The sequence below is a fragment of the Peromyscus leucopus genome, chromosome 8a, assembly GCF_004664715.2.
Source record: "Peromyscus leucopus breed LL Stock chromosome 8a, UCI_PerLeu_2.1, whole genome shotgun sequence".
Classification (NCBI taxonomy): Eukaryota; Metazoa; Chordata; class Mammalia; order Rodentia; family Cricetidae; genus Peromyscus; species Peromyscus leucopus.
In genome coordinates this window covers 33,199,601-33,320,589 of record NC_051085.1, presented here as the reverse complement: position 1 = coordinate 33,320,589, position 120,989 = coordinate 33,199,601, and the positions used below count along the sequence as shown (strand labels likewise).

General features: G+C 38.8%; 2 protein-coding genes across 6 annotated transcripts in view; both read right to left on the bottom strand.

Moving 5' to 3' along the window:
* The window catches only part of Fbxo30 (F-box protein 30), a 19,057-nt gene extending 16,875 nt beyond the window's left edge, over positions 1 to 2,182 (bottom strand). The window contains exon 1 of one of the 3 annotated variants that reach the window (XM_028861180.2): positions 1,965 to 2,182. The gene's annotated coding sequence lies outside the window, so the exon portion shown is untranslated. Of the gene's footprint in view, positions 1 to 1,208; positions 1,360 to 1,474; positions 1,649 to 1,964 lie in introns of those variants that run through there. The other 2 variants (XM_028861171.2, XM_037200513.1) reach the window with 2 other exon arrangements.
* Positions 2,183 to 44,650: 42,468 nt separating this feature from the next.
* Shprh (SNF2 histone linker PHD RING helicase) lies at positions 44,651 to 115,782 on the bottom strand. Of its 3 annotated transcripts, none has more exons than XM_028861153.2 (30): positions 115,696 to 115,782; positions 113,040 to 113,689; positions 110,554 to 110,683; positions 107,864 to 108,082; positions 103,722 to 103,800; positions 102,607 to 102,757; positions 101,168 to 101,276; positions 100,356 to 100,612; positions 96,666 to 97,322; positions 94,790 to 95,041; positions 93,711 to 93,789; positions 91,324 to 91,487; positions 90,959 to 91,215; positions 89,304 to 89,425; positions 82,173 to 82,261; positions 80,081 to 80,173; positions 77,540 to 77,647; positions 76,146 to 76,288; positions 75,025 to 75,198; positions 74,662 to 74,724; positions 73,413 to 73,638; positions 71,569 to 71,712; positions 70,240 to 70,341; positions 68,458 to 68,529; positions 66,118 to 66,306; positions 54,900 to 54,992; positions 54,165 to 54,251; positions 52,883 to 53,061; positions 47,566 to 47,646; positions 44,651 to 46,529 (listed from the first exon to the last, which is right to left on the bottom strand). In XM_028861153.2, exons 2-30 carry the CDS (start codon positions 113,655 to 113,657, stop codon positions 46,433 to 46,435), a joined length of 5,034 nt encoding a protein of 1,677 aa, XP_028716986.1. In that variant the 5' UTR covers positions 113,658 to 113,689; positions 115,696 to 115,782; the 3' UTR covers positions 44,651 to 46,432. The 3 variants fall into 3 exon arrangements, 2 of the variants coding, with proteins under 2 accessions (XP_028716986.1, XP_028716985.1); XM_028861152.2 differs by lacking the exon at positions 115,696 to 115,782 and adding an exon at positions 115,575 to 115,689; XR_005090238.1 differs by lacking the exons at positions 44,651 to 46,529; positions 47,566 to 47,646; positions 52,883 to 53,061; ... (1 more) ...; positions 54,900 to 54,992; positions 115,696 to 115,782 and adding exons at positions 67,117 to 67,190; positions 115,575 to 115,689 and having other exon boundaries at positions 66,231 to 66,306.
* Between the last annotated feature and the right edge of the window lie 5,207 nt (positions 115,783 to 120,989).

The following is a 120,989-nucleotide window of genomic DNA, read 5'->3' as shown; positions in this document are numbered from 1 at the left end:
AGAATAATTCCTTTTATAAAAGTAAACACAGTCTTAGGAACTTATTTAAAAGATTATCTAACAGTCACACTTTAGAAACATGCTATATCAAATAATAAACACATTAACTAAAGCCGGTTTGAGTGACCTTAAAGTACCTTTCCAACCATACACGAAGGGTCAACAATTCTTTTATGCAGTATTACTTTTTAAAGCATATTTCATTTATATTTTAAAACAAAAAATATACAAAAAAAAAAAACCCCACCCCAAACCTGAATCAAAACATTCAAAAACACTGGACTGAAATTAAACAGATACTACATAGGCAAACTTCAGTTTCTTATACCATTCATAAAACACCTACTATTTCTAGAATCACATACACACAAAAGCTTATGTCACTATATTAAGTATCAGGTACAAACTGGCAATCTAAGAAGTTAGCAAAACACCATGTTGTCCCCAACTAAACTCCTACAGCAAAAAAACAGTGACTAAGCATAAAGAAGTGTGATTCAACGAAACCGTACTGGGAGCGGGTACGCTTTAGAAAAACCCAACGGGAACACTTCATGCTATTCTTTTCTCTTTGCCAGCCAACATGGGATTGTTCTGGAAAACTTTGATACAAAAACGTGCAAAGCGTGCTAATGTAACTTACTGTGTCTGAAATTTAGCAACCAGCAAATGAAAACTCGGAGCCTTCGGAGTAAGAATTTTAACCCTCATTGCTACCAGAATGTCCCTAAAATAACTTCATCTTGGATCAGAGTCAACAAAGCAATCATGGGAGAAAAGGTCAACTCCTTCCCAAGCATCTTTTATCCGGGATTTACCGCAGGAGAACCACAGTAAACACCGGCCGCCATCGAGGTAAAAAAAAAAAAAAAAGTATTCCCGGGTGACTCTGCATCCACCGTGCGTTCCATGTCCTGCTTCCCATCTGGGACTCCATGAGCAGAACCCAGTAACTTGGAGGGGGAGGCGGGGGATCCCTAAGTTTCCCTTTAACAAGGGCCAAGGCTAAGTAAGCCTCGGCGCCTCTCACTTCCATGAATGGAAAAGTTACCAACTTCGCTCATCCCGTGGAGACAGTTTGGAGATGCCTCTCAGTCCTTTTAACCCGTGGGTGCCCAAACCACCCAAAGTTCACTTCCTACGAGCCCGAGAGGGGGCGAGCCTGGCTTCCCGGGGACCTCCGCGCACCCAGTGAAGGGGGACCTCACCCGGGTCTGCGTCCCCGGGGGTCGGGGCGCCATTGGCCGGACGCCTCAAGGGAGGGCCACACACACACACACACACACCCAGGCGGCCCCGGGCGCGCCGGTCCCGCGTCCCCGGCCGAGCACCACAGGCCCAGGGCGGTGCCGACTCCAACCGGGCCCGCCGCCCCCTCGAGCCCGCGCCGCCCGGGGCCGCTGACCCGGCGGCGCTAGCCCCGTTCGCCCGCGCCCCCGCGGGCCAGCCTCCCGCGGGCCCTCGCTACACTCACCGGCCCGCGCGCCCGCAGCGCCGCTCAGGCCCCGGCTGCCCTGGCCGTCGCGCCCGGCGGCTCCACGCACCGTCTCCGAACGGAACCGAACCGAGGACAGAGATCCGCCCGTCCGATCCCTCCGCTCCGCGCCGCCGCCGCCGGGGCCGGACCGCCGCCTTTTCTCCTCGGCCTCCAACCGCCACCGCCCTCCTCGCGCGCCCCGCCCCGCCCCCACGGAGCCCCGCCCCTCCACGGAGCCCCGCCCACCCCGGCCGGGCCGCGGGCGGGCAGGCAGGCAGGCGGGCGGGCCCGCGCACGCACGGCCTGCGGGGGCGCGCGCGCACGCTGCCCTCTGCTGGGGACCGCGCGCGACCCGGGGGTGCGGGGGGAGGGCGGACCCGGGGCACTCGCTTTCTGCAGCGTCGTTGTCAGGCGCGTCCCCCGCCTCTCCCGGCGGGGCTCCCGCACGGCTCCCACTGTGCTCCCAGCCCGGGTCGGCTTTTCGGACCTTGCTTTTCTGGAAGGGGATCCCAGAGGACCGGTGGCCCTGTGCAGAGCGCAGGCTCCCGAGGAGCGCGACCCGTCCGTCCTCCTCCTTCCTCCTCCTCCTCCACGCTCGCCCCGCGCGGCTCGGGGCCCTCGGCAGGAAATAAATAGGTCAGCTCCCGGCTGTCTAGGGTAACGGCCACCACCTCACGTGCCCGAGCCCTGTGACTCGGTGACCGCTCGGCGCTGTGACCCGTTTCCCCTTGGAGGGGAGGGCTGTGTTTGTCCCGTCGGCCCCGCGGAGGACGGCTTCCGTGGGCGACCCACGCGGCGTCTGGGAAATACCTCGGGGACGAAAAGCGCGGTCACCCTGGGCTACCCCACCCCCCGGCGTCTGTAGGCGTCCCCGTTACTACCGCCAGGCCCCCCGGGTGGGAGGCGGAGGGACAAGTGATGTCACGCACGCCCACCCCGTCTGCAGGCCTCTGGCCCACTCGCGTCTCAAAACCGTCTGGAAGGAAATGGGGGCAGGGCAGAGGGGAGAAAAGCCTGTTGTGTGGTCCTGGAAAGGATGGCTCACACGTTTCACCAACCTGACTCTCAGACCTTTCCACACTCAATAACCACAGCAACACAAAACTCTGGGGGAACTTGGACTAATCACACTTTTTTTTTTTTTAAATGAAATTTAGAGTTTATGGAACGTCCAGTGCGTTTGTGTGGGGTGCATAAGGAATTGTGTATTGCTCTTTTCCCCCTTTTTGTTTTTCTTTCTTTTTTTTTTTTTGTATGGTTTGGCTATAGGCAGGCTCTTGTCCTCAGCCCCAAGTGTGAGAACCAAAGGGGCCAGGGTAAGAAAAGTGAAGCAGGCAGGTGAAATGGAGCAAGTCTTGCTTCTACTCTGCCCATGGTCACAACTGAGTCACACACTCTTCCATTACATCCCCTTCTATAAACTAAGGGGGCTGCAGCAGGTAATTCCAAAGGTTCTCTGCAGCTTGAACATCCCAGAATTAAATGGCTGTATTAATTGTACTGAGGCTTTCTGCGTTCCTAAATCACCTAGTTGACACTCGGTCACCGCCTTCCCGCCTCAAGCTGTGTGGGAGTCAGTGCAAGCCAGGAACCTCTCTGCCCTTCCGTAAGTGGTAACCAGAGACTCAAATTTCCTCCAAAAAAACCACATTTCTTCAAATCTGCCCTCTGTCGTAGTATACATGGAATTTGGTCTAGACTTGTCAAGCAAAGCTACCATTTATGTGGCTTAGCCACCCAGGGAAGCAACAGGTACTTTAAAATTTAAAGCAATAAAAACAATAAATAAGCAGTAGCAGGTCTGACCTGTCTACTCTCTATAAGAGAGGAGCCTTTCCCTGTTCTTCAATTACACTCCCATCAACTTAAGAAAAGTACATATCCTATTTTTCTAGAGGTCATTCTCGTTCGATAAAAATGATGACAACTAGGGACCGGGAAGGAAACTCCGTAAAGTTTTTGCTGAGCAAGCAGGAGAACCTGCGTTTCATTCCCAGCACCCATGTAACAAGTCAGGTCTAGTGGTATGAGTATTTAATTCCAGCACTGGGTAGGCAGCTCACTAGCAGTGAGAGGCCCACTCAAAAAATAAGGTAGATGGTTCCTGAGGAATGGCACCCAAGGTTGACCCTTGGCTCCACACACCTACACAAAAACTAGCTATAATAACACCACAGTCATAAAGCCTGCACCCAAGGCTAGATTGAAAGAGAAGTTTTCAGAGAAAATTGAGTTGGCCAAACAAATCCTGACAAATAGTTCAGTGTCAAGGCTAATAGCACCGAAATTTAAACAGGTTTCCTTGCCCCGTTAGACCACCAGCCCGGATTTGGGTAGCCCACGGCCAAAGCAATTCAAAAGTCAAGACTAAAGTTTAGGTCATGTGCTAATTAAGGAAAGCGTCATTGGCCAGAGACAAGTGTGAGTGGGTAGGGGCAGATTTGCAGCTGTGAAGTCATGAGACAATCGGAATTACCAACTGGGACTGTGGTAGGAAATGCCATTCTTCACAAGCCGGTTTGAATCACCTAATACCAGTATCTAAAATTTAACAGCTGTAATTATATTTCCAATACAGATTCATCTGAAATATGAAAAATAGGATAGCATCGAATTGTATGATAATTTAAAAGAAACCTCCCAAGGACAAACATTATAGCTCCAAGCTTTAAATAAGTAATCAAAGGAATTTAAATCCACCTGAAATGTTGGCAAATAGAAGACTCAGGTTTTAATCCATATGTACCTCAGATCTCTTAAACCATAGTGTAAAAATAAACGTGTATCTCAGTGCTCAATGTTTTGAGTTAATAAGATTTATACTTATTAATACAGTGTCTAGTCTACAGACTATATATTTATTCAATAAATGAATTGCTCTGCCCTCTCCCCAAAGCTGAGCCTGCAAAGGGTTGCAGGTCAGGTGGCTAGCATTTGGTGGTACTCAGTGACTGGGGTGGGGGAGGATGAGGATATAAACAGGCAGACTCAAATGGAAATGATAAAGTCATTCTTTTTCGCATCCATCTAAAATATCCGTGTAACTTTACACTATCAGTGCTTGGTAGGGAAGTAGTATTTAATTTCTGAGTATACATTTTTCACTTAGAAAAAATGATATGCATTAAATAGCTAGGAGAAGCCAATTTTAACAGCCCATAAGTGAACTCGATTCAATTTTCAGCCCTCCTGCCCTCCGTTGGAGCGGTAGCAAAGACAGATGCCACCAGCTAGTGCCGTGGTGTAACAAGTGAACTCAAAGAGCTGTTGGTGGCAGATAAGCCCTGTTACCAAGTTGTCCTAGTCCGCCTCCATTGCGCATGACAGGAGAGGAAAGAGTAGCTCCTTGTCTTCTGATCCTGAAAATCCAGCTAACTCCAAGAAAGCCATATGATGCTTTTGAATTTTCAAAAACCCCATGTGTGCTTGGCTGGGGGTGGGAGGGAATCAGTCACCACAACAAATGTCTTTTTAGTGAGCCATACAAAAGATAATAAAGTAGAAGTTTGTACTTATTTCTAGGAATAGCCTGGTTCTTAAACCACTGGAGTGTCGCTTTCCTCTAAAATGGATTTCCTGTGCTGAATGGCTGACTTGTTAATTAGCTCTCAGTCCCTTGGGAAATTCCCTGCTGTATGACAAACTCTAAGACTGCTGTGACCCGTGCCTCCTAGTAGTTACTCATTTGTCTAACCTCACCTTGATACCTCTAGGCCCTGTAATGTGCACATTGTAATCTTACCAATAGGATATGTCAAACGTCAGTACCCCCTTGATTCAGAAGATAGATTCTCCCTCACCCCTTTATCATTTTTATGAAGCAAGTTGTCATTCTGGGAAGCCCACATAATACGTATGTTTTGTGCAATCGGAAGGACACCAGTGTTGACGGTGGGGACAAATAGATCCTGTTAGACCCCAAAATCTAGGGTCTCAAGTGGGCGCCCCAAGAACCCAGACTCCAGTCCAGTTGATGCAACAGCAAGAGGTGTTTATTAATGCGGCTGTACAGTCAGGCAAACTCAGCTCCAGAGAGCAAGAGTCGCATCTTACTGTAGCCACATGGGTGCTTTTAAAGAAAAAAACCCACAAAAGCCATAAGATTACAATTCCTTTACAATTTCGTTTCACAAGATCATGGGCTGATCACAGAGTGAGTACAGTCACGTCCACATGTACATTCTTCCCGAAACCTCAAGGGGGTATCAGGGTGGGAGTGGAGTTTACACAAAGGTCACAGTGGTCCTTCCTGGAACACTTGCAACTATCCCAGTCACAGTTGAGCACATCTCCTAACACAAATCTTTTTACATTGTTACATTGTTACAGGGGTGGTTGAATAATGATTGAGTCAGCTTGCCCTTGGAACTAGATTTTTAGTTTCTCATTTCCTGGGGCTTAGGGGTGTAAGCCTGAAGGGTTAGGGTCTTTCAATCCTAGATGAGGAGACAGAAACCAAGACACTGTCTTCCCATTTACAGCGGTGCTGACTGGTAGACTAGAAAGACAGTTTTAAATGTTACAGACAGTTACCTCTGAAAGTCATCTGTGGGTCCAGAGAGAGAGTTCAGCCCTTAAGAGCTCTTCCTGCGCTTTCAGAAGACCGAGTGCCCACATAAGGCAGCTCTTTTTTAAATTTTATATAAGAGATTTTCTAGTCATTTTATAGATCAACCACAAATTCCCCTGTCCTCCCTCCTCCCACCCCCAGCCTTCCTCCCCAATCCACCCCGCCCCTCCAATTCCCACCTTCTCCAAGGCAAGGTCTCCCTTAGGGAGTCAGCCCAGCCTGGTAGATTCAGTTGAGGCAGGTCCAGTCCCCTCCTCCCTGCACCAAGGCTGCACAAAGTGACTCAGCATAGGTCCAAACACCCAAACTGTCATCTTAAGGCAGCTCTTAGCCCCAACTCCAGGGGATTCAAGATCCTCTCCTGGCCTTCTCTGTCACTTCATTGACATGCATGATCCCCACCCCACCCAGCAGAACACACCTACACACATCATTAAGAGTAATCTTTTTAAGAGTTACTTGTATTCTGATAGTATTTTGCTGAATTTGCGACTTAGGGGATGAAGACCTTATTTGTGCCATTCGATACACAAGTTCATTTAAGTAACAAATCATGCTACAACAGAGTTCTAACAAACCTAACAAATAAACATATTGTTTCCCACCACAGAAAGTCCTTGAGAATATTAAATATTAAAATCCCATTTAAGCTTTAAAACATTTTCCTTGTTTACTACAAGAATCCATACAGTATATGATTTTTACAGATAATGTGCTCTAATTTTCCCTAATGAATATTCATTAGCACTTCATTAATATTAAATACTCGCCATAATGACCTGCTGATGAGACAAAAAGCTGTGGATTGTACTGTAATGCAGAAGCACTGGGGAATGAACGCGCAATGCAGTTGGAGTCAGCCACTGGAATACAAGCAGTTTGAGAACACACTGTCACAGGGGATCACACAGTCTTGTGCTGACTGTAGACACCACACATTTCTCTGACCTCCCCCAACCTGTTTGCCTCTGGCTGTGTGACCTATGTTCTTGGCCCAGCTCCTTTGGGCATGGTTCTGCTGGCTGCCTCCTGCACTGGTCTGAGCCAGGCTGGCCCTGGTCCGCTTCATTAGTTGTGAGCCTCTGTCTCACAGGCCTGCTCTCACTCGCCCAGCCTCTTGTCCTTCCTGACTGTCAGTGAGGAAGAGAGGCATGCTGAAAGGCTCTGAAGGCCTGCTGGCTGCATATGGTGGTTCTCATGCCTGTAATTCTAATACTCCAAAAGCAGGGGAACTGTTGGGTCATTAAAGCTAGTCTACTTACAAAGTAATTTCTAGGCCAGCCCAGAAATTGGGTTACAGGATGAAGCCCTGTCTCAAAACAAACAAGCAAAATAATAATTAAAAGGAACCCATTTGGAGAATTAAAAAAAAATAATAGGAGCATAAGATTATTAAGTCCTCTAAAGGAAAGATCTTACATAGATATATACAAGTTTCCAATTTGGATACAATTGTATTTTCCAAAATTTGAAGCAAGAGTGCATGAAATAAAATTCACGTACTGGAAACCGGAGAGATGGATCAGCACTTAAGAACACTTGCTGCTGTCCTACACGACAACTATAAATTCAGTTTCAGGGAATCTAATGCCCTCTTCTGACCTCCATAGGCACCTGGCACACACACTGGGCACATAAATAAATCCAGGCAAAATACACACAAAATGTTTAATGAAAAATTCATATGCTAGACATTAATTTCAAACATAAGGGGAAAGAAATGAAAGATATATCAAAGTTTTTAGCAAACTCCATTTCTAAAGTTATCATTGGATTCTTTAGTGAACTCAAGCTAATAGTATGACTCAGTTCTCAGGACACCATACTACCAGGTGAGAAGTAACTGAGTGGTCAGTGTCTGGAGTGTGAGGTTGAATTCCCAGCCAAGGTGCCCACAGACTGGCCCTAAATTCTCCTGCAACTTGACAAACTCCTCAGGTGCCATGAATTTCCATGTTTGCCCTGCCTCTTTTGGAATTGTTTTTTTCTTTATATATTTTCTCATAGACGGAAGGAAGTATCCAAGGACATGATTTTTGGATTACATGGCAAGTGTGTGTTCAGCATTATCAGAAGCAACTAAAGTATGATTCTACAATGTAGTATTTTGTCTTCTCACAGAAACATGAAAATGTCAGTAATTCTCCACTGCCAGGATTAGACACTGTTAGATGTTTCTTTTTTCTTTTTTTTGACATTAAACATCATAATATGGGGGTAATGCTATCTCAATTTGATTTTAATTCAAATTATTTTAATAAGTAACAATGAATTATTGCATGTTCTTATTTGGTGTTCATATCTTTTTTTGGTGAAGTCATTTCATTTTAGCTTCCTCATTTTTTGTGGGTCAGTTTTGAGATTCATATATTCTGGATGAAAGGCATTCATTAGATGTGTTTTGAAATTTTACTTCTAGTCTATAGTTAGTTTTTCATTTTCTTAATAATGATTTATGAGAAGCTAAAGTTTTTAGTTTTGATGAAGTTCAATTTAATCTCTAGGTTTTCTTTTTTAAAAGAATTCCTTAAAATACGTTTATTGAAGAAACCAAATTGCATAAGCACACATTGCAGTTTGTTGATGTGTCTCTAAGTTTCTACAAATCTCTAGATTCCTCTTCTCCCTTTCTTCTTTTTAAACACTTTAAAAAATTTTATTAAAGTAATCCAACTGTGCTAACGTGACTGCCGGCTCAGTAAAGATCTTGCAGCCATACGGTGTGCACACACTGTATGCACACACATATAAATGAACATATAACTAGGTTGTTAGTCTAACAGAGTCTCCCTTAATAGAGAGATTGCTGGTTGCCTATCTCTCATCCCCACATTTCCCCAAAGTGCTCTTGAGTAGAAGCAGCAGGAGTTAGAAGGACAGAGGAGAGAGAAAAAGATAGAAAATGCAGGATAGCCTCAAGAAGGCCTGGGTCCTAATCTGAGGTGGGTAGCCATTCCAGCTTGCATCTGGAAGTTCCAACCCCCATTGAGACTCTGGCAACTGTCACGCCTATGAGGCGGGGCCAGGGGTGTCGTCTGGAGACCTGAGACCTGGATGGGCCAGCGCTCTCTCAGTGCACTCTCTCTTCACCGGGACCCTGAACGGTGGAGGTGGACTGTGCAGAGCTCCGGAGAACACCGCTAGACTGCATTACACCTTCCCCAGACCCTGCGACCTACCTATTACTTAATTTCTGAGTTACGCCATTAAATAAATATCCTTTTAACTACGTGGAGTGGCCAAAATAATTTCACCAATACTAATTCATCGGGCTCTGTCTCTGCCCTAGGGTATTTAAAGGAATGCCACGGGGTGGCGCAAAAGAGGAGGTCTGCACAGGCAAGTGAAGACCATCTCAGACACCTGCACTCAGGCCCGTGGTCCAGTCATCCTCTTTATGCGGATCTGCTGCGTAAGGCCACTAGGAAACCTAAAAATGGCCTCCAATACCTATCATGCGTGTATTTGCTGAAAATTGAGAATTAGTCCTAGAGACTTAATGAAAATTACTTATTAGCAAAAATATTCCATAGGTTTCCTCAGCTAGAGGCCATAATGTCTGATAATCAGACTTTGGGGAATATTAGCAGCCACTGAGGATGATGGCTATTGATATTTTTATTTAAGCAACAAATTCTATAATGAAATATTTCTCGTTCTTGAAATTTTAATTTATCATATTTTAAATGACATTCTAGACAACTTATTGGACAGACTGGTCATCTCTATTTTTCTGTTTTTCTCATGAGGTCACTGCAGTTTTGAGACAGGGAATGACTTATCTAAAATCATATGCAATCAAGAAGTATTCCTTTATCTTTCCGAAGTGTCAACATTTTTTTCTGATGCTAGTTTACAAAAAATAGAATTACTTGAGACACTGGCATTTATTTATTTATTGCTTTTTCAAGACAGAGTTTATCCGTGTAGTTTTGGTGTCTGTCCTGTATCTCGCTCCGTAGACTAGGCTGGTCTCGAACTCACAGAGATCTGCCTGGCTCTGCCTCCAGAGTGTTGGGATGAAAGGCGTGCGCCACCTCTGCCCGGCTTGTTTTTATTTTTATGGATACCATGAATTACGTTTACCCATATTCCGTTGTCCTGCACAGAGTAAAACTTTAACTCAAGTTGTGATGTGATCTTGCAGTTTTCATTGAGCTCATTTCTGTGCTAGTTTTTACCACGAGCTTTGTTTCTCTGCTCTGACGTAATCTGTAGTGAACGATCTGTTGGCACTTTTTTGATAGCTTGTTGGTGTGCTTTATAAATCCTTTTAATTATCTGAAGGGTCTTTCCCCATCAGATGTAATAAATACAGATTTTTATTAGTCAATTAGCAAAATGTTAACTCCATTGTGTATAAACTTTAACTGTTGTCATTTCTGGCTTTGAAAGACACCGAGGAAAAAATAGCATTGTGGAGAATAGTTACTGTTTGTTCTCCAACTACTTCTTCCTTTATTCTGAGGAAGGAAACCTGTTTCCCTGGAAACTGTTCCTCTATCCATGTATTCTCTATCTGTGGGAAATACGGAGTACTCCAGGATTAACAGGCAAGTTGTTCTGATCGTTGTCCCTGGAGGTGCTGCTTGGGCTGTTCATTGATTTGAGAAGGGTGTAGTAAAGGGGCAGTCTTCTCGGATGAAATTGAGATGTGAATCTTAACAACTGTCTGTGATCACATTCCTGCCACATGGAAAGATCCTGGCTTAGTTTGAGAAAAAGTTGGTCCTAAACAGAGACAGCAAGTAAAGGGAAAAAATGAGAAAGAGATCTGGCATACTCAAGGAACTGGTATTATTGGTTCTTGAGAACCAACACTGATGTTGCCTTTCTGATGCTTTAGAGCAGTGGTTCTCAACCTTCCTAATGCTGCGACCCTTTAATACAGTTCCTCATGTTGTGGTGACCCCTAACCATAAAATTATGCTATTGTTACATAAATCATAATGTAAAAATATCTGATAAGTAGGATATCTGCTATGGGCCCCCAGAGGGGTCTGGACCCACAGGTTGAGAACCACTGTTTTAGATGTTTATCCTCTTCTTCAGATGTAAGATAAATTCGCTTCCTTTTTTTATGTGGGTGCAGCTTGGATGTCTGTACTTTCAGGTCCTTCCTGAGATATGCTGATTTTAAGCTTTGTTGTGTAGAACCTCAAGTGTAACATGACTTCCTTCACAGAGCTTTGGCCCCAGACCTCATCAGCTCCTAGATTGTAAAGATGAGAATTAATCTTCCTCTTGGGAAGACTATACCGGCCTTCAATTTTTATTTAAAGGAAATCACTGTTGCCTGTTACAGGCCTCTCATATTAACAATTTGAGCATTATTTTGAATGCCAGTTTTATAGACATTTGTCAGGAACATCAAATTCAAATTTTTGTTCTCTTTCTTGGGTGAGTCAAATGTTGGACTCAGGCAATGGAACTAGAGATTGAGAAACTCGGTAGTTAGCATTGTCCACATTGTTTTGATCTCTCTGTCTATACTAATTACTTTTCTATTGCTGTGATAAAGCACCATGACTGAAGTATCCTATAGAAGAAGGGCTCCATGGATTTATGGTTCCGGAGGGTGAGCGCCCATGATGGCAGAGCAAAGGCATGGTGGCAGGGGGAGAAGCTGAAAGCTCGCTTCTTGACCACAAGCAAGAAGTTGAGAGAATTGAGAGATTGGTGTTTGGCTTTTGAAACCTCAAAGCCTGTCTGTCCCCAGAAATAAACTTCCTCCAGCAAAGCCACACCTCCTCAGCTCCCCAAACAGCCAACAACTGGAGACCAAATATTCAAATGCCTGACACGGGGGACATCATGCAGATCACCACGAGGTCTATATCAAATAAGCAGAAAGCCCCTTCCTGAGTAGGTGCAGTGAAAAGAACATAGTTTGAGGTCAAACAGCTTGAGATCTTCTTGGTTTATAAGTAGACCAAGTTCCTCCATCTCTCCCTGTGCCATCCTAGGTATCTTGTAAAAACAATAGCATCCACCTCACCATGCTGTTGCAGAAAGTAAGTGTAAAGCCCGGAGACAGTGGCATCATGTACATAGAGTAGGTTGAGAGTCTCTAACCTCAAACACAAAAATGCTCTAAATTTGGAAACTTTTGAGTGTGACATGAGGCCATAAGTGGAATTCCTCACCTTATTTCATGTGATTGAGCAGAATCAAAGCACAGGCAGGCTAAAAGTCTTGCATAAAGTTATCCTCAGACTGTGCTTGCTAGCACACACCATAATCCCAGCACTTGGGATTCAGAGGCAGGAGTGATAAGAAATGAAAGCAAGCCTGGTTCCAACCAGGGCTGCATAACAAGATGCTGTCTCAGAAACCAGAATACCTCAGGTTATTTATATAAGGTATAGATGAAACACATCATGTTTAAACTTTGGTTCCATCCCCAAGATACCTTACTATATATGTGCAAATATTCCAAAATCTGAAAAACAATAATAAATGCAAACATCTGTCATCCTAAATAAGAGAAAACCAACCTATAATAAGTAGGAGCCATTGTCATTATGTATCTCCCTATGGAAAGACCTTTCCAAAATCAGAAATTTTCTTTTAGCTTTCATTCAGAATCCATATCCCCCTTAAATATACAAACACGTAAGCTCTATCTGCATCCTTTGTATAACCATCAATTATCCCATCACCCTTAATGATGTGAGGAAATATCCTTACAATATATTCTTTGGGATTTGCCCAAAAGGAAGAAAAAAAATTTCTGAATTTGTTTTTTCAACCTGACATGAACTCATCTTATTCCTCTGTCCTTCCGTTCCTCACTCCTGTTTTCTTCCTTCTCTTCCTTCCTTCCCTTCTTTATCTTTAAGACTTTGATCAGTAGTGGAAATCGAACTAAAAAACTCAATGCTCACTTGCATACAACCAGGTCAATTATCTACCCACTGCCTACGTATTCTTTCAATGATTATGTTGTAAATATACAATTAAGAAATTATTCCCAAATTATTTCTAACTGTGCAATAGGGTGTGAATAATAACTACAATTAAAAAATAGATGACACTATTTCATAAACTGTCAAATGGAGAATGGTTGATCCAGAAGCATGGGGTGGCACATCCTTTGTCTGTCACTTTTTGGGCAATCTGCTGCAGCTCTGTAGAATCAAGCCCGTTTAAAAGGGGAAACTAACTCTTCCCACCAATGAGGGTAGAGTCCTCATGACTCAGTCACTACCTAATGAACTCTTAAAAATGTGTTAATGTTGAGATTACGTTTCCACATGAGTTTGAGGGTAGAAAAAAAAATAGGACTATCCTCTTCTCTTCCTGGGACAGGAAGTCCTTGAGTTAGAAGTTCTGTCTTCCTCCTCTTCAACTGTGCAGTATATCCTACAAAGTGGTACATAGTTTTCAGAATATTGAAGAAATAAAAACGTCACTGTTCTTTATTTAGAGAACATTTTTCAGGATAGCAAGATGAAACAACTATTAAATAATTACACCATGTATTTTACTGATGTAGAGCTTAAGAGACAAAATGTATAGAGGTAATTATTTGTCCCCAGGAATGAAGTATAAGTAGAAACAATGTATCACAATGGCATTTTGTTCTCATTCTGGAAACCAGATTTATTCCTTTTGTAAAGAATATTCAGTCTTGCCGGGTGGTGGTGGTGGCGGCGGCGGCGGCGGCGGCGGCGGCGGCGGCGGCGGCGCACGCCTTTAATTCCAGCACTTGGGAGGCAGAGGCAGGCGGATCTCTGTGAGTTCAAGGCCAGCTTGGGCTACCAAGTGAGTTCCAGGAAAGGCGCAAGCTACATAGAGAAACCCTGTCTCAAAAAACCAAAAAAAAAAAAAAAAAAAAAAAAAAAAGAATATTCAGTCTAGTGCAGAGTATTGCAACGAGAAGGGTACAGAATGTATATAAGATTTTTTTAAAACATTGTAAATGTCCTGACACACCTGGACATGCCTTTGGTGGAGAAATAAAATCTGGGAAGGTTTTCTAGGAAATCAGATTTTAATTTGCTACACAAAATATTCTGTTACCTGTCAAACTATATGCCAGAGCAAGAGTTTCTATCTAGGGTTCCAATATGCCAAGGCCTAGACGCTCCTTGGACAGTTGCTGTCCGGTGTCCATCCGACTCCCAGGCCACCTTCTGAGGTGCATCACTGATCACTCTCGTACAAAAATAGAAAGTTGATTCTAGAGGGGAAACATATTCCCCATTCATTCAAGTACAATTTTTAAAGAAGTTACATTTTCAAATTCCAATGGCTATTTTCTGAAAGAAACGAACCACATATTTTCTTATTTAAGTCAGGATCAGCAAGTTTGAGTTAGTTTGTGGAATCTCTGCCTACATTACATATCTCCACCTCATCGTTTTAGGGCTTCCTTTCAAGGAAGGAGTGGGTATGAAGTGATATCCTTGATAGCATAGACCAGGGAACCTGGGGAAATTAATTTACAGCAATTAATTACTTTCTAGTATTTTAGGACAGAACCCTACTGTGCCCTACAAGTTTCAGTTAACACTTCACAGGTGTTTTGCTTTGATTTACGTTATAAATGTATTTTTCCTAACGTCAAGTATTTCCTGGCCTCTCAGTATTGTTAATTGAGTTTCAAAGGTAGAAACAAGACTAATGTAACCTTGTACTGTTAACATCGACTGTGATGATTAATTTTATGCAAAGCCACGCCACTCAGATACTTGGTCAAATGTCATTCTAGATGTTTCTGTGGAAGTGTTGTTTTAGTTGAGAGTAAGAGTGAAATAGGTGAGCTTTGAGTGAAGCAGATTACCTACCACCGTGGGGATGAGAATCATTCAGTCAGCTGACGGCCTTTAATAAGAGAATGACTGACCTCCACAGAGGGAATTCTGGCAGCTCATGGCCTTAACACTCAGACTGCAATATGAGCACTTTTTTGGGTCTACAGTTGCCAGGCCTCCTGCAGCTTTCCGACCTCCCACCTTCTAATCATATACTATAAATCTGTCTCTGTCGCTCCGAATACATATATACAAACAAACTTATAGTTGGTTCTATCCCACTGTGTCTGAACACAGTCCAAGAACGAAGCCATGTGAGGAGAATTCTGAGTGCTTGTGAGAAAACTCCAAGAAAACCACCTCAGTTTCTTCAAAACACGGTATTGTTCTTGGACTGTGTTTTCGTGTTCCTCGCAGGTGTAGCAGAAAGGTGTTTACTCATATTGCTCATTACTGCTTGCTGATGTTATTCAATTAATGTTTAAACTATCCTTTATGTGCCTCTATGGAACAACATCAAGACGCTGCAGATTTGTTGTCCAGTAAGAGGTGCTCAGTACTTCAAGATGCTACCCCTGTTGTGTCCTCAACATGGAAGAAGGGAGAGGAAAGGAGACAAATATTGTCATTACATGATATAAGAGCTGGAAAGGCCGGGCATTGGTGGTGCATGCCTTTAATCCCAGTACTCGGGAGGCAGAGCCAGGCGGATCTCTGTGAGTTCAAGGCCAGCCTGGTCTCCAAAGCGAGTTCCAGGAAAGGCGCAAAGCTACACAGACAAACCCTGTCTCGAAAAACCAAAAAAAAAAAAAAAAAAGCTGGAAAGAAAAGAAACATTAAAGTGCCCTTTTGTAGGAGCAACAATCAGGTTCTGAGGGCAGAGACCTGCTGCTCTAATCACCTTCCCAAGCCTCCAACCCTTAACACTATCACATTGAGGGTTAAGTTTCAGTGTGAATTTTACAGGTAGAACATATCCAAACCATTGCATATAGGAATCATGTTCATTTATTACTAAAGTAAGGCATCTCTTGTGTCCCAGGAACTTTGTCTGCACCCCTGCCCTGAAGTTACTGGTCTACCCCAGGAAGAGCAGAAGTAGAAGGGAAACTGATTTTGGTGTGACGTCATTGGCATAATGTCAGGTAGTTTTTTACCTCTTAGATGGCATGAAACGGTTCAAATGCTTCAACTTCCCCTCCCACTGGCAGTAGAGTCAAGACAGCTTCTGGTTCTCTTTTACCTCTTCTCATCCATCACTATTTACATTTACCAAAACCTGAGTTCCTTCCTAGGAGCTGATATTTTTCCAGGTCCACTGGTTGGTATAAATCGTTGCCAAAAACACAATGGATTATCAATTCATCAATTATTTTATAGTTTTCAGACTTTCAATAAGTTGCCATTATGTTGATCTTTTCTTTTGTGTGTATGCAATGGTATCTGTAGAAACACAGGTTATTTATAGAGTGCTCAGAAATTTCATCATCTACACTAGTACTACAAGTGAAAAGAAACACACTTAATAATTACCACAGCAACTGTAATATACAGATACCTGCTTATGAGGCACTTCTTCCTCTACTGTTAGCCTAATTTCTCATAAGCGGCTCTCTGAGTAAAAGGGTCCTGTGCTGTTCTACATCTAAGTATCTATCTTTTGTTTGTAAGACAAAGACAAAAATGCACCATCAAAGCCTACCTATGCAGCATACCTCAGGAGGAAGTAGTGGCATGCACAGGCCAGGCTGGATTTCTGATCCAGGAGGAAGTCTTTAGTGAAATAAATTCAAATAGAGGAAGCAACATTTCAACACAGTTATGTCTACACAGGGGAGGGTGGTAGGGAAATCCACCATGAAGGAGTTAGCTTCTCTCCAAGCACCTGTCCAATGTCCAGCCCCAGGAAATTCCTTTGTGTAAGGAGAGAGCCCCCTGCAGAAAATTCAGTCAACATCAAGGTGTGTTTTAAACAATTTCCTCAGAAGTCAATGGTATATCATCCATCCAGAAGTAATGGGGCCAGAGGAAGAGAGGCTACTGGGAGGTGTTGGGGATCTTTGTTACCAGTGGAGAAACAAGGGCAACCGAGAGGGATTGTCTCCTTTTTCAGTCTTTCCTCTCTTTCATTAGGACTAGGGGAGTGTTTAACTTGCAAGCTGCCTTTTATATAATCTGCTTGGGAAATCGTTTTGTTTATAGCCTGATACTGTGCCAGCTTCCATGAATTCCTTTCCTTTTTTTTTGAAAGTCCTGACATGAAATACTGGCTGTTCCTATCTCAATAGCCTTTGTTCCCTCCTCCATCTCCTGCTTTTTCCTGGCTTGTACTCTCACAGTCAGCTACAAGAACAACAGATCAAACATCTGTTTATTTAATGATAATGAGATAGCTCTATCATCCTCTGTGTTGGATATAAGGACATGTTTTTCAGCCCTTTGTTAAAAATATCTGTTAAGCAGAAAGTTTTGAAAGAGTCTAGGAATTTTCAGCAATAAACCCAAGAGTTTGGGGTCATACAATTTTTATTAAAGAACAGGAATCTGCTTTTGAATTGAGTTAGTTCTCAATGTTAGTCTGTCTCTTGCTGATTAATATTGGCTTTGGGAGCTGTGTTAGTCAGCTAAGCTGAGTAAGCGCTTCTGTTCCTACAGCCCCTATGTTAACCCATAGTCCCTTGTGTTTAGAGTAAACTCACTAGAAATGAGTACTTTACTACTTACAGTTGCAGAGAAAATCTTGTATGATTTTAAAATAATCTCTCTCTCTCTTTTTTTGGTAGAAAAGAGACAAATAAGCCATTTCCTTCTAATAGCAATATAATGCATTCCTCAAATGTGTGAAAGTATTGAAATTATTTTTTAGCATGTAAAAATTATTTTGAGAATTTCATAAGTGATTTTACTGCATTTATATAATTTCTGTTCTTTTCTTTCCAACTACTCTCATTGATGACCTCTTTTGGCATAATTATTATTGTTACACACATATTCACACACATACACACACAAAACTTATTGAGTCTATTTACTGTTGCTAGTATATACATGATTTTAGAACTGAATACTAGGGATTGAAAAAGTGTTCTCTGTGTGTGCACGTGTGTGTGTGTATGTATGCATGCACACATGCTTTTTCCTTGCTTTCATGCTCATGCTTACATGCGTGACTGTGTATATAGAGGTCAGAGGTTAGCAATGAGTGTCTTCCTTTATTGCTCTCCACCTTATTTCATCACATTGTCTTTTAAATTTAGTTTTAGTGTTTTTAACTGGAATAGAATCCCATCATTTCTCACTCTCCCTTTCCTCCTTCCAGCTGCTCCCAGCTACTCCCCATCAAACCCCTCCCATACTTCCCCACTCTCAAGTGGATAGCCTCTTGGAAAAAAATGTTTTAAAGACTGTCAAAAAAGACTTGCTTTAATTTTTTTATTTTCCTATGAAGATATCACTAATTATGTATGTATGTATGTATGTATGTATATATGTATCCATCTATCTATCTATCTATCTATCTATCTAAACTCATGCTTACTAAGCACATGTCCCACCCCTGTGGCCCAGGGTAGCCAGAAGATACCCAAGTGCCCACCCCAGCCCCATGGCCCGGGATGGCAGGTGCCACTATGATGAACAAATATGTGGTGGAGAGATGGGAAAGAAAGAGAAGGTGCTTGCTCTTACTGAAATCTGCAACTATAAGGCAATGGTGCCTAGAGAAAAATATCATGAAGAGCAGGCAAGGACCAGCAGGCCAGGACATAGAGACAAGGGCTTAATGACAGTGCATGTTGTCTTCCCACACACTGGGTATTTAGGGTGATACACTCCCTCATTTATATATGTGTTTGCTTAAGTTGATTTAAGAGATTTTGAGAAAGTTCTAAAATGCCTATTCCCATTACACTGAAATGTACTACCACACAGTCTTCTTTGTTCTAATGTAGAATATAATTCTATTTCCTTCTGCACCTCAACCTCAACTTTATGCCTAGATGGGAAGCTTATCAGTTTGGCAGTAGCAGAACAGTGATACGTTTGAACCACACCATGGTGTTTTGATCACTACAGGAGATCGACACGGCTGAGTGTCTGCTTTGTTTTGTAGATTTGTCTCCTCCCTCATTATTTTCAGAAGCAGGTATGTTTCCCAGCACAAAGGTGGCAAGAAGGAATTTATCATTGACTTTATCTGATCAAAACTTGGGTAGGCTCCCAAGGTCAACACATACAGGGTCCAAAGCACACTTTTATATATCTGTAACAAGGCTCCTTTGACAAAGCATTAAAGTACAACATTGATTCATGTTACTTAAAAGCTTCTTAAATTTAGAGTTAACTTAGCACATGCCATACTGCATGCCCAGTCTCCTTTGTGGAGAGGCTGGATAGCTCACTAACCTTACTGAACTGTTACATACACTTTGCTCCTAACCTGGCCAAGCTTTGTGCAATTTATTCCAGAGAAACTGTGGTTTGGCATTCTTACTTCGTTAACGTACCCAGAAGTTTGTCATTAATAACTTAAATTCTCTGGATCTAATATCTTTAAAAATAGAAGCAAAAATCCCAGGATCCTAATTCTGTCAAATGAGTCACTTCTTATTTTTGCCAGCGACCCCTGGGGAACAAGGCGAAGGCTTAAATCCTATAAGAGCCACAGATGAATTTCCTAATGGGTTATGCAGAAGGGCGTGGAAATCTGTGGTTTAGGAGCAGCTTGTGAGTTGTCTTGCTGCCCATTGCTTGCCAACCACCAGAGCACTTTAGCCCTAAGGGGACAGTCTTAAGAAATAGAGACAGAGCACAATTAAGAAATACTAGCAAATCCCTTTATCATAAGCCTCTGTTTCATTTTCACAAGAATGACAATATGCCTCTAACATTTTTTTATAACTCACTAAATTTGTTCTTTGATGGTGTCATACCAGTATACAATCCATTGTGATTACTCTCACCTCCCCATCCTCTCTCACACCTCACACCTTTGCCTCCTCCCCACAAGGCCTTATACACTCAGGTGTTTTGGTTTTGTGACCCACTGAGTTTAACCATGGCCATCTATGTAAACATGGGTTTGGAACTATTCCTCAGAGCCTGGTGAGCTCATACAACAGAAAGCAACAATTGCCCTACTTCCAGAACCTAACAAAAGCCATTAGTTCAGGTGAGGGATAGTGCCCTGCCTGTGATGCCCTCCATTTTCTGTGATTGACTTCTCAGGTCATCTTGTGCAGGCCCAAGGCAGATAACCACGCTGCTGTGAGATCATTATTGCAACGACTGTATCATGCCCAGAAAATGGTATTTTGCAGCTCCTTTTTCTATCTCTTCACTCCTTTTCCCTCAGTTCCTTGATACTAACATTCTGTTTAGGACTGAATACTTAACTGTCATTTATTCTCAGCACCTTAAACAACTGTGAATCTCTGCATTCACCACAGTTCATTGCAAAGAAGAGCTTCTCTAATTAAAGCTGAGATTATCAGTTGCCTATGGGCACACATCTGTCTTAGTTAGGATTACTATACTATGACCAAAAGCAAGTTGGGGAAGAAAGCATTTATTTGGCCTAGGCTTCCATATTACTTTTCATCATTGAAGTAAGTCAAGACAGGAACTCAAAACAGGGCAGGAACTAGGAAGCAGGAGCTGATGCCAAGGCCATGGGAGGAGTGCTGCTTACTAACTTGCTCAGCCTGCTTTCTTTTAGAACCCAGGGCCACTCGCCAAAGGATGTCCCCACCCACAATGAGCTGCTCCTCCATCAATCACTTTAATAAAATGCCCTACAGGTTTGTCGACAGCCTGACCCTTTGGAAGCATTTTCTCAATTGAACCTCCCTCCTTTCTGGTGACTCTAGCGTGTGTCAAGGTGACATATAACTAGACGGGATATTATCTGTGGAGATAAAAATGAAGATTTGGAATATATGTGGAAAGTGTTTGGAAATTAAGGTTCAATGGATGTGTCTTTACCTCATGATATGGTTCCATTCACCTATCAAATTATGCCTTTCTCAATTATTTGTTCTCATTCACCCCAAACTTTATACTTAACCTTACATACTATTTGATCTTTCTTGCCTCTGGGAGCTTTTTGGAAGGTTCTTCCCTCGGACTTAGTGTCCCTTGTCCCCTGACATCTAATTCTGGCTCCTTGTTAGGGTTCCAGATCATATTCTGCTATCTTAATCACATGCACCTAGATGTGACACTTCCTCTGTCACAGAATTTCACATGCTATGTTGCCTTACTGTCCTTACCACCTCCCACTCACTGGCGTGGCTTCACACAGCACATTAAACCTGGCATCACGAGAGAGATGACGCAACACTTGTCAGATTGGGTTATTCTAGGCATCACATGGGACTACAAGGGAAAATTTGTCTTGGTTCTCTCAAAAGAAATAACATTCTATATCCTCAGAACTTTATATCTTCACCTTCTTCATATGTTATGACTTGAATACAGATTTATCTTGAAGATCAGGAACATACCTGAGCAGATGCCGTATCAATCATAAAAGTAACATGTTTTCCAGATTAAAAAGAGTACACTAGATTATATGACTTTAGGATTTGAAATTTTCTATCTTATGTGTTTAAAATAATAATTCCAAAAACAAAAGTTCTGACAAGTCACATACATTAAATGTATTTGGCCAACATGTATAAAAGCATAATGGATAAAATTAAGAATCTTCTTAGTAAAAGCTATTATAACTTTCAAGTCTTTGATGACCCTTTGGTGGAAACCCTAAAGCCAGTATATTAAGGGTCAAATTAAAGGGCACAAATCCCGTGTTTGTTCAGCTTCTCTCTACCATGGACCGTAGTATGTAGCAACAATGCAAGTTCCATGCCTCATCCATGTGGTTTCTCTTTATGCTGCCACTTTGCACCGTTGAAGGATTTATCACCATCTCTGGCTCTAACAACACAGGGAAGTAGCTTTGTTAGTTCGGGAAAGGGTTGTGGACACCCTCAAGGCTTTTCCTCTCACAGTAGGCATAGACAAAATGAGGTCCACAGACACAAGGAACTCCTCCAAGGTAGCAGAGGTGGGTTGAGCACCCAGGTTCTTGGTGCCTTTCCCCAGTCCCCCTTTTATTGCTTTTGATCTTTCATCTTTTGATTTTGGTCACTTGTGATGCAGTATGTGTTCCCTGTCTATCTCTGGGTTACATTTGCCTAGTTCACCATCAACAAGGCTTACAACTGGATAGTACTTACCCATAACTTTTCAGTGGTTAGAAGGATAACCATGATTAATGCCTGTTCTTAGAGCAGGCATTTTACTTCTATAAATGGAGTAATTTGGAGTTAACTGGTGCAGAATTTGGGTAGTGGGTTTTTTCTCTCAATTAATTCCTTAGTAGGAATAGGTTTAAAACAATGAAATCAGTATTGATAGTGGGTTAATAACGCTCTCTAAATATACAAAAGAGAAGGTCTAACATGTTGTAGAATATTATTTTAAGGTGTGTTGTAGCCGGAGGTTTCTCTGGTCCTGCCCAGCCCCACAGTCTGGAGGAATCTCTCCTATGTGCAGTCCCATAGCCACTTATAAAATAATCATTCAGAGGCTTAATATTAATTACAAACTCTATGGCTTGTGGCTCAAGCTTCTTGTTAGCTAACTTATAACTTTACTCAACCCATTTTCATTAATCTATGTATCACCATGTGTTCCGTGGCTTTATCTGTTGTGGTGGTATTCTAATTGTACTGAAATGTGATTTTGATTGTATGTTAATAAATAAAGTTGTCTGGGGGTCAGAGCTATTAGAGCTATAGCAAGAGTGTGGCGGTGGTGGCACACACCTTTAATCCCAGCACTTGGTAGAAGAGCTAGGTAGATCTCTGTGTGTTCAGGGATACAGTCAGCATTGGAGACATAAACCTTTAAGACCTGGGGGGCTGTACATACAGGCAGTGACGAGGCAGTCACTTGTTTGGGTTTACAACCAATGAGAAGGCAGAACAAAAAGACTATAAAAAGACATACACACAGGAAGTAGCTCTCTTTTGGGGAGCTAGGAGCACCGCAGGGGGAAGGGTAAGATTTTAACTCTGAGCTCTGACCTCTTGGCTTTCTCTTTTACATTGGTTCTGTGTTTCTTATTTAATAAGACGGTTGGTTACATCTACAATCTGTGTCCTTGCTGCTCCTTGGATGGCGGGCTGGCATCTCCCCCCACTCTGCCCTTCTTCTCTCTTTATCTCTGCTTGGATTTCCTGCCTGCCTCTAATCTACCTTGCCATAGACCAAAGCTGCTTTATTTATTAGCCAGTGAGAGCAATACATATATTCACAGCGTACAGAATGACATTCCACATCAGTGTGTTATTTTTGTTTATGTTGCATTTGTTTAACTTTGTGAGGCTGTGTTACTTTGCCTGTCTAAAACACCGTCTAATAAAGAGCTGAACGGCCAATAGCAAGGCAGGAGAGAGAGATAGGTGGGGCTGGCAGGCAGAGTAAATAAATAGAAGGAAAAATCTGGGAGGGAAAAAGGAGTAGCCAGAGAAGGAGGAGGACCCAGGGGTCAGCTACCCAGCTATAAAGCAAGCCACGGAGTAAGAAACAAAGAAAGGTACATAGGAATAGAAAAGGAAAAGCCCAGAGGCAAAGATAGATGAGATTATTTGAAATTAAGAAAAGCTGGATAGAAATAAGCCAAGCTAAGGCTGGGCATTTATAAGTAAGAATAAGCCTCCATATGTGATTTATTTGGGAGCTGGGTGGTGGGCCCCCCCTAAAGAGTAGAAAGTAACCAACAACAGTAACAAGGCAGACAAATTTCTTTTTTTAAAAAAAACTTTGAAAAGATTTTAACTTTAACTTTCATATATATGTATGTATATTAACTTTTTAATACTAAACATGAAAAGCTGTCCTTTGAGTTCTTGGTGAGGGCTATCCAAGGGGCTCCCCAAACATTCAGCCTATTGCTGTTGCACTTGGCTGCTGCCATCCAGAGGTAGAAGGTAAATTCCTATTGCTGAAGATGCCATGCACTTCAGAAACAGGGCCCAGAGACCCCTGAGCTGTACCGAATGCCTACTCCCTGAGTTGTTGTTTTCATGGTACTAGAAGGCACTATGTAAACTTCCAAGGGAGGGAGACATTCAACCGTCTTACCCAGCTATGATGCCTATGAGCCGCATCAATGCCCAGCATGGCATATTAACCCTAAGGGAGCAGTAATGGCATGCATCCCTTGTTGGTAATTGCTCTAATTGAACTTGAAACCCATTCAACAAGAGGGAAACAATGCTTGGCACTGGAAACTTAATTCTCCAGTGCTAGTGCAGTCTTACTTATTTTAACATATGGAAAGAATCTCATTTAGCCTTATACAGCTTATAATGCCTTCAGAGTGTTATGGTTTAATGCTTATTTTACTCAAGTTCAGCTTCCATGGATTGATTAGATCTAACTGAAGTCAAACTTTAAATACCAGAATTCTTGTGTTGTGCCTATAACTAGCAAAATAATTTTAGAGAAAATTGCATTGGATGATTGTAGCTAGAGTTTTCCTGCCTGGCCCACAGTCAGGACAAATCTCTCTCACCCGCCAGTCCCACAGCTGCTCAGACCCAACCAAGTAAACACAGAGACTTATATTGCTTATAAACTGTATGGCCGTGGCAGGCTTCTTGTTAACTGTTCTTATATCTTAAATTAATCCATTTCTATAAATCTATACCTTGCCACATGGCATGTGGCTTACCAGCATCTTCACATGCTGTTTGTCATGGCGGCGGCTGGCAGTGTCTCCTTCCGCCTTCCTGTTCTTTCTTTTCTCCTCTGTTAGTCCCGCCTATACTTCCTGCTTAACCACTGGCCAATCAGTGTTTTATTTATTGACCAATCAGAGTAATTTGACATACAGACCATCCCACAGTAGAAGATGAAATTAGATTTATTCTTAAGTTGAACCCAAGCATAAATAATTCAGATAGCTTCTTCTTTTTTTTTTTTTTTGATTAAAAATCCTTTTTATTGTAGACAGTTTCACATCAATACACAGAGAGATGCTATGGCAAGAACCCATGGACTCATTATCTCTCATAAGTGTAGACTTAGTGATGGGTTTCATCCTATACCCTGTGTGCTACCCGTCTGCCGGGTCATATCTGGCAAATCTTCCACTCCATCCTCGGGTGTTTCAATACGCACAATGGTCAACTGGCAGTCAACCTGATTGGACTGAGAGGGCTGAAGTTAGTAGAGTGTGTCTATGAGGGTATTTCAAGAGACAATTTAACTGAAGGAGGTACCCGCCCTGGGTGTGGGTGACACCAATCAATAAGCTGGGGACCTGAGTGGAACCTATACTAGCCTGCTGGCATAGGTGTCTCAGTTACTGCTCTATTCAGATAGATTCTTCTTAAAGACCAATTCCAGAATAGTTTTCCTTATCCAAATCAGTGTTTCATTAAGTGAAAGCATATATTACAAGACAGAATCACAAATATTTCTCATATTTATGTGGGTTTTCCTTTATTCTTCCCATTTTTGCAAAACAAAAGCCCTGGTTGTGCTCATTAGCATGGAACTAGACAGTCATACTTTGCTTGTTATCATAACGGAGCATAACTTAGCATGTATCTTACTTTTTGGTGTTAGTGGGGTCAGAGAGAATAGTTGGCAGTAACTGAGTTTACCTCTGTTTCCAGAAAATAGTTCCATGTAAAACAAATGTTTTTACTAAAAATAAATGGAAAATAGTAGACAAAATACATTTATATTTAGTATATTGTTTCTGTCTAATGGTGAATGGAGACAGAGTGGAGATAAGTCCTATGCTTACATGGGCCTGATTCCTGCTTCTAAATTTGTATGTAATTTCCTCAGTTCAGGTACTCCAAGGAAAAGGCACCACAATAGAGTAAGTATATTGGGACTAATGTCAGTGAAAGAAAAGAAAAACAAAACAAAACAGAACCAAAAAATGTAATGGAAGGGAATGAGAATAAGGAGAAAGGTGCAGACCATGATTCAGGTCTCTCCCTGTGAAAGTAGACCAGACAAGGGAGAAGGATTAAGTAGGAACAGCCTCAGAGACTCCAAGTAGAGAAATACTGGCCTAACCAGGAGAATCTGGCACAAAGACTGACCAGAGAGCAGGTCTGCTGAGGAAGAGATAACCATTAGGAGGCCATGCCTAGGCTTCAGATGGGAGTCATCAGGGCTTCTGAAGGCCTTGGAGCTTGTGGGAGCCCACAAAGGTTTCCTAGTGAGATCTGAGCTTGCCTTACCCAGCAGAGCTGCATTAGAGGTTGCTTGTGTGGTTACCAGGTGATTGGAAAGGGTCTGCACTTGGCTGAGCTAGGGGGAGGTCTTTTGCTCCACCCCTTGGCATTCCTATAAATAGCCCTTTAGAAGAGACAAACAGGGCCTGGGATAAGGATCTGGGCCCCCCCAAGGTTATCCCGTATTGCTATCTGTTTCTCTCTCTTTTATCCTTCTATCTAAATCTCTTATTCCTCACTCCTCAGGAGCACCTTGGGGTAAAATGTGGGAGCCGGTCTCCCAGCTGGCCTCCCACAGGAGCTAGTGGTTATCAGCTCAGCTAAGTAGCTTTTTGTGTAACTAATGTTAATCTTTAAACAATAACCATCCTTTTATAAATGAAATTTAAATTCTGTGTGACTATAGCTCTCTATTCTTCTGATATTACCTCTGAAACAGGAATTTATGATTAGCATATTAAAGGTATACTTCCCAACATTAACATTATACTTGGTAGTAAAAACATGAAAAGGGTGAGGATACCCACATGTACCACTTCTATTCAACATGGTAGGAGAAGTCTTACCTGGAGTGATTAGGAAAGAAACACAACTAAGTGACATCCAAATTGAAAACAATTAAGTAAACCCATCTCTCCTTACATGACCCTAACATCTCAGAGTTAGGTGCATTTCTATACACTAGCAATGACCTATCTCAAAAGGAAGTTAAGAAACTTTGAACTATTTTGTTTCTTGTTTTGTTTTGTTTTGAAGCAGGGTCTTGCTGTGTAACCCTCACTGTCCTCAGACTCAGAGATCCCTTGCATCTATCTCCTAAGTGCTGAGATTAAAGGTGTGCACTACCATGTCTGGCTTGAAAATTCCACTTATCAGAGTATCAAAAAGACTAAAGTACTTAAAAATAAAGTGCTGATGAAAGAAATTTTAGAAGATGAAAGTAAATGAAAGGACTTTCCATGTTCATGTGTTAAAAGAATTAATATTATTCAAATATTCAAACTTCCCAATGTGACTTACAGATTCAATGTAACACCTATCAAAATCCCAATGACATTTTTCAAATATAGAAAAAAAATCTAAAATTTGGAGGGAACTCGCAAAATATTCTAAATTCCAATGCAATTATGAGCAAAGAGAAATGATTGAGAGGGTAAACTTCATGACTTCAAGACAGTAATCAAAACAATTCAATACTGTCATAATACTGATATAGACCAATGATATAGGATAGAAAGTCTAAAAATAAATCCATATATACATGGTCAATTTATCTTCAGCAAGAGTGCCCAGAGCACACCATGAGGGGAAAAATCATCTATTCAATAAATAATGCTAGGAACATGGAATATCCACATGCAAAAGAATGAAACCAGGTCACTATTTTATACTGTGTACAAAAATCAATTCAAAACCCAGTAGAGACTTAAGTATGGGCAACTGTTAAATGGCTAGAGGAAAATATGGCAGAAGGGCTCCATAACATTGGTCTGGGCCGTAATTTCTTAGCTATGACATCGAAAGTATGGACCACCCCTCCCCTCACTGCAAAATGAAAGGAATCCAGAATATAGGACCAGGGAGATGGCTGGGTGGGTCAAGTGCTTGTCAGGCAAGCGAGAAGACTCGATCCCCAGAACCCATGTAAATGCTTGATAGGCATGGCAGCTCAACTGCACTTCCAGCCTGAGGAGAGACTGAGATTCCTGGAGCAAGCTGGCTAGAAAGATGAACCGTATTGGCGAGCTCTGGGTTTGATGGGAAGAACTTACTTTAAAAAATAGGGTGGATGAGCCATTGAGGAAGATTCCTGAAAGCAATCTCAGGCCTACACACACACACACACACACACACACACACATGCACACACACACATGTGCATGCACACACATACACAAAAGTGCATACAACTACATACATACAAATATACATCCCTTTCTTCCACATAAACATTAAAAAGAAAAAAATCAAGACAATAGATGGGTGGTATTCTGTACAATTTAAATTTGCTGCATATAAATTGTAACAAAATGAAAAGATAGCCCATAAAATGGTTGGTATTGAGGAATTAATATAAAAAATAAGGATAGATATAATTAAGTAGCAAAACTTTAAAACAAATAGCCTGATTAAAAATAGACACATGACAGGGATAGGTATTTCTCCAAAGACTTAACAGTAGTTAACACATTACTAGTTATTAGGGAAAGACAAATCAAAATTATAATGTATTGGTGAAATTATTAAGGCCACGCCACATAGTTAAAAGGAGAATTATTTAATGGCGTAACTTACAAATGAAGGAATAGGTAGGTTGAGGGTTCTGGGAAAGACGCAGCAGTAGTCCGGCAATGTACTCTGGAGAACTCTCCTCCGTCCACCTCTAGCATCCGGGCTCCCAGCAGCAAGAGAGCGCAGCACATCCCGATCTCGGGTCTTCAGGACCTCCCTTGGCCCCGCCTTATGGGCGTGATAGTTACCAAAACCTCAATGGGGGTTGGAACTTCCAGACCAAAGCTGGAATGGCTACCTACTACAATAATGAGTTATTGCCTCATTCCAATTAGGATGAATACTATAAAAATGACCAGGGACACTAAAAAAACCTGAGTTTTAGTGAGGATATACTCCAATGGTGGGAATATGAATTGGTGAAGCCACTAGGGCAAACGATGCGAAGTTTCCTCAAAAAATTAAAGGTAAAATTACTTTTGGCCCAACAGTTCTACCTCTGGGTATAAAGCCAGAGGGACTCAAGTGTATTAAAGAGAGATCTGTACTCCTTGGTTCATTGTAGATATGAAAATAATTTAAGTGTCTCTTGGATGAGTGAAGGAACTTGTTTATATAATAGAATATTATACAAGTATATGAATGCAATAAATCTTACCATTTGTAATAATATGGAAGAATCTGGAGGCTACTAAGCCAACACTCTATCTTTATCACACTCTATCTCAGGGTTCATTGAGGAAGAGGGGGCAGAAAGACCTGAAGAGCCAGAGATGGTGGGTGACTATAATGAAACAGTGTTTTCTGGACACAGCAGGGCAGTTGCACATATAAACTCGCAACAGTTGTGACAGCATGCAGAAGACCCATGCAAACTCAGGCTAGAAAAACAATTTCATCATGGAGAGGGCTGGTGGGCACAAAGTCCCACTCCTAGTTGAGGGGCTATTGGCTAATGAGAGCTGCTGGGAGAGGGAGTCAGTCTTCCATTAAGAGTGTCACCCCTGATACATTGACCAAGTGTCAGTGGATGACCACACAACCCAGAATATATGAGAAATACAAATTGGACTTGATTGGCTTAAAAATAAATAGAGAAGGCATAATGTTGGGTGGGTAGGGTAAGGTGTGGGAACAATTGGGTAAGGAAAAGTGAATATGATCAAAGTGCATTGTCCTTAAACAAGGATGACATCAGTAGACATGCTAACCTGAAAGGGGAAAAGCTTACAAAGCTGTAACTATAGCCAACTACAGGCAACTAGAAGTGCTGAGTGGGAGGGATAGTCTTCCCCGGGGAAGAGCACACCAGTGGCTATCCAATATTAAATGGTCATCCCTGCAAAGACAGGCATACAAAATATTATACAGACTAAGCAGGTTGTATTTATAGATTTAGGAATATATATATACATACATATATATATATACACATATCTGTTTGCGTGTATGTATGTATATGCAATTAAAGAAATAGAGGTCATAAATTTGAATAAGAATAGTGGAAGGTACATGGGAGAATTTGGAGGGAAGAAAGGGAAGGGAGAAATGATGTGATTATAATTTCAAAGAATAAAAATATATTTAAAACCTACATTGCATGAAATTCTCAATGACTAATAAAAATGAGAGGAATTAAAAAAACTAAAAAAGACAGGAACTTTGGAGGAATTAATTGAATAGTTTTATGATGTGATGATGGTTTAGTGGGTATACAACATACACACACACACACACACACACACACACACACACACACACACACACTAAAAAATATGTATACTTGCCAGGTGGTGGTGGTGGTACACACCTTTAATCCTAGGACTTGGCAGGCTGAGGCAGGCAGATCTCTGAGTTTGAGACTAGCCTGGTGTACAAAGGGAGTTCTAGGACAGCCAAAGCTACATAGAGACCCTGTCTCAAACAACCAAAGCCACAAAGAAACAACAAAAATTATGTGTGCTTATTTGTAGGTATTTTGCCAGTTACTTGGTAGTATTGACCATTTACTTTTGTGTTTCAGTTATCAAACTGTGCTCCAAACATATGAGCTGCTTTCTTCTCTAACAGTGTTTTTTTTTTTTTTTTTTAATGAGAAGTGACATTATCTGTATAAGACTGAAAAATTAAGTTATAAGATTGTTCCCTTTTCCTAAATCTCATCAGTAAGCAGACACTGTGCTGTTTTGGTGTCTACTTTCCTGAAGTCTGGCATACAGTAGTTGCTTACATAATGTTAGATAAGAGAATAATTGGATGAATAACAGCAAGCTCTCACGTAATGTAGAGTTTCATTGAATTGCAGTTTAGATATTGACAACAACAATGTATGATGCTTTATGTTAGTGCTGAGCTATTAAGATGCAAATCTTTATCCAGCTTGAAAGAGTTTAACCTTTATTAAGTGCTGTAACCAAAGGATAAATGATTGTAAGAAAACAGGTAGAGAGACAAGGTGGTATTTATGTTGAGACTTATTTCTGTGTCTTTATGTGCATGAGTCATTCTTTCATTTTGTTGACAAATTAGGTCATTTCTGTGATGTTTAGTGTTAACTGTAAACAGGATCTACAATCACCAGAGAGATAGGTTGCTGGGCATGCCTGTGGAGAATTCTCTTGTTACTCGCTGTGGGAAGATGCATCTTAATTACAAGTGGGTCCCATTTCCCTGGGCAGGTGGTCTTGAACTGTATAAAAGGAGAAAGGAAACTAAGCAGTTTACATGCACCTGCATTTTGGCTGAGTACAGTGTGGCCAGCTTCTTGCCTTCATTTCCTGATCATGGTAGGATGTGCCTTAAACCGTGAGCTAAGACATAGCCTTTCTCCTGGTAGTTGCTTCTGTCAGAGTATTTTGTACTCTGGGACGAACTTTTTTCACCTTCCTGTGTACTACAACTCTAGATAAGCCCTTTCGGATTATCATCAGTGGTCTTACCCCATTTTTTTCCTTTATTTGCTTTAGGCCTTAATTTTGGGATCTTCACATTTATACTTTAGGGACATTTTTATCTAATAAGTCCCAGTTATATTTGGGTCAAGCCCATTGATAAAAGATTCTGAATAAAAAGTGTACTTCACTTCTTGGTGACTAGTGCAAAGAAGAGAGTAGTTTTGTAAGTCACTCAGCTTAAGAATAAGATACAGCTCATTAGCAGGATTTGAAAATGTTTTGAGAATAATGTCAAGATTCCCCCCATATTATTCTTTTCAAGTAAAAAGCCTAAGAGGCTCAAGACTGGATGATGACCTAGATTTTTGGGACAGCCTACACTGAAACAATTATTTCTTTTGAGCGGTCACATTTGTAGGCCACTAGCCGTAGACAAATTTTTTAATGTTACCATACTATTAATGTCCTTTATTCAGCCAGTAAATCTAACCTATAAAATAAAACTTAAAACATGGACCCTGTGAGACTAGTACCTTTCTTTATTTCTAGTGCAGAACATTCAGGATCACAAACTGTCACAAGTTTATAAACTGCTATAGTTTACAACATTACTTTTCTGGCTTAATTATTTTCTTCTCCAAAGCTGTGGCCATCTCAGGCTCTGGGTGTTCTCGCTTGATTGGGTTCATATATTGGTGGTGCTGTGGAATGAGTTATGGGCCCTTACAACTCACACATTGAAGCCTTTCATTCATGGTGTCAAGGTCTTTGAAGACAGGGTTCTTTGGGTGGCTGGTTTTGAACAGGTGGTGAAGGCAGAGCCTTCTGACAGGTTCAGTGCCTCAGAAGAGATATAAAGTACTTTCATTTTCTCCTTCCCATGGGGGGCAGGTAACATGAGAAGGTGAAACAGTGTGGGTATTCTCTAGAACTCAACTCTGCTAGACCCTGATCTTGAACTTCCAGCCTCTAGAACTAGGACAAATACATTCCTATAAATAAAGCCTTCCAGTCTGTGGTACATGCTGTGACAGGTGGAGCTAAGTGCCATTGTGATTAGCTACCTGCTAATGTGAGCCCTGTAAAATCAGAGGTTTTCCCTAATCCAAACTGCTATTCCAAAAGCAGCAAGAAGCCAGGTGCATCCGAACAAGGTCTGAGGCTAGGTCATTTCAGGAGTTGGGCCTCAGGGTGAGTATAGGTCTGAGGAGTGACTTCAGAGCTGGGCTCAGCTTAAACATTTTCTGTTAGCCTCAGTGATCATTTCAAGACAAGGCAAAAAGAACTTTCTGTGGGTAGCTGCACACTTCTGCTTTCTGTTTATGATTTTTTCTTTTTTTTTTTAACTCTATTTGATATAATCAAGGAGATAAGAAAACTTTTCTCAGAAGCTGTGTCATTGAATATGATGGAGTTGGACAATTGGGTGCCAGATTGTGTTGTGTTGTTTGTTTTTGCTCTTTTGGCCTTTTTGGGGGGCCCACCACCCAGCTCCCAAATAAATCTACACATGGAGGCTTATTATTACTTATGAATGCCCAGCCTTAGCTTGACTTAGTTTCTTGCCAGCTTTTCTTAAATTATCTCGTCTATCTTGTCTCTGGGTTTTTCCCATTCTCTACTTCTGTAAATCTTACTCTTACTCCATGGCTTGTTGTGTAACTGGGTGGCTGGCAACTGAAGTCCTTCTTCCTCTCTGGCTACTTTTTTTTTTTTTTTTTTTGATTTTCGAGACAGGGTTTCTCTGTGTAGCTTTGCGCCTTTCCTGGAACTCACTTGGTAGCCCAGGCTGGCCTCGAACTCACAGAGATCTGCCTGACTCTGCCTTCCAAGTACTGGGATTAAAGGTGTGTGCCACCACCGCCCGGCTTCTGGCTACTTCTTTCTTCACTCCTCCATCTCTTTTCTTTTCTTTCTATATCTTCTCTCTGTCTGCTAGCCCCGCCTATTTTTTCTCCTGCCTCTTTATTGGCCGTTCAGTTCTTTATTAAACCATCAGGTGTTTCAGACAGGCACAGTAACACAGCTTCACAGAGTTAAACAAATGCAACATAAACAAAAGTAATACACCTTAAAATAACATTCTACTACAATGTTGTTTATACATCCTTCCTCAGGTTATCTGATTGCCCGGCAGCTGTATTACACTGACTTGCACTGACTTGTATCCACTGATGAGGATTGATTGTGTCTTCTCTGCTGTCGACTCTCTGACTTCTAAGCTGTAGGGAACGACTTCCACTTCCCATTAACATCAACATTCCTTTACACCATATATTTGAGCATCTATACTTCTTCTTTGACATGTTTCCCTTGAAACAAAATCTTTGTCATGTGTTCATTTTTAATGCCATGTTTTTACACTTTTTCTGAATATTATCTTTTAACACTTAACTTCCTCAATCAGACATGGGGATAACAACAATTCCCCCATCTTATTTCCTCCCTATACTTTAAAGATTACATGAGCCATAGTCAATAGGGCTCATACTTAAGGACTGTCTTATTTACTTTTGTGTTCTTAATACATTGAATTATGTATCATGGTGCTTTTATTATTAAATACTAGACTACTCGGAGTTATTCTAATTACTATCAAACCTTACTGATAACACAGGAACCACAACCTCTGACCTCACTTCAAAATGGCTAAAGGGTTCACTTTAGGTAGCATTTTTGAAGAGCCAAAGGTACAGAAGTCACATGCTGGGCAAATGGGGACATGAACACTGGGCCCTGGTTTTTGATTCCAGGGAGGAGGCCTCTTGTAGAAGAGAAAGGCTAAAGGAGACTCCAGAAGTTGCCTCTTTCTTTGCAGGCCCTGTGCCACCAGGGATTTAGAGATCAAAGGAGCTTTCTCCACACAAACATTAGCTTGTCTAACACACAATCAACTTGCCACTTGGGCTTAGCCTTTGTGCTGGCTAAGGCAAGAAGATAGAAAGGCAGGTAGAGAGTAGCATTTCGAGGATGTAAAATCTTACAGAGAATATCACCATTTGTTAAAGCACTTCAACTACCTACTCTGATTAACCAAACCTGTATTCTACTTTTTAGCGTCAAAACACTTATTTCAGTTCCCAAATATAAAACCCAACTTTAAAAAACAGGAAGCTAAAATTCCAAATTGAGGTCATTGTACAATACTCTGTGGTGGCTTTTCGCGCCACACGCTTGGCTTTACTTTTCTACTCTCTGTCTTTCCCTACTGTTAAAATGAACATGTATATTAAACATAAAACATTGCTAAATCAAAGTGTTTCAGCAACCATATCTGAAATCATTCACCCATCACAGTGTAGTGGGATGTATAACCCCAGAGATATCAGGCTGTGTTATAACTTGAATATAAAATGTAATCCCTCAGGCCCAAGTGTATGAGTACTTGTCTCCAGATTGGGGGCAGGGATACAATTCTAGGTGGTAGCAGAAACTTTGGGGTTGAAGGTATGGCTAGCCTTGAGGTATGCTACTGGAGAAAGGCCTTTGAGGGTTTCAAGCTGGCCCTGCTTTGGCCCTGGCTCTCTGTTCTTATTTGGTACCATATCAAAGCTGCTGCTATGAACCCTTCTGTCCTGGGCTCACCCACTCCAGCAGCCATGCCTTCTCTGCCATAGTGGAATGTTCTCTCTGGACAGAGAGCCAAATTAAATGTGTCTTCTCATAAATTGCTTCTCTCAGTTTTTTTTTTCCATAGTGACAAAAAAAGTAATACAACTAGATTTCCATAATTCTAACAAATATTTGAGATAAATCAACCTATAAGGGGGAAAGGTTTATTTAGTTCACAGATTTGGAGCCTTCAGTCCATGGCTGGCCTGTTATTTTGGGGCCTGTGGCAAAGAGTTAGATCATGGTAGGGCCATGGTAGAGCAAAATGTACAACTCATGGGTGTCAGGCAGTGTATGGGAAGAGGAGGAACTATATTCTACTAGCTCCTTCAAGTGCAAAATCCTAGGGACCCAAGACCCCCTACTAGGTCAAAGGCTTTATTACCTTCCAAATGAACCAAGCCCAAAATTTAGCCCTTAACACAAGGCAGACATAAACTATTATAAGGTTTTAGTCTTGGAACCTTTAATTGTTATATATAAAGAGGGTCATATAAAAGAGATTAAGTGAAAGATGGAGATGAAAAGGTATCTTGGGATGAATTTGGGAGGCCCTGACCTGAATGCACGCACAAATGCCACTGGTACAGGGCAATGGAGGGAGCTCAGACATAAACAGGAAAAGGCACTGTGAGAACAGACACTGGTTGGTGTGATAAGGCTCAAAGCTAAGAATTCCAGTAGCACAAGACTCTGGGGGAGACAAAGGAAGAGACTTTCCTACAGAGCTTATAGGAGAACTGGAGGCCTGCTAGCACCTTGTTTTGACCCAAGTGAAACATCAGAATTCTGGCTTTGAGAACATGATACAGTCAACTGCTATTCCTTCCATGATCACTTGTTACAGCAGACACAACAATCAAATATAGGTCATTCCACAGAAAAGCTGCTTCTGCTTTCTAAAAATAAAAGGATAACTTTGCTAAATGTGTAAGATTACTTGTGCCTCCATTATGGTGTGTTGAGAACTGTGTGGTTAAGCCACAGAATTGACTTAACATATCAGAGGCAAGTAGCTCTAGATCAAGGTCAGCCACATTGGTTTTGTTTATGGTTTCTTTCTAGTTTGTAGATGGCTATCCTCTCTGAGCCTTCCCATGGTCTTCCCTCTGTACCTGTCTGTGCCCTGACCTCTTTTTTAAGCACAGCCATCCTGTTGGTTCAGGGTCTGTCCATGGGAGGTTATACCTAAATTGCTTCTTTTAACTATTTTTAAAACACTGGGCTGTGAGGGAATTTGAATTAAGCTCTGTAAGTGGACTAACCCAGATTTCTCAGGGAAACTTTGCTTGACTTGAAAGCGTGTTTGCCTTTGTTGTTGATCTTACTGTCTGTCCTCTATTATGCCCTGTTTGAAGCTGAGTACTTGCACACTTTGAAGTTGTATTTATTTTGATGGCAATGAAAGATGAATGAATGTACTGATCCTTTAAAATGCTTGGCAAGCAAATGTAACTTTTGTGTTTATTTCAACGTCACATAACCTCGCTGAGTACTACAATGTGGACATATCACATTTCTGCCCTACCTCGGGCACTTACAACTAGGAGTAAACAAACCATTATAGAGTTTTATTTACAGAAAAGGAATTCTTAGTGTGTCCTCTGAGGGCTGGGATGTTTCAGTTAGTAAAAGTACTTTTTGTCACACAACCATGATGACCTGAGGTCAGAGCCCCAGAACTCAAGAAATAGCCAGGCAAAATGGTACATATCAGAGATTGAGTTCTGTGGAGCTAGAGACAGGAGGATCCCTGTGGCTTGCTAAGTTGATGAGCTCCAGGTTCAATAAAAGTCCTTGTCCAAAAACTAAGTCTGAGAGTGATAGAGGAAGACATCAAACTTTGGCCTCAGTCTCTGGCCTCCACTTGCAAAGACACAAACACCAGACAGGTACACATACACACATGCACGAATGTTCTCTGGACTAGCAGCATCAGTAACACCTGTACAACTATTAGAAATGACTAACTCAGCTCAGCCCAATTTTTTAGGTACTAGTGTTGGGCCAAGACGTCTACAGTCTGACATCAGCTTGTATATTTTTGTCATATTTATGCATAGCACCATTTTAGAAAAACGTTTTCAGATAACAATTAACTCAGCCCCATGAGCTTGACACGTTTATATTGAAGCTCTTTACAAAGTAAATATGGTTTCATTCAGAAGATTAGTTATAAGCTTTCTTTAATTTTAGACAAAAAGAGAGGAAATGTGTGGTATTGTGTTCCCCAAAATATTGTGTACCTTAATAAACTTAATAAAGTAAATATGATAACACAGAAGTCATTTGGGTCTTGTAAAGTACAAATGATATCTCTCACAAGGATGAGTTTTATGGCCTAGAAGTAATGCTCGAAGTTTTAGGGGGAAAAAGGTCTACAATACATAAAACATAAATTCTGGAGGATATGGGCAGAGCCTGGCTCATCAGATGGCAAAATATCACGAGGTTGTAAACTATATCCATTCCCAGCATTCCAGGAGGAGGAGCGGTTAAAAACCTCTTTCCTTTGAAGGACGCCTATGAGTTTAATTTTCCTGGCTTCTCCGGTGCTTATTTATGTGCACAAGCATTATTTTTTTTTACCTTCTACATAATGACATTCTATTACTTACATAATCAGACACCTAAGACTTAAAAAGCCAGAATTAAATTAGTAAAGATTTAAGACTCATAATAAATAATTACTGAACTACATGGAATTATTTGCTATGTCAAAACTCAGGGCTTCTGCTTGGGGTAGTAAAAATAATGATCTGCTAAAAAGCTATGTATATGCAGTTTTAATGTGCAGCACCATAAAATGTCAAAAGTAAACTAACAATAAGAACACCGTCCCTGCCCCCCAATACATGGAAAAGCAAATGGAGTAGCTATTGGTTATGCCCAAGGTTGGGGGAGAAATGACAGGGTCCTCTGACCTTCCCTTTCATCCACAACTCAGACTTTTTATGAAACTCATTATTTCTCATCCTTACATGAATTCTAATTGTATCCGTAAGTGTCTGCTGAAAAATTGCTATTTAAATTCAAATCTTCCCTCTTTCTCACATTAGCTTCCTCAGTTCTTCTGAAGGTCTGTTGAGAGTACGGAAAAGGCTTTGGTTGAGCATAGTTCTTGTCTCATTTGAACTCTTTCCCTCAATGATTGAAGCATGATAATAGTTTGTTGAGTTGCTCATGTAACCTAACTCTTATTTTACGTATGAGGAGGTCAAGTGACACAAGTGACTTGTTCAACAAGACCCAGATTGCTAATAAAGTCAGAGCTTAGGTGTTCTTAATGTAAACAGGTGTTGCTGGATATATTCAAAAGCATTAGAAATTAAGGTCTAAGTTTGGGGCAGGAAAAATAAGAGGTAGATGACAATGAGCTGCACTGTAAGTCATTAACAGAAACTGAAGTTTTGATTATACACAAAGCCTTAATTAGAAACTTGTGTAAGTAATTTGACTTAATAAGTGCATAAAACATAGAAAAATGAGGTATTATGTTTTAATATAAAGGATATTTGAGCAGTAAGTATCTATGGAAAGTCTTTGGGACATTAGTAATCCTCCCTCCAACCATAATAATATTGCCCAACATTTATCTGTGGAGCCTCTACTGTGCACCCTGTGATGCACTATAGCAGAGGCCAAGATTCTAGCTTTCAGAATTTCTGTAAGAAATGGGAAGGATTTATAAAAAGAGGATATCAGACTGCAGTAGAGTTAGAACCAACCACTAAGAGGCTTTCGGGTGACAGTCGGAGGATCACGGGTGCAGGTTTGTGCACTATGACTGAAATGGCCTTACTAAGCTGATGATGTACAGAGACCTGAAGGAAGCTGGGCAACAGGCACAGCATGTGCTGGGGAGAGTTACAGGCAGAGGGGACATCCAGGTAAAAGGCCCCGAGGAAGTACACTGGGCATGTGTGTGACACAATAACATACATTCCGAGGATGGAACATACAAGGGGATATGTGTGAGAAGACAAGTAGAATCAGGCAATGGAGGGACGGAGCATGTAGGGCCTTGTAGCTCTTACAAGAGTTTAGGGTTCTCTTTAGTGAGTGGGAGAATTCTGTACAGAGGTATGACATTATCTGATTATCTGTCATGTGTCTTAAAAGGATCACTGATGACTGACTGTTCTGGGAAGACTGTAGGAGGCTATCACAACCCAGTGAACAATTATGGTGTCAAGGACAATGGTAGTTGGGAAGATGATGACAATTATTTGGGGTACAGTTGTAGTTTGAAGGCTAACTTGACTGATAGACGGATGTGAAGGATGAGAGAAGAAAAAGTTATCAGGACAATTCCAGAGTTATGGGCTTGGGTAAGGGGAGAATGTGGTGACATTTACTAAGATACATAATATAGCCAGGTGTTTTATTCTAATACTAGTAACTAATACAACTGATAAACAAGTTCATTTTATTTACTAAAAGCTCAGAGGGAAAACTTTATTGCTTATGATTTTATACCACTTTAATGGCATCTGTAGTGAATAATGTAGACATGAACTCCAGAGAGATTGCTTGGTAAAGCTTTTTGTTCCTCATTCTAGGAGAGGGAAGCATGCCATGCTCCCTGGCAGCATGTTGTGAATGGTATGTGTGTGGGAGATGTCAGCTTTACTGTCTCAATGCTTGTTAAAGGATGAAGGAGGAAAGGAGAGGAAGGGAAAGAAAGAAAAAGTTTACAACCACTTAACGCTAGCCTTAGAAGGCAGAGATGTAAGGACTACTTGGTCCTCTTGATGAAGATGGAGACCTTCCAGTGCTATAATATTAACTCTGTAAAGGCATATTTTAGTGTTACTACATGTCCTATTGTGCTTGTGGATGTCATCTCCAGTTTCAGAATGCACTAAATTCACATGTAGAGCCCTTGAAGTACACAGGGACAGAACATTGACATTTTTATTCTTAGGAGGATTTGGCTGACAGGCTAAAGAATAGGATTTTGTTATGCTGGCTGGTGTCTTTAATCTGAAGGTCACTGAATTGAACTTTAAAACTGTTAGTGTACAGTACCATGGATGTGTAGTCCCAGCTACTTGTGCAGCTGCTGAGGCATAAAAACTGAACATAAACATTTGTGACCAGTCTGGGCAATAGTTAAAGATTCCCTAGCTAACTCTATCAATGGAAAGCAAATCTCTCTGTCTCTGTCTCTCTCTCTCACACACACACACCCCTACCTGACAAATGATATCTAAAAAGTTCAGGGTAATGGTTTGATATACATAAATACACATTATGAAATAATTTCCACAATCAAACTAATCAACACATCCACCACTTCATAGCTTGTTTTAGCAAATCTTTTGCACAGGCAAAACTAGTTCTAAAGTCATGCTTTCATCCTTTCAAAGTTTTTCATTTACAAGTGAACAGTGCAAGTTTGAAATAGAACACAAACCATTGTGTCTACAGCTCCAAGCTGCAATTTCAGCTTGGGTACAAACTTTAAAGCCAAACTTAAAATCTTCCAAATGGTCATTGTACTAGTTCCTTTCCTTGTTGCTATGACCAAATACCAGATGCTCAGTTCAGAGTGAACAGTCCATCATGGCCAGAAGCAGATACCACTTTCAAAAGCCTGCCCTCAGTGGTCCATTTGTGATACTGGGCCATGGCTCTAATGGTTTACAATGTCCCAAATTATTGTTACCATCTGAGAACCAACTATTCAAACACATGAGCCTGGGAGTTGGGGGCAGTTATATTCAAGCCATAAGTCACTTTAAACTTGTTATGATCAACTAAACTGCTTTTACATAGTATTCTGAATATTTCATTATCAGTGATGAAAAATCTGACTCTCAATCTGCCTGCCTCTACCCTAGAGATATCAGGGAACATTTTATTTGGTGTGAACTGGGTAATTACAAGTGAAATCTAGTGGAAAGAGACCCTGGGTACTGCTCAACATTTTATAATAATGCACAACAGTGCACAGGAATTATCTAACGCAATGCACATTCCACAATATATTCTTCACTGGAACCTTACAATTTGCCCGTCAACTCAATATTGGCACGCTGAAGGAAGATCAGCACTGTAGGGTTGTATTTCTGGGATAAGACAAAGTCCCTCTGAGGATGTACGCCTTGTTGTTCACCACTCTTGGAGTTGGAAGGCTGTTCAATTCTTTCTTTAGAAACTGACAAGTGCCAGACGTCTAGAGAGTTAATGAGAGTGCTTAAAAGGTAATTGTCTGATTTATCTCATGTCTAAGAATTTCATTTGAGCACTGCCTGGTCATTTTAGCTATATGACATGCTATTTAATCGAATTGACTGTGACCATTAGCAATTCTAGACATAGCAGCATTAGTAACCATGGCTGCCAGTTATCAACTCAGAGTCCTCAGGTACAATATTCTCTAAAACAGGTGCCTCAAATTCTGATGACCATCTGTCTTATTTTCATCTCCAACAAGTTGTGCCAAAATGTTTACATGCCTAATTGTTTTTGTAAAAAGCAAACAAGCAAGCAAACAAACCTATGCAATATTAAAATATTTCAAAAAAATTATTGAGTTATAATTGACACATAAGAAAATAGCTATTTAAAGTGTAATAATTAAAGATTTTTGGTATATTCAGAGATGTATAACTACTAGTGCAACTTGAGTTTGGAACATCTTCCTCACTCCATAATGAAACCCTGTTATCTATCAGCAGTTATGCTGTCCCTCTTGTAGACTCAGGCGACTAGCAACAGTGACATACTACTATTGCTAAATATTTGCCTAGTCATTTCATGTAAATAGAAGTACAGTCACTTGTGAAATTTCACTGAGCATGTTTTCAAGGTTTTTCATTTTGCAGTATTAGTTCTTAATGTTCAAATATTCTACTGGAAGTATGTATTTCTTTTTCTTGAGTACTATTGTAACTGAAATGTATTTTACCAATTCTCTGAACATGTGTTGAGTTTGTAATTCCCAATTTAGAAACAGCTTTTTATTTAGAGAGACCTTGTTTTGAGACAGTGTCATATATGCCAGGCTGGTTTCTAACTCACTACATGGCTGAGGATGACCTTGAACTTCTGATCCTTCTGCCTCCACCTCCTGAGTGCTTGGGTTATAAACACGGGTAACCATGGCAGATTTAAGTGTTGGGGATTAACCCAGGGCTTTGCGCATCTGGGCAAGCACTTTACCAATTGAGCTATATTCCAGACCTAGAGAGAAGGTGTTAAATGATTAAGTTAAAAAGAGGATAACCTATAACCTAAGGGGCCCCTATACAACATGACTGGTCCATATAAAAGAACGCCAGAGGCGAGTAAGCACAGAGATCTTGAGAGGACACACTGAGGAGGCAGTTGTCTTCTTCATAGAATTAGCTTAACAGAAAGGGAGAGCACAAAACTGAGTTTCTAAAAATTCAATATTTATTGTCAGATTCCCTCCCCTTGTGTTATAAGAGTCATCTTGAGAAGCCTATTAGAAAAACTATAAGGGAATAAATCATCCATAATTAGGAATAAATTAGTTACTTCAAACACTTTTGGAATGAACTTATCATCTAATAATACAGGGAAGAAATATTTTATTCAGCACAACTTGTCTACATTTTTTTTTGTATAACTTTGATCCAAGAGAGCAAATGGTAAGATTATAATAGAAAAAAAAACCTGAACAATTCCAACTAGAGTTAACACCCCAACTTAGATGGGGGAAATTTCATGGGGTTTCACCCTTAGATGAAGAGCTACAAGTGATGAAGAACTGCTGAGAGGAAGAATTAATCTTCCTGAGAGACAAGCCCCTAAATGGTTATCCCAAACCATGCAGTCAGCCCTAGAAACATGCACAGGAGGGAAACATGAATGCACTCAGCAGGTTATATTCATGTTTATTCATTATGGATGTATTTGTATCAACAATGGTTAAAGAAGAGGAGGCCATCAATCTGGGAGATTTGAACATGGAGGGGTAGGATGGAGGTGAGGATTCCCCTAAGTGAATTAAAAAGGCTAATGATCACAGGTTCACAGCTGGGACATCAACAATTACTTTCCTTATTTGGTAGCATGCACTACACCTTCCATCACAGTAGGGTGAAGCTTCCAGGTCAGTGGCAGCTTGATGAACCACGCTTTCTGACTCAAGCATGCAGTGTCTTCAGCAATAGTGTCTCACTGTCAAGTTCTACAGGGTAACCAGGAGCACTGGCAATGGCCTGTAATGTTAGGGTGTATATGAAGGCTCTTCTAATGGCCAAAATTCCGAGAGAGATAACCAATTCCTGGTATTGGGCTTTTTGTTAGTCTGTGGTATCTCACAGAACTGTCACCTAGGAAAGAACCTACTACTACTATTCTACTACATGAACATAATATTAAACCAACACCTAATGACTTAACCTTTATATTCATCGATTAATGCATCTCAACTCTCATCAGAGAACCTTCTTTGTACAGTAGGTGATGATTAACACAAAGACTCACAACTGGTCAAGGTCCAGAGAACAAGAGACTGCAGAATGCTCAGCCCTAAATAGGACATTTTTCACTGCCCGCCCTCCAGTGTTCAGGGATCCAGGAAGTGGGGGTAAAAAGAGTGTAAGAGTCAGAGGCAGTAGATTACTATAAGAAAACTGCCCAGACACAGCACAGTAATTACAAATACAAAATGGCATATTATTGTGGGATTTTGTTTGACTAAATTCTACACAAACTGAAAATGTCTTCTATTAAGTAGCATTTTGGTCATGTTAACACAGGTAGTTTCTGCATTTCCAAGAAGTTATCCTATGTTAATAAACACAGATGACTCAATCATACTAATTTTGGGAGGGTTAGCAACTGAGAGCAGAAGAGTTGAAAGGCATTTTGGCTTGTGTCCCCTTGAAGAGGTGTTAAGCCAACGATAAGTCAAGTCCTGTTAAATATTTTGATAAGGAGTTGTTGTTATACACTAATATTGCTTATTAAATGTTAGTAGTTCCATGTTGAATCATTGTTAAGATTTTTAATGTTATTAATGATGTGAAAGGGATTTTTTTTGGGGGAGTATCTCAAAATGCAGAGATTTGTGCATTTTCAACATATAACATGACTGAGTTATACTCCCCCAAAAGGAGCAATTTCTAAAAATAAATACATAGTTCATTACCTTAAGATTACATACAAAGAGAAAGTTGATGTTGCAATAAACACAGTAAAGCTACTTGGGTTTGAAGCCAAGTCTGTGGAATTAGGTAACATATTTATAATTTACATAGATAAATCTTCAGTCCTAGTAAATTTATCTGGAATTACTTGAAAAACAATTCCCTAGGTATAAATGCATTTAAAATGTAAGGATTGGACAATTCCACTTTTTCTCAGCAGTTTGCTAGTATAGTGCCCATACTGGAAAAAGTAAAAGTATTTCAGAAAACAAAAAATGACTGAAAAGGGAAATTAAACTTTCTTTGGTTTGCAGCCAATATATGGGGATTATATGGGTACTGGTGAGTTCTGAACCACTTAGAGGATTACCACAACAGTTTTTAATAAAAAAACAAATGAAATATGGAATACTGTATAATTGGCAATTTGATATTTGTTAAGTCACTAAAAACCAAAGTTCATATGATCTATAGCTTAGAAATGAAACAATCACCAGGCGGTGGTGGTGCATGCCTTTAATCCCAGCACTTGGGAGGCAGAGCCAGGCAGATTTCTGTGAGTTCGAGGCCAGCCTGGTCTACAGAGCGAGTTCCAGGACAGGCACCAAAACTACACAGAGAAACTGCCTCAAAAAGCCAAAAAAAAAAAAAAAAAAAAAAAAAAAAAAACAGAAAAAGAAAAAGAAAGAAACAATCTACAATTTCATTTTCCACTAAAATATTTATTTGAGGTATCTTACTGAAATAAATAAGAGTAGTTTTCCTCTAATACTGGTAAGTATAGTTATCAATATATCATTTTTTAATTGAAACACATCAAATTGTTTTTCCTAGAATATGAAGTAATACTGGAAACAAAAATAAGTACTTAACCAATCTCACTATTAAGTTATAGCCACACGTCTCCTGAATCTCAGCATGGCATAGGATTTGGTGGAAGAACAGCAGATGTGAAGCCAGAGGGCCTGGGCCCCATTGTCTAATTGCTCCATGTCATAGGCAAGTTTCTTAGTATTCCTAAGCATTAGTTCTTTACCTTCAAAACAGGGATGATATTAGTTATAGCTACTTCACAGGACTGTTGGGAATATTAACTACATGAATACACATAAAAGCTCTTCATGATATGTAAAAGAGCTGTAAAAATAGTTTCATTTCATATAAAAGAATCAATGCATATCTCCCTTCAACTGAAGACTGAGCACCCACAATGTCTTCTTCAGTTGAACTATCACTGTAAACCTGGAGTAGGAATGCACCTTAGCCAAGCACCAAGGCTCACTGATGAAGGAGACCCAGGGACAGGTTTCTGGGCAGTTAGGTAGGAGCTAATGAATCCTGAGGGTCACTCAAAATTCCAAAAGCTTAAAAGAAAGAAAACAAGAACATTTATAGTCCATCACAGGGCTGGGAAAGAAGCTCCTTCTTATTTTGTGATTTCAAGGTCACCTATTAATTCTTCACAGAAGAAGGGACAGTTTCATCACTTACAGTTATATGCATGTGTGAACACAGCACTCTCCTGCAGTAAGGTCAAACACTAGTCACTAAGGGCAGAGTAACTGAAATGAATAAACTCTATTGTAAATTTAGATACTAGTAGCTAAAATGACTAGTTATAGGAACATAGGAAGGGAATACCATCTAAGACATCAGTACAATGATGATTTTTAAAAAAAAAAGCCATGTTCCTATGCTATAGTAAGACCCCAAATCATAAAATTTCAGTATTTACAGATGCATCCATCTTCAAACACATTTAAAAAAACTTACTAAGAGGATTAAACAGATCATTGTAAATATTAGTAACACATAAAACCACACTAACAATGATACCACTTTAACACATAATAGAAAAATGAATTTTTCTGTATTTTAACTTTTAGTAGCAAAACATAAAAAGCAAAATAACTGCCTAATGATTTAGCATTAGGAGTTGTACTACTTACTTTTAAGTTCCAATGACAGTGCTATAGTTTAAACTCATGCAAGTAACTAGTTATTACAGTTCAGTACTTTCTTAAAATATTACTGAGAAGATAATGGTGAATCATATGCTAAAGATGATGAAGGCCCTTTCAAAAACGTGATCTACATTGATTGGATATATCAACTCATACAAAACTAGACTAGTTTACTTTCTCTCTTATATATTCTGACTTGTTATTACAAATATCTATCCATTACAAGAAAAGTCTTCAATACCTTTCTTAATTCCCCTGCCTTATTAGTTACAGATATTCATTGAAGCAAAAAGTGTTTCAGTAGGAATGTAAAATTAAAATTCATTGTACATGTTTTGAAATTAGTATATGGAAAAGGAACCAAATGCCAATTATTACTAGGCTAGTGTGTAACAAAAAAAAATTCATCCAATTTGAAATAGTATTTACTAATATTTACCGATCTTTTGTTTTTAATTAATAGTTTTTTGCTTTACAACTATGAAAGTTAAGTCCTATATTAAAGTCTGTGGGATGATTTCACAACACTTCATTCAAGCTCTTCAGTTTCTTTGGTAAACAGGTCTGCTAAGTCAGCCACAGTCAAAACAGAGGCTTCAGAGTGCTTCCCGGGTGAGCTTGTATGACTGCAAGATTTCAAGAAACACAGTGAGAAAGGAAGGCCAGGAGCTAGTGACTGCATGCACAACACACGGAGAACACAAATCTGCTCCTATACTGTTGTAACTGAGCCATGGGGATCTCCTTGGAAGTAGATAATGAATGTTACATCTCATGAAAATCAGTGAAAATGCTGAAATACTTCTGAGGCTTTGTCAGAAAATGTTTTCTATGAACAATTAATAAAAATTCAAAACAAACAAAAACCAGCAAAAGACATCTGACAATTGTTGCCAAGAACGTTCTAAATTCACCATTTATTTTTTTCCACTTACTGAGAGGTTCAGTGGCTCTTTTAGTATTTTAAGTAACTGAAAATAAGAATCACTGAAGCCTGAAGATGTAAAGCCTGTGGGACGGCTGGCTTTTTTCCTTGTACATCAGCAAAGTATGGGAATCTCGGATTTGAAAAGGTTTCTGTGTTACTCCAAGTACCCCTGGAGATGCAACCCCTTCTAAAAAGCTATTATCTCTTCCATGAGCAACTTCCAACACATGCCATCTCACAGGGAGGTCAAGAGGTACTAGTTTATTTTAAGATGACCTTAAAAGGAAAATTACTGTGCATATATTAGGAAGTTTGATGACTGCAAGGCCACGTTTAAAAGGTCAGACTGTTTTGCTCCTCTGATGCTTGTGAATTTGACACAATTCACCAGCCAAGACTGCAAATTCAGACATTCCTATCAATCTGTGATGGGCAAGGGTCAACTATGAACAGCAGTGCATGTTTAGTTTCACACACACTGGACAAAGGCCTAGGTAAGATAGAGCAACACATTTAAAAATAAGTGTCATGTGGCAAAGAAAAGTCAGCTAATTTTGCATATTACAACCTAGTAAATTACCTTAAATCAAATATAGACTGTACAAAGCATTAGTTGGGAACTGCTTTGGATAAAATGCTATTCTCTGCTTTATAAAAAGTATTAGTGTTTATATCATTTGCTACAATCCAAGTGAAGGTGATCTAAAACTCAAATGATAGGGAATGTTACCTACCTCCTCTCAGCAGTTTTCAGCATTGCCTGCATTCGCTCTTCTATTGTTGCTTTAATTAAGAATCTATGTACAATAGTAGGTCTAGAAGATAAATCAGAATTGTAAGCTTAAAAATCATCTTAAGACAAATGAGTAGAACCTGACTTTACATACACATGCTGCATTTGTTAGTCCATGGGTGCCCACCTGTGGCTGGTACATAAGAATGCTGAGGGACAGGCCAGAAGTGAATACTGCCAATGTGATCTTCATGAACTAATTAATACTCTCATGAGGGAGAAAGATAGTATACACATGAAAAATCAGGCCTATGTACAGATAATGCCATAAGGAGTTGAAATGAGAGATGGGAACTAGTTACTAAGCACAGAAGCAGCGGGAAGAGCAGGCAACAGAAGACAAAGCATGTTCATGAACATTACTGGGATGAGCACACAAGGGAAAAGCTAGAAATGTTTCAGGGGTCAACAAAATAACCTAAGTGTGTTGTAGCGAAACAGATGAACACAAGGTTAGAGGTGGGCAGGGTTCAGACCATACATTGTGGTTTTGCAGGGCCCGATCAGGAACTGGGTTCTGTGGTTATTATAAAGGAATATGTTCCAGTGGTTATGTATAATTGGATTCACACTGTACTTTGGAAATGCCTCTGGCTATTGTGGAGGCAGAGATGAAATTCGTAGTCCTCTCAGCAAGAGGAGGTGGATTGTGCTTTGTGTCAGTGGGTAAGAAGTAGTCAGAAGATGAGGAATATCTTTGAGATACAGAAGTCAAGACTGAAATAATTTGAATATAAGACATTAAAAAGAGATATACAGGAGAATCCTAGATTTGTCTGAGCAAGTATAGATGATAAGAGTCACATTAAAATATGAGGAAAGCTTGGGCTAGCTGAGAGTAGTCAGAATGCAATTTGTTTTACCTAGTCTATATCCTGGGAGAGCTGTGAAGTTCCTAGATACGTGTTCAGATATTGACTAAATCTATAAAGCTGGTAATTTCTGGGTTGAGGGATATACATGTGAAACTCACCCACCTATACATTCTACTTAATACTATGGCACTGGGTGAACTAGAGAGAGTAGATAAAAAGGGCCATTGGACCACTGGCAAGAAGTAGACCATCAATTACACGCTAAGCCTCATTTTAGTAGTATTATTCACGGGGCAGCTAGCAAAATAGGAAGGCTAACAGAATGGGAGATCAAGGAGGTAGAGGCGGACTGTAAAGGAGTGTCAGTTTAAAAATGATGACATTCAGACATGTTTATGTGATGTATTACAAGAGGAAGGCTCCTGAGAATAGGAGAAGAGGTAGGATTTAAGACAAATGGGGTGGAAAAAAAAGGACACATCTTCCACTTTAATAAAGGGGGGACAAACACTATACCTTCCTGACCATTACCTGAGCCATACTCTTGCCTGAAACCAATCAGTATTAGATCCTATACCATCTTGCCCAATCATGGAAAATGTCCAGTGTTCTATCCATCTTGTTTTCCTCTTTCTTTCTTCCTTCCTTCCTTCCTTCCTTCCTTCCTTCCTTCCTTCCTTCCTTCCTTCCTTCCTTCCTTTCTCTTTCTTTCTTTCTTTCTTTCTTTCTTTCTTTCTTTCTTTCTTTCTTTCTTTCTTTCTTTCTTTCTTTCTTTCTTTCTTTCTTTCTTTCTTTCTTTCTTTCTTTCCTTCTCTTTCTTTCCTTCTCTTTCTTTCTTTCTTTCTTTCTTTCTTTTAAAGATTTATGTATTTATTATGTGCACCGTGCTCTGCCTGCATGTATGCCTGCATGCCAGAAGAGAGCACCAGATCTCATTACAGATGGTTGTGAGCCACCATGTGGTTGCTGGGAACTGAACTCAGGACCTCTGGAAGAACAGCCAGTGCTTTTAACCAGTGAGCCATCTCTCCAGCCCTTGTTTTCCTATTTCTAATGAATCATTCTGTACTTCATTTTTCATTGAAAGGAAAAGGACATAATTTTTAATTCTATTCTCTTCTTTTACTCTGCACAAAATCTCTCAAACCCCTCCTCCTCCTATGAGCTGCACAGTAACAGAATGAGCCGTGGTTAAAGCCTGGGCCAGGGAGGCAGCAGGTGCACCTGCACTGTTCTCCTTGCTGTGTCACCACACAAGCTACGCAATCCTTCTGTTTGGGATGGCTGGGCTAGAGCTGAACAAGAAAATCTTACAGGCAGTTGCTTACACTGCTCCATTTAAACTGCTTTTGAACATGCTGCTAAGTAAAACTAATGGTCACAACTCCAATAGTAAGATTCCTTTCCTGACATTTTGCAGCAAATGACAGTTAACCATGTAGGTGTCCTATCCTTTCCCAGAGCCTTTTAATTTAGGTGTGCCAGAGTTTAGTTTGTGGCCCATCACTTATCTTTCTCTGCTTTAATAATTCTATTCATGCTCATGGTTTATAAAACACATCACATGCTACTGATATCTAAGTTTGTGCTTCTAGGTCTGGCTTCTCTCCCAGTCTCTGAACTTACATATCTTCGATAGCTAATAAAATCTCAAACATATCTAAAGTAGATTTTTGTTCTTCCTACTCAATCTGTTCTAATAGTCTTCCTCTACTCAGCTAAAGATTTTTTATCCTCCTAGCTGTCTAGGATAAAGCTGATGGCCCAGACCCAATCTCCATTATGCCTACAGATACTGTTAGTTCTACTTCCAGAACAATCCAGAACCTGACCACTACTAGCAGGTGAACGACCACCAGTCAAGCTACCTTCCACTGTCATCAAGACCACATGGCCTCCTATGCTCCCCTTACTCCCAGGACTGAACACAGTTCTCAGAATGACTGTTTCAAAGCTGAAGTTAGACTGAGTCCTTCCTCTGCTTGCAGCTTCCCAATTAGGGTCTAATATGATCCTCAGGATGATCCCTGACTTCATTTCCTACCTGTTTCAGTCGAGAAACTGTAGTTCCTTGCTATTTTTTTAATTTTTATTTTTTTGCAAAACCAGGAACACTCTTGACTTACAGATGTCACACTGACTTTATTGTCTGCTTAATCATTCTTTCTTAAGATATTAGCATGACTAACTACCCAGTCTCTTTCAAGCTTTGCCCAGATGTTACCTCTCAGTAAGGTTGGATTCCAAGTCATTTGTGTTCTTTTATCTTCCCCATCCTATTCGACATTTCCAGGTCCTAACATGACATATCCTTTACCTACATCTGTTGCATAATAACTGTTGCTAGACCAACCTGCTTACAAGTTGCATGAGGACATCTCAAATGCTAAAATTATGCATGGCACATAGAAAGTGCTCAACAGAAGTCTACTGAAAGAAGTGTGTGGAGAGTGATGAACACCAACTGCTTATGTAGATAACAGAAAGAAAGATAAAAACTTCAAACTCTATGAGGCACAACTGTCACTGGGAAGGAGGATACAAAGGTTCAGGTAGTCTTTTAAAGGAGAAAAATCTATTTAATGGGAAGCAATGGCCTTAATGGACTTAGGCTTTTAAATCAGAGACAAGTCCTATCTATGTTTTAGAAAAATGCTGGTATAACAAGAAGTCAGTGTTTAGGGCTGGCAAAATGGCTTTAACTTAGTAAAAGTACTTGGTAAGCCGAAGAACCTGAGTTTGATCCCTAGAACTCCTTTTCTTAAAAAAGTTAGATGCTGTGTGCATAGGCCAGTTAGCCTAGAAAGTATGCCAACCAGCAGAAAAGCAAGTAAGATTGCCTCAACAAAATGGAAATGGAAGGCAAGAATTGACTTCTGGAAGTTGTCCTTTGACCTCCAAATTCACAACATGGTATGTGGACACCGGTACTTACACATACACTAAATTTAACTGTACTCTAAATGGCATTTGGAAGTACTTTAGAACAATTGTGCATTATGGTTCTACTACTTTGCTATATATATATATATATATATATATATATATATATATATATATATATATATATATATATATATATATATATATTTTAAAGAGTACAAAGGCTTATCTTGATCATCCATTTGATGAGATTTAGAATTACCATGGAAACACAACTCTCGGTGCATCTGTATGGGTACTTCCAAAAAGGCTTAAGACTTATGTGAAGAAAAGAGACCCACCATGAATAAGGGCAGTAGCATACCATGGGATCAAGACTGAATGAGGACAAAGTAAGCTAAGAATCAGCACTCATCTGCCAGTGTTCCCTAATTGTGGTTGCAGTATGACCAGCCATGTCCTTTTTCTGCTACTTTGAATTTCCCATTCTACTAATAAAACTGTGAGCCCAAACAAATCCTTCCTTACCTTGGCTGCTTTTGTTTAGTGTTTGACACAGCAATGAGAAAAGCAATTAAAAACAGAGCCTATTTCTTTCCCACTTAAAATTAAAGGTATCAAAGCTCTTTATGCAACAATCTGTATTTCTGATTCTCACATGCCAAGTTCATTTACTACTCCTTTTCTCATGCTTTACGACAGCAGTTCCAAACACCTCACAATCCTCAGAAATGTCAGTTTATCTCCTACTTATTTCTACATATGCAACTCTCCATGACTGCTTTCTAGTCCAACTTTAATCAGTCCTTCAGCCTACTGTCTTCCTTTATTCTTAGGGCACAAAGCATACCATTTTTGTTCATATAACTTTAAATCATCTTTTTCTTGTGCTACATAGTAGCTTTCTGTGTATGTTGCTAGATGGGAATGGATTATGTCTTACATGATTAGAATCTTCAGTGTGTAGCATAATGCCTGACATACTTTAGGTGTTCAGTAATACTTACTAAATGAGTAATTAGTGTGTGCTTAGTAAGTGTATGTGTATGTCATCAAACACTCAAGGTCTCTAACATCCATGAGGTAATAGAACTAGGAAGTTGTGTTACAGATACCCATATAATCTATCATTTGAATAAAGGAAGTACTTATCACATAATAATCACTATTACTTTAGTACTACACTAAATCTAATTATCTTTTATTTACACTGACTTACTGGTTCATTCACTGTATGTGTGCACGTGCATTCAAGTGCCAGGGAGCCCATGCAGGTATGTGACAAAGTGGAAATTTCACATCTGACTTCATGTGAGGGGTTAGACTATGCATAAAGTGAAACATAAATCAATTTCACAGTTAGACTAAGACTTTTTCCTCAAGGTATCTCATTAAAGATATGTATATACTCTAGAATCTGAAGGCAAAACAAAACAAACTCTAAATCATTTCAGGTGAGGGAGATAGAACCTGTACTTAAAAACATAAAAATATTTATGATGAACATAAATAATTTAAGTGCTGAGTTAGTAAGTAGTTGATGCTAATTTTAGTCCTTACTTTGTCTGTCCGATCCGGTGCACCCTCCCAATGGCCTGAAGCTCATGGGCAGGGTTCAGTATAGGCTCCACCAAGAGGACATGAGTGGCTTCGATGATAGTTAGTCCATTAGAGCCTGTGTGCAGGGGCAGCAGCAAAATATTGACTTGAGGATCATGTTTAAAAGCTGAAAGGTTCTCCTAAAAAAGAAAGATACATTTTAATATTAGCTGGACTGATTAAAATAAGAGCAGTTTGTTACAGTTCAAGTTGAATATGGTAGTGAAAATTAAATGCTAATCCACCAATTTTAGAAACTTGATTTTGAAGAAGAGAATCATACAAACACTTTTGCTTTTATAGCATATAGTAAAAATCATATCATAGATATGGGATACATGAAAACTGAACTATATGAATGTAGAGGAAAATGAGAGGAAGGAAAAATATGTCAGAGTTAATGTGAGGTAAGACAGGAATCTACTACATTTAGTTGTTCTCATGTGCAGTGTGTCTCAGATTACGAGGGTGTGACTGTAGGTGGAAGTTTCTCTCCTACCTGCCTGTTCCCAAATCCCTGGCAGCCACTTCTTACATAATTGACTCTGAGGCTTAATATTACTTGTAAGTGCTCAGCCGGTGGCTCAGGCTTATTATCAACTAGCTCTTACACTTAAATTAACCCATAATTCTTATTTATGTTTAGCCATGTGGCTTGGTACCTTTTCTCAACACGGCTTTCTCATTTTGCTTCCTCTGGGTCTGGCTGGTGACTCCTGACTCCACCTCCCTTTCCAGCATTCTCAGTTTGGCTTTGCCAACTAACTTCCTGTCCAGCTACTGGCCAATCAGTGTTTTATTAAACCAATTCAAGTGACAAACCTTTACAGTATACAAGAGGATTATTCCACAGTACTGAATGTGATATAAAGGAAAATTTAACCATATGTACCTTTTCCTGATTATATGTGTGTGTGTGTGTGTGTGTATGTGTGTAGAATACAATCCCAGGATACAGGGACTCCTTCAAAAGAGATACTGCAAGGCTATTTTTTCTAGATAAGGAAAAGGATCTCAAGTCAAAAACATTTTTTTTTTTTAAAGACTCTCTTTTTAGGTATAATTGAATAGATCAAAAATACCTGCAGTTTTTCTACTTTGCTTTAAAATGTTAATTTCATAGATAATCAAGAACTCAAACCCTCCTTCAGGGTATAGGACGGAAGATAAACCAAGTCAGCTAGTGAACAGCAGTTTCAGTTAGCAACTGATCTGTTAAAAACATAAGGAAAACTTGACACACCTGGAATGTCTTAAAGCGACTGATTTGTGTAAATTCCATGTTGTTGTCGGTGAGAGCTTTTGAAATAATATCTAATACATCTTGCCACTAGAAGATAAAAGTGAGAAAAATAGTGTTTACACACAGCTTTTGACCAAAGAGGATTTGAGAAGGGAAGAAATAATAACTAAACCACACTAACAGTTAAATGAACAAAATCAAATCCAAACTCTCAGATAGAGTACCTACAACACTAGTTAGCTCTGTTGGGAAATACCATTTTCCCCTATCAAATACTGGCTGAAAGGTAGCATAATAAAATATAAGCATCACTGAAAATAATTAAAATCCATAATGCAAAACAATGGCATATTTAATAGATATAGTTTCTTATCTTTCTAAATGGAAAACTAGGGTTTTTACTATATTTACATTATAAATAATACTTTGTAGTTCATTAACTTTTCCCTTAATAGTCAAATTCATTTGTGAATGAGTCTTTCAAGGTTATAGACTCCAATTTTTAAAGTACTGAAATAAAAATCTCTTACTGAAATCAATATAAAATGTTACAGGAACTGCCTTTATAAAGTATCATCACATTCCTCTAAACAGAAGGACATAGAAAAAAAAAAAAAAGCTGAAAGCATCCTGAATCTTAACTATACTTCAGCAAGCATTTAAAAATAGTTCTCAGATAAATACTAAGTAGAGGCAGAAAACCAGCTGGACTGAAGCATAAAGTCTTGATTATACCGTTGAGAAGACGAGTGCTTTGGCCCCTGGATCTCTAAGCTGTATTTTCATCAGAGTTCTGACCACAGCTTCCACTTTTGTAGAATGGCTACCCTTTGAACACAAAGGGGAAAATGCATTAATATCAAATAAAACCTGGTTAAGAAAGGAAAGAAATCGGTATAAAACACTACATTCAAATATATATAACAGAGACACTTAACAAGTATCTATGTGCTTAGTCTTTTTGTTTTGTGTTTGCTGAGAATTTTCTTTAGTCTCTAATTGCACAACTGAATGAGTTTATGTCCAAGATGTGTAAGAGACAGCTCAGTGGGTAAGCATCTTTGGTATGAGCCTGATGATCTGAATTTGATTCCCAGAGCTCACATGGTAGAGAAAGCCAACATTTGCATGTCCTCTGACTGCACACAATGTGCCATGTCATTCACATGCTCCCTGTCCTCCAAATGTAAGAAAAAGCATTTCTTAAAAGAATTTACAGATAGTTAATTGAACAGAAAGGCATACTAGAAAGTCATAAGGTAATGATACTAAACACATTTTACTTGGATTTTTTAGTTATTAAATTTTGTTACAGCAAAGAAGCAGAATATGTATTCAATAACCTTCCTCATTACTCTCATTTCTTTCATATAGAAATGCAAGAATACAAAGAGCCAAAACTCAAGGCACTTTGCAAAATGATGTATTCAACCAATGAATAAAACTTCTTGTAATGGCATGGCCATGGACAACGAAAGGCACTAAATGATGTCATCTAACACACAGGTAGACTCACTTTACAAGAGTGTTTTTTTTTTTTTAATCTTTCAGAACTATTCTATCAAAGGAATATGGAAATGGAAAAGTGGTTTAAAACCTGAAGAATAAACAAATGATGAACCTGTAATCAGTGTGGTAAATAAACAATCAGTAACTGGTTTTTCAGACCTTAAATATGAACATCATAATGCCCTAAATTAACGTGTGGGGAAGGGGCCTGACAAACCAAAATGCAACAGTATTTCCACAGCAGCATTAGTCCTCTACCCTTGATGCTCTCAGTTCATTTATTTGCACATGAAAGGATAGAAAGGGAACCAAATAAACAAAGAAGTTATCCTAATTTAATGTCAAGACAAGATTATGAAAAAAAGTTTAAAAATCTTCCCACTAAAATAAAGAACTTATATTTCCTTCTTTAGATATACAGACTCTCAATTATACATACAAGGTTAAAAAAGAGAACCATCCTATCTCAGTCTACTGATTTAAAATAACAAAGAGAATTAAAAACAGGAAATAAACATAAAGTGATAATTTGGGCCTTTAGATAGAACCACTCCCATCCCCTGCAATGTGCTACTTTTGAAACCATTTCACTTGCTATGGTTCAGTACCTGTTGCCAAGCCCGATGACCTGAGTTCTATCCTTCGAGCCTCCATGGTAGACGGAGAGAAGCAAACCCTGCAAATGTCCTCTTAACCTCCACATGCACATTCATGTCAACACACACAAGAAATATATTCCCTTCAATCTACTGAGCTGTTTCTTACTAAAAGTTCAAGAGAAAACAGAATTCTTTAAGTAACATTCCAAATAGGGTGCTAACTCCAGAAGGAAAGATCAGCACATTTTCCTGGTATCAAATTTTGGTGGCTCTCAAAACAAAACATAGGGCTCACTTATAAATTATCATGGTACTCTAATGGGTACATGCTTTCCATTGTCTTAGTCACACAACTAGGACTGGAATCTTTGGCTCTAGAGCAACTGCTGTTTTCACAGTACTGCTGGGGACTGAACCAAGGGCATGTGCTTGCTAACCACACTCTACTTATAAGCCACACGGCTAAGCCCTTTGCCTCACACTGTAAGATGCTATGTTAAAAATTCATTGCCTCTGTGAACCTATCTTGATAAAAAGCCATCATTTGTTAAGTGAAAAGAAAATGCTCTAGACAACAAAGGATTTCTGAAGTGAAAAAGTAGGAACACATGATCTCTGCAAGTGTGTATGCAAGTCTCAGTCAGACTCGGGCTCACTGATAAAGCTAGTGTTGCCAGCCAGCTTGCTCAGGGGATTCCTTTCTCCACCTTCTAAAGCTGGAATTAGAGACAAGCTGCCATGCCCACCTGACATACATGTATGTTCTGGCGTTCTAGCCATGGTCCTTATGTGTGATATGTACTGAACCCCTGAGTCATGTCCCCAGGACTGCACACCATATTTTCTTAATCCAGTTGTGAGTTTGTGCATACTTGGGTTAATTCTATTTCTTGAGTACTGTGAATGAATAATGCTTCAAGGAACTGGGACAAGAGATAAAAATTTTGGGCTGGAGAGATGGCTCAGAGGTTAACAACACTGGCTACTCTTCCAGAGGTCCTGAGTTCAATTCTCAGCAACCACATGTTGGCTCAAAACTATCTGTAATGAGATCTGGCGCCCTCTTCTGGCCTGCAGGCATACATGCAGGCAGAACATTGTATGCATAATAAATAAATAAATCTTTAAAAAAAAAGAGATAAAAATTTTAACACTGTTCATATAGCTATTGTTTCTACTGTTTTCCCACCCAAGAGATGAAGTCAGCAGGCAATTACTAAAATAGTTAGTAAAGAAATGAACTCAAACCCTTCTCTTGAGTACAATATAGAACAAACTAGAGTTTTGGAAGTCAACACTTTAAAAAATAGTAGAAATATATCAGCAACAAGGCCAACAAAGGGTATTTCTTATGAAATTTGGCCTAGATGTCATGCAGTAGCATAAGGCAAAATCAGAAATGCCAGGTGGATTCTCACTCTAATAGGTGTGACTAATTTATTTTAATCAGATTAAAACAGAGTGGTGATGTGCTCTTGCTGCAAAAATTATAAAATTTAAATTCTGAGTTAAACATTTTCATTTGTGTTGAAAGGATGGAAAGAATAGTCTCTTGCCATATGTTTAGTGGACTAAAAGAATTATTATAATAAAGCAAACATGTAGTATCTGACTTAGAAATTTGGCTATCCTTGCCCATCTAGAATAAAACTGCTATATTAATGCAATTCTGGGATAATGTGGTCTGTGGAGAAGAGAGTGCAAGGATAGTACAAATCTTTATGCAGGAGACAGACAGACACATCACAGTTGGCTTAACTATTTCCTTCACATCTGTTCCTATCTGCTGAGATCCTTTATTGAAATAGAGAGACAGGAAGTAGGAGATATATAAGATCTCCCTGCTGCAGTAGCAATGGACTACTTGACTTGATTTGAATAAGTAAAATTACCAGAAAAATACCATTGCCTTGTATTTTTAATAACTTCTAATAAAAGTAAATAATGTGGGGGGTCATAGATGGAAGCAAGGTATACCAATCCATTATGCTAAACATTGCCTATTATGTCCCTTGGTACCCAGCCTATTTCTGTTCACAACATCAGTAGACAGAGAGTCAGGGAGAGTGTGTGTGTATTCTATTCAGTCTTTTTCCTGGGGATTCCAATGGTTCCACTTGCAGAATTATAGGTTAAAGTCCTATAGCACACCAGAGAAAGCCAACCTGGTCTAATTGCTAACAAACAGAAGAAAGGACATTTATGTTTAGACTACCTACATAAATAAATAAGCCATATTTTCAGAGATTTTATATCTATTATACATTAATGTATATTTTATGCATGTGAAAGAAATTAACAGTGTAGTATACATGAAACATATCCAATCAAGTTCGAAAGTAGGGGAAATACTACTCATCACTCAAGAGTAAATACAAAATGAACTCATGGTAAGAAGCACTGGGAACTCTAAACTGGTCATTCATATTTTTCAGCAAAATTTCTTGAAGCTGTCTAACACAGAGAATGAAGGATCTTAATAAAGATTTTAGGGATAGATAAATACCAAGTTGCTTTAGAAAAAAAGGAAGATGATTAGGAAAAAAATTGCTTTGGGTACTTAGAAAATTCATTGCAAGGGGATGAATAGGAGTAAGACAAGAGGGAACTGGGGTTGATAGTGATCAAAATGCGTTATATATTCCTATAAAAAATGTTGTAATGAATCCCATTATACACTTAATACATCTTAATAAAATTTAACCAAACTGGCTGAACGGTGGTGGCACACGCCTTTAATTCCAGTACTCAGGAGGCAGAGGCAGGCGGATCTCTGTGAGTTCAAGGTCAGCCTGGTCTACAGAGGGAGTTCCAGAACCACTAGGCCTACACTGAGAAACCCTGTCTCAAAAAACCAAAAAACAAAACAAAATAAACCAAAACCAAAACCAATTAATCAAACAAACAAATAGCTGAAAGAACTTATCTGAAGCGCAAAGCCCAGTGACAGACGATTAGGAAGATACTCTTTGCTGTATAACTTTAATTATTCTACTTGATTCTATGGTTAAAAAAATTACATTGTAATACTACACATGCTAGGGCTTTTTTTCCCCTGGATACAGCTGTGTATATAATTGCAAAATAAAGTATGGTTACCATATATATTATGATGTAGTCATACAATAAAAATCAAACACACTACAGAGGAAGGAGGGAGGAGGTATAGCTGCACTAATTTCTTCATATTTTACAAAGAATGGCCAGGGGATTCTGACCACTGCTAGTACTAAAGAAAAATTTATATGTATTGGAAATCATACAGGTTATCCATAGAACTAAAATCTGAAACCATTCACAGTAGTAGAGTAAAAAGAGAATGGAGGTAAACACCAGTTTTCACTGTGTGATATTTTGAAATTATGTATTTTTCCTTTATTTTATTAATTATTTCTACTAAATATTATAAGAACCATTTTCTATTTCCTATTTTTATCACCTCTAAACTGAGTCTTAAGGGAAGAAGTGGGAGGTCTATAATTCTAGGACTTCTCATGCATTACCCCAGTGATATAATCAGGTATTTGTTTACCAAATGAGCTGCCTCTGAATCATATCACCATCCCCTGCTCCAGGCTACTGTACCTACTGCCCATGGATGCCCAACCTGCACCTGCCACTAAGTCCATCTACGCCAGATGTGGGACAGACACATCTGAAACAGCACAGTAATACTTTATTCTTGCAGTCATTACTTGGAGTAACTTTTTAAAACTTGTACACATACTATGAGAATTGAATGTCATAAGACTGCGACTTTCTTTTAGAAAATTTCCTCTGAGAAATGTAATTTCAAAGATGACATAGTCACTCAGCTTAGTTTACTCTGCTTCTAATAAAGAAAGGGGTGTTCTCTAGTGAGCAGTATGAACAACTGGAATGGTACTGGGTGGTAACAGACTTTTCTACAGGTTTCCTTAGAGGTCTGTAATTATATAAGAACGTTCAAAGGCTCCTGCGATTGTCCAGTAGAAAGTCAGTTACTATTTTGGTATTTTCTGACTTTCACGCTGTCCTTTTCCTTTTGGAATAAGGCTAGCTCTTCCAAGCGGCCGTGTTGTTTCCATTCGCACCCGTTCACCAGGGTGGAACCCCATGCTGCTGCGACACGCACAGCACAGTCCAGTTTTGAAGCTCGTCTGACTGACCTCACGAAGCAGGAATGCTTCTCAAGCATATGCCAGGAATGAGTGCTGGGCTCTTCACTATTCATGTGTTACTGTACAAAGCACAACAGAAACTTTCTCTAGACTGTGGGCAATCTTATATGCATTAGGCCTCAAAATTATTCTCCATTTTTTAAGATAATTTGCAGAATTATTCCAGACCCAAATTACTAGCTGTAAAAAAGTTAAAAATCATGTATGGATCAAAGGGATATTTTACAACAATCTATCTAGACATTTATTGAGTGCCTATTGCATGCCAGGTATCATGCTAGATGATTAGGATACAGTAGAGAATCACATGTCTCAACTCATTCTAATGGAGTTAATGAAAAACAGCCAAAAAGGACTGTTTTTCAGAGATAAAGATAATTTACACTTTATATCTTCAAAGTCTCTGTTGTGTGTTCAATTTATCATATGGCATGGCTTACTTTCAGCATGATTAACAATTCAGAACTATAATTGTTAATGGAGCCACTGAATAGAAACTTTCTTTTCTCTTTTGTCAATCAGAATTATATCTATTTAAGCTCATTTTTAACAAAAACATCAATATTTTCATTTTATCAGTTAACACTGATGTATAACATATCTGATAGCTCATATATGGATTTTGAGACATATACATAAATACAGTTATGTGTAGGTTTTATTTACCAAGTTATTGTATGCTTATTTTAAACTTACTCAGAATTATAAAATTAGCCTTTCTACCCAGATATTTAATTACATTTTAGAAAGTATGGCCAAGCCAAACTTTTGATAACTGGAAAAGCAAAACAAAACAAACACCAGAATTCATATACATCTTATTGCTTATTAATAAATACATCTTATTACTGTACTGACTATCTTGGAATTAGAATGTATATGCAGTCTTTTCTCTATAAAGTTCCATAAGACACCTCTAAGGTTAGTAGATGTACTTGTTAAAACCAAAGATCCTGGATCATATCCTTTCTGTAGTAAATAAAAACTCATTGAGATAGAGCCTGAACAGCCTATTACTAAAGGCACACTGGCTGAACTAAGATGATGAAATAATAGTGTGTAGTTGGGATGGATGTTGTTTTACTGTGGTTATATCTTTGCATAATGTTTTGCAGTGAATAGAAACTTAGAAACTAAGAATCCTAATCAGTATAGAGGCTCGTTTTATACCAGCAAAAGTGCTTTGTATGAAACCTAGCCAAACACAGGACATGGGGAACAAGTCACATGGGGTTATGTTCTGCCAGGAGGCCTACTTCATCACATCCAAAATGCCTTGCAGTTGTCAGAACTTGCAAGGGGAATTTTGTTTACTTTGTGAAATGCCCAGTAGGTTCCAAGGTTACTTAGGAATACTGTCACACTGTTGCTATGGATGATACAGTTTTTATTTAAGTGCATACACCAAAGGGATACTGGTAATCTCAATATCTTATTTCTATGTTTAACCCACAAGATACCTTATACTTTGAAATCTCCAATTTCCAAAGATATCATTAGAAACAAAATGCCAAAGACTATATATTACTATTTTTGCATTCTCTGAATATCTTTTATATGATCTCAAGTTATATGATTAAGCACTATGTATACTGTTATACAAAAGTCTTATCATGAATACTTAAGATTGAAATAAACAAAAACGTTAAGGTTATAAAAATTAACCTATTTATGATGTTGTTAAGTACCAAAAACTTGATAGTAATATAAAAGACAAGAACTTCTGGGTCTAGAAGTAGTATGAACCAAGTAAGAGAGGAAGGCAGACTCTGAAAACACATGGCAGATGCTTGAAAGAGCAAGTGACAGACACAATAGGGTATAAATGGGACAGAGTCAAAGAGGTGACAAATAACAGAAGGCAGATGTGGCAGACACAAATGGTGACAGAAAAAGCAGAGAAACAAGCAAAATGTGGTAAGAAGTAAAGTGAGAAAGTGGAAGAGGGATGAGATTAGTTTATGTAATATGTAAAATATTTAGTCATGTTTAGTGAGAAAAAAAATGTAAGCATATTCGTGTCAATGGCAGGAAGAAACTGCCTTAACTAAAGTCTCTAATCTTTTCTAAATAAGATAGTTTAACTCATGTGTTCACCAATGCCCATGAAAGACAAGCAGCAGCAAGAGTACACAGTAGTATTTCAACACTGACATCCCTTTCCCAACAGGGCAACAAACGTAACTGTCCTGGGTGTAGGAAAGCTGCCACCCATGAACAGGTGTTGGGTCTGATGGGTTCAGTGACTCAGTGCCACAGCTGTGCAGTTTACTGGTCGCTAGACCAACCTCTTCCTAAACCTCCTGTACAAAGCAGGACAGCAGTTCTGCCTCACGCTGGTTCCTGGTGCCGTGATTAATGTTTTCCCTGTGTAAAGATGAGCTGCCTCCTCTTACCCAGCAATGCCACTTGTGGCTGTTGGCATACCTGCAGCTAAAAGAAGAAAAAGAAGCAGAAACAATACCCTCTTTAGGAGAAGGAGAGAGAAATAAAGGAGCATGGAGAGTAGGAGGGACAGGGAAGGACAAGAGTTTAGGAGTAGGTCAGTGGCCACCAAAGCCTCAGGGCTGGCCACTGGAATGCTCCAATTACCTACTTTATTTTACAACCTCTGGACCCTTGCTTTAAAAACACATTCATCCAAAGGATTCAGAGATAGACTAGAGGATCCTTAGGTCATGATGACTCTCTCCTCACTTATCCTTCCCAAACTGCACTGTGTATTCACCCTTCCAGTTACCTGCTTATACTCTTGGTTGTTTTACTGGCAGAATAAGTACTTTTAGACCATCATCATTATCATCATCACCACCATAAAGACACAGACACAGACACACAGACAGACACACACACGCAGATATATTAAATTTTTAGATTTGTGGAAGCATTGTTCTTTTGTCTTTTGATTCTTAAATAGAAAATGCTTATTTTTCTGTGCTTTGCATTTGAGCATCAGCATTACTCTCTTTGGTCCCTAATACAAATAAATTTGCATTCTCATGATCCTCAGGAAACTCAGTTACCCTCTAATTCTATTCTTTGCTATCATTTACTAAACACTATCGTTTGTTTGTTAAACACCTGGGTATATAATTTACAATTGCTATATACCTCAGATTTAGACATTATATGTAGATATTCAAGTCTCACCTCTTTTAGCATTATTCTCCTTCACCTCACTTATACCACTCCAGATAGACATACACTTTTACAGTTTGTTTGCTCAACAGCCCAACCTGTAGCTATTTGAATTCAATGAGATCTCTACTTTTTATAAACTATTACTCTATCTTTTCAAGGGTCTAATACTACAGATTAGCTTTCTTCTCTGTATTTTCAGTCTATCCTTTTTATTTTGTGAGTGTTCACATGCACACATGCATGCCACATGTGGTCAGAGGACAACTTGGGGAATCTGCTTTCCTTCTACTTTGTGGGTCTCAGCGTGGAACTGAGTTGTCACATTTGGAAACCGTCTCACCGACTCCTGTGTACCCTTTTACTGGATCTTAAACATGCTTAAAAATCTTTTATTTTGAACACCAAGAATTGACTTTCTACACTTGTGTCTAGTAACAGTTCTTGGTTTTCTATTTCTAAGTTTATCAACAGTTGGTCATTTTCACTCTTTATTTATTCAGTTCCTATGCACTCCTTGATTTTCTATTCTGTTATTTCCTTTGCACTCACTGCACTGAAGAAGTTCCTTCTGAAGCCATCTCCATTAGCCACAGCCGGGAAAGCATTCCTTGCTGAAGAACTGTCCCAGTGGCCTTGGCTGACAGTGTCTTCTCCCAGCCTGCCAGGTCTTTAGTTCCTTCTCAGTCTCCTCTTCCAGCCTTCACTGTCCCTTCAGTCACCATTTAAAAGTTATGGATATAGGGCTTGACCTGAACATAACCTCTGATTTCTTCCTTAGGTTGTCTTATTCAGCCTGTGACTTCAAAGATCGTTTATACTAGTGACTGAATTTCGTATCTCTAACTTTGCATTAAAAACACCAAATAAATATTGAAATGTACTCCCTTTCAAACTTCTCCTCTGTAGCAGCAATGATACCTAATCTGGGGGATCTCCAATGCTATACCTCCAACATTCTGTTGTATTGGAATATACCCACCTCTTCCCATCTCCGCTACCATCAACCTAAAGTTTCTGAAGTAGACAATGGCTGTGGCCTCCTAAACTCATCTAAATTTTTTCTTTTATTCTTTTCTATCCCTGCTAACTGATTTTTCTAGGCTGTAGCAAGAAAGATCGTGAAGCTTTAAAGCCCGAGTGCCCATCCCACCAGCCCTTCTATTGTATGTTCAGTTTCGCCCACTGCTCTGCAGCCACTCACTTTCGTCTGAGTCATTTCTGTCTTGGTCTTTTCACATACTGGGTGTTCTTTTTCTATCTGGGAATCTCCTCTCCACAGATCAGTTCCATCCTTTTCCCATGTTGGTTAATCCCCTCATCATTTAGATCCTGTCTGCTTAATAGTCATTCCTTCAGAAAAGCTCAGGATGGCTTTTATTTTGTAGTATTTATCATAATTATAAAAAAAATCTTTTGTTTAATGTCTGTATTTCTTGCTGTAACTCAAATTCCTTCTCCACATTCCCACCACAAAACTGTAAAACTCATGAGAATAGAAACCACATGTTGACTGTGTATTGCATCTCCAAGGTCTAGAATACTGCCTGGGGCACAGGATACACCTAACAAATATGCATGGAAAGAATGAATGGAAATTTGTTCCAACTGAACACACCAGAGAGCAATGAGATTGACACTTTAAACTTTACTCAAATACCAGAGGGGAAAAAAGCAAGGACCAATTCTTTAATTGAACTGCAAGTTTCTTGGGAGGAAGAACACTCTATAGAACACTTAATTCTGTCAGTAACTTTAACTTGCCTCCAATTCTACTCAGAAAACACATTCCTAAAAAATAAGCATCAAGAGCTCAGAAGAAGGAATGAATGAGGAATCGGCGGCTTCCTATTGTCATCAGCTCCACTATTGTCCACTCTGCTCAGTCGGCCACCGATGCCTATCACATTTACAGACTGGTTTGCCTTTTGACCAAGTCATTAGAAAAAAATTCAAAAAGCACATGTAAGAAAAATAAGCAACAGAAACACCTAATAAGTGTTTTTTAATAAATGAACACACTTTGGGTAGAAAGTCCAGTGGATCTTGTTTGTACACTGAATTAGTAATTTTTTAAGAGTCTGAATGAAACCCGGGAAAGTAAGGAATATAAACTCAAATTCAGCTGTATTCTGAAGTATTAGTCCACAGTGTTTTATAGCATACTGTGTCATCCTATGACAATCAACTAATGCCAGGAGCCCATCCACTTTTTTTCAGTTGGGACAAAATAAGAAGAAAGCTTTTTTTTTTTTAAAAAATAGAAACAAAAAAAACCCCCAAACTTTATAATGAAGAGAAATCGCATAAATGACAGGGAAGTGCATTCTTTAGCTCTTAGTGGGCATGACTGCAGTTAGTCATGTTGGTGAGTGCTGAGCTCTCCCACAAGGGGAAAGCTGGTGATAAAGCTGCAGCCTCCCGCAGTGTGTACAGTGAACAGTGGTTTCTAAGACTCACTGTGTCAAGGTTATTTAATGCTTCCCTTCATCAGATACTAACTGCTGCGGCACTGCTTTGACTGTGTGTGTGTTTGACCTACTTTACCTTTACAGGGATGTCATCTTCTTGGTTTGCTTTCTCTGAGGTGAAGACATAGGAGACGTCTTTGTGTGATGTGGTCTGGCGGCAGATAGCACACTTGATGGAGCTTCGATGAGACCCCACACTGTACTGTTCAATTATAATAGATGTGCATTCATTACAGAAGCAGTGTCCACAGGTCAGCACTGCCCACTGAGAAGAAAACACACATGACAAGTCTTGGTGAGAAGGTGGTCGATGAGTCCTTCCTCTCCACAGACACATAAACAGGGGAGATGGCTTACAACTACAATTCCCCAGTATTTCATGTAAAATATGCTTTCAGATGAATTTTACTCTAAGAAAATATATTTTCATAATTCTCAGCTTCACTTACCTTAACTAGTCAACCATTATAAGAAGCTAGCCTTCTCATTTCAGATTACCCCATTAGCACTCTAACAGCAGATAATGAAGAACTGAGAGCAACATCGATTTGGAGATAATACACTCACTGCCACTCAATTTATTTAGATTGAATTGCTAACACAATTATATAGAAAATGAGATGGTTAATGCTTCAGACTTGTTTTCAATGACACAGGAACTGGAACTTTTGTGGGACACTCACTGCTCTATGGCAACGGGGTCTTAGACTCTCAGCTGTGTTGGTTTGTCCAGGATTTGGACATGTCTGTATTTGTACTGAAAGGGCCAGACAGTACTTTGAAAGGGGTCCAGGAATCTCCTTGGAAAGCAATCCATACCAGGGAAAGAACAAACTGGGATAAAGAGCATGATTTTGAAGTAGTTCCCGAGAAAGAAGTTCAACTTGTTTCAGTTGGGTAACACATTTCCTTTCTCCCTAGTTTCATGTATGCTCTCAAGGGCTTGACCCAGAATCCTCAGACCTGTCTCATACAGGCTTGCTTCCCACTGCAGCACTATTCAGTACCCCGTGGACCTCAAGTGACACTGGAAATTTAGGATATTTATAAGACAGATAGGACTTTTGTGACTCACAGAAATTCAACTGATAAGGTACAGAGCAAGATAGGTCCACCTTCTTTCGTAACAGGAAGAAATCACTGAGTCACCTGAGCAGAGTAGGAATAACAGGACAGTCACTAAATTGGCTCTGAGAACAAATGGCAACATCTCTAACAGTGTCAGCAGGGATGTGGGACACAGAGTCCCTCCAGCACGGGGCTAGAGATTCATCACTATTTTCGTAATTCAATTTTAAGTTCAGGAAACCATGGTAATATTAGAATTGGATAAAATAATGTATATGAAAAAAACTTAAAAAACTGTCAGAAGACAATATAAAATCTCAGAGACAACTGAATTTCATTAAAGCTAAAATTTAAAGACACTATTTTGACCCGCTCCAACTCCACCTTTCTGCTTCTTTTGGTGTGAAAACTTGAACCCAGAGCCAACTGCAAGGTAGGCACATTCACTATCACTAAACAACCTCCAAGGCCTGACCCCTTACTTAAGAACATATTGTTTTCATTTACAAAGTGTCTTTTGAGAAATTTTCTCTGTAAATGTTGGATTAAAAGGTTCTTTATTCTCAATTTATTGGTGATCAGAACATAGAAATGATACATTTAACAACACTTATTTCCACAGAGAAAAATCTATTGTTTAAGAGTAGGCTTATCTTTCAAATGTTCCAAAGTAACTCAAATTCTGATACTGTTTATGCTGATTTACAAAGCAGGAATAAGTCAGTAGTAGGACAGAAATATGAATTCTTGGAGAACTAAAATGGTGCTGTCATGTCTGCAGGCATTTTTACATGAACATGCACAAGTGACTGTGCTTAATTCCTCCAAAGCATCTCAAAAGACCCAAACAAATAAACAAAAAAACCAAAACAAGAACAACAACAACAAAAACACATGTAAATTCTGCTAGGAGAAGCTATCCATCCTTTAAAGCTGGGATCAACCTGAGACTTTACTACTGTTGAAAGCTATACCACTATGCCTCTGGACTACCTTTCCCACTAAACTTGTGTTATATTATTTATACTTTGTTCAATTACCAAATACGTGAATGTGGCAAAATTAAGTTACTTAGAAACAATGTCTTATCTGGAAATACATTCCCAACTATGAATCTTTAATGGAAAAGACAGGAAAAAGATGGTTTAAGCATTTGTAGCCTTAAGCTTGTCAACTGAGCCCTGGCCCTATCTCTGAGATGAGAACTCAATACTCCTCTTTCAGTTATGAGAAAGCGTGTGTGCGGGCATGCGCACATGCATGAGGAAACAGAGAACGGCCGACTAGTGTAGAAGCCTTATAACCTGTGAGGTGCTTTATGACCACGTGACACTTGACATAATTTTACCTGTTTTCCCAGCTGTCGAGCACAGATTGGACAAGGCTCTGGGTTAATACCGCCTGATGTTTTGTCTTGAGACTAGGGGAAAAAGGAAGAACCCCAAAACATGTTAGCCATGTCATTATATTTAGAACTTGATGCATGCTTTGAAATTCATTTGTACAAGTATGTGTTGGTAATTTCAATCTGAATTATCTAATTAGTGAGAGGAGCTAATATTTTATGTATTGCTTAATGCTATTATTTCTATAATTCATTCAGGACACAATTAAAGAAAGGAAACCATTTTATTTTACCATACCTTAAAGTATTATAGTACTATATTTGTGATTACAATTGAAAGCAAAATTAAAATCAAAATACAAATAGCTAAATCTTTGTAATTTTATCCTCAGACTACATTTTATCATAAAGAAATATGAATTATTAACTGCTATGGTGACACACAACTTTAATCCTAGCACTTGGGAAACAGAATTAGGTATTCAAGGTATCATGATGAAGCTCTGGTTACATAAGACCATCTATTTCTCATCTTAAATAAAAGGCTCCTTAAATGTCACAGAAGTGTGCACTCATAATGCACATGTAGAAGTGTGCACTATAATGCACATGTAGAAGTGTGCGTGCTATAATGCACATGTAGAAGTGTGCGTGCTATAATGCATATGTAGAAGTGTGTGTGCTATAATGCATATGTAGAAGTGTGTGTGCTATAATGCATATGTAGAAGTGTGTACTATAATGTATATATAATACAAAGCAGGTGTGAGAAGAGGCTGTGATTTAGCACAGCTCTGTATTAATATTGTTGCTTCTAAGCATCTCTGTTTGAATCTCACTAAGCAAATAACTGGAGAGCAGTAAATACTTGACTTGAGACCTCTGTGCCTAAAAATCCTATCAAACTGTAAAAGATTTTAAACACCTCCTTAAAATTCTTATAAAATATTCAAGTTTCAGAAAGTCAGCCAGGTGGACAAGCTTTAAAGCTAAGACAATATAATGGTAAATTGAATAAAAGATCACTAAAAATTTTCTTTCTGGTTTCACTAACCAAATATTCAAACATTAAAAGCAAAACAAAACAAAAACCTTTAACAGCTAAGTGGTAATAGAAAAATAAAATAAAACTCTGAAATGTATTTAAGCTCAGTAACTATAAAGACCCAAAAATTAGTTTATACAGGCATTTAAAAGAGTTGAGTAAATTATTTAATCTTAATATTGATCTGTTTTAGATCACATAAAACAGATCACCTACAACATGGTGGCTTAAAGTAATTCACCATATATTTCTCACAATTCTACAGGTCACCTGGGTACTTTCTGGGATGGGTTGGATTGATAGGGACAGGATGCTCCTGGAGACACAACAGTTCATGACTAGCTAGGCAGAAGATGGGGCAGAGGGTCTGTAGAGTCATTGTAGACAGAATTACTTTTGACTCCGAATAACACAAGTAAAATGTCTGTACTATTAATAACAGGACTGATAAATTTTTTTTAAATTTTTTCATTTTTTAAAAAATAATTATTTATTCATTATGTATACAGTGATCTGCCTGCATGTATGTCTGCAAGCCAGAAGAAGGCATCAGATCTCATTATAGATGGTTGTGAGCCACCATGTGGGTGCTGGGAATTGAACTCAGGACCTCTGGAAGAAGAGCCAGTGCTCTTAACCTCTGAGCCATCTCTCCAGCCCCACAGGACTTTAAGTGGAAACTATCACTAAAGTGGTTCTTGAAATATAATATGGGGAAGGGGCACTAAGAAAAGCAATACCTTCTCCAAATTTGTCAAGTAAAGAAGCTGTCCAAGTTTTTTCTGAAGTTGTGATGTAGCAACAGCTTTATCATTGACCAGTTTTATACGGTTCTGTTCAACCTAGAAGCAAACAAACAAAAAGCTTATTCTCTCTCTCAACTATGTTAAACATGTATAATTCTGAATGCAAAGTCACGTCTTCTCTTATAAAAATCCATTTATACATTAAAATTCAATTTTACAAAATTACTACTGAAAACACTTTGAAAGGACTTCGTTTTACAGATGAAATAATTCCATCAAGTTCTTTTAAATGGAAGCATCATGATGTAAAGGAAAATTGGATAAAAATCAATCTGAATTCTATTTCTGTGCCACTTCTCAATAATTCATATATGGAATGACAATAATGACATGATACACTGTTTGTTGAAAGTGGTTTATGACATCCAGGAAGACTATCCCTGACTTTTCTTCTTCCCCTTCTGGAGTACACCAGAAAGAAAAGAGAATTAAATGAGAGGGATTTTCCTTATTGTTTATTTCATTTGTAGTGCTGTAAATTTAGCCTGAAACACACATTAGAAGAAAAACATCACTGAGAATTCATACTTAACAGCATAAAACATAATAAATTATCTTAAACTTTTTCAAAATTACAGTCTAAATGCTTTACAAAAAGAGATCCATGTAAAGTATTAAACTCTCCTAGAGGATAAAAATACAATTTTTGTTACGGAACAGGAAAGTGGTAGAGTTCTGACTGAATCCTGATACAAATGGGGATTATCAGAGTTCACATTGTAAACACCTTCTATTAGAAAGAGGAAGAACCTACAGAATAAAAACTTCTGGTGTCTTTTGAAAAACATGTTTTCCAATTCTGGTAAAACTGAGGCTGTATAAAATACTTCTCTCCATCTCTAAGCCAGGCAGTGGTGTTGTACACCTTTAATCCCAGCACTTGGGAGGCAGAGGCTGGAGAATCTCTGCGTTTAAGGCCAGCCTGGTCTCAGAGTGAGTTCCAGGACAGCCAGGGCTACACAAATCAAAAATCAAAAGAAAAAAAAAAAAAACTTTTAAAAGTGGCCAAGAATATATTAGATTTGAGGCATAGAAAGTGTTAAAAAACAGATGAATGTGCAAACAAAACATACCCCAACAGTGGACACACTAAACATGTATCACATATGAACGAAACTGCTCATTTCTGACCTATAAAAACTGTTTCATATGGCTCATACTTATAGCAGTAACTATTTCTAGAAGACATCACTGCTTTGACTTTATGTCTCCTGTGCATCTTTGATTTTGCTGTGGCCTTTTTTGTGATCTACTCTCAACTACCTCATGTGGTTCAATGATGTGATGGACAGGTGGGTTTGGCTTTGGTTCCTTGGGATGGCGCACTCTTAGTCGCTCTGTAGCCATTGCAAGTTCGTCAACAGCTGACACACGATTTCTCAGCGTCATCCAGTATTCATGAAGTAACTGAAGGGAAAGATAAAGACAGTGGCAGGACACAGAATTCAAATTGTTCAAAATCATCGAGATGTACCTTGAGCAAAAGGCTTCGATGAGGCCTACATTTTTGTATTAAATGTTCAAGGAAATTTAATTCCTTAGGCTAATTCAGGATGAGGACATAGGAGAAAATAACCCTGTAGGATGCTGCTGCTTCAGTTTTTCAGGAACAGAATACCTAAAGATTTTGTGGTGAGATAAAGCTCTACATAAACTGATACTAGATTTATGTGATCACCACTGTTTTTGTCTTAAAATATTTTTATATTATATTCACATATTCAAAATAATTTGTACATGTGGTAATGAGATTACTGAAGTAAATGATTGAGCACACACCATTACACCATTGAACTCAAGAGTTAATCAGACAAATTCCTTAGAAAGTCTTAATAGTATCATTATCTCCTTATATTTCCTCTTTCAAAGCCAAAGAGGCAATTTCTATTAACTACTATTATTTATCACTGTTCATTATTATTTATTAATTACTAGCAATTAGCATTAATCCCACCTTTCATTAGAAAAATACTGTACTTATACAACCTCTCCAAAATTTATAAAAATGTTATCAATCACTATAAATACTTTGATAAGCTTTTTTCACTAACATTTTGAAGTAGATACTAGTTGATGGATCTAGCAGTATCTCATTCGTTTTTCATTTATAAAGGAAAATTGTACAAAGATGGAGAGAGGCGTGCTAAGCACTCATCTAGACACAGCGCACATGGCGACAAGACTATGCTATAGAAAACAATACAAGAACAATGTTTTCCTCCATGGTATATGTAATGGCTTGTGTTCATGTGCTTTACATTTATAATAGCAAATATTATGAGCTAATGATTTCAACTTTATAAAAGTATCATTCCTCAATTTATCAAATGTATGAACTGACATTTTAGACAATATATCTTCTCTTATTTGACACAAAATTTTTTATTTTGCCTTAAAATATTACAAAAGTAGTAACATGGAAACATAACATTATAATTTAAAAATACTTTCTCTCCCCTTACCCATCTCACATCCGAAGATCAAAGATAATTTAATATGAAAAATAATTATCAAAAAATCCCAGAAGCACATCTCATATAGTTATAGAGCAATGGAATTAGTGAAGTAAAAAACTAAAGACTAACTTACGCTGTATCCATTGCAATGGTTTCCATATTTCCATCTTGAAAAGTACTTACTATCTTCCATAATATTCAAAGTTAATACTGATGTTTGGTTGTTATTCCCCATGCAAAAATGAAATAAAGCCATATGTTTACTTCATAATACAGCTGTTAAGGGGGCTGGAGAGATGTCTCAGCGGTTAAGAGCACTAGCTGCTCCTCCAGAAGACCTGAGTTCAATTCCCAGCACCCACATGGCAGCTCACAACTGTCTGTAACTCCAGTTCCATAAGATCTGACACCTTCACATCAATGCGTATAAAATAAAAAGAAAGAAAATGTATATAAACTAAAAAAAAAAAAAAAACAACCAAAAAAACAGCTGTTAAGATCCAGCTAATAATAGAATAAAACACATAATTACACAAAGGTTTATGATTAACTCCAAGTGTCAGTTTAATAATTTTTGTTTTTAATAAAATTTAACTAATTTAATAAAAAGAATTGGCCAAGTATCATTATCCTTTATTATAATAACTGTACCTTATACTCCTTCTTCCATGCCTCGAAGAGATCCATTGAAACACTCCCTTCATCTACATATTCAACATCGAACCTATGTGATCTTGCAAATGACAATATTGCTTTCATAGACCGCTCTGTCTCACTTATTGCCCACAGGCCCCGGGTAGTAGTAGGTACTCGATCATCCACAAGTCCTTCTTCATCTTCTATCATTTCTTCAAAGATTGCAGTCTGGCCTTTGACTCTGAAAAGATACCAGAACCAAACAATTCGAACTGCTGCCAGTAACTAGCAGAGGGATGCCATCAGGACAAAAGAGAAGCAAGTTCAGTAGCTCTGTGGCAATTTTCACATCAATAAGGTAATACTTGTAGGTCTCTGAAAAAACAACAGCAATTCTGAAAATTGTCTTGTGCTTTTTTGTTTTGTTTTATATTTTCGAGACAGGGTCTCTTGTAGTTCAGACGAGGCTCACATTCACTACATAGCAGAAGCTGACCCTGAACTCCTGAATGCCCTTCCTTTAACTTTCAAAGGTTAAGATTACAGGTGTATGTGTTTTGCCTAGTGTTTCATGAGCACAATTCAGGATAACAACAACAAAAACAAAACAAACACACACACAAAAACACCCAACAAAAATAAATAAATCTCTTAGCTCATTCTAAATCACATTCTGAGAATGCTGAGCCACAACCATTACCAGTCATTAAAAAACAGAAGAAAAGACAAAGTGGCACAGAGCACAGGCCACAATCCGAACACAGCCATGTCTACACGCCCTAAGTACAGCAATCTCAACACATGGATAAGGTCTCTGATGAAGACAATAACAAGTGCTGCTGTTTTCTTACTGGTTACTTACTATGCACTAAGCACTTTGCTAAATAGTTTATACGTATTTTCTTATTTAGTACTTAAGAAAATGTAGGGTAATGTCACCTTCACTTCAAGGGGTCAGAGAGGCGATTTGCCCTTGTCAGTGGACAGGGATTTGAGTTCAAATCCATCAAACTATTGAGCCTGGGATCTTACAACTAATCTCAACTGCTCTTCATTACCATAATTACAGACTGTCCCTCATGAACATTTAGGGGTAACTTCTAATGAAAAAATGGGGCATGTTAGACGCCAAACAGTCATTAAATTGATTTAATACAGGAAAAAATATAACCGAGGTCATAACAGAAAATAGAGTCACATAATCATTCAATCCTTTGAAATGCTTTTTTTTTTTTTCCTCATGGGTAATAATCAGTGAACTTACGTGTTAGAAAATAGCTTTGATTCATACTCTGTGAACAATTCATCAGCTTTACAAAAGACGCAGCTGAAACAGAAATATTCACAAATATTAACAGCAATAAGAATAAGATAATTTCTAAAAAAAAAAAGCTTAGCATATTGTCTTTTATTTTTCTAACAAATGAGAACTTAAGAAAAAAAATAAAAATAACATGGTTGTCAAGCATATAATCCTTGATTTGCTTTATTTTAAAAATACATTTCTGCATCTGTCTGAATTAAGAGGAAATGGTTCAACTTATGAACAACTATTTCTTGCCTCAGATCAGATCAAATGTGTCTTCCTAGAAAACACTGTACCCTGCATGACTTCCCTGCCACCCACCAGTTCAGAGGGAGTCTAGCTGGTCGCAGGTGGCAGACTGTTGCAGACTCAATCACATCACGGGATGGAGGTCTCTCCAGCTTCTTCACAGCCTCTCTCACTAACTTCTGGACCTTAGTGAGCTCTTCCATTTGTGTTGTAAGTAAGAACTGAAGACCTCTGCAGTCACGGAACCTTATTCCCATCACCAGCACAACACACCAGACAAAGAAGGTAACAAGAAAATGTTTGTCAATCATACTGTTAAACTGTCAAATTAATACACTCACTGAGACTTCCTTTCCGAGTACCCAATGGTACCTACCAGTACTCAAGGTTTAATACAATGCATTGCCTATTACAAAAAGATGCCAAAGAGTTTAACAATTCTATTCTTGGGAACTAAAAAAGAGCATACAGTATCTTTCAAGGATCAGGACTAACACATTCAAACTTTTAAAGGCTGAATCACTATAGACTTTATCTTCTGATAGTCTTTCCCTATTAGGAGAACGTAGACTACAGATTAAAACAAAACTGAGAAGAAAACAAAATTGAGAAGAAAAATGATGCATATTTATAAAAATGTAATTAAGCCAGGTGTAGTGGTATAAGCTTTTAATCCCAGCACAGGCAGGCAGAGGCAGGTGGGTCTTCAAGTTGGAGAGAATAATATAATGAGTTCGGGCAGGGCTACTTTGAGAGGCTCTGTCTCAAACCATCAAAAAGAATAAGTATGAAACAACAACAGCAACCAAGAACAGACCCTAAAGGCTCTAACAGAAGAATACTTCAAATGGTTACTCTAAGGAAAAAAAGTCTCTGTTTAGATTTTTTTGTTTGAAATACTCAACAAAGCCGGGTGGTGGTGGCTCACACCTTTAATCCCAGCACTCGGGAGGCAGAAGCAGGCGGATCTCTGTGAGTTCGAGGCCAGCCTGGTCTAGAGAGTGAGCTATAGGACAGGCTCCAAAGCTACATAGAGAAACCCTGTCTCAAAAAACCAAAAAGAAATACTCAACAAAATTTGAAAACCTACACATTCCTAAGTATATGTTGGGACAATGACCTGCACCTCCTGATACCAAATGATCTAGACACTGGTAATTACACAGTGATTCTGTGTTGTGCTATTTTCTTACTTCTCTGACATAGAAAGCTTGTCAGTTTGTTGCTTGTAGTTACTGCTTATTTCATTTCGCACCCGCTGAACAAGTTCCTCATCAACAGAAAACTCCATTGCTCTGTGGATTACATTCAGCCACCAAGGAGAATTAGAATGAATCTGGGAAAAAGGCCAAAATTAATCAATTAGTAAATATATTTAGCATTCACCAAGAAAGGTGATGTGAAAAATTGAAAAATATTGATAAGTTCTGTTCTCAAAGGATAACATATAAATGTGTGTATACTGTATTTACATTATCTACATCACACAGAAAGACACACAACCTCTGTATATATTGGGCAAATATCTCTTTTGTATTCATAACAGGAGAGTTGCTCTTTGGAATACTCTGGATGAATGAGACTTTATATAAAACTTGTGTATGAAAGCTGCATTAAAATGTATTTTAGCAAAAAGAAAACTCAGTTCTGTCTAAGTGTAAAGGCCAACACTCAAGAAAGTAGATCTAATCAATGAATATCGAACTGGATTCCACTGAATAAAAACAAAATTATGACTAGATACTAAACAATTAATGAATTAGGAAGTGTAACACATGGAACAACTAATAAAAATTCTAAGTAAAAGACAATGTATTGTGTTGCCTCATCTTAGATTTTGCTCTGGTGTCATAAAAAAGAAATTTAGAAAGGACAAATGGCATCTAGTCTTTAAGGATAAAACCTGTGCTTCTAAATGTGGGGAGGGACATAGCGAATATCAAAAGTGGATTATAGACTTTCTCCAAAGGACAAACTATTATTTACCCAACATCAAAAGGAATCTACTACAGTTTAAAAGGAATAAAACTGAACTTCAACATAGTTGACTCAACTACCTACCTGCCCACTCCAGAACAGACACTACTAATTGTAAATAAACTTATTGTAGTGGTTTTTAATGAGAATGCCCCCACAGGCTATTATGTTTGAATTCTTGTTCCCAGTTGGTAGAAGTGTTTGTTAAGGACTAGGAGGTATGGCTTTGTTTGGAGGAGGTACGTCACAAGGGGAAGACTCTGAGTTTCAAAGGACTTACTCCATTTCCAGTATACTCTCTCTCTCTCTACCTTACGCTTGTGGATCAAGACATGAGCTCTCAGCTGTTTGGCCTTTGCTCTGCCATCATGGACTCCTTAACCTCTGAAACCATAAGCCCAATTAAACAGTTTTTTTCCCCCCATAAGTTGCCTTGGTCATGGTGTTTTGATAAACTGTAGAAAAGTAACGAAGACATCTGTGTTATGATAGAAGCACTCAACAGGTGCTAAGATTTCAAAAGGGAAAAAAAAGTTCAAGATTTCCCGCAAGCAGAATCAATCCCGACTGTTACCTGGGGACAAGCACAAGAAAGCCCACACATCAGTACCTTCCTTTGGAGCTCCCGTATGGACTGCTGCACAGGCTGCAAGGCTTGCTGGGCTTCAGCCACTTCTGTGTTACACTTGCTCATATAGTGCTCTCGAAGCTGCTTGGCCTGTGTTGAAACAGAAAGTCAATATAAACTTTTACTTGAGGGTTGGAACACAATTTAGTATCATGTTTTAGTACCAATGTGGTCACTCCATACATATAAAGTTCCTTGACTTAAACATAAAATTCCATAGTGTAAAATATATAGTCGTTCTAGAAACTTCTAAGATACACAATGAAAAGAACAAAATTGGTATGTCCAAGCCATAAACATTTTAAAATCCTAAAGATTTGTCCCTTATAGGATCAAAAAAGACATTAATATTTCACCAGTGAGGCAAAAGATACCTTACAGAATTACTTCTCTGATTAGTTGTTGCCTTTAAGAACTGCTGTAGTTTAAAAATAACTCTTGAGATACACAGTAACAAAGGTGTTAGAAACTGAACCTGTTCCTGTACAATTTGTATGTAGAAGTCCTGACCCTTAGTGTGACTGCACTTGGAGATGGGGCCTGTCAGAAGGTAACTAAGGTTAAAGGGCATATGGGTAATGCCTTAGTAGAGTCCTTATGAGAACAGAAACACCAGGGATGTACAAGCATGAAACGAAGGCCACATAAGAAGACAGCAGTACCTAAATCAAAGAGAGGAGCTGAAGGAGAAATTAAACCCATAGCTTTGAGGACATACACCTTGATTCTGGACTTCAATCTCTAGAACTGTAAGAAATATTTATTCTTTAAGCCTCCAGTGTGTAGTATTCTGTTATGAAAGTCCTAGTGGACTAATAATACTACCAGGAATAAAATTACTCTTACTACTTTTCCACCTTTTTAAAGAATAGTGTTCCAAGAATTCATAAACAAATATGATATATGAAGCCAGAGAGATGGCTCAGTGGTTACAGTGCATGCCTCACAAGCAGTAAGACCAGAGCTCAGATCCCCAGAACCCACACACATGCCAGGTGGGCATGGCAGCTTGCCTTTATTTCCAGTCTTGGAAGGGGGACAGGAGGGATCTCCTGGGCAAGATGGCTGGCACTACTTGTTCTACTAGTGATCTCTGTGTTTGACTGACTGTGCCTCAAAGAACCAGACAGAAGAGCAGTCAAGAATGACTCCTGATTTCAATCTTAGGTCTTCATGCACACACATGTACCCACAAATGAGAGCATGCACACATACATGCACACCACACACATATACAGATGAAAAGAAAAGTAATAAACACACAGACACACACAATGCTACATTCTTTAGAAAATTTCCTTGATTTGTAACAACAAAGATAAACACAGACATTACACTAAATAAAACAACCAATGCACTGAAAGATAAATGCTGCATGACTTCACTTTGATGTGGGATTTAAAAAGCAAAACTTACAAATGGAGAGAAGGGTGGTTGCTAGTGGCTGAAGATTGAAGGGAATACTGGTCAAAGGACTATACAGCAATGACTATAACCACACTATACTATTGAGAGATTTTAAATATTTTCACTATAAAAGTTAAGTATATGAAGTAATGGTGATAGATTATTTATGTTGAATGAGACACTCCACAATATCTGCATATATCAAAACACCATTTTTGTATTCTATAAATTTATGCAATTCTGTCAATATAAAAACTCTTTTTTAACAAATATAAAAGGGATAAATGTACTTATAAAATTCCAATTTTCTATCTTGCTAATACCTATAAAAACTCTACTTTGAAGTTCAATATATTTCAACTATCTCTACTCTTTTGATTTTAGTCATGTTCTTCCTCTTCGATCTTAAAAAAGGCAAAAGTCCTTGGGAGAATTAGTATAGCAAATTATTCGGAATTTCTAGTAAAATAACAGTATCATTCCTTTCAATAAAAGGAACCTTTTAGAGCTGTGGTTCTCAACCTGTGGGTCATGACCCATGGAGGGGAGCCAAAGGACACTTTCATAGGTGTTGCCTAAGTCCATCAGAAAACAAATGTTTACATTATAATTCATAACAGTTACAAATTTAGTTATGAGGTATCAATGAAAATAATTTTATGGTGGGAGTCACAACATGAGGAACTGTATTAAAAGGTCACAGTACTGGGAAACTTGAGAACCACTGCTCTAGAGAGAAATGCTGCCGAAATTTTGAGTTCCTGTGCTCTCTTAAAATATAGAAAGAGAATGTCTGTAACTTTTCTGTTGACTGAACTACACTCTTTATAGTCCTATCATGAAATCAGAATCTTCTTTTCATTTGTTAATCATTAACACAGTATATATAGTCTTGTAACATATTGGTAAATAGATCACCAGACAATCAAAATAATATGGAGTCCAATATTCTCTGCCACTCCACGTCACCAGTGCAAAGTTTAGAACATCAAAATAACAGGAAAACATGACTGGCTACATTTACTTAGATGTTATACACCAGAAATAACAACTAAATGAACTATAAAGTTTGAAAATGTAAACTTTTATAAATAGAATGAAAAGAATAACAATTACCTCTTCTTCAAGTCTGCCATCTCTTAAGGTGGGAGGGATCCCTGGGTGTTTGGCTGCCAACAGCTCCATTAAGTTATGTGTGGCATGAAGTCTCTATAAACACACAAAAGGTGAAGCGATGATGCAATGCAGTGGACACTATATCATCTACTGTGTGGCACATGGAGCATGAATTCTGAGTTTCTATTGCTGAACACTTTTCCTCTGAAAATGAGTAACTTTCCCCCCCCCAAGAGGAAAATGAATGGCAAAGGTCTTAAATCATAATGAATCTTCTTCAATTAACAATATACATTTTCCTGCAGCATGGCTATGTACTCAGTAGAGTACAGAGTATATGGTATACTATTTCTTTTTGTTTTTGTTTTTTTGAGACAGAGTTTCTCTGTGTAGTTTTGGTGCCTGTCATGGATCTTGCTCTGTAGACCAGGCTGGCCTTGAACTCAGAGATTCGCCCGGCTCTGCCTCCTAAGTGCTGGGATCAAAGGTGTGCGCTACTGCTGCCCGGCCATACTATTTCTATTGTACATGCAATAGTATACTCAGGGAATTAAAGGAAATTCAAAGCCACACAGTAATGCAAAAAGGTTGACTGTATTGATTATTTTTCTAGAAAATCAGTCTGAATGAGTCACACAGTATTATGACAAAAACAAAGATAATGAAAACAGTTGGTATCTGAACACACTGAGCTTAAAGAATGAAAAGGGGAAAACATTGGGGTTGAAGAAATTAGAGAAAGGATTTCGGTATTATGTATAATTTACTTCCCACCTTGATACTGAGTCAGCAACTGGCTAGAGGTTAGAGGTAATGAGCAGAACTAAAGTAAGACCACAGTGGTTTAACTGCTAATTTACCACTTTACCTGGGAAGATGCTAGGCTAAAAGATGATTAGGATAGAGTTCTGGTAATACGATTCGGTGCCAGTGAAATGAGACTTTCAGGTCTCATTTTATCTGGGCATAGGTTACCAGCTGTAGCATAAGTCTCTGTGGAGTCTACGTTACCTCAAATATCTTAGGTCTTTTCAACATGGCTCCTTAAGCCACACAGTGAGTAGTACTAGCAGATTTCATAGCAAACAGGTGCAAATGATACTAGAGATCCGTGTTTGATCTTCTCTGTGTGGGCTGTGGAAAATGACCTATTAGTTTTTGTGCAAGAGTCAGAAGGGAAGACAGGTGTAGCATTTGTCCAAGCACAACAGCATTGGTGCCCTGACTGGTCAGAGTAAGGATTCAGGGAGCAGACATAAACTAAGGAAAAACAAGAACCAAGCTGATCGCTTATCTTTTAATTTTGAATTCATAAATTCGGAACTCAAACTGTCTTCTTCCACCTCTTCTATTTTTATTTCCTTTCTTGAAGAAAAAGACATCTTTCCCCATGAGGTACACACGTGTTTATGGTCCACGTCCTCCCTTGTTATTCTTTGTAGAATATAAGTACATCTTTGGTTGACCTTTGCCTCATCCCTGCCCCCTCTTATACACTTTTCCAAATGTCCACTGTATCACATGAATACCTAAGTCCTAAAGTCTTTATTGTGAATGACAAAGTCAACTTACCTAGGTATCAAACCCAAGCTTGCTAAGATTAATAAATGCGTCTTTACTTCTCAATTAGCTAGAATTTTATCTATGATTGGCTGGGAAAGAGCAGTTAGTGTTATAATTCAAATATGCAAATCCTCCTAAAAGACCTCTAAAAGTCGAAAGTATAAGACACGGGTCACGTTTATTTTACTCAGCTTCACTCTCTTAGTTTAGCTCATTTTCTTTTTGATGAAAACTATTTGAATGAACATGTTGATGTGCAAGGGGAAAATTATAAAATTAGCCTACTCTCTGAATTACAAATAATTAAAACTATCTTCCAGTGTAGGTAGGCCTGCATAGAGAACAATGGTGATTCTCAAACTTTATCATATACACAAATCAATCCAGGGGCATATTAAAAAGAAGGAATCTCGATTTTATCTCTAGTTATTATGACTTAGTTCACTGATACCCTTTATTTCAACATTTTAAAAAGTCATTATTTGAAATAATTTGAATGCATACTTGACACTTTTCAGGCTGCACTTACTTGAAGTGAATCCGTTTTGAGTTTTCCTTTGTGCTCCTCAGAGGAGCGTAGTACTTCTCTATATAGCTCTGCTGCCAAGGCATACTCACCTGAGGAATTAAAATGCAGTGAAAGGACAAAAGTCACATCACTCTCAAGTGTTATCCAGTTATCTTTAATCTAAAAAGCTGTACCAGAAAAAGAACAATTCTAACTCTTGTTATGGCTATTATTATTGATTTTCCAGTGTTGTAGATAAACTCGGGGTTTTGTACATGCTGACAACTGCCCTACTACCAAGCTAGCATCCCAAGCCTGTAACTCATCTTTTTGTAGGTTAAAGAATCTGACAGTGAATTAGGATTATTCCAGCTTTTTTTCTTTAAAGGTGATTATCATTCTTTTACTCCACAGGGTATTTTATTGTTTCAAATTGTATTGAGATATATTTAAAGTAAAATATATTTACAATGCCTTAAAATTAAAGAGCAAAATGATTAAGTATAAAAAATAATAATTCCTCTTATTAGGGGTAAAGGTTGCCAATTAGCATTCATTATTGTTTAAAATTAAAGACAAACTTGGGACATCAGTAGTGATAAACAAGTATTCATAACATTCTGACCAATCCACCTAATTCTCAGAAAAAAACCAAACTTTTCTTGATATATATTACTCATTCCTAGTATAATGCACACATAATTTTCAATTAAAACCATGAGCTGAACAGAACAATAACAACACACACACCAAATTAGACTGGGGGAGGAAAGACTAGGAGGCTTCATCCCTACACAAAGAACTACAGGCAACTAAGTATAATGTTGAGAGTGGGAGAAAGTCCTCCCCAGGGAAGAACACACCAATTGGTTACCCAGTACCAGATGGTCAGCCCTGAAAACATATATTACATACAAGTAACATTATACACAGACTATGTTATATTTAAGAATATATTTGTATATAAACATATATGCATGTAACAACAATGAGGCCATGATTTTGAAAGTAAGCTAGAAGGAATATACAAGGGTGGGTTTAAAGGGAGGGGGAAATGGTGTAACTATGTAATAATCTCAAAAATGAGAAAAACAATTAAAACAACACTTCAAAAATCAAGAGCTGTCTGTAATGTTAGCACTAGGAGGGAAGAGAATGGGGCCTCTGAGGTCAGTCTGCACCTCACAGCAAACTCTACTACACTTCACAGCAAGCCCAAGGCCACCTGGACTAGAACAAAACGAGAAAATGTGCAGAAGTCAGAGACAATCTCAGCAATCCTTCCACTTCTAGTTACACCCATCATCACCAGTTTGTGCTTATGCTGTTTTCTGTTTATAATTAGCAGCTTCTTCACAGCAAACACTTCAGAAAGCATCTACTGAAGCACAGCCTGACAAACAATGGACTGGGTTAAGTCTGACCTGCATTTTTTCATAATTTCTCAGTGAAGAATGGCTTTATATTTTTATTTTCTGTGGTGCTGGGATCAAAGTCAGGCTCTGTGTATGTCAAGCAAGTGAACAAAGTGCCACTGAGTTCCATGCCGAGCCCAATTCTACATTTGAACAGTGGAAAGAATGTCAAGACAGCATTTCATGACATGAAAGCTACCATGACCACAGTTGTAGTAGGAATCTTAAAAGTTCTTATTAATAAAATCAAACCTGGAGCCAGGTATTGGGGTGAACACTGGAGAGACAGAACAAGCCACAGCTAATCTCACCTGGCCAACTTCTCAGCTGATCTTGTTTCCTCAGACTGGAAGCCTCTGTGTCCTCATATCCGAATGGTTCTCAACTGAACTGTGCTGCTAGAAGCCTGAAAGTTTAACCAGCCAAATGCTGCTAGTTTCTGGTCCTCACGCCTTATATATCTTTCTGCCTTCTGCCATCACTCCCTGGGATTAACTCCCTTTCTGGGATTAAAGGCGAGAGTCACCATACTTGGCTGTATCCTTGAACAGATGGATTTCTGCCTCTGGAATGCTAGGATTAAAGGCGTGTGCTACCACTGCCTATCCTCTGTGTTTAATATTGTGGCTGTTCTGTCTCTGACCCCAGATAAGTTTATTAGGGTGCACAGTATTTCGGGAAACACAATACCACTCACACAGTCTCATTGGAGCCCAGCTCTGCTCACTCCTGTGCTGTCCACAGCTGCCTGTGTGCTACAGAAACAGGGCTGAGTGGATGTCTCACACAGCCTACATGGTCCTCTCTGGCTTATTACAACAGGGTGAAGATGCCGAAGCAAAGGCGAGAAGAGTCAAGTTTAGTGGCTTAAATAATAGCATCTACTTTTATTTGTTGCCTGAGGAAAATCTCAAAACCAGTAAATTACAAATTAAATTTAAATTGAATGCCAGAAAAAAATACAAAAGCATTGTAAAGATGCTGCTGTTTCTTTGCCAAGAAAGTATGTTACTCTTTCCCGAAAATAAAAACTTTAAAGTAGTTTTATTAATATTTAGGGTTATATTTGTAACCACAATAAATTTTCTATATAGATATGCACACTTCTGTAAATTTGATTTTTTGTTCTCCCTCCTTTCCCCCTTTTTAAACTCATATATATGTCCATGTATATGTATGTATGCATATACACACATGCCCATATACATACACATAATATAAAGCATTCTAAAACACACTTTCATAATACTGAGGACTCAGTTAATTTCTATTCAGTATAAAGGAGATTATTTTCATAAAAACAAGATCACCTGATATAATGAAGAGTAATATTCAATTTTCTTCATGCAGCAAATTCTTTAAGTTTTTTTTCTTTTTGAAGTAGGATCTCCCTATATAGCCTCAATTGACTTTGAACTTCCAATTTTCCTGCTTCAGCCTTCCTAGTGCTGAGATTGAAATGTCACTCAGTTGGTATAGGGACACAATTAGTATTGATACTACCATTTATAAGGGACAATCATCTAGTAAGTTCCCATTTATGGAACTATCATGACTTAGACCATAATCTAAGCAGTTGATTAAATATGATTCATTATAGCACCTGGTTCATGTTTATTAGAAATACATATCTGAGGAAAACACAAAATATGTATATTCAACAAGTTTTACAAATTTAAGACAAAGCCAAACTTGGAAATACACATTCTCAGTCACTTGATGGCAAAAATATTTCCAAGTTACTGTACTGGACTGAATGATTCCAAGTTCATTTTTTCCAAAGAGTATCTATGTGTAGGAAGCATGTTGTTTAAATTCGTAATACTACGTGTTTAATACCATAGTCACTGAGGATCTGAAAGTATTCATTACATATCACACATTTCCATAATACCAACAAGTATTTCTAGAATTTGAAAGTATAGATTTCTTTTAAAATTTCAATCTTTACTGACTGATCTCTATATAATCAGAGTCTAACCAGCTTTAGCTACTGTAATTCTGCCTACAGACAAGAAACTACAGTAGGGATGCAGTGAAAACCACCTGCAAAAAGTAGGTGTGCAGCTTGTCTGGTAGCAGCACTGGACTCTTACATAGGAGCCTATACACATTCACTCTGCCAAAGTAAGGCTGCTTGAGAACGAGCGGATGAGATGTTTTACCCCAATCCTACCATCAGGGCAGGGAAAGGAAACAATCAGAGAGGGACACAGGATAAAAGTTAAAAGAGGGAAATCTACTCATCATCTAATCTTGTTATAACAGCATAAAATGAAGAGAGCCAGGTGGGATGGTACATGTCTGTAACCCAGACCTAGAAAACACCATATAAACTAGGCCGGTCTCAAATTTGTGGCAGATATCTTGCTTTTGACTCCCAAGTGCTAGGTAGGATAACAGGCATGTGCACCATGTCAGGCATTAGCATGATCTTGAGAAAGCAACTAAACCCATATGAATGCGTTTCCTTAAGCAAAATGGGTAATACCCCAACCACCAAGCAATTATGTGAATAAAATAGTATATAGAAAAGAAACTGTTATGTATAATATAAAATGTATTTAGAAAAAGATCATTTTGAACTAGGTGTGATGCTGAATGCTTTTAATCCCAGTACTCGGGAGGCAGAATCTCTCTGAGTTCCAGGCCAGCCTGGTCTACAAAGTGAGTTCTAGGACTGATACAAAGTAGTCAGGGCTGCTACACAGAGAAACTCTGTCTCAAAAAAAAGAAAAGGAAGAGGAAGAGGAGGAGGAAGGAGGAAGAAGGAGAAGGAGGAGGAGGAGAAGAAGAAAAAGGAGAAGAAGAAAAAAAAGATCATTTCTAGCTGTAACCCCAAGTTGCTTCAGGAGACTGAGGAAAGAGGAACACAAAGTTTGAGCTAAGCCAAGGCCACACAGCAACCTGCTTGAATTAATTATACAGCAACCTATTTTACGGGTTGGAGGATGACCATTTCTCAGATAGGATGCTACATTTCAATAAACCCAAAGTATTTTAAATATTACATTCATTATTTGTACATTTTCAAGGTCAAGCATTAATATTTTTCACTTATAATAGTCAAGTAATCTACAAATTCTAATCACAATTACTCTATTCAATTAAGTTGGCACTGTAAAAAGCTATTAGATGATATATATTTTCCCTTTTCTGTCCAAGCTGGTATAAAACTAAGTTCAATATAGTGTTTATCTATTTAGTATTATCTTTATGGGCTGTAAGGCCCAGGTATTTTAGAGTTTAGACTGATTCCTGGACTACTACAGTCAGGACATGCTTAGCAAAATGATGCTATGATGCTTAAAATAGATGAAATATAAATTCATAAATACTATTAGCTAAAAAAGCCTAGCAATGTTCCAAAGTAAGGATTTTTCTCAAAGCTGTAGGTGACATATTTGGAAAATTTATCAGATATAACCTAAAATTTTTGCCCTATTATTAATGATTGTCAATAAAATTTACATTGTAAACAAGGTGAAATTACTAAGAATCTGGTTTAATTTCATACTATACTGTAACACAAGGAAGATCTGGTTCCCAAGTTTTCAGTGTTTCTCTGCCTCCTACAAGAATGATACTTTCTTGGGGAGGCAAGCAAGGGTTACTCTGTACTGTGATCTAATGGACTGTGACACTTATGTTCTGAGTGAACTACTTGTATCCAGCTTGTATGGGAAAGGAAGAGACACTTCCTAGTATGACTCTGCAATGCCAAAGAACAGATAAAGCAACCTAATTCAAGGCTCAGAACACTATTTTGTACTCTCCAGAAAGTACTTATTTCTCTAAATAAATAATTTTCTCTTGGTGTATGTATGTGTGCAGGTAAATGTGCGTGTGGGATGCACATGCGTGTGCAAATGTGTGTGGAGGCCAGAGACAATATGGAGTGGCTGCTCCTGCTCAGGTACTGTCTACTTTGCTTTTGGAGACAAGGTCTCTTCATGGCTAGGCTGGATGGCCTGTCTGTCTCTCCAGTGCTGGATTATAAGAGTGCGCCAGACCGGTTCTTTTGAACACATGTTCTAGAGAATCAAACTCAGATCTTCATGATTGCAAGGCAAGGAGCTTCACCTAGCTACCACTCAAGCCCCCTTTTAAGTGATGTTTTAAGTTGTTACCAGTAAGTGAGAACAGCTGCAAAATCTCCTCATGACCATGCACCAATGTAGAGCATTAGTATACTAGCAACCAACATGGTACTTGATGGTGCACAAGAGGGTTACCGTGGAGGACTGAAGGAAATGCTATTTATCAGATGGTTCCTTATCTACCTCTAACACTATGAAGCAGATCTCCCCTCATCAGCAGGGGCTATATACCAAGACACCCCCAGTGAATGTTTGACAGTGTACAGTTCTGAGCCCTGTGTATACAGTTTTTTCTTAGGCACATATTCTTATGGTAAAGTTTAATGTATAAAAGAGATTAATGTAATAGAACTATAAATACATTTTTGAATATTTTGTGCCTCAAATTTCCCTGTAATTATTGATGTGCTGCATCTCACACATCTTGGTATTTTTTTCTCATAAACACTTCCCAGCTTCTTTTTTGAATTTCCTTTATACTTAGTGTTACTTCCCCCCTAAAGTATCTTAATTATTTCTAGTTATTTTTTATTGATATCTATTTTTTAATTAAGTATTTATGAGTCAGGAGGGGATGCACGCCACAGTGCACACTTGGAGGTAGAGAACAACTTATGGGTTCTTTTCTTTCAAAATGTGGGTCCCAGGAATTGAACTCAGGTCATCAAACTTAGCAGCAGGTACCTTTACCCACTGAGGCCCCTCACCAGCCCTTGATAGCAAATTCAATTCCACTGTGGAAGACTTGAATTTTTATGTTATTGACTTGCTTTATACCCTAGATGTGTACCTGAACAGAGTCTATATTCTTCTGTGGCTGGCTACAGTGTTCAGTAAATGCCTACCAGGCCGCTTCAGTCAAGTCTGTTCTAGTGGCTAAATGCTGACACAGTGTTATCTGCTTGTTCTATAACTGAGGGGGTACTGACACTTCCTACTACAATTAAGATCTGTCTACTCTCATAACAGGTCTATCAATTTTTGTTGTATTTATTTGGAAACAGTGGTTTTAGTTGTATATGCAAGATCCGAGATTTTATTTTGCATCTTCCTTTCTACATCACCCTGGCATATACCATGATATGAAAAAAAAATGAACTTACAGTACCATTATTTTTAAAAAGAATCATTGAAGCCGGGCGGTGGTGGCGCACGCCTTTAATCCCAGCACTCGGGAGGCAGAGACAGGCGGATCTCTGTGAGTTCGAGGCCAGCCTGGGCTACCAAGTGAGTTCCAGGAAAGGCCCAAAGCTACACAGAGAAACCCTGTCTCGAAAAACAAAAAACAAAACAAAAAACAAAAAGAATCATTGAACAATATTTCCAGGAATGTGTTAAAATTTAATCATTTTTCTATTTCTAAATGTTCTGATTTTTCACTATAAGAGATTGAAATAAATATGATAAAATCTTTTTTCATATTGTAATTTCCTAAAATTTTCTAATCTCTAAAGCTTCCTGAAGTGTTTGCTTAAGGTCCATGTACACTGACTGCTCTTGACATGTTCTGTGTAAGGTTCTCTGTGTAATTCAACCTATTTAACTCATATCAATAGTGTGCGAGAACATCACTCTGTAATTAACCTTCCTTAAAAAGAACTGTAAGAATCAGATATAACAAAGTAATCACCTTCTACCTTTAATGATATGGATGCCTGCTAAGCCGTTGAGGGCACAAACTAGTTGCCGATGGGCCTCTTCACATTCAGTTCCACATTTCTTCTGCAAAGACGTGAGCAATTCTTCCATTGTCATGGTGCTAAAAGAAGAGACATCTTTCAAAACCAGAATGAAACCTCCAAGTACTATCACAGCAGGAAAGTCACACTGTGCTTGGTGAAGGGTACAGGACTCTTACAGTGTTTTACAGAAAACTGCACAAATCTACAGCAGTTTTCACCATTTTTTTTTTTTTTTTTTTTTTTTTTACTTCTGAGTATGTGTGTGTGTCTGTCTGGGTATGATGTGTGTGTGTGTGTGTGTGTGTGTGTGTGTGTGTGTGTGTATGCCCGCCCACTGAGGCCAGAAGAGGGCCACCTGAAACTGGAGTTCCAGACTGTTGTGAGCTGCCTGACATGGGTAATGAGAACCACACTCAGTCCTTTGGAGGAGTCGCAAGAACTTTGAACTGCTGAACTATTTCCGGTCCCTTCACCTTCAGTTTTACAGTTTCTCCTTTTACTTGTTACTAATCCAGCAAATATTGTATCTGGTCTGCCTTCTTTTAAGTTTTCACACTTTATTCAAAAGACAAAAGAACTAGAAAAATCTCTCTTAAGTACAAACTACAATACAATCCATTTGAAATAGTACAGGGATCGCAATGTAAGACTGGGTCTGAATCAATCCCATCACTACAAATTAATTAAATTTATGCTTTACTGTAAATTTAATTTTCAGTTTAAAAAATAAAAAGTAAGAGATGCTACAATGGTCAAATGTCATTTCCATTAGAAGGATGTCATAAACCTCTATTTAAATAGAAACTGTTTCCATAGCAATCTGTAATTCTTAAAACTTATCAGTTCAGCTTATATTGTATGAATTTATCATCTTTGCTATTTCTAGCTGCCTATAATCCACTCAAAGGTAAACCCCAAATATAATCCTCTTTATAGCTCTTTGACAGCTAAGAGTTTATTATAATATCAGGTACTAAGAACAGACCAGTTTTTGAGGTGCAGTCCAATCTGCAAAAAGAATTCTGGAACAATAAAACATATCAAAGGACATAACTAGCACAATTATAAAGAAAATACTTAGTGGTAATCTAGCTGTTCCCTCATGTGGGGAACTAGAAGTATATTAAGAACAAAAAATGTAGCCAGGTATGGTGGTGCATGTCTTTAAGTTCTTAGGAGGCAGAGACAGGAAAATCCCTGAGTTCCAGGCCAGCCTGGTCTACAGAACGAGTTCCAGGCCAGCCAGGGCTGCAGAGAGAAACCCTGTCTTGAAAAGCGCACACAGAGTGGGGCAGTGGGACAGACAAAAGTACAGACAAATAAAATCTCTCCAAACCAAAAATGCAACCACAAAAACCTGTTATAATTACTCTTATTTTAAAAGAAATGTTCAGAACCATGAAAAAAACTTTCGTTATCACTCTTTCACAAATGAGGCTCCATACAGAGAAAACCATGAAACCAAAAAAAAAAAAAAAAAAAAAAAAAAAAAAACCACCCCAAAAAATTCCCTGATACCTAGCCAAAGTTCCTGAGTAAAACTGGGAGTCAAAAGTGCTTAAATACTACTGAAATATAAACCCCATAGGGAAGGAAACTGAGGGAAAAACCTCTTCTGGAGTGGCAAGAACTCCCCGCGAACAGCCTGTGGATGGCAGCAGGCCTGTCTGAGCCGCAGCAGAGGATACAGGATGGAGGTGACAGTCCTTCTGTCCAAGCTGCTCAGTCTCAGGGCCCAGTCGGAGATCTTCCTGAGCTTCACCACGGCATCCTGGCAGCACACCTCATGCTGACGGTGATAGAAATGCCTCTCCACAGGGGAAAAGTGGAGCCAGTGCGTTTCCTCAGTCTGAGGTGGAATCTGGATCTGTAACGGGAAGTTGGAAACAGAACAATTTAACCCGAAATTTTAACTTTTCACCCCAGCTTTGTTTCCTTGTAATATCCTTAGTCAGTAAAAGGTTGGCACACTGACTTGGTCAATGACATCTTTCTTTGCAGACCTCCACAGTATCTTGGCAATAAAACTGTAGAGATGCTGAGGATTCTTCTTGCAGTATGGGCGATAGAGAAGTCGAATCCACCAGTGTTTGACACAGTAAGGTTCAATCCCAAGAAAGACCACCAGCCCAAAAAGATCTGCAAAGGGAAAGCACAGGACATCAGGGACAATTGTTTCTGGATTTCTTTATTGCTCTTTTGCATAAGATCACCCACAGACCCACAAAGCACACACAGAACTCGTCAGAAAGTAGAATGCATCTTGTAGTCTCTTGAATCTGGACATTTAATTCCAGATCAATTTACACTTCTAAGAATCTACTGTGCTCCAGGCTCTGCTCTAACTCCTGAGATACTTAAAATGTAACACTACCACACAAAGCTTGCACTTAATCCAAAAGCCTGGCAGTGAAAACTTCTTTAGTAGATTTGCTAAGATGCATGTATCAAAGCAAGACTTTGAGAAAAATATGAAGAAAAAGTATGATGTAATCTCATGCGATACAGAGAATATACTCTGACCTAACATCCCTAATGATCTACTAATTAAATTTCTGGGGAACTAGCCTAAGACAAAAATGAAATTAGACACAAAACTTATTTAGTGAATCACTACTCTTAACTACTGAGCCATTTCTTCAGCTCTGAGTATAATTTTATGATACATAAAAGTATCATTAGTTGAAAAAAAATACAGCATATGGTCTCTTCAAAAGGAGTAAGAATTATTTTTAAAATTCCATAATTCCAAGCCAGATGAAGTTCCCAACATGGAGAGGAAAGTTCCGCCCTAGGCCCTGGAGCTATTGGCAACTGTTAGGTGCTGGGAAAGGGAGAGAGTTTTCTTTAAGAGTACAGCTACTGGTAAATCAGCCACTCTCAGCCGGGCGGTGGTGGCGCACGCCTTTAATCCCAGCACTTGGGAGGCAGAGGCAGGTGGATCTCTGTGAGTTTGAGGCCAGCCTGGGCTACAGAGTGAGTTCCAGGAAAGGCGCAAAGCTACACAGAGAAATCCTATCTCGAAAAACAAAAAAACAAAAACAAAAACAAAAAAAAAATTAGCCACTCTCCCAAAATATTTGGGCAGCACAAACTGGTCTGGTGAGTGAACTGGGGAAGAATTCGGGGAGGCAGTTATTCGAATATGATCAAGACACATGGTTATAAGACTAAAAGGAACTAATAAAAATGTAAAAATCATAACTACCTAGAACATCCTTTGAAGATGACTGACATTTTAGGTTGAAATTACTTATTTTTTAGACAGGGCCTTGTTATGTAGCTGAATTAAGTGACTCTGATAGCACATGGGCATTAGTAACATATGCTTATCTGTAGGAATCACAGATTTATAGTTCAGATCACATCAGTCCAACTGTTTATGTTCTACTTCACTGAGGTTTTAAAAACCTCAAATTTATATCTGCCTATGACAAATTAACAATCTTCTTACCCAAAGATGTTTTTCCTCTAGTATTATTTACAGAGAAATGTATGAGTTAGAAATGTATCAACACAACATATCTTGTTAACTTTCCTCATCTAACTTTTTGCTTTTTCTAAGATAACCCTAGTCCAGATCCATGATGCTCTCATCGCTTGCCTCCGTCAATCCTTGGAGCCAATCAGCTGATATCCTAGTATATACTCTGTTCTCTGATAAATCATTTTCCATGTTACAATGAGTCATCTTTTGAAATATAAATTAATCTACAAGATGAGTATAAATCATTTTGTCTAAATTCTTCTGAGAGCTCCCAATTTTTCCTAAGAGAATAACAAAAACACTGTACTGTGGTTTAAAAGGTCCCTTTTGGCTTTCTCTATACCTGTCTACTCAGTCCTGGCATGCACATGGTTTCTCTGTACTTCTGTCATACTGACACTCTTCTGAGGGCTCTGCCGCCACATCACCTTCAGCTGCCTGGTTCCTCTATCACAGAGACTCCTTTCCTCTCCTAAGTCACTTCACAGCACTGAAAATCTCAACTTGGCCGTCACTCTCTTCAGCCTCCCTTACTAGGAAGTTTGATTTTCTATCTCATGCTTTCCTTTCTTCTCAGGTTCTAAATCTTCTTTGGAATTCTGGTTGACTTGAGACCTGTATCTATACTGTGGAAGGGGTACAATATTTGACCAATGTAAAGCAATGGGAATGCTCACTATGTATTTGTCCTCATGTATCTGAAGATAATATCACCCAAATTCTATTTACAAAGATAAATGCTTTAAATTATTAGGAACAAACTTTAAGTACACATATACTTAAATAAAGATTTTGACAAAAATTAAGCATTGCTGTATTTGCCCCCCAAACAAACAAGCTCATTAAGTCTGGTGACTGTGGAAAGTCTGTATTACCCTCCAATCCTCTCTGTACTGGAGTGCCACTGATGCACCACCGATTAATCCCGCTCAAACGCTGGGCCATTTCTGCAGCCTAATGAAAGAAAAGTATGAAATAAAACACAGAAATCAGTCATACATTTCCTCATGAAAACAGCCACTAACAGCTGCATTTCCATTAAGATACATCTGCTTTTATTTAATAGTTATCACACTCACTGCTGAATGTCATACTTAATAAGCCAGTACCCAATACAGTGGTTCTCATTAGTAGGAGCTCACTGCGAGCCACCCTGAGATGTAGGGATAGTTCAAGAATGCAGAGAAGGAAAAAATATCCTGAATGAATACACCCCCTTCACCACTCCTTCCTATAGAGGTAAGCTTCTGTATGATGAGATATGATTCATCAATTCAGTTCAGGTTGTAGACAGGTCAATGCAGACAGAATAAAGATAAATAATATGAGACTGGGGAGATAGCTCAGGCAGTAAAGTACTCGCTACAATCTAGGACCTTAGGTTGGATCCCCAGCACTGAAGAAGGAAGCAACGTGCACCGTGGTTGAATCTGAGCGTCGGAAAAAGAGCAGGATGATCCCTGGGGCTGGCAGGCCAGCCAGTCGAGCTAAATGAGCAAGTTCTAGGTCTAGAGAGACCATCTTAAACAATAGTGTGGAGAGTCACAGAAGAAGACCCGAGATACACATACACACAGAGATAGATGTAATAAAATTCTATACCATAAAGTTTATTTTCTGAAGTCATCTGCCAAAGTCAACCTTGGATTAAGGCTACTAAGAACATACTAAGAACATAACCTTCAGGTTGGCTTAAATGATTTAGAAGTCCCTAAACATAGTTTGCTTTGAACTGTCATACACACATTGACAACCAAGTCTCCAAGTATTCCATAGAGAAGTATCATTCAGAGAATTAGAGTTAATTTCAAAGGATTATGTAGTTCATAACATAAGAATGTTTAGCAAAAAATGTTCAAACAATATCACTAGTGTGGGTTAACTAAATTTCAACTACTGAATTATTCACGTTCTTCCTTCATCAGCACTCAAAGGATGTTGGGGAGATTCTTACTTTTACTGTAGGACATTCAACCATCTGGGCTTCATCAAGACAGATTCTCCACCACTCCACCGCTACCAGGGGGCTGGGAATAGCCATATAGCGTTTCTGGTTCCTCAGGCGACGCCCATCCTCACTATTGCTATGTGGGATATCAACATAGTTTAGTTCTGAACGAAGGACATCATAGGTAATGATAACTATATCTTGTTCTGCCAAAAAATGAGGCTGTAAAAAGCCATCTTTCTTCACTCCTTGATATACCTGGGAAATAATCAGAACCAACAGTTATTATAGAAAACCTTGACAAAGGCCATAGAAACATTCACTTATTATATCCCTACTGAACTGAGCCCTTTCTAAATTTGTATTTGGACACACACACTATAGACAGATTGTAAGCTGTCTAGAGAAATGTTATGGTCTACTGTGGGAGCCATGTGACATAAACAACTTGAATGGAAATATCACAAAGCAACTGTGGCAACGTTAGTGGAAAGACCAACTGTGCAGCTGACCATGAACTCGGAGGAGCTAATGTTTCAGTTACTTTTTGAAGCAATGCTTAGATTTCTTTCAAATAGAAAAAACGAGGAAAGAATGTAGGCAGGTTGTTAAATGGACTCAATAGGGGTGTGAGCATATAGTGGAAAAAGAGGAAAGAATGTGGGCAAGGCCGACAGATTTGATAGAGGTGTGAGAATACAGTGGTTGGGAAAGTAGAGCAATCACAGCTATTATTCATGCAGTATCGTTCTTGTTTTAGATACCGTACAAAACACTGTCTCCAAACTTCAACATCAATACTGTTAGGTATTATTACTCCTTTCCCCCAAAGAGGAAACAATGACCTGCTCAAAACTGAAGGACCCAAGTCTGAAAGTCCCATCCACACAGAATAGAGCTTCTTAGTGGCAAAAACATGCTTTATTTACTGTTACAGTCCCCATGTCCATGACAATGGTTGACTATGGAAAATCTACACTATTTGCATGGGAGGAAGAAGAAAAGAAATGTGGCCAACAGTAACACCCAATGACTATGGGCCAGCACTTTACTAATTTCATCTACACAGCAAGCCTGTGTGAGGCTGTTTTCGGAATTCAGTATAGTTCCTGGAAAGGATATGTACCAAATAAATATCTGCTGAATCAGGTTTTTTTTTTTTTTTTTTTTTTTTTTAAATTTTACTAATGAGGTAATTGAGACTCCAGAGAGAATTATGTATCTACAAGGTGACAGGTTAGAATGAGCATCTGCAACTACACTATGCTATCCTGGAACTGTATCTCTCTCTCAAATCATAAATGCCTGTAACAACTCATTTTCATCTTGATAATCAAGAATTTTACAAAAGCCTTCATATCAACATATTCTCAACTTCTAAAATTCAGGAGTCAGAAAAGAATATAGTCTACTGTTCTGTTTCTTCTTTCAATATCCTCTTAAAGCTCTGGTACAGCTAGTATTAGTATCATAACTAATAATTTTAGAAATATACAAACATGACGGTGATGTGGCTCAGTGCTAGAGTGCTTGTCTAACATCTGTAAGGTCTTAGGTTCAATTTATTGAAAAAAAAGTATAAAAACATTGACAAAAAACTCTGGAAAACAAAAGCATATAGAAAAGTAAAATAATACATAATCAAAATTAGATACAGATGCCTGTAATACTAGCACTTGAGAGGTAGAGGATCAGAGTTCAATGTCATCCTTGAAGCTATACTGGGCTAGGTGAAATCCTGCCCCAACTCTCCCTCCAAATAAATAAAATAATAAACAATATTAAAAATAAATGCAAACAAATTAAAAGCACAATGAAAACTATCATGAAGAAACACACATTTATTTACATGTTTCTCTCCCTCTTTAGCTCAGTGCCTTACCAAAACTCGAAGAGATGATGATCTCACATGCCGGTTGATTTCATCCACCCACTGATGGCAAATGGAACTTGGAGAGATAATCAGCGTTGCTCTTGTTGACACTGGCTCCATTGCAACAAGGCAGTGGGGGCAGTAAAAAGGCTTAACCTTCAGATTCTTCTCCTCGTAATTCACACACTTTGCATGCTGCCACAGGTGACACTTCAGACACTGAACTCTCGGCTTTCGGCCAATCTGGTCAAATTCACCACATATGCACTCAAAGCGGTAATCAGAGGACTCACAGGGACTCACAGTGTTAGAATGTGCCAACTCCTCATCAGCGGGCTTTGGAGAGCCAGCACGGTCTTGTGCTTCTGGGTCTTTCTTGTCCTCAGAGGCAGGTGCCCTTCCCGACACATCAGCATCAGCACTTGCAGCGTCACCAGCAGCTGGAGAGTGAATTTGGGGATCTGGACTGATAGGCTGTCTCTTTTCCTTCTTAGGGAGGAACACAGGTTTTTTCTTCAATTTACTACGGCTTTTTCTGGCCTTATAGTAATAATAATAAGGATCATCATCATCATCAGAGGTGTTTGATGGCAGGTATTCAGAGTCTGTGTCCTTGTTCACTGATTTCCTTAACTCCTTCTGAATTTTCCTTGGACTCCCCACCACCTATGAAAAAGAATTGTTTAATTAACACGTGTCAATAAAGTTATAACTTGGAAACTAAACTCTAAACTTTATATATTTACAAACAAATTCAACAGTCTTTACCCAAGGAGAATTGTTCCTGACAAATGTTCTCTAATTTACTCTCTGAAAGACATCTTTCCGTAATCCTCAGAAAAGCAAAGGCTCTACTTCATCCCTATAGAGTTTTGCTTTGAGATACAGATCAGAAAGATAAAGGGAGATTACCTCATTGTTCTTAATGATTTATGATTTAAAGTCTGCTTAAATCAATCAAATAACAGAAATTTAGAGTACATACAATACCAAGTCATCAAGTACAAAAACCGTGGAAGTTAATCTACTATTTACTGCAATCAGTAAACAAACTCCTATCTTTGCCCTTTCCATGTGTGCCTCCTGCCACCCATGGTTTGAATGTCAGTTCTGGGCCAGGCATTGTCTTAGGTACTAGGGTATAAAAAAGAAGTACATTTGGTATCTGTCTCAACAGCTCTCTGAATAGTCAAAGCAAAAGTGAGCTATAGAAATGCCTACAAAGGGCACGGAACACAAGTGGAGTGTGACAAACAGGTAGGTGATAGGAACAGCTCTGGGAAAAAGGTGTCAGAACTAAGGGCAAATATAAGAGCCAGGCGACTAACACAGAAACAATGGCACTGGTTGGAGATTTCCCCGTGTGGCAGAGGGATTACAAAAGCACAGCTCACTGCAGTCTTTTGTGTTGCTTGGGCACAAGGTGGACATTACCTGTTCCAAAAGATGAAGAGGGAGTGTGTGTGTGTGTGTGTGTGTGTGTGTGTGTGTGTGTGTGTGTGTGTGTGTGCGCGCTGTGTGTGTCTCCAAAGAAAAGGCTTTCATAATTTGATTTGTTGTCAGTAGTTGTTCCTCGATAATGTTTACATGTATTGTGATTATATTTCTAAAAGCAAATTGAAATTACTGGCCCAATGAAAATAGGTATATATAAATTTGAGGCATTAACATTGCTAAAGCTGGGAGCAAAGTTTGTAATTGCAGACAGTATCATAACAATAGACAAGTTATCTTAAACTCTAAGGCATATGAAAACAACTAATTTTAGAGTTCATCCCATTGAGTATTTTTAATGAGTAAACCACATTTCTCTGGATTCAAATGTAACTAAAATAGTTACTACTTTTGTGACATTTACATTCAGAAAGTAGAAAACATAAGTCACTGGGATAAGGTTTTTCCTTACTTGTTTTTGATTTTTGCCTGCAAACTTTAAAAGCTTTAGTGTCAAGGTAGGATCTACCTATTTATTCTGTATGGCAAGGGGTGGGGTGGGTGGTTTTTGGTTATTTGGTGGGTTATGGGTGTTTGACTTCATTTAGGGGAGTTGGTTACAAGTTGTTATTGGTCATGGTCAAAACAATAAAACTAAACAAAGGAAGTTAGATTCAGGGATCTCTTTCTGAAGAGAAAATGGGGGATATAGTATAGAAATGACGGTATAAAAGGGTGGACTGTTGAGTCGTTTACATAACCACTACTCTCAAATATTTTGCATTGGTATGGATTTTAGTATATTGATACAAATTTAAAGCTATTTTTATACCGTGTATATGTTTCTATTTTTGTTTAAAGTATTATACCTACACAGCTCATTTAAAAATATAAAGTTTTTAGTTCATGAAAGCTATTTAGGATAATAAAGAAATACAGGTTAATGGTTAGTCATCTAAAACTATCAAACTTATAGTCATGTTAGGTATGTTTTCAAGACATACAGAGATACATTTTAGATAGACAGGTGATCTTCAAACACTTCAAAGATCTAAAGAATATGGTATTTAAAGTTTTTAATAACATAGGCTTTTCATGACAGTAAGACCTGTCTGCTGCTGGCAGTACCAATTTACTTCAAAAAGAGATGATGGGCATCAAAGAACCTCCATATGGAGTTTGCTTTCTTTGTGGCAAAAGCCAGCCATTTGGGTAAGAAACTGCTCTTGCCTTGACTGCTGACAGTGTGTTGGCCAAATTGGACAAGCAGGACACAAAAGAAAGAGATTGCCAAGGTTTGCCAAGACGTGGTAGGACAGTCCTTCAAAAATCCTGCTTCACAGAAAATGTCAGATATTTTAGGCCCACAGGCTGAAGATGGATGCTTCAATGTTACAGAGGAATGTTGAGGTGACTGTCCAGACAGCCTGATATCTATCATTTCTTAGTTTTACAAGTTGTTTATTTTGCACTTCCTGTTTCCTCAGGTAATATTTTATCCTTCTTGGGTCTCTGATGGAGATTGAAGACTAGATTGTTATAGTTTTACAGTTTTCCTTGTTATCAAATTCAGAAAAGAAACTTACATAAAAGATGTAAAGTTTGTAAGTTTGAGAGACCCATAAGGCTTAAATTGTTTATGTAAAAAATGTTTTGAGGTCTAAAAAGATAGTTTTAAGATTATAATACAAGTTATGATAGAAAATGGTTTAGGTATAACACTTTGGGCTCATCAAGAGAGGACAGATAATGGAATATTTTCTCTAAATTTGCCAAATACAAACAGATCGAACACTGTAAATAGAATTCTTACCTGCTATTTGATAATGTATATAGTTTTAGTGTGTAAGAGTTAAAATCTTTCTTTTTTATTTAGACAAAAAGGGAGAAATGTTGTGGAATATTTCTTTACACTGTGTTAAAGATGTGTCACTGTGATTGATTTTAAAATAAATCTTAAAAGCCAACAGCTAGGCAGGAGGTATAGACAGGGCTTCTGGACAAAGAGAGCTCTGGGAAGAAGAAAGGAGTCGCCAGCCAGATGCAGAGGGATCAGATATGCAGGAGGAGAGGTAAAAGCCACGAGTCATGTGGCAACAAATAGATGAATAGAAATGGGTTAATTTAAGTTATAAGAGATAGTGGGAAAAGCCTAAGCTATATGCTGAACTTTCATAATTAATAAGTCACTACGTCATTTTTTGTGAGCTGGTGGCCCAAAGAAAAATCCTTTTACAAGTATATTTACTTAATAAATGCTGTTACCTGCTTCTTTGTTTTATCACATATATCTTCTTCCTTGTAATTCTTCCCCAGTGTAAAAGTCCCAGAGAAACCATGGCCTTTGATCTGTTTCACAAGACCTTCCAAGATTAAACATTTTAGCATCCGCTTCAAAAGACTCCGGTTCCGCTGAACATCGTATTTGTATATGGAGCTGACATACTTATAGATAGAAAGAATAGAAACTCCTTTTTTCCCATTCATTTCTTTCACAGCTGTTAGGATCATCACACGTGTAGCTAAATGTACAAGGTGATAAACAAAAGGATATGCTAATTACCCAAAATAACTAAGATAAAATGTCAATCTGCATTAGGGACTGGGTTAAGAAAATAAATAAAAGATGTAGTGCACTCTAGTACCATTCCAAAGAATATATAATAAAAATTGACCTTAAATTAAGAAAAAATTACTGTAATAGAAGTAATTTAGCAAATAATTATTCAGGCTAATTTGTCTGACAAAACAACAATCATTCAAATTATAAAGCAAAATCTCCTGAATGTCCTAGTATATTCTATGCTACCATTGCTAAGGAAAATTAATCTGTTAATAGAAATCATAGTAGCTACACTTGAAAATAAACAAAATTGAAGAAACTTAAGTATAACAGACTGAACTAGTAGTACTGGGAGCAACTCTTTATTTTTGTTAATGTAACTTGTAACTATGCTCTTATGTTAAATACAAACAATTTAAATAAAAACCAGTTGTGATTATTAAACCTTTCTGAGGACAGTACAGAGTGCAGTAAAAATCATGTAAAAGACGCTACTTGAAGAAACCACACTTACGGGGGCAGTGCACTTTTTCTTTTGGTTCATATTCTGTATCCTGGATTTCTCTATTTTTTAATTTTCCTTTGGGACAGTGAGATGGGATGAAATAATTCACCACTTTCCCCTGAAATACATGACATTTGGTAGTTGAAATATTTGGTATTCAATATTTTGAGTATTATAATTAACCCTTCTTCTATTAAAGAAATGGAAAATAGTCATATACAACTATAAAAGGAGATAAGTAAATGTCATTCATTATATATTCATTATATAAACTTTTTTTTTTTTTTTTTTACTTTGGAAGCTTGCAACTAGCCATCATTTTTTTATTTGTGTATACTATTTAAATTAACTAAACATAGGGAATTTCTGAAAGAAACTTAAAGACACATTTTAAAACAGAATTGAAATATTTATAATAATAAACATTAATTTGGAAATAAAATATGTAATGAGCTTAACATCTCAGAAAGAAGTTATTAATACTTCACAATGTCTTTTTTAAAGACTTATTTTTGTTTTGTGTATAATGGTATTTTGCTTGTATATATGTCTGTGTACGACATGCATGCAGTGTCTACAAAGGCCAGAAGAGGGAGGGGCATCACCTGGAGCTAGAGTTACAGATGGTTGGTTAGTTGCTCAGTTGGTGGGTGTGGAAATCCAACCTAGGTCCTCTAGAAGAACAGCCAGAGCTCAGAGTTCCTAGCTGCTGAATCATCTCTCCAGACCTGCCCCCATTATATATATGTAAATATATATAAATTTATAAAAATAAATTTTTCTTTTCCATTTACTATTGAAATCTCTAAGGTTTACTTTGTATATGTGGACTTTCCAACAGATTACATACATACTAAGATTGTGGGCCTGTGGCTCCTGAAGGTTCTTAAGTGGTTCTACCTTTGATTAGTGGGCTAAAGTCAGCAGGGCTTAATGTGCTGGCTTCAGGTTTCACTACTGGGAGATATAGGAAGTTATTTTTTGTAAACTCTAAAATTCATATATTTAGATAAAATCTATTCCATCTAACAATCTATTACTATTAAGCTATCAGTCAACCAATAATTTCTACTTACCAGAATCTGAGGTTTGTAATTAAATAGACAGTTCTTAAAATATTCAGTGGCAATTTGGACCTTATAGTGTTGACAAGATATCTGAAGTTCCAGTAGGACTTATTATAAAACAGTTCTTTGCTAACTAGTTGGGAGACTGGTAACTTACTACATATTCTGTTAACTGGTCTGCATCACTCAAGAAAAACCTGCTAGGAAGCCAACGTCCCACTCTGCAGTCACTTGAAGGTAATCAAACATGAACACAAGCCATTGCCATATAATGCACAGAAGGGGTTAACCTGAGGGCCAAGTAAATGGTCAATGTTCACTGTAAGGTCTCTTAACACCTCATGTTCCCGTCCTCCGGAGCAGTGCAGTATTTCTTTGTACCTCAGGAAGAGTGAGACCATCTTGTTTGATGTCTTGTCGAGTATGTGTCAGAATCAGAGCCAGAACTTCCACTGTCTTTCCGAGACCCATCTCATCTGCTAAGATTCCACCAAGCAACTGTGGTCCAGCATGTGGGAAATCACGAATGATGCTAAGAGAAAAGACAGTTCAAGAATTTAAATAAAAGTTATGCTGTCCTTTATTAGTATTCCCAAAAAGAGAACAGAAGAATGCTAAAAACTTAAAGTTTATTGAAACTTCATTTAGGAGACAACAATTCAAATTACAAATCACAGGTAACATGAGTGAAATAATAACAATAATCTAGCAGACAACTAAGTGCAGAAATAAGAATGGTGTAGTACATAATGAGCATTTTGTCTATTCTATAAAAAGAAATGTTATGCAGGCTGGCAACATGGCTCAGCAGGAGAAGGTGCTTGCCACCAAGCCTTATGACAAACATGAAAGAAGAGTCTCCTGCAAGTTGTCCTCTTCCTTCACAGGTACGCCATAGCACCTCTCCTTCCCTGGCCACAGAATAAATAAATATATGTCATTTTATACATTTTAGAAGGAAGCACTTTTTCCTTTTAGGTCCTTATGGACATGTGATTAAAAATATAGAAGACAATAAATATTGATTTATTTATTATGATTAAAGAATCTTATATTTTTTTAATCTATAAACTGATAAATTTAATGAAAATTGTAAAAGTTGGTCTTTTATAAACAAAATAACATTAGTATCTGAGATATAAATCTCCCCTCTCCTTTATTCTTTCCCTCTCAGAGGTAGGGTTTCACTATATTGCCCTGGCTGGCCTGGAACTCTCTATGTAGACCAAACTGGCCTCCAACTCAAAGATTTGCCTGCCCATGCCTCCCCAGGTGCTGGGATTAAAGCACATGGCTCACCATGTCCAGCCATGACAAGATTTTGTCAGTCTTGATAACTCAGCATGAAAAATGACAAGGGCTTTTATTTCTGAGTCTATCCTAGCTACAGAAATACACAGTAATTTAGCATTCCTCAAGACCGTGAACATGTGTTAAAAATCTCATAGATTTTACTGCATGTATTTTAAAAATCAGCATATAAGATTTTGCCTTACCAGCCTGTATATGGATTATAGTAGAGTTTCAAACCATCAGGTGTAACAATTTCTCGCCACAAGAAGTGCAGGGAGTTGTCTAAAATAAAGTATAACCACATAAGAGTTTTTGTTTTGTTTTGTTTTCTATCACATATTGATACTAAAATAAAACAAACAGAATGTTATGGGATGCTGACTCAGGAGACCCATGTCCTTGAAAAGCTCACTCAGGAAAAGCTACATATTTGCCTCTGACTTAGCACATGGGTAAAAGGCCACGGTTCTCTCCAGTTCTTTTTAAAAAATATTCTTCTACTATTTGCCAGCTCCCTTGCTTTGGTACACATCCATATAAGCGAGTAATAACACAGAAAAGGGAAGCACAACAAACTGCTGAGGGTCACTAGGAAAACTAACACACAGCACCAACTCAACCTGAAGGGTTGGTTACCTTTAACAAAGCACCCAAGAAGTGGGCAACTTCTTTCTTTCTTTCTTCCTTTCTCACTCTCTCTCTGACAATAATTTTTTTTTCTCATACAATATATTGATTTAGATTTCCCCTCCCCAAACTCCTTCCAGCTCTTTCCCACCTACCCAGATCTACACCCCTTCTTTCTCTCATTATAATACAAACATCTAAAAAATAAATAAATAACAAAAATTAGATAAAAACAAGCAGAAGAAAAAGAGCCAAAGAAAAAATACAATAAGCACATTTAGACACACATACACATGCTTGCACTTGGTACACACAGAAATTCCATAAAAGCACAATACCAGAAACCATAATATATATGAAAAGGACCTGTAATGGGGGGAAAAAGCTTGACAGCAGCATTATATGCATTATGACACAAAGAACCTCCAAAAATGTCAGAGTTCATTTTATATTTATCACCTACTGCTAGGCATGGGGCTTGCCAGTAACAATGGTTTGTATACCTAGTGAGACTCTGCTGGAGAAAACTAATTTTTCATTTGCACAATTCAGAAAGATTCTGGGTTAGGGAAGCCCAGCTAGCTCAGTTGGTAGAGCATGTGACTCTTAATCTCAGGGTCATGGGGTTCAAGTCCCATGTTGGGTGGCTTATCATTTAGCAGGATTGAGGTGGCTCATGCCAGTCATATTTGCTACAGGAAGTAGAAGCAGGAAGATCACAGGCAACTTTAAAATAACTCAACAGACCTATGCTACTTAGCTCCAAGATTTATCTTAACTGTAACCAACCTGCCATATGGAGCAGAGAGTGAAAAGAAAGATTCACTTCACTTAGGAAAAAGAAAGCTCAAACTGTAATATTTAAGTATTGCATTTATCTCAACCTTCTTTGGTCTTTCTCTTTAATCTTTTAATTTACCAAATAGGAAATCAGTCTCTATCAATAAAATGAAACTAAATTCTAAGGAAGTAAAGATGACATAGGAAAACATACGGTATTTATAAATGGAAAAATGCAATTCAGAGAAAACCACACAGAGCAGAGGAACGGCTATGTGTCACATGGAGATTTAATTTAGAAAATCTAGTCTATAGATTAAAAAAATGAGTTCCTGATATGCAAAGTATAGACACACTTCAAAAATGTCATATAAAAAAATGAAATCTTTGCTCAAACTGTGTGCAGATGTAAATGGTTCATTTTCCCCAAACAGGCCAAGTGATGGTGGCAATGGCTGCCTCTTGAAGGTAGAACCAGAGCTGACTGGGCCATAAGCAAATGTCTTAAGGCAGTGGAATTTTCTGCACCAGTACTACTGTATAAAATATAATGAGTCCCATATATAACCTTTAATTTGCAGTTCTTATTATAAAATAAGAAATAAGTGAAATAATTTTAACAGTCTACTTTACCCTGATAACTAAAATATTATTTAATATGTAACCAATACAAAAATTAAAGGGTTTTACATTGTTTCCTTTTTACAGTACTACATGAAATCCAGTGTGTATTGTAAACTCACAGCATATTTCAATTTTTCAACTCTCAAGAACCATATGGAGCTAGTACTTACTTTGGCATGGGTCTAGTTCTGTTATATGGTGCTATGGTTTGGCTCTGATTTGTTCTCCGATGACTCTTATGTTGAACACTCTTATTGTTGCCACTGAAGCAATGCTTGGAGGTGGGGGCTTAAGGGAAGTGACTGGATATCATAGCGCTAGCTTCATAAATGGACTAGTTTATTAGTAGGTTTATTAATTTGAGGGCTTACTTGGAACTAGCAGAAACTTTAGCAATAAGACCCAGTTAAAGGGAGTCAGTTGGTCCTGACTGGGACTGTCCTTGGGGAATGTATCTAGTCCTGGTCCTTTCATAACATGTTCTTTGCTTCCAGGCTACAAAGAGATGAAGAGCTCTTCAGCCACATGTCACTGTAATGATGCAAACATTGTAAACACACCTAATATGCTCAATGACTAAGACTGTACTGAATAATTTATATTTTCAGTACAAAATATCATACAGGATTTTCACAACCAGAGTGTGTAATTGTGCACTTATTTCATACCATTACAACTCAATAACTATATAATCAAGTATTGATATGTAAACTTGAAGCTTTCCTTTCTAAGCACTGGCAACTCAGGTATACTACACCAAAGCTGGCTAAAATTCTTATAATTAAAAAAAATTCTAGATGTATTTGATTGCATTCTTCTAATTCTGAAACAAGGTATTTTCTTCCCTGTAAATATCTAATCTCTCCTCAGGTCCAAAGCAATGAGGCCAGTCACTCTTGCACTGAAACCTCTCACTCTGTGATTTTCTCAACCCTGGAGATGATTTTCAGATACTCTATCGCTGTGGTAGAGGGCTGACAAAAACTGTTTGCTGACTCTAAGGATATAGATTTGTTAAATGCATCAAACTTAAGCTTTAATTTCAAAGCATTTTGTTGTGTATAAATTATACCTTTCTGTAGTTATGTATCTAAAGAAAATTATTTCATTTTAGAGAAAAAGTAATACGACCTTTGTGGGACTTTAAAGAACTAACAATTTCCCAAACAAATAATTGAGAGGAAAATACTGAATGAGAGATCGGCAGTGAAACATACAGATCATGAAACTTGACCAAGAGCATCCAGCTCCAGAGTTGAATGTTTGTTTCAGGGCAGGATGGGAGAATGAAAGACTATGAATGAATGAGAATGTAGGAGACAGGAAAATAGAGACAAGGAAAGTAATTTTGGAAGAAGACAAATTTACTGATATTTGAAAGGATCAGGAGTAAGGAGAAATAATATTGCCTATAAACTGATACTGTCCAAAATGAAAACATAAAAAAAAAAAAAATAGGAATACTTGGGATAAATAAATAATATCATCCACCACTAACTGAGTAAATCTTTACAGGAAGAAGTAGAGCTAGTGAATAACTCATTTTTAAAGAATTGTATGAAAATCTCAAAATCTGTCTACTCACTTAAAAACAGTGCTGGCATGGTGGTGTGCACTTTTAAGCCCAGTGCTCAGGAGGCAGAAACATGAATTCTCATTAGAGTTTAAGGCTAGCCTGGTCTAAACAGTGAGTTCTAGGACAGCCAGGGGCTACACAAACACCCCGTCTTAAAGCAAACAAACAAAAATATTAATAGAGCACACCCTTCCAATAAATTCCTTGGTTTTATTTATTTTGTGGGGCAACCAAAAAAATTTAAACTAGGAAAATTAGTCACATTTGCAAATCTGCTCTGTTGCTAACATTTAGATTCTTACTCATAACTAATCAAGTCCTAAAAGCAACAACCCCTTTTGACAAGTTGTGACTTTTTTCCTCTTTTTTTTTTTTGAGATAGCATGGCACACAGCCCAGAATGGCTGGCCTGAAATTCACATTGTGGCCTGGAATGACTTGAATTTCTCATCTTCTTGCTACTACCTCCCAAACTGAGATTACATGTAGGGACCATGATTTAAACTTATTTCCTACTTTTCATACATTCCCATTAAGGCTGAAGGAAAAAACATTTTAAACTTACACAAATAAGGAAAGTCACATATTTTTCTAGATTTCTATTTGAAAGACTTTTTAGAAAGCTATTCTCTTTTCAGTATGATTACTTGCCATTACCCTAGCACATGCCCCATCACTGACTATCTTCAACATCTTGCCTCCAATCAACAAGCCCTTCTTTAAACATCATATACTTGCCACCAGCAGGAATGCTTCTGAAATGCTCTTGTTGTAGCATCCAGTTGACGGCCTCTCTCTGGTACGGTCTCAGTACTGGGATCAGTGCAGGATGTTGGACATCCACTTGAACTGACTGTGTTTCTTGCTGGTGTGTTTGCTTCACAAAGTGATAGAGCTCGTCAATGTCCTGGCCCTCTGGCTCACTATCTGAATCATCCTCATCTTCTTCTGGCACATCTGTATATCCGACAAAGGTACTCATAACAGGATCTGCATTGTAAGCCACAAGCAATATTTTTCTATTTAAACCCATCCCCTCCCACTCTGTTTTAGACAACATTTCACAGTACTCTCTGGATTAGCCTCATATCCAAAATCCTCATGTCTCAGTCTTCTGAGGGCTGGGAATTTAGGTGCATGTGTTACAAGGCCTTCTAACCACTAGTCCTTATTGCAGGAAACTCCCAAGCACCTATTATCTCCATGATCCTGCTCTGTGTGTTCTATGACTAGAAATCCCTCCCCCAAAATATCTACCTACGCTTTCTTTAAAATAGTTCAAATGATGCATGGTATCAATGTTGTCCTTGGTATTCATGTGCTATTTTATGCTTTGGCTTTAACTACGTGTTGTAATCTATCTCCTTTCTCAATCTCCTATATGTACTTGTCACAGCTCCTCAGAGAAACTGACATGCTCTGTTCTCCTAAGTATTTTCACCTGTGACTTATAATTAACTTATTTTACTTTATACCTTAACATAAAAAATCCTTATTTTTTATGCTTATTAAAGCAAGGGTTCTCATTAATTTTTCAGGCTAAGATGAAAAAGTGGGCCCTTGGTAGCAGCAGCAGCTATTGAAGAAATATGCTAAATAATGCTAAAACCATTAATGCGTACCCAGCTGTCACATTTCACCAGATGAACACAACTGTCCAGTAGAAGACTCACACTGTACCTTGAACAAAATAAAAACCCTAAACACACTTGCATTATTCTTTCAATGTGAAGAAATAAACCATTTTTATTTCCAAATTGTTCTCAAAGAGCACATGACAAAACTACATGGTTTTATAGAACATACCTAATATGATCAATTACAAAAAGTATATGGAATAATCTACAAGTTATTCAATACAAAATATCATATAGGATTTTCACAACCACAGTGTTTAGTTATGCATTTGTTTCACATCATTACCACAAAATAATAAATGTAATCAAGTACTGATATCTAAGCTTGAAGTTTTCCTTCCCAAGCACTGGTAGTTTAGGTGTATTTCTCCATAGCTGGCTAAAACTCTTTTAACTAAAAAAATTCTAGATATATTTGATAGCATTTCTAATTCTGAATCAAGGTATTTTCTTCCCTGTAACTCTCTAACTTGCAAAATAACTTACTATTATTAGTATTGTGAAGTTTTGAAAGAATGAGTTAAGGCTTCAATTTACACACTATGTTCAAAACCAGATTTTCAAAACATTCTAAAATAAAAATGTTCTATAGGGCCAGAGCTATAGCTCAGAAATACAGCACCTGCTCAGCATCTGTGCAGTTCTAGGTTTGACACCTAGCACATAAAGGAAAAAAAGAAAACAAAGGAAAGGAATAGGGAGATAGAATATCCTAAAAACTGCACCAAAACACCAGACACACTAAGTTCTCTACCGTAACTTGGCGACTCCAAGCTGTTTCTCCAGCAGCAGAGCTGGGTGCACCCAGCCAGTCCTGTGTCTACCAGTGGCACAGAACTGGACCAGCAGTGCTTTCTACATCTGCTTCTTTCTACCACTGAGCTACCGTCTCTGATATTCACAGTCCTTAGCTGCAGTTCTAAGTAAGGATTCCCTGTCCCACCAACCAACAACCTGCCTCCTGAGATTCTCTATCAGACCGCAAAAGTGAGGTAGATAAAGGCCAGCAACAATCTCTGGTTACTATGGAATTTTGCAGAGAAGGAAGGAAGGAAAGAAGGGACCCAACCAGTTCAGATGTGTTCTGACTGCCTTTTGACTTTGTATATTGATTTTGTAAACATTTCTTGAATGCTGGGCACAATGCTAAGCAAGTACAGTGAAAAAAGTCGTATTAGTGAGGGCATTCCAGATAAGATTTTGTTATACAGTACTGTATGAAGATCATTTAAGTTCCTTCATATTTATTATTTATTTTTCAAGTTGTTATGTAGATTATTTTAAGGTGTGATACTTTTGTTTATGCTGCATTTGTTTAACTCTGTGAAGCTGTATTACTGCGCCTGTCTAAAACACCTGATGGTCTAATAAAGAACTGAATAGGTGGGGCTGGCAGGTCGAGAGGATATATAGAAAGAGAAAACTGGGGGAAGAAAAAGATGGAGGAGTGAGGAGATTTAGGAGCTAGAGAAGGAGGACTCCAGGGGTCAGCAACTCAGCTACACAGCAAGCCATGGAGTAAGAAACAAAGAAAGGTATACAGGAATAGAAAAAGGAAGAGCCTAGAGGTAAAAGGTAGATGGGATAAGTTAAGGAAAGCTGGTTAGAAACTAAGCCAAGCTAAGGCCAGGCATTCATAAGTAGTAATAAGTCTCTGTGTGTAATTTATTAGGAAGCTGGGTGGCAGGCCCCCACAAAAAAGACCAAAGAACAAACAACATGTTACGTGTACAAGCTGAAGAAAAACTGACAATCCCAAAATGCAGTTTTAAAGTTCACTTTAATAATTACCTGGAATAATAAAATTATGTAACTTTTCCATCACTCTCTTCATGAGCTGATTGAACTTTTTCATTCTTGAACTTGCATCACTCATAAAGTCTAGTCTTGCTAGGCCGGCTTCCAAGATATAAATTCCAACCTAAAAAGAATTAAAGTTTTACTAAGAATATATTATTCTTCATTTGGACACAAGAAAACCCTTGAGAGAGTCACTATTTCTAAAAAACAGAACTTTGAGATGAAAAAAAAAATGTACATGGGTGTTTTGTCTGCATGTACGTTTATGCACCACACGTGCAGCAGTACCCCTAGAGGCCAAGAGAGGACAGTGAATCCCTGGGGACAGGAGTTACAGATGGCCGTTAGCTGGCATGTGGGTGCTGGGAACCAAACCCAGGTCCTCTGCAAGAGCAGCCAGTGCTCTTAACCACTGAGCCATTTCTCCAGTCCCCAGATTCACTGTTTTTAAAGGCTTTAACAATGTCTACACCATAGGCACGAGATTTAATTTCATAAATTCACTCTGTAAATGTCTATGATGCATTATTTATCAGAAAAAATGAAAACAAAAAACCTCAATTCAACAACCATGTCACCATTTCTAAACCTAATGAACACTTGAATAATCAGTGAAGCTCATTACAAGGAAGCATTTCCTAGAAAACTAAACACACACGATCACTCTTTCGTGGTTAAGTTTGGGAATCCTTAATATCGGATCAAATATGAAATAAAAGGTGGAAGAAAACAGACCTTGACTAATGTTAAGTAAAACAATGCAGCTCATGAATCTTGAGAGCTGAAATACTCAGATCTGAGTATAGGCAATGATATTTAGGACTAAAAGAAATTTAGAAATATACGTTTTGTTTAGATTAAAATGTTCTCCTTTTTTGAAATGGAAGTCCACATGAAGCAGCCCAAATAGTTTAATTTTTAAGGTTTATAACAGCAGACAATTCTTTTTTTCATTTCTCCAGCTATCCTGGGGCCAAACTCCCTAACAACTGAACTCCTTCATGTCTTCTGCTGAAATGTAAGAATCCAGTAACATTACAGAGTAACAAGTGAGTTACATTTCAGGACTGCATGAGTTTGCCTTTTGTTCACCTGGGGATGGCTTACCATGGCAGCGACAGATAAATATTTACATTTTTATAAAAATCAAGGTCATGGAAAGTAGAAGAGATTAAGATTTGATTTTAAGGGTAGAATACAGACACACCAGCCATGAATTCTTACATTCCTGCTATCACTCTGCAAAATACTGGTTCTCAAAATGAATAGACAAGGAATTGCATGGTTATGAGTTTCACTGTCCAGGGAAAGTTAACTTCTTTATAATGCTTCCAAATGTTCTCTATTCTTTAGGTTATTTTTAAGTAAGTCTATGGCCATTCCACCCTGAACACACCAGATTGCTCCAGAAATAATAATTAGACCTACCAATACAATTGCTTTTAATTTAAGAAATGTGACACAAAGATGAAGCAACATCTTAAATTTTTCTTTCAGCCTTTAGCATAAGGCATATAATCTTTTTACAGAGTACACCTACTTACATTATCTCACCTGACTTTAGAAAAATTTATCATGAAAGGATGGGTATGGTTTACAGTTCATATAGAAAAAGTTGATATCAGAACATTTGAGTGATTCTCATATATTTACACAACTTACTGAATGCACATCTTGAAATGAATTACAAACGTTAGGTACCAGGCACTTTAAATAGGCAGTAAAGATAAAGACCTCACAGTTTAGCAAGCAAGAAGGATCTAAGATGTAAATGCAGTTCAAATAGAAAAAAAAAGGGGAAAGAAGGAAGGAAGGAAGGAAGGAAGGAAGGAAGGAAGGAAGGAAGGAAGGAAGGAAGGACGGAAATAAAATAAAAACCAAACCAAACCAAACTATGTATCAGATATTCTGGGTTGGGGCTTAAGAGAAGTTCTCCATGCGTGAGAGTCTTTCTGAACAGACTACCAGGGAACGACATAGTAGAGGAGGGGAAGAAATAACTTAGGCAGAGGGAAGCCAGAAAAGCATAGACAGAAAGACAGCATCTGTGCGGAAAACAAATTAATTCGGAATTTCTGGAGCCAGACGAAAAAGCACAGTGACAAAGGGTAAGAAGGGTCAGGGACATGTGACAGAAAGGTGTATGTCAGAGCAGGAAGGCTACACTTCAGTTCTACAATCAGGAAACTAACTCCTATCACACCATTTCTGAAACAATGTAGACAAAGATTTGAAAATACAAGGTCAAGGTGAGGACCAAAGCAAGTAACTGAGCACAGAGGCAGGAAGTAAAACTCAGGGGAATCCCCTCAGGAAAGTGCTAGAAATGATTGGCAGGAAGACACAGTCTTGCTGTTACTTAAAGCCCCATATAAAGTATTCTTTGAAACAATAATGAGAAGCTTATTGATGGGTCTTGAGACTTTCTAAGTTAACTTCGATGTAGAACCTTACAAGACACCACAGAAACTGAGTACCTTGATGGTATGATTTCCTTCAGGTCGCTGATAAAGTTTTATTCCTCTTTTCTTCTGCAGCCAGGCCAAATCCTGTAACATGTCACTACTGAAGGACGATTCCACTCGAAGACCCTTGCCATAACTATCAGCCGATTCTTTAAGCACACTTTCTTGTTTTTCCTCATCTTTACATTCTGAATGGACATAGATCAGGAACTGATTGCTTGACTCTGAACTCATCAATGTAAAACTCCTTTCAGAAAAATGTTCAACTGAACTCTCTTCATGGAGAAGCTGAAGAGCAAAATCTCCCAGCAATGCTTTCCAAGACTGATCGTCATGATAGGGAGAAATGGTAACATTCAACTTGACAGACAAAGGGGTCTCTTTTTCAGTGGATTCTGAGGTGCCCACAGCCTCTGACCGCCTCTTCTTATCTCTGTGAACCACATCTTCAGGAGGGTCATCATCTATGAGGATGCAATCAGAAGAGGAGTCTGCACCCGAGCAGGGCTGCTCCTCAACAGTCAAGGGGAGCGGTTCATTCCTCAGCTCTTCATGCATGTTCCAGTGAAGCTGCTGCTGCCTTTCCTCATCCACCTTCACTGGGGGAGCACGTTTCCTTCGGCTGCTCATCTTCACACTTTCTTGGTCAGTGAATGTGAATTCTAATTGACAAATGGAACAGTGGACATGAGTCAGAAAGACTGGAAAACGGTGGCAACACAGGAAAAGAACACCCAACACAATGGAGTCTGGTTAACATCTCTGACCTGTTGCAAATCCAAATTCCAGCACAATTAACAACATACATTTGCTAGGAAGGTTACCAACATAGAGACAATGTATCTTTTATGAAGAAATATTTTCAAACAAAAAACAGTAACACTGCATGCAATATTCATGCTTGCAGCTCCAATGTGCACCTTGGGTAGGGCCTTACTCCTCTCCTGGATATTTTCTAGGAATCTCACAAACAAGACTATGACTTCCATTCACAGTGGAAATATCATTTCCTGGGACCTAATCCAATTCTTTATCTTAACAATAACCCGTGACATCAAGCACATTCCCTTGCAGCCCTTAAACACAACATGAAATCTGTTATACAACATGAAATCTTCAGGAAGATATATAGAAAAGGAAGGGTAAATTTTGAAGAAAACTTAAATCAAGTAATAGCTGCTATGGTTTGGCTGTAAAAACTCCCACAGACTTATGTGTTAGAACTGGCCCCTGGCTGGTGGATTCTTGTTTTGGGGGATTCTGGAAACTTTAGATGGGGCCTAGGCTAGGGAGTGCAATGTCGGTTGCTGAGCCTGGAGGACCAGCCTCATTTCCTGTCCTGTCTGTTTTGTTTTCTTACCTACCCAGATGTGAGGAAGCAACCTCACCACCCTGCCGCCACCAAGCCACATTCTCACCCTCACTGTGTCTTCCCCATCAGGATGGACTGTTCCCTGAAACAACAACCCCCCACCTCCCACCCCCATAGTTTTTTTCTTCTCTGGTATTTGGTCACCTCAAGGAGAAAACTAACAGGTGAGGAACACATTAACCATGATCGCATGTATCAAATAGGCTGTAACAGTTTCACTCATCTTCAGTGGCAAACAGTTAGTTAAGAGAATCAATTGTACAAAAGGAAACAAATTCTAAAACTACACTTGGCCGGTGAAAACTAGTAAGACAAACCTCTCACAAAGCTGGAAACAAAAGCCTGTCTCATGTGTCAGTGGATTTAAACTCAGGCCACTGCTGAATAATTCCAACGTGCTTTACAATCCCAAAGCATTCAACTTCGACCGACCCTTATATAGTTTAAAATCCCTTAGAAATGCCTTTCTTAAAGAGAAAAAAAAAATGGGAGAAAAATCCTAACACACACAATGTTTTTATGGATTAACAGATTCAAAAGAATAAGAGGGGCAGCTTAAACAAGAATGAGGTGGGGACAAATTTACCCACGGGACGTGGGCAAATACAGGCGCAAAGAAGACAGAACACGTAGTAGAAAAAAAAAAGACTTCGCATGATAAATTCAGGCCATTTGGATTAAAAGGCACCGAGTTTAAATGGCCAGGGGTTTAATGTCCAATACTGGAACTCAGACGGGGGTCCCTTAACCATAAATCCCCATCTTCATTCATGAAACCTAGGGCTACGGCAGAGCCAAAGCGCACAATGCGCCCCCCAGGAGCCAGGGTGGCTCGGAAAGCGATTGCCACCGGTCTGTCGCCGAAGGCAACCGAGCACCGGGCAGCCTACCTGCAGTCCCAGGCGGGTCCCCCCTCCCAAGCCATCCTCCTGCCCCAGCTCCCGGGGCTGGCGCGCGGCAGGGGCCTCAGCGCGCGGGCGCGGGCGGCAAAGCACCCCGTTCCCATGCGAGCAGGGCGCGGCCCACGCCCCGGGGCCGGGGCTAAGTCGCCGCGGGGGGAACCCGCAGGGCCGACCCCGGGGCTCCGCCGGAGCCTTCGCTATTTCCTGGTGGCCCGGAGCCGACGGGTCCCCCCGCGACCTCTAACCTCTGACTCCACAGCCACCACGGCCTACCTCAGCCGGTACCCAAGCGCCCGTCGTCCCCAGGCCGGGCCTTCCTCACACACTGCGGACCACCCCAGGCCGACATTCGCCAAACACACACACACACACACTTACACACTCACTCACACACCTGACGGAGCTGCGCACGCGCCGCGCGGCGCGCTGGGCGGAGCGGGGGAGGGGGGGCGCCCAGGCCGGAAACCACGGCGCCGGCTGACAGGCGTCGGGTCCCCAGCGACTGCGCAGGACGCCCGGGGACGCCCCGCCCCCTTTCTCCCACGCTGGCTTCAAAAGGCGCTTCTGCGCAAGCGCTGCTCCTGAAGCCCCCCCCTCCAGCTCCGTGAGAAGACCGTTGAAGTCTCGCGATGGTTGGTCCCATCTCTTAGCAATTGTAGGATGGGCGGGGTAAGCTAATGAGAGTAAACACAGGAGAATCCACCTGCTGGCACGCCCAGCTCTTGCTAGAGAGTCCCCAGTTTGCATATATATAGCTCAGCTACCTTGTTTTGAAACCGTCCAGGTATATTGTATCACGTCTAATCTACGTTTAGGTCCAAAGCAGGGGGCGGGGCTCCTCCCCAGAGGGGAGCGGGATGGTGTGAGTTGTGGTTTTAATAAACAGGCAGACACTTAATGTAGAACTAAAATCACGATGTTGAGCAGTTATAATACCCGAACAAATCTACAAGTGAGGGATAAAACTACTGAACCAAAAGAATTTGATTTAACAAAACAAACAGAAACGAAATGCGGAGAAGATGTCTCCAGAGGCATCGCAGAATAAACTAATAATAAAATCCGAATGAAATTTATTCTGGCCAAGAAAAATGTTAAGGCTTTACATGTTTAAACAGCGTAAGAGAAATTATACGTGCTGTGCTGAAGCTTCCTTCCCAGTCTCTTTTCAGAAGGGAGAATTCCACCTTCTGTAGACACAAAATTCTCCCTTCTGAATATTTCAGTAGTGTGTTTAACAAATGCTTTGTATATCCTTTAAAATTTTTCTCTGCGAGGTAATGTTTTTTGGGTTTTTTTTTTTTTGAGGGGGGAGGAGGTGTTTGTTTGTTTTTTCTTTCAATTTTGTAATCACCAGAGCTAATTCCAGGAGAGAAAAAAAAAAAAAAAGATTCTCTTGTTATTTGGCTTTGTGGAAGTCCCCTGCTGAGCGACAACTGTTCATGAAAATACTGAGTCCTAACACCTAGTAGATGGTAAGTAATCTAATGAGAGTAAACACGGGAGAATCAACTTACTGGCACAACCAGATCTTACCAGTGAATTCCTAGTTTGCATATAGCTCAACTAACTTGTTTTGAAACAATCCATGTATATTGTGTTATGTCTAATCTACGTTTAGAGCCAGCCTATCACAATAAGGTAAATATTGCAATAGTGTTTCATAAATTTTCTGCTTTCCCTATGTATGCAAAAAGTTACGTTTACTTTATGCTGTGGTTTCAGTAAGTATACAATAACATGTCTAAAGAGAGAATAAATATAGCTAGGCGGTAGTGGCACTGGCCTTTAATCCCAGCACTCAGGAGGAAGGAGGCAGAGCCAGGTGGATCTCTATGAGTTCGAGGCCAGTCTGGTCTACAGAGCGAGATCCAGGACAGGCACCAAAACTACACGGAGAAACCCTGTCTTGAAAAACAAACAAAAAACAAACAAACAAACAAGAGTATAAATATCAAAAATTTTAAATATTTTAGTGCTAAAAAAATGCTAGTGTCCTTCCGAATTTTCAGCACATCATCTTTTTCCTGATGTAGGATTTTCTTTGAAGCTGATGGTTGCTGACTCAAATTGGTGGCTGGTAGAGGATGAGGCACTATAGAAATTTATCAAAATTAGAAATAAATTCAGGGTGGCAAAGAAAGAGACCGCCACTCCATCTGAACAAGGTAAAACTCTGAGCCGCTGGACATGGGTGCTCATAACTGAACTCAAGTCTTAAGCAAGAGCAGAATATACTCAACCCCTAAGCTATCTCTCCAGCACACCAAAACGTATTACTTAAATAATAAGATTTGAAAGTCAGAATGACTCCTTCATGGGCTGAAAGCCTGATGTTGTGTTAGCAGGCATAAAAGTGTATCAATCTCAGTACACGTTTCTCTCTCTCTCTCTCTCTCTCTCTCTCTCTCTCTCTCTCTCTCTCTCAATATATACTTTAGATTTCTGAGCAGTATATTTTAACAATGAGCTTAAAATCTTCAGTAAAAATATTTAGTAAGCAGATAATCTGCCGTCCAGGGTTTTAATACCATTCTTAAGTGCCCCAGGACTTTGAGCAATGAACGAATATTTAACTCCAACCTAAAGTCACTAGCTGAATTATTGTCCTGAAAAGAAAGTCTCCTGTAATTAAACTTTGAAGCTACTCACTGATTTCTCTTTAGCTATGAAAGGCCTAGATGGCATGTTCTTTTTCACCAGAGATCTGTTTAGTCTACACTGCTTGCCATTCCCACCCCATCAATAATGTTAGTTACATTTTTTCCTTGATAAATCTCTATAGTTTCTTCTCCATCATCTGCTACTTCGGTTTGCACCTTTGTGTTATAAGGATTCCCCTTTTCCTGTAACCTTCATGAACAAACTGCTCTGCAAGCTTCAAACTCCATGTCTCTCAGCCTTTATAGAGGAGAGAACTGAGTCAGGATTTTGCTCTGCATTAGGGTTTGGCTTAGGAAAATGTGGTTGGTTTGATCTATCAGATTTCTGTATTAATAATTTCTTGTGTTTACAGAAATAATTATTTTTTTTGCAGTTTTTGTCATCAAATGCCCATTTAATTTCCTTTAAGACTTTTTCCTTTACATGGATCACTTGTTGCAAGAGGCCTCTCTTTCAGCCTATCACAAGTTAAACTTAATTATTTCAAGCGTTTAATTGAAAGTGCGAGACATGGGACATGCTTTCTAGTTATCCTAATCTCAAGAGTGTTGTTTCAAATAATGAAGTGGCTCAAGAGAGGGAGAGAGATGGGGAAACAGTCTGGTTGGTGATATAGTCAGATCACATACTTTTATTAAAGTCATTTTTATGTATAGAGATGGTGTGTGGTGTCTCAAAACAATTACCACACTAACATAAAAGATTACTAAACAGAGTATCATAACATAAAAGTTTGAAATGGCATGAGAATAACCAATATTTGTGTTCGACATGAATACAAAGTGCCAATATACTGTTAGGAAAACAGCATCAGTAGACTTGCTGAATACAAGGTTGCCACACGTCTTCCATTTGTAAACAAATACAATAGTGGGGTAGGATGAAGTATGCCTGTAAATGTGAAGGCGGTCAGACCACATGCTCCCTCATTTCCTCTCAATGGCTAAAGTAATGACAAGTCCATTTCCTTTTGAGGACACTAAGGCATTTTCATTGTCATGGTAGTCCTAACTCTGGACATCTTTTGTGCAAATGATTTAAGTTCTCAGAGAGAAAGACTCAATCTTTGAAAATAAGAATCCTTAAAAGGCTGTTATGTAAGTATACACAATTTTATCTCCCTTTGGGGCCAGGAATAGAATAGTCTCAAGTATATATGTACAGCTTTTGATTCTGCAAAGACCTTTCATGTTGGTTTTTCTATGAAGTTCCCAGTAATATGAACTATTGTTCACTTTTCACTGCACTGAAGAACCATCTGAGATTCAAAGTAATTGGTTGATTTTCCATAATTTAGCTCTATGAACAAGAAGATCTAGACCAGTGGCTCTCAACTCCCTACTGCTGTGACCCTTTAATACAGTTCCTTATGTTCAGGTGACCCCCAACCATAAAAGTATTTTATTGCTACTTAATAACTGTAATTTTACTACTGTTATAAATAGTAATGTAAATATTTGATATGCAGGATCGTAATGAGTCACTGTTCCACCAGCCTCTAGCCAGCTCTCAAATAATGACATGAGACTTCTTGTTAATTATGAAACCTTGGCCTTTAGCTTAGGCTTGTCTTAACCAGCTCTTATAACTTAAATTAAGCCATTTATATTAATTCTGCCACATGGCATTACCTCTCTTCCATCTTGCACCTCCTGTTTACTCTCTGTGTCTGGCTGGTGACTCTGCCTTTATTCTTCCCAGGGTTCTCTCTCTGCCTGGAAGTCCGGCCTCTACCTCCTGCCTAGCTATTGGCCATTCACCTTTTTATTACACCAATCACAATACATCTTCACACACTGTACAAATATCCCACACAGGATAGCTAATATGTGACCCCTGTGAAAGGGTTGTTTGACCCCAAAGGGGTTGCAGCCCACAAGCTGAGAACCATTAATCTAGAATGTTGCTTGACCACTCTGCATAAGCTGTTGCCTTATTACTGAACCATGTAGTTTACTACTGTTAAACAGTTATCCATTAAACCTGGTAAGTTAGTGCAGGCAAAATGCAAGCACAAGATATGCAATTCTTTGATGACTCTGCACTGTGTATTTCTGCAAGAGTAACACTAGAGCAGTTCTCCTTCCTTCTCCACAGAAAAAACATGTTAGCAAAATTTATTCCACATTCTCTCCTTTTCTTATTCTCTAGTAGTGCAGTAGGTGGCTGCCCAACATGATCGACAGTTGCCAAAGATGACTCCTTGTTGCCAATTTTTCCACTACCAACTTGTCTTAGAATTGCTTTTTGTTCTCCAGATAAAATGAAAGTTCTAGGGTCAATGTCACTGTTTCTGGGTGAATCACAATACCCAAATCCACTGTAAAACTGTGGATATTACTAACAGAGAGTGTGATGAGGAAATACGCTCTTTAAAAATTGGTGCCTTCAGGGGGTCGTCAGCTCTGTCAAAAAGACTGGTAGTAGGTCAATTAAATAATCACAGTGGTATCAAGGGTCAGCTATACTTCTAATATGGGTCAAGAGGTATATGAACTAAATCTTCATGTTCAAAACTTCACATATGCTGTGGGATGGTCTGTATGTCAAATTGCTCTGATTGGTCAATAAATAAAACACTGATTGGCCAGTGGCTAGGCAGGAAGTATAGGCGGGACTAACAGAGAGGAGAAAAGAAAGAACAGGAAGGCGAGACGAGTCACTGCCAGCCACCGCCAGGACAAGCAGCATGTGAAGAGGCCGGCAAGCCACGAGCCACGTGGCAAGGTATAGATTTATAGAAATGGATTAATTTAAGCTATAAGAAGAGTTAGCAAGAAGCCTGCCACAGCCAAACAGTTTGTAAGCAATGTAAGTCTCTGTGTTTACTTGGTTGGGTCTGAGCAGCTGTGGGACTGGCGGGTGAGAGAGATTTGTCCTGACTGTGGGCAAGGCAGGAAAATTCTAGCTACACACATATTTTTTCCTCAGGATAAGCCTACATAGGTTTAAATTTTAACTTTTGGTTTTTTTTTTTATTGGTGATCTGTAGGTCACATTTATTTCAAAGTCTGTGCCCCTCCC

Bases quoted from the DNA above. Each gene is read 5' to 3' on its own strand.
- Shprh (XM_028861153.2), bottom strand. From the start codon at position 113,657: ATGAGCAGCCGAAGGAAACGTGCTCCCCCAGTGAAGGTGGATGAGGAA. The intron at 89,426-90,958 runs GTTTTTCCCTCA...CTCTTCTTTTAG, and splicing joins TTCTTGCCACTCCAGAAGAG to CACCATGACAATGGAAGAAT. The intron at 70,342-71,568 runs GTAGTTGAGAGT...GTTTGCTTCTAG, and splicing joins ACATCATTGAACCACATGAG to GTTGAACAGAACCGTATAAA.